This window comes from Martes martes (assembly GCF_963455335.1).
Source record: "Martes martes genome assembly, chromosome: 8".
Lineage (NCBI taxonomy): Eukaryota > Metazoa > Chordata > Mammalia > Carnivora > Mustelidae > Martes > Martes martes.
This window is the reverse complement of record NC_137895.1, coordinates 127,124,759-127,262,169: the sequence shown is the minus strand read 5'-3', so window position 1 is coordinate 127,262,169 and position 137,411 is coordinate 127,124,759. Positions and strand designations below refer to the sequence as shown.

General features: G+C 41.4%; 1 protein-coding gene and 1 long non-coding RNA gene across 5 annotated transcripts; one reads left to right on the top strand and one right to left on the bottom strand.

The window, feature by feature from the left end:
- Positions 1-12,127: 12,127 nt before the first annotated feature.
- LOC308347973 lies at positions 12,128-19,610 on the bottom strand. Its single transcript, XR_013967302.1, has 3 exons — positions 19,518-19,610; positions 18,452-18,519; positions 12,128-12,247 (listed from the first exon to the last, which is right to left on the bottom strand). It is a non-coding gene; the product is annotated as an uncharacterized lncRNA (long non-coding RNA).
- A 6,400-nt stretch (positions 19,611-26,010) lies between these two features.
- On the top strand, positions 26,011-120,385 carry PRTFDC1 (phosphoribosyl transferase domain containing 1). Of its 4 annotated transcripts, none has more exons than XM_080811310.1 (9): positions 26,011-26,136; positions 35,554-35,660; positions 41,531-41,714; positions 101,531-101,596; positions 113,533-113,550; positions 114,916-114,998; positions 115,495-115,541; positions 118,489-118,565; positions 119,105-120,385. In XM_080811310.1, exons 1-9 carry the CDS (start codon positions 26,089-26,091, stop codon positions 119,150-119,152), a joined length of 678 nt encoding a protein of 225 aa, XP_080667436.1. In that variant the 5' UTR covers positions 26,011-26,088; the 3' UTR covers positions 119,153-120,385. The 4 variants fall into 4 exon arrangements, with proteins under 4 accessions (XP_080667436.1, XP_080667439.1, XP_080667437.1 ...); XM_080811311.1 differs by lacking the exon at positions 26,011-26,136 and adding an exon at positions 33,339-33,419; XM_080811312.1 differs by lacking the exon at positions 26,011-26,136 and adding an exon at positions 34,629-34,761.
- Positions 120,386-137,411: the final 17,026 nt, after the last annotated feature.

Here is a 137,411-nt window from a genome sequence, read left to right as displayed (position 1 = left end):
TGACTCCTTGGATTCAGTTCTCAAATTCCGGTCTTGCTCATATTGTATTGTGTGTATGTGATTATCTGCAGTTTCCCACAAAACTGAAAACTTCTGGGGGAGAAGGGACCATATTTTCTCATCTGCGTTCCCTAAAATCTACATCACAGAAGGTGCTCAAAAAACCTTTGTTGAAAAAACTAATGAATGATGTCCAAACATATATTTTGATGACCCATTGGTATTATTATCATGACATAAATCAGACTTAGAAGATAGGGATTTTGACTACTAGACAAGGCAGTTGCTACCATGGCAAGGAGCTGCATGAGCAAGATGGGAGAAGGCAATCTCTTGTCATGCTTATGAGCTCAAGCTTTGGAGTCAGGCAGATTCAAGGTCACATCCCAGCTCAGCACTTAATTGTGCTTCAACATCTTTTTAGGATATGTTTTCATAGTCCGTAAGATGGGGTTGATAACCTAGGGCCGTGCTTTATAGAGTTGTGACGGGAACAGAATGAAACAATGTGTGCATAACAGCATAATTCCTGGCATGTAGAAAGACAATATATTCCTTGCTAAAGTTTATTATTAAGAATCCTTCAATTCTGGGGGCGACTGGGTGACTGGTCGGTCAAGTGTCTAACTCTTGGTTTTAGCTCAAGTCATGATCTCAGGGTCATGGGATTGAGCCCTGTGTGAGGTTCCATGCTGGGCGTGGAGCCTGCTCAAGATTCTCTCTTTCCCTCTGCAACCCTCCTCCCCCCACCCACCATCCTGCCAAGCTCATGCTCTCTCCCTCAAAAAAACAAAAACAAAAACAAACAAACAAACAAAAACGAACAAAGAACCCTTCAATTCTGTAGTATTCTTATCCAGTTGGTTCTGGGTCCATTAGCATATTATCAATAGAACTTCCCAAGCTTATAAAATCCAGTTGCAGGAAAGGACCTGAATGAACAGTTTAGAAGTCCTCGCCTGAAATTACCCCAGTCTGGCTCCTCAGTGGCACATGCAGATGATAACTGTATTTGGAAACTGCTATCTTTAATAACTGGCAAAAATTTGGCAATACGTCCTGAATTACTCAGCACAGATATTCTACACCCACCCCCGCCCACCCCCTAGAAAGATAAGCTTAAGTCAGTAATGCTGCCAAGCATCACTAAGGAAAGAGGTCTGCAAGGTTGTCTCCAACAAAGCCTCATGGGTGACATTTATTAGTGAATTAATGTGGCCCAGGGCCTGACCTCAAGTCTGAGGGCCCACAGGTTCACTGTTCTCAGGAACTCAGAAACCAGTGCACACGAATTAAAAGGCACAGGTGTCTGAGTTGCCACCTGAACATCAATTCTTTTATTATGATAAAATACATTAAAAAACTCACTATCTTAACCATTTTTAAGTGCACAGTTCAGTGGGATTAAATACGTTCAATGCGCTGTGCATCCATCACCACCATCTTTCTCCATAAGTCTTTTCATCTTATAAAACAAATCCATACCCCCTAAACAGTAACTCCCCCATTCTCCCCCCAGCCCCCTGCAACTGCCATTCTACTTTCCGTCTCCATACACTTACAAATAGACTAAAGAATTAATAGAAGTTGGGAAAAAGAAGGTGGGAAAGAGGATTGTAGAAGTCAAAAATTCCAAGCAGAATGTATAAAGAATATGGGGTAGGGAACCCTCAACCCAAAGTCGAAGGCAGCCATTGGGGCTGGAGTATACAGAGAAAGGAGAAGGATTCAAGCTGAAGATGATGAGGGAAGCAACGGGCATTAACATGTTCTAAGCAGAGAGGGAGCATAATACAATCTATTTTTAAATGATCACTCACTACATGGATGAAAGTAGAAGAATGGGTGAATGTGGAGAGACTAGGGGACTATCATAGTCTCCAGGTAAAGAACATAGTGGCATATACCAGTGCCATGGTAGTGAAGACAAAAAGTAGCTTATATATACAAGAAATATATAAAAATATATAACAAGAAAGAAATAAAAATATATAAAAAGAAAGAAATATATAAAAAATAAAAAATGTAACTTGGTGTTGGATTGAAAAGGAGGGAGGAGGGAGATTTCAAGGATGATCACCAAATTTATGATTTTAGCAGCCAGGCAATGGAGGTGCCCTTTTCCAAGATGGAGAAACCTAAAGGCTGACCAGACTGGTGAGGACAGGTGAGGACAGGTGAGGACAGGTGAAGAGATCAAGAATGCAATTTTAGACCTTTATATTTATGACAATCTTGTGACATTTAGTTGGAGGTAGATAGATGATGATAAATGAGGGTGATGTAAAATTTTACATATGTATTTGTGACAATTCTGTGACATCTATTTAGAGATAGATGATATAGATAGATAGATGGATGGATGGATGGATAGATAGATAGAAAATTTGAGTCAGAGGGGTGCCTGGGTGGCTCAGTTGGTTAAGTGTCTGACTCTTGATTTTAGTCAGTTCTTGATCTCAGAGTTGTGAGATCCAACCCAATGTTGGGCTCTGTGCTGTGCATGAAGCATGCTTGGGATTCTCTCTCTCCCTCTCCCTTTGTCCCTCCACGCATCAGCCTACTCTCTCTCTTTCTCTGTCTCTTAAACAAAAAAAAAAAAAAAAAAGAAAGAAAGAAAGAAAAGAAAAAGAGAGATCTGGGATAGCGCTATAATTCTGAGAATTCATCAGCATGAATGAGATCACCTTGGGACAAAGTATCCAGTGAGAAGACAATGAATGAGTTCTCAATGACTCTACCATGTAGAAGTCAGATGGGAGAGCAGGAAGGAGCAAGTAGATGAGAGAATGAGTGGCCTGAGAGGTCAGAAGAAAACCAGGAAGCCAAGGAAGTTCAAAAAAGAAGGACCCTTTTCCTAAAGGAGATACTGGACGATGGGAATGAAATTCTCAACACCCCAGCTGGGCTTTCCTCTCCCCGGCTCTGAGCAGGAAGACACAGGTCAACTCCTACCTTGGCTCCCCCGCTCCTGTTCTGTATTTGCAGTTCAAACTCTTACGCTGAAATCCTCTTATCTCTCTAGATATGTTAATGTCATTGGCCAATGTCACAAGATTACCGTGTGACTTAACTTGTCTATTAATACAGCCCACATTAACAGTTTGACCACCAAAGCCAAGGATACTTTTCAACGGCTCAAGAAAATTTTTCGGTAGGTGAGAAGGCCCATGCTGGTTAAAAGCACAATTAACTCTTTTTTAATATTACTATGTTATGTTAGTCACCATACAGTACACCATTAGTTTTTGATGTAGTGTCCCATGATTCATTGTTTGCGTATCACACCCAGTGCTCCATGCACTACGCGCCCTGCTTAATACCCATCACCAGGGTAACCCTCCTTAATACCCATTACCCCCTTCCCCTCTGAAACCCTCACTTTGTTTCCTGTAGTCCTTAGTCTCTCATGGTTCATCTCCCCTTCTGATCCCCCCCCCACACCTTACACCAGTTAGAACGGCAAAAATTGACAAGGAAGGAAGCACAATTAATTCTTAAGAGGGCAATCTAACTTCTCTCATTTCCAAGTTCTTAGTAACCCCACAGAAGGTGATTTGTTCATAAACACTGGTTATTCCAAGTAAAAGACAAGCATAGATAACGGACAAAAAGAGCAAGATAATTTTTCTGGAGGGTTTGTTTCTTCTTGGCTGAGACCTGCTATGGTGAAAAAAATTTGGCTCTGGTGGTGAAGTTATGTGACCTTCGGGAAATCACTCAGTGTCCCTCAACCTTAGTCTCTTCATCATCTTTAAAGCAAAGAAACTGAAGTAGGTTTTGTTCAACCCTCCCTCTAGTTCTAATGGTCTGTTGCTCTCAAAGTATATGACTATTTTCAACTTAGCTTATCCATAAGTTTGGTCTCGAATCTCATCAGGACACAGAAAAGCACTAGAAGATCCACAGCCAATGATTTGCACCAACACTCCCCAGCTCAGTCAGCCATTTGACATATTAGAATGTTAAGTAAAGCAAAAATCTTGCTAATTTTTAGGTCTTTTTAGAAGAAAACTTTATTAATAGTCACTTGAGGTTTTCAACTACTCTAAGGTGTTCTTTTTTTTTTTTTTAAGATTTTATTTATTTATTTGAGAGAGAGAGAGTGAGAGAGAGCATGAGAGGGGAGAAGGTCAGAGGGAGAAGCAGACTCCCCATGGAGCAGGGAGCCCGATGTGGGACTCAATCCCAGGACTCTGGGATCATGACCTGAGCTGAAGGCTGTCGCTTAACCAACTGAGCCACCCAGGCACCCTAAGGTGTTCTTTAAATAAATGGTCTCTCTAGGAAACTAGTGCTAGAAGAAAGAAGGAAAGAAGTGGAGAACAAAGACAAGGAGGGAAGGGAACAGGGACAGAAAGAGAACATTTTTAAAAGTATGTCCATTTAGCTAGAAAGAGTGGTTCCCATTATAGAAGAACATTCTCTTTGACCATGTCACAGAATCTATGCTCTTAGAACAATGCCTGTGGCCAAAAAATAAATAAGTAAAAAGGAATCTTGTCTTCCCAGTAAACAACTGATTCATTCATTGATTCATTCATTGGTGAAAGACATCAAAGGTGGCATATGCATTTTTTCTTCATAATATACTTGGTAAGAAATAACTGAAATTAGCAACAGACTAAGTTGATGCCAATTATCCCTGGAAACTGAACATACTGTTTCACAAGATCAATACGAAAAATCCGTGCTCATATTAATTTTTTAAATTGTACATGCAGATATGGCCTTTAGAATAAGACTTTTTATTCTATGGGATGTTGCCTATATAAGGAAATGAGATTGGAGGGGTGATATACATACAGAATATATTATATTATACATTATATTATATGATATATATATATATATATGTAAAAATTTTAAATGCCTTAACTTAGGCACTCAAATGAATGTTGTCAGGACACCTGGGTAGCTCAGTCACTAAGTGTCTGCCTTTGGCCCAGGTCATGATCCCAGGGTCCTGGGATCGAGCCCTACAACAGGATCTCTGCTCTGCGGGAAGCCTGCTTCTCCCACTCCCCTTGCTTGTGTTCCCTTTCTTGCTGTGTCTCTCTCTGTTAAGTAAGTAAGTAAAATCTTTTTTTTTTTAATTTTTATTTATTAGACAGACAGAGATCACAAGTTGGCAGAGAGGCAGGCAGAGAGAGAGAGAGAGAGGAGGAAGCAGGCTCCCTGTCGAGCAGAGAGCCCGATGCGGGGCTCGATCCCAGGACCCGGGGATCATGACCTGAGCCGAAAGCAGAGGCTTAACCCACTGAGCCACCTAGGTGCCCCAAGTAAGTAAAATCTTAAAAAAAAAAATAAATGTTGTCTATGAAGCAAGGGTATACACTTACCTAAATGTTGTTGTTGATATGGAATATGGATATGGAATTCTTTTGGAATAAAAGCTATCTATCCCACCACTGAACCTCTGCTACCAAGTTCTCCTTTTCTGAGACAGTCAATGTTACCAACTTTTATGTACCTTTCAGAAATATTTTATCAAAACAATGTTTTGTTGCTTTGTATATGTATATATTTTATATTATATATATAAATATATGTATATATACATATATATGTATATATATGTATTTATATATTTATATACAAAAACATATGGAGCTATATATACACATTTATTATATATACATGTATATATTCCTCTCATTTTGTTAACTCAAATGAGAGTATATAATACTAGCCTCTTTCAGTAATACTATAGAGCTCATTTTTATCAATATATACTGTTCTTTATTTCCTTTTGTGGATGTGTGGTATTAAATCATACGGCTGTATACACTTCACCAATGCCCTATTGATGGACAGTTAAGATTTCACTTGTTTTTAATAATTGTTATTAAAAGCAATGCTACAATCTAATGACTTTAAACATACATCATTTCATACATTTGGTTCGATTTGCGGGAGTTCATTCCCAGGAGAGAAATAATTAGGTCAAAAGGTACATGCACTTAAAATTTTATTAGAGACTCTTGTTTTACTTTGCAATGTGCATGTGTGAATAGGAGATGAACATACATGGCCCAGTGATTTATCCAAATGGGAGAAGAGAAAAGTAAGTCTCCTTCATGCTGTTTCCTATAGCCACTACATCCTCCTCTCTAGAAGTAACCACTGTGACCGGCTTCTTGTGTAAGTTTCCAAAGAATATTCCATGCATGTATGTACCTATAATATAGAAACAATCATATACGTATCTACAGGAGAAGTTCTCTGGCTTGACAGATATCCAGTTTTCTTCTGTTACAGTCGGTGGGGATCAGAAGACTCTTGCCAAGAGAGACGTCAGAGATTGGTGTCAGCATTCAAGAAAGGAACAGATTTTTTTATTGTCTTGCCATTATTTTTATCAGCCAGACGCCAACAACATTGTGGATTTCATCAGGAAAGCAATGTTTCTACTGACCTTCACGATGCCTATGTTACATTCTGGATGGAAGAGAGGCCATGGGTACTGGCTGAGTTTTCCAATCTGGATTCGCTATAACCATCTCAGATCTGTTTTCACCTTCCCAGTGGTAGAGTCTGTTCTGGGTCTCCTGCCCCCTTTGTTTTATGTTCCTCTCTTTCTTGATTGCGTTTTCCAACAGCAGAGCGCTACACATTTGGACGTTAGATGGCAAGCTGTGTTCCAAGAACCCCTCCTTAACACAAGAGTCTTCACTTCCATCTCTCCGTGCAAATTGCATGGCCCTTGCCTGACTTCTTTTCTCTCATCATGTCTTGATAAAAAGCAACGAGGAGCCGTCAACCTACCACAGCAATCTGAGTTCTTCCAAACAGTTCCCCTCGAGGGGATAGATAAGCGAGCGGTTTCTCCTCTATGACAGTTCAAGTGACGACTTCACCAAATATTTTGCCACGGGATAACAAGGGTCAACAGCTTTCCAGCCAGCCCGAGAATCTTGCCTATCATCTACAATAGGTCACGCACTTCAATCACTATTAAGAAGAATCAGACCTTTGTAAGGCACAGAAAGCCTATCAAGTCTTACCTTTCACAGGATTGGGCCCCAGTGTGGCTTTATCACCTACGTGGACATAATACCCAGAGTTTGCTATTATATGCTCAAGGCCCCCTATCCACCAAGAGGGTTAATCAAGGCAAAGCAGTCCAGTTTCTCATAAGCAAGGAGAACAACAAAACAGAGCGACTCAGCAGCTGTCTACTTTCCTTTCTATCCCCTAGCCTTTTTGAGGCCAACAAAGAGGACAAACTCCAATCTTGTGCAATTCCCACACATGAACTGTGCTGTTTTGGACCAAGGCAGGTTTCTTTTATCTTTCCTGGCTTTGAGGAGACATCAGATTTTCTTCTGGATGAGCTCCGAGGCTCTCCATCGCCAGCAGACTTAGGCTTCAGGCCCAGAGCACCCTGGAGGCCACATGTGGTTTCATCTGGACAAACACTTTCAAACAAATTCCCTGGCTTTTCTTCAGAATTGCTGAGATGACAGGCAGCTGCCTCTCCTGTAGTCAGATGATGTCTAGCACTAAGCTGAGGGCCTCATAGGGTATGGGTGGTATGAACAAGTGAGACTGGTGAGTTCAGCCTGAAATTATAACAAGATCTTAGATTTTAGGTCACCATCTTACCATAGCATTAAATTGCTGGAGTTCTTTTGTAATGCACCCAAAGCTTTTTTTCTTGTTTTCCCCTAAAAAATCTCTTTGACATACCCTCCGGAGAATTAAAATACAGTAGTAGTAAAGCCTAAAAGACTCTGGTAAGAAGCCTTCTAAGTATATTTTATAACATAAAAAGTAAAAAAAAAGAACATGCCAAGATTCTAAGTGTTCAGAATTTCTAGTTACTTCAGTGTGAGCCAAGAAATTGATGACAATTGACCCTTATCCTTTTAAAAATTAAATGAAATGGAGAATTCTAAACAAGTAAAACTGTCAGCCAAGGGCCTTCAGTAGAATATGGTCTTTCTAAAAGATGCCGTATTCTATCATCATTTCATCTTAGGTTTCTAGTATTCTTTCAGAATTTTAAGTAAACCTGGCATTGATTCAGCATCTGAATTTTTAGATTTTTAGATTTTTTTTAGACTGGGGTATTTTTCATGTAAATTCAATTCAGTTACAATGAGTGCTTAAACTGATACATATTTTTTAAAGATTTATTTATTTATTTGAATGAGAGAGAGAGAAAGAGTGTCAGCGGGGGGGGGGGGGCAGAAGGAGAGGGAGAATCTCAAGCAGACCCTCCCACTGAGGGCAGAGCCCTGAGCCTGATGTGAGGCTCCACCTCACGATTCTGAGATCATGACCTGAGCAGAAATTAAGAGTAGGACCCTCAACCGACGGAGTCACCCAGGCATCCCTAGGGTGGTATTTTGTTATTAGAATCCTTTTTGATTTTAAAACTATTTTAAGTTGTTAGGTACTTTTAAAAGTCATATCAGAATTCATGTGTGCTAGTTTATTCAAATGTTAAAGAGAAAATTAATCTACCATTACTATATTTGGTAACCAATATTTTTCCGGGGGTCTTATGATCTTTCGCCACTCCTCCCTCCTCACATATTGAACTTCTGCTTTCCTCTTGCGTGTCCTCAAGATCATATTTTCCTTATTCATCCTTCTCCTATGCCCATATCTCATTAAATCTAAAATGTCGTCATAGATCTATTGTTTTCGGTACCATCAAGAAAAAAAAAATCTTAACAAACTGTCACAGTGCTTTCTTATCACTTATAATTTTTATTTGATAGGAGAAAAGCCCTTTTCAACTTGTGATGCAGATTTTTTCATGTGTTCTTATGTGAAATAAAGAAATTAAGGTTAAGGTAATCCTAAAACATCTTTACATTCAGAGCTGGATTCAAATCCAGCTCATCGTGGAAGCATCCCTGACTCTAACCCCACTCGACACTTCCCAGTGTTCCCAGAACCCTATGTACCTGCCTGTGCATGCTCTCTCACATTTTCTCTCTTTTCCAGAATAAATTCTTATGAACCATGCTGTAAGACTCCTCTTTGAAATTGCTTGACACAACTTTCAGCTGAGAGTTGGGGTGATGCCCTTCTGGGAAATTAGAGCAGAATTTTAAAAAAGCCATGGGCACCAAAGTGCCTATTTTGATGGTTTGTTTAGCAAACCTAGTTTGATCATCGGATGTGCAAAAAATTTCCTTATATTAGAGTCCTTATCATCCCCCTCTAACATCAGCCTATTAAATCCACAGTCTGCTGGATTTGATTCCCAACTGATGCTCAATTGGTGTAGCTTAGATATTTGGATGGAAATTTACTACAGTCACTACCCTTCCATCTAATGGGGAAAAAGTTTTGTTCCCATGGTAACTGTTTTCAGACCAGTGCATACTTACTATACTTCTAAAATATGCAGCCCATCCTTATGGGAGTACACATCATTTTGAAAGATGTTTTTATTCCTTCAATAAGCATTGATCTTTTTTTTTCCTTTTCACCTGATTTCCGAATAAAATAAAGCTTTGTTTGTAAGAATTGCTAAGGCAGAGTTTCAGGAAATAAGAACCATGGATGAGCCTGGCCCCTGGCAGCTGTCATGAGAAAGCAGAAGCACAGTCCTCAAGTGATTTCTGGGAACACATGACCAGTCCCTCCATAGCTGTATTTCTCCCAGACTCTTTCTGTTTTCCATGCATCATCACGTTTGCTGTGTTTGGGATGTTGCTATGCAAAACGATATAAAAGAGTGTGTGTTTTTTTTTCCTATGGCACTTAAGTTTAGCAAATGCTACTCTAGAATGTTGCAGAGTTCCTTAGAAAAATTTTAGAACTCCTTGGGGAATGATCTAAGAATGCTCATGATAAGGAAGGATAAATGTCAATAATGGGCTAAAATGTCATTCCACAGGACAAAATTCATCAGTTCCAGGGACTCTGCAACTATTGACATCACTGAAGCCACAGTTTTGAAAAGTGAAAAGTGCTTTTCTTTGTATTTTGCAAACAAAAGGCCCTCTTGATCTTTTTCTTGCAACTCATTGGGCTCTATGAATTTTCCCCTATAAAAATTATATACTACAATCTTATTATAGGAAAGAAAGAGAGGGAGGAAGGAAGGAAGGAAGGAAGGGAGGGAAAGGAAAGGAAAGGAAAGAAAAGGAAAGGAGAGGAGAGGGGAGGGGAGGGGAGGGGAAGGGAGGGAGAAAGAAAGAAGAAAACACCAAAACTACTACTTTAGCATTTGTTAAAAAAAATTTGCATCACGGTTTCCTTTTTATCTTTCTTTTGTGGGTATGTGTGTGAATTTTTCTTCAGAGCTCACTCCCAGAAAAAGAGATCTATGGATTCTATAGTTCTGTGATAGGCTTTTAGAAGAGGCATCATAAAACATGTTCATAGGATCTTGAGCACAGAACTTCCATCCTCAGCATATATCACCCATATAGACTCTAAAGCGGTGAGTCTTCATAACTAAAGGGGCAGCATGGGCTAACTTGAGGATTGGCAGCATCCATCTTGCTACTTATAAAGAAGCCAAAATAGGGGCACCTGGGTGGCTCAGTCGGTTAAGCGTCTGCCTTCAGCTCAGGTCATGATCCCAGGGGATGGAACCCCACATCTGGCTCTCTGATCCTCGGGAACTCTGCTTCTCCCTCTCCTTCTGCCCGCCTCTCTCCTGTTTGTACTCACTCTCTCTCTTTGTGTCAAATAAATAAAATCTTTAAAAAAAAAAAAAAGAAAGAAAGAAAGAAAGAAAAGAAGCCAAAATACAAGGGTTGGGAGAGTAGAGAGTGAGCGATTATACACGATTCAACTTTGGGGCCTCCAAATGTAGGAGTCCCTGTGTGGTGGTCAACCCAGAGTAAGATACAGGGTTCCTAGGCGATACTATGGGATTCCAAACGTTCTGTCTGCCCTCCTCAACATGCTGCAGTGTCTGAAATGCCACCACCAGGTCTCATGGGGTCCTCTGGAATTAGATTATCTGCATGGGTAGAAGGGCCTCAACTGAAGGAGTCGGAAGACACGTAAGGGAATAGGGGCATCACGGGGGGCTGAAAAGAAGCCATGGGCATGGAGTCATACTGTTGAAGGCAGGTCTAGGGGACAGGACTGTGGGAGGAGCTTGGACAACAAAGGATATCATGCAGGACATCAGCTGCTTGATGAGTGAGGGAGTGTCAGCATCTCCACGAGGAGATTGCTGAAAGACCTAGAAGGCTTTCCTGCTTGCTAAGCTTGCCTGACAGGACACCACATTTGTGTAGTCTCATACTTCACGGGCAGGAGCCCCTCAACAAGGCTAGGCTTACACTTTGTTTGCCTTGTTCGTCAGCCTTGGAAGAGGCTTGTTGTCAGAGAGAAAGGAAACAGAATTCTTCTTCCTGTTGGGTCTGGGAAAACCCCACTCCCAAAATCAGGATCAGAAGGAAGAAGGAATGGTCTAGTACAAGATCTCCCCTGCCGATAGACCTAAAAAAAAATCTACCAGGTGATGACATTTCCACCAATATTTTCCACTCTTTTGTGTCCCAGTGATGATTTTGCTGATAACCAGAAATACCAGAAGCCTTGTCTATGGAAATCTGTTAAAACATTAAAAAAAAAATAATGTATTGTTTTACTACTTTTTTTATCTTTAGGATGACTAGTACCTTGCAGTTTTGGGGGTGCTGAGCCAAAATTATTTGGTCAAAATTATAATATACACACACACAAATATATGCATGTATATTTAATTATATATAAGTATAAATATATTAAATATATTTTCACATACCTATATACATACAAGTGTCACTACTATCCACAAAGAACAGCCAGGATCACAATAAGACTGCTGGTAACTCTCTTGTAGAATTCTTTTTAAAAAAGATTTTATTTATGTATTTGAAACAGAGAGAATGAGAGAGAGAGAGTATGAGGGGGGGAGGGTCACAGGGAGAAGCAGACTCTCTGCCAAGCAGGGAGCTCCATCCCAGGACTCCAGGATCATGACCTGAGCCGAAGGCAGTTACTTAACCAACTGAGCCACCCAAGTGCTCCATCTTGTAGAATTTTTATTCAAGGATCTAAATATGGAATTAAGCCAAGAGTAATGCAGTGAGAAATGCTAGGGCTTTGCTGGATGAGGAGGAAAAAAAACCACAATTCATGATTTTTCCTGTCTTACCTCCACGGCGAGCATTCAGCTCATTTGGAGGGGTAGTGTCATTTGTAAGAGCCAAAGCCTTTCATCATTTCTGGGCATGGCATCCATCAAAGGCAGGCCAGGTGGTGCCAGCTGCACTTGCTGAAAGAAATCACACGGTTTCATTATGAAGAGTAATGACAGAAGAATGGGTTAGTCCAGACCAGCTGGATACGTCTCTCCCACTTTCTTGGTGTGTGTGGCCATACACACATGCTCACACACACACACATACTCCAGAAAAAGACGACTTCGGAAGCTCTGAATGTGTGGAGGCAGAAATTGAACCTGGTACCTATGGAATCCAGAATCTTCTAGTGTGTTAGGATGAGCAAAGCAGTGGGTCTTGCTCATAGTGGAGACAAAATCTGCTCATTAAATTAAGTAAGAAATAACTCAATTATTATATGACCTTCCAAAGCCATGAATAGCCAATAAAATGAGAAACAGAGACGTGGCCACATTTTCTTCTCTGTTAACAGTAAGAACATCAAACATATACAGTAGTTATAGGGTCTGTATTGTCCTCCGTGCTTATTAAATAAACTCACCTAGTCCTCATAATAATTTTATGATGTAAATATGATTACTACCTTCTTTTACCAATAGGGAAACTGAGGCACAGATAGGTTAGGTAATTAATTGTTCAAGACCCCACCATTAATGGTCGGTACTGGAAGTGTTGCTAGGAGAATGTCGATGTCCATAAATAAAGGTATATATTCGGGCATCTGGAGTACATCTTACAAAGATTTCATTTAATCTCTAGCATCCTTCGTCTACCATATTCCACTCACTTCATTGCTTACATATATGGAATGGTGCGTTCTAACAGAGGGAGATTGCACAATGGAAAAGGTGTCCGGGAACCCGGCTGGCAGCACGGGCTGCTCAGTTGACGCTGGAAAGTGACTCAGAGGAAGGTGTTTCTGGTGTCCAGAAAAAGCCCTACAGCACTGGCAGGAAGGATGAAAGGAAACCGGCGGGTGTTACGGTCCCAGAGAGTGACGGCACTGCTTTCAAACTTAGTGAGAAAATTGCACATACCACACGTAATGGGGTCTTCCCCTTATTAGCCATGTTAGTATCAAGTCCTTTTCATACACTTCATTTATTTTTTTTTTAACATTGGAATACAGTTGGCAATCAATGTTACGTTAGTTTCAGGTGTAGGACATAGTGATTCAACAACTCTATGCGTGATGTCCCACAAGTGTGTGGCTACCATCTGTCACCATAGAGGACTATTACAGCATCACTGACCATATTCCCAGGATTTGTACATACTTCATTTTTCTTTTTTTACTAAAGACTTTTATTATTTCTTTGAGAGAGACAGAGAGAGAGCACAAGCAGGGGGAGCTGCAGGCAGAGGGAGAGGGACAAACAGACTCTCCTCTGAGCAAAGAGCCTGAGGTGGGGCTCGATGCCAGGACCCTCAGATCATGACCTGAGCCGAAAGCAGAGGCTTTTACTGAGTCACCCAGCGCCCCCATACTTCATATTTCTCCTCCAATTACAAGGCTGACATAAATGTCAATATGGAAATGGCATAAAAGTCACGTTCAAGGGCGCCTGGGTGGCTCAGTGGGCTAAATCCTCTGCCTTCGGCTCAGGTCATGATCTCAGGGTCCTGGGATCAAGTCCTGCATCGGGCTCTCTGCTCAGCAGGGAGCCTGCTTCTCCCTCTCTCTCTGCCAGCCTCTCTGCCTACTTGTGATCTCTGCCAAATAAATAAATGAAATCTTTAAAAAAAAAAAGTCACGTTCAAGTTTCTTTTTCTATTTTCTAGACATATCTGGAGATTTTAATTCATACTCCCTTTGGAGTGTGTTTGAAACTTATTCTTCTGGAGGAAGACTGTGAGTCTGAATGTATTCTGTTCAGATCACTGGGAGATCAGTCATCTTCCAAGTTATATAATCCCACTAAATGCAAAAAATGAGACTAGGTTTCAGGTGATTGCGTGGCTTCAGAATTAGTTTTGTTATTTTGTGTTTGATGTATTCACATAGAAAGCCGTTAAATGCAGCAAACTTAGAGCCCCATGACTTGCTGATGGTCATGTAGCTCATTAGTGAAAGAGAAAGAAGATGCAACCCATATTCTAAAAGAAAACACAAAACGTACAAGGTAGGGAGGTAGCAAGAATTAGAACTTACCGAGAAGGGTCTGAGTATCCCTCCGTGAAGGTAACCTGACCACACAGTGGGAGCACTATACAAGGAACCCTTGCTGAACTAGATGACTTCCAATAATCCTTCTGCCCCAGCTCGAAGGCTTTGTTGGTTCATTTCACAGAGAACTTAATTTTTTACATGCATGGACATCTAAACGTTAGAACATGGGATGAAACCATTCCAAAGAGTAAGAAATTGAAAGACAGCTCTGTTCATTTTCTTTGAAGCACGTGAACTTGGTTTTCTAAAAACCAAAGAGGTGGTGGTGAGCTTTCCGTAATGCTGGGACTCAGAATTGGGGGCTGAGCAAGTACTCAAGGGCTCTGTGGCTCCTGAGTCTTGGGCATGCGCAAGGAATAGACATGGTAGAGGGAAAAGTAAGGGAGGGAGGAAAATCAGAATACCATGAGTGACAATGATCATGATGCTAATATAAGCCGCAGCAATCACATCAGGTCATCATGGAAATTCTCATTTTGCAGGGGAGGAGCTGAACCTCAGGCTGGTAAGTCCCAAGGTCACATTAATTGGCAGAGGCAGGACAGACTTCAGAGCTGTGACTCCTGATTCAGGGTTTGCCTGTGCGACCAGGTGCTCACCCAGGCAGTGGCTTGATCAGCCCAGCATGCACAGCTCTATATCAAAGACAGGTCTAAGAAGGGAAGGTCACTTCCAACTTCCACAGTAAGCCTCAGGAATTTAAAATATCATTTGGGCAGTCTTATGTCCTCCCCCGAGACTCACCTTTCTTTATATTAAATGGAAAGAATATTAATGAACTTCAGAGGTCTCTTAAACTCAAATCCCTATTTGTAAACTCAAATTCCTATTTTGAAGGACTAGGAGAAAATGAAAAATGATTGAGTCATTAAGAAAAAGACAGTGTAGAAATCAAGTTTGGGTTTTGCTTTTTGACCTGAACTTCGATTTGTTCCTCCATGTTTGAAACATAGTCAATGTTTTCTTTATGTTTGGGTTATGTTTCTCTATTCCAGGAAGCATGCAAGAAAGAAAACCCTCCCTTAAACTCTTCTAGCATTATTCCATAGCCAAGAGGGCTATTACTGTCTATGGGTCTATTGGCTATGGGCTACACAGTTTCCTTCACCTCCTTGAAATAGAGTAGGAAACAGGTGAGGCCACTGTACGAGCTGTCACTCTAAGACAGTGGTTCTTAACTGGGAACAATTTACCCCGACCCCCTGGGAAGGATACTTGTTACTTTCTGAAGTCTTTTTTCTTTTTCTTTTCTTTTTTTTTTTTTTTTTTTTTTTTTTTGGACATAGAGAGCAAGAGAAAGAGAGAGAGCACATGTATGCCTGGGGGAATGGGGGTAGGGGAGGAGAGCAGAGGGAGAGAGAGAGAGAATGCTAAGCAGACACACCAGAATGAAGCCCCACTCAGGGCTCCTCCGTCTCAAGACCCCAACATCATGACCTGAGCTGAAATCAAGAGTCAGATGCTTAACCCACTGAGCCACCCAGATCCTCTGGGGATAATTTCAGTGACCACAACTGGGACAGCTACTGGCTTCTAGTGGGAAAAAAAGATGCTGCTAAACATCCTGGGATGCACAAAACAGCCCCCACAGCAAAGACTGATTCTTCCCCATATGTCAATATTGCTCATGGTGAGAACCTCTAGTCTAAGAGCAGCTGAAATGCACTGAGCTTACCCACCTGGGCGCTACCTTTTAGGCTTTCAGACCTAAAGAAAATCAGCACCGTGGAGTTGCCTGGGGTGTTCTGACACGGGGAGAGGGAACATCTCTCCCACATTCTCTAGTAATTTTCAAAGTTCTTCGGATGAGCTTAGGTAATTACTTCCACCGTCTCCTTTCTCTGTGTTTCTCATTACACAAAAGTAATCTGGCTTTTGAGAATTGTTGCTAGTCTGTTGGACATCACTTTTCATAGCTTGATCTTCAAGCCAGAGTTTCCTCCTTTTTTTTGGTAATAAGGAGCAGAAAATGTGGAAGAAGATTCAGGAAAACTTTTCCAACACAAAGAGGTTTCCGATTAACCACCCAAGCGACAATCTCAGTAACCTTCTCAATATTTATCATTTTTAAGAACCCGGGAAACGCACCCAAAGCAAGAACTTAGAAACACAAATTAGTTTTAAGACCTAGAAAACATGTTGAGAAAGAAGGCAAAAGGTCCCAGGTAACAAAAAAAGTCATCACATAAAAGGTAATATGACTTCACCATCAAGGTGAAAAGGTAAGGAGTATAAAGTCCAGGTATGACGTTCATAATTTTGAAGACTGTCTATATCACCTAAGCTTTGGCAAAATCCCCAGACCCACAGAGAAGCCTGAGTCACTCATCTCTCATTCCTTTATTCTCTGTAAAAGGTGACCCAGGTGTATGTTCTGTGGCTGAATGAACGCGCTGAGAAAACTGAGCGTAAAAGGCCACTGACGTCCATCGCAGAAAGAGAAAGAAATTATTTCTCAGGTAAGCATTTGGTCTTTACCATACAAACTAGATTTTTCCTGTCTCCAATTCCTCTGAATGGCCTTAATTTAAAGATGCGTTAAAAATTTTCACTGTTGTGACTTTTCAGGTTGTCATTTGTGCATCTGGTATGAATCAAAGAGAATCTGAAGGTTATTTTCTCAAGCCAAGAACAAAGTCAGATCACGTCAATGTCGGCCTGAGCTTGGAGTTCAAGAGGTTCATGATCATTTTGCTGAAAAAGTGGAGAATTTGGAGTGGAGAAATAGTGGAGAATTTGAGGTAAAGTGAGCGCTTCACCTCAGCAGGAAAGCCACTGACCAAAGTGACCAATTAGCATCTAAAATGGCCCGCTGTACCAAAGCACCATTTCTGTTTCAAGGGACAGCTCTTCGCCATAGGATTTTCCAGGTCACTCCTTACAGAGACACTGAGAAAAATGTTAAATTATTATTTTCCTTAGTTAAGTAGATGCCACACCCAACATGGGGCTTAATTAAACTCATGACCCTGAGATCAAGAGTGCCATGCTCTACTGACTGAGGCAGCCAGGCGTCCCTACATGATTTTTAAATTTGGCCCATTTACCCTTATTATTTACATGTAAACCATACATACTGAGATGACTGATGTATTTATGATTGATATAAACTTATCTGAAGTATGTTAATACTTCTGGAAGTCAACTTTTATTGTTGTCCTTCATATTCCAAACATTAAAAGCATTAAATCAAGTTACTTTTTTTTCTTTCTAATGTAAAATTTAGAAATATAAAAAATATAGACTTCTTAATTCAGAATCCATCATTATTTGTACTAATCAAACAGATTCTTTTCCTGTAGGTTATTTTTGCTTTACACACACGTACATACACATACTATATACATACACACATATTATTTATATATGTATTTATATATATTTTATATATATATATATAAAACAAGGTGGTAACACAATATAATTTCAAGGAAATTGTTAGCTCACTTATATGAAGAAACTTTTAATAAGACTTTTTTTTTTTTTTTTGACAGAGAGAGAGAGATCATAAGTAGGCAGAGAGGCAGGCAGAGGGAGAGGGGGAAGCCGGCTCCCCACCGAGCAGAGAGCCCGATGCGGGGCTCGATCCCAGGACCCTGAGACAGTGACCTGAGCCAAAGGCAGAGGCTTAACCCACTGAGCCACCCAGGCACCCCAAGAAACTTTTATAGATTATAGGTTTACTAATTCAAAACTCTTCAACAGATCTATTTATTCATGCAGAAATTCCAACTGACCAGATATTCCATCTAAAATTATTCTATTTTAGGGGTGCCTGGGTGGCTCAGTCAGTTGGGCATCTGACTCTTGATTTCTGCGCAGGTCATAATCTCAGTGTCGTGAGATCGAGCCCCATGTCCAAGTCTGCTCTGCCCCTCTCCCTTCCACTCCCCCGCCCAGGGCGCAGGTTCTCTCTCTCTCTCTCAAATAAATAAATAAAATATTTTATAAATGATAAAATGTTCTATTTTCATAAAAGAGGAAATGTGCTGGGAACTCCCGAGCTACTCAGTCCCCTGAGTACATTACTTTACTTAAACCTCACAACAACCTTAAGAAGTAGGAACTAACATTATTTTCATTGAACAGATGTAGAAATGAAGGTAAAAAAAAGTTAGAAACTTACCCAAGTTCAGGCAGTAGGTAATGAAGTCTGATTTTAAAACTAAGTTTGTCTGACGTAGAGCCAAAACCCTGAAACAGAGCACCATAAAGTTTTCATTAGTCTAGGTATTACTTTATGGACTACGACAATAAAAACACACTGTTTTAAAGTAATCTTTAGTTAAGAATTAATCACAAATTCAAACTTACTTTTCTTTTAGTTCTAATTACTAAGCTTTTAGCATATGTTAACTAATACCCTTTTCCTCAAATCTCAAAGTGTTTTTGCTGTAAAATTTTACCCAATTTCAGTTAAAAATTGTATAAAATTTACTATAACTTTCCATTGAAGAGAGACATTAATATTGTAAGCTAAATTTAGCAACATATGTCAAGAACCTTAAAATATTTATACCCTCTAATTTAGAAACTCCATGTCTGAAGAATTTATCCTCCAGAAATGGGTAAAAGCATATAAACAATTTATGAAAAACATATTTATTTATACGTAGTTATGAAATCAAAATTTGGAAGTAGTGAAAATACTTGGGGAATGGCTAAATAAATGATGGTATTGCCATTTCAAGTGACATTTGTACAGAGTTTATTAGACCATGGAAAAAGACTTGTGTGATGTTTATTTTGCTTAGAGTGTGAGACAGAGAAGTATAGCAAACAAGTATAGAACAAGTATTTAGTCACAACTGTGTAAGATACTTTCCAGAGTCACAAAAGTGGAAGACCCCAGAACGTGTTTAAAATGCCTTTCTATTTTACTTCTATTTTTCCAAGTATTCGGATTTAAAATTATTGGTGCATACTACATTTAAAATGGAGAAATACATTTGAATTTTCTTTTTCAAAAAGTCGTAGGTCAGCAAGATGGCAGACTAGGAAGTCCCTTGCTCCTATCCCCCCCCAGCAACAATAATATGGCCGATATTCTGGGATAAAAAGGCCTTTGCGGAAGCTCTGGATTGAGGTTGAGGTTGTGAAACCCTGGTGGAGCCCATTTGGAGAGCCCTTTGGAGAAAGCAAGCCCTGATCCCCATGTGGCAGACTCCAGACCCAGAAGCAGCCCTGTGTACCTGTTGACTCGCTACAGCCCCATTTGGTGTTGGTCCTATGGGAGGAGCCACACCCATCCTCTGGGAATCAGGTTGGACTTGCCAGGAGTCCTACAGGTACAGCTGAGGTGGAGACTACAGTAAAGAGATTCTTAGTTAGAAAAGACAAAGAACTCAGTTCTTTCAAGTACAAACCAGAGGACTATTAATGTGGGTGCTACAATAGATGTCCATTGTCCTGGATATGATAGAGACCTCCTTGGAAATTCCAGGAGCCCAGCATGCCCACACCCAGTATGTTTACTGGTTCACTTGGATATTCTCTATGCTGGCAGTGCCTACAAACCATTGTCTTTGAAAGCCACCATACTATCATCGAGAGAGACCAAAGGGAATGGAAGCAATGAGATGGCTTTCATCTCTCTTGCTACTCAGAAGGCTGTTCTTGTTCACAAGCTGGGGGAAAGGAGAAAGAATGAATGGGGGTGGGAATAAATTCCTTGTCTCCTAGGACATACAAAGTTTCATGTCAACGTGAAGGACTATACGGAAATGGAAAAAGATCTCAGCCATGTCCAGCTAAGTTCTTAGTCATGTATTTTTTAAAGATTTTACTTATTAGAGAGAGAGATCATGAGCAGGGGAGGGGCAGAGTGAGAGGGAAAAGCAGACTCGCACTGAGCAGAGTCAGGCAGAGGGCTCAATCCCAGGATCGTGAGATAATGACTTGAGCCAAAGGCACACCCCAACCAACTGAGCCACCCGGGTGCTCCATTAGGGCATATTTTAAAAAAATATTTTAAAAATATTTTTAAAAGAAATACATAGTATGAAAATAATATTATATTTAAAGGTTTAGTTCTCTCAGTGTCTTTTTAAGACCACATGAAACCTCTTACTGGGAGATAGTATTAAAAGTATAAATTAAAATATTTAACGATAGTGTAATTAAAAAAAAAAAACTTTTATAAAACACCCACCCTAGGAAAGGTGTCCATGGTCAACAAAGTTAGGGAAACATGGCATTTTGCTACAGTCTTCTTGAATACTGACAGTGTATGTTGGCATGTTGCAAGCTCCTAGAAGTCCCAGAAGATAGAGGTGTGTTTACCTTTGCTTATCTCATTGTTTGTCCAACCTAATGAATCACAGCCTCATCTTTTTCAAATATAAAGAAAAGTGACACAAAACACACCTTAGGAAATGTTGCTCTAAGTCCCCCAGGGCTCAATCTCTTTTTCTGTTTTAGCCTCTTCCCTCATAGGAGATAATTCCAGACCTCCAGCCACCTCTCCCCAACCTCTTTCCCAAGCTCCCGCTACTTCCTATCTGGAATACAACCCAGACACTGGTGATACTGACTAGTTCCTGGGATGCTGCCAGTAAGGACCATACATTTATGCTGATCTGAACACAACCTATGTACAGTTAAGAGAATAAGCGGCTCAATTCCCACTCCTGTTGGTCTTTCCTCTCCCCACCCCAGCCAAAGTTTAAGGAGATCTCCTTGGGTTTTGTTTTTGTTTTTGTTTTTTGAACTGGACATCTTTCCATTAGAAACTCAGCACTGGCTGAGGCAACCAATTAATTTTGCATAAGCTGCCATAGCCGCATTAGATGCTAATCTGTTCATTCATAATCACAAGGTATTGTGTTAGGGTCATGTACATGACTTGTGCCTCCAGCCCTCTGGATTTATTTAGTGCTTCGCCTCTAGTTCCCGCAGCTGTGTCCTTTCAATGACTGCTTTATGGTGGCCAAGAGAGTTGAGGTCGGCTGCCAGGACTCTGAGATCTGGAGGAGCACATGGACGCATTATTCTTTTACTCTGAAGCTATCCAATTCCTGTTCCGGTCAGATGGGGAGATAGTGGGAGGATATCTCTGAAACAGCCCAGCACTTAGCGTTGGTGATATTACTCAGGCCTGATATTATTGCAGAAAAAGCAGGCTGAAATCTACCCATTGTGTGTTCTTCAGTGCAAGGTTAATTACTAATGAAAGTGTAATAATACAAAACATAATTCTGAATGTAGCTCCTGGCTTTATTTGTAAGAACTACTATGGAGCCATTATTTCCTTTATTCTAACACTACACATTGGATCCAGTCTGCTTCAAACAAGAGGCCGTGAAAGAGGGCTTACTATGCTAATCGAATACTAATGAGGCTTTGGTGTAAGTTGTTTTGTGTTACAATTATTTGCAACTATATTTCTTCTGTACATATGTACCAGCAGGGGCCAAACTACCTCAAAGGTAGCAAGATTCTCACTTAGCCTGAATATTTGGAAGAAAGTATCTTGCCACTTTTTCTTCTGTACTTGTAACATTTGTAAAGGGTTTTGTTCAGCACTAAGGAAAAGCAAAATATCATCATCATTATTACTGGCCTTTGTCCACAGTGGATTTCATCCAGACTCTAACCAGTGACTCTGTGACTAACAATCTGAGTCACTAAGTTTCATATGTTTATGTATTTCAACACAATTCCCAGGCTGAGAGGGTTTTTTTTTTTTTCATGTTTCAGGGCTGAGAAAAAATAAATGCCTTTCTGTTATTTTTGAATCCAGTGTTACTGAGTGACAGACTCCGAGCAACTCAACACACAGATTGAAATGCTCCTTCAGTAACAGATTAGTATGGTCAAAAGTTTAAAAGCTACCGGAGTGTCAAAAAAAATCAGTATGCATTTTTAGGACAAAAGTGTTTTGGTCTGGTGGAGAATTCAGGTAAATAAAAATACTTGTGATTACACCATGGTAGTGACACATGATAATCTCAGAATTTAAAATGCAGGGAAACTTGGGGCTCCTAGGTGGCTTGGTCAGTTAAGGGGTTGACTCTTGGTTTCTGCTCAGGTCAAGATCTTGGGGTCCTAGGACTGAGCCTTGCGTTGGGGTCCTTGCTCAGAGGGGAGTCAGCTCGAGGATTCTCCTCTCTTTCTGCCCCTCCCACTTATTGTGTACACTCTCCCTGTCTCTCTCTAAAATAAATAAATCCCCCCCCCCAAAAATGAAATAAAATGCAGGGAATCTACAACTAAAATGTGATATGGAGAATGACTGAAAAACTCAAGTATATTTATTGGTTATTAACTTAGCAAAGAGGTACATTTTTATTCTTACAGGTCCTTCAAAGAAATATCGGAAAATGGACAGTCTGAGCTAAAATATCCCTTTTTCGTGTGGAAAATTCCATTATTTTACTAATTTTCTCATTTTCCTTATCAATTCTCATACCAGCCCCAACTGGTCTCTAGTGTATGACTGTTCCTGATTGGTCCATCACATCCATTTTATTTTATTTTATTTTTAAAGATTTATTTATTTATCTGACAGACAGAGATCACAAGTAGGCAGACAGGCAGACAGAGAGAGAGGAGGAAGCAGGCTCCCTGCTGAGCAGAGAGCCTAATGTGGGGCTCGATCCCAGGACCCTGGGATCATGACCTGAGCCGAAGGCAGAGGCTTTAACCCACTGAGCCACCCAGGTGCCCCACACCCATCTTAAAAAGGTAATTACCCTGTCGTTTTCAGATCAACTAACTTTACAAGCATTTGCTCATACATTTTCACGATATCTCAGATTAATAGCACCTTACAGTTTCATGGGATTTTTCCAAGGATTCTCTTGCCTGTGATGTTATTCTCATCATTATATGCAACAGAACAGCAAGGTATTGTCCCTTTTTATAGATGAGAAAATTGTGGCATATTAGATTGGTGTATTTGGCTTAGCCTCATTGACTAAGATCATAAGGATTATCACTAAAAAGAAAAAAAAAATCAGAATTCTAGTGCAAAGCTATTCCACTAGACACATAACAGAAAGTTGAGATTTTAAAAGAATTTTTTCCCCTAAATTCTTATAATTCAAGATTAAGAATTAAGCCTGGCCAGATGAGTTGTTATTCTTAGATATTTGTCCTTGCAATTACTATTCGTGGTATCAAGTATTACATCGTGTTACCTTAATGCTGCCCAAAGTACTGAAGTATAATTAGATCACACAAAACGTTATCCAAATATGACAAGATAATAAATTAACTTTTAAAAATGATTTGTTAAAAAAAAACAGGTATATTAAAAAACTAGAACAAAACTCCAAATAGTTGGTGTCAACTTTTGTATTGCTAGTATAATTTCTACCAAGTTCTTGGAAAATTCATTGTTCAATTATATTTGAATCTCATCCTTTTCATCTTTAGTTCCTTTCACTCCCAAGGTCTTTAAGTCAATGCAGTAAATTCTAGAGTACTCTAGATTTGCAACACCCAAGTATGGGAACCACTAACTAACCACAGGTGGCCACTGAAAACCTTTAAATGTGGCTACTTTAAACTGAGATGTGCTGTAAGCATAAAACACACTAGATTTGAAAGATCTATTATGAAAAAATGAATAGATATCTCGATAAATGTTGAAGTGGTATTTTTCCCACATTGGTTTAAATAAAATGAATTATTAAAATTTTTAAAAATTGTTCATCATTCTGTGGTCTTCTTAGGATGTCCTATACAGGTCTATATAGGATGTTCTTGAGCATACATTCATGATTCCTATTGCCATCCAACCAAGTTATATTTTTTCATTGTGATCCCATTTGGTTCTGCATTTAAATTAATGGCCTTTCTAAGGAAAGATTCACCCAGAGTTTCTCTTTCATCTTCCACAGTGCCTGAGCTGGGCCCTTTTTGATTTCTTTTAAAAGCTACACCTCTCATTTATTTTGAGGCTCCTTGCCCCTGATCTGACTGACCCGTGACCCACAGTGAGCCTCCTAGGGGTAAGTTTGATTTTGCAGCAGTAAGAGATAAAGTGGGATACTTTACAGCGTGCTTCGAGAACCACCTGCCTTTGGCTCATCTTTGCGTCTTGGTAGCACGGATTTCCAAGTCCCACCCCATGACTTCTCCCCATAACCTGCGGGTAGGGTTAAAGCAGTTCCCCAGCGAGTGTTGGGAACTCTACAGTCTGATCACAGCACAGGGAGGGCACTTCTCAGTTCCTGGAAGTTTTAGTGACGGTGGTTGTGAAGATACTTCCTGGGCTTGGTCTTTGATAACGTCATTGCAGGACGGACTTTCTCACCTTTGGGAAAAGAGGTGAGAGGCAGACGATAAAAATGGCCCTGAACAAGGACCTCTGACAAGGACGAGAGAAATGTTTACCTACACGCCAGGAAACAGTATCGCCCAGTGTCCAGCGCGGTGGCTCGCAGACCGTCTTCCTAGCAGTGCGCTGGCATCTGGGGGCGTCAACAACAGTGCTGAGCGCCGCCACGTCCGAACGACGAATAATTTTCCAACCTAGAGCGACATGAACCGGTCGATGACTATTTTCTCCTTAAGCCAAGCAAAATCTGCATTCCTCTCCCTGCCGTGTGCCAGAACCCAGACATGAACAAAATAGCGTTTTGGAGAGAGAGGCCTGAGTCCGAGAACGGTGTTCAGCTCCGGGGCTTCAAGCCCAGAACGGGGCTGCAAAGAATGCGACGGGACAGCAGCGAGCAGAATGAGGATAGAAGCAAGGAAAGCGGGGCCCTAGAGGCACGGACAAAGAACCCGCACACTCGGTGGGGAGAATCCCGGGACGAGGGGTTCAATGAACAAAAGCTTCATAAAGGAGGCTTTTGAGTCTGAGAGCGATCGCTTTAAACTGCACCCGAAACCGTTAAAGTCAGGGCACAGGGTCTCAAAAAAAGTGGTAAAGTAGATAATTTGTAAAAATTTCTCTCCCCTCGCTCCCCCTCCCCACCCCGCCCCCCGAATGCGGGTAAAGAAAGGCCCTATTTCAGATTCCAGATCCTAAACTTCGGGCTTAGGCTGGGAAAGCCCATCACGGGGTTCTTTCCAACCCCGGGACGGGCGTTTCGACGGTTTAAAACACACACACACACACACACACACACACACACACACACACACACGGGAGTTTCGTCCACAGCCGTACTTCGAGAACATCCCATATCGCAGACTCTTCCACGGATTTTAGTCGGGATAAAGAGCGCATAAAAATTAGCAGGAAGAATTCAAAGACATTGTTCGCCTGAAAGCCGGGGACCACACAGCCTTAGGGAGGCGGGGGCCATGGGAACACTTTCTGTTGCTGTAAAATTCCAGCCGCGGGGCAGCCTCGCCTTCCCGAGTCCCAGCGGGGAGCAGCCAGGCGGCGGGGCTCCGGGGCTCCGGGGCTCCGGGGCTCGCAGACGGGCGGGCGGCGGCCGCGAGGGACCCGCCCCGGGCCTGCGCTCAGGTGGAGCGCGCGCGGCTCGGCAGCTGCGCCCCGCGCCGCCCGCCCTGCGCTCCGGGCCCGCTTGGCCGCCCGCGCCCCGGGACCCGCCGGGGAGGGGAGGGGAGGGGAGGGGAGGGGAGGGGAGGGCCGGCCGGGGGGACGCCGCGGCCGAGCCGCTGGAGCCGCGCCAGGCCTGGGGTCCGCGGCGCGCGGTCCTTCCCCGCCGGCTGGCCCGGGGCGAGGCGGCCTCGTCCCCATCCCCAGCCCCGTTCCCCCGCAGCCCCATCCCCCTCCCAGCCCTGCGCCGTCCCAGCTCCTTTCCGCGCCCTCCTTTCCTTCCCGCTTTCCCCGGGAGAAACATGGCCGGGAGCAGCGAGGAGGCGCCAGACTACGGACGAGGCGTCGTGGTAAATGCAAACTCCCGATTTCTGGGCTGAGTCGTGCGCTCCCCGCTCTCTGCCCTCCCCTCCCTCCTTGGCCCCCTCCTTTTAGATTAAATGCCTGAAATGCATTCGCGTGAAATGCGGGCGGGCCCCTGCTTTGTTCTCCCGTCCCGGAGCGGATGGCCTCCCTGCTCCCTTCCCAGCCGCCCCTCCCCGCGCGCGACCTGACCCTACACTCAACAGCCCTTCACCCGGTGTTCGCAGTGTCCCCCCCCTCCCTACTCCGCGCCCCTCCCTACCCGCCCGGGCCAGGAATCGGATACTCCGGCCCTGAGCCTGTGTGGTGCCGGGTCCCCACTCCCGCGAGGGAGGACAAGTCACCTTTGGGAGCGGGGCGGGTCCGTGAGGACCCTCGCGCTCTACTCGTGGGGGCTTCCCTCCCTTTGTGCTTCCTCCTGACCCCTCCAGCGCAGGCTTCCAGTTTTGTTTTCCAGAAGGATCCTGAAGCTTCTCGAGGGCAGCTAGGAATTTTAAAGTTGCTCAAATGGACGGAGTTTGAGCTTTGAAACGTGGGCTGGGACCCGGGGTCTTTGCAGAAGATCGACACAGGCTAGAGCCTCTGGAGAGTCAGTCTCTTTGTCAGCAAAAGGGAGACGCTGTGGCCTTGACCCTTTGAGTGAACTGGAAAGATTTTAAAATATCTATCTAGTAGTGTGTCGGGATGGGAAGATGTGGGATGATGGGTTCCCAGACCAGAGCCTCTTTATTCCTGGGACTCCCTCAAAGAGTCAATCAGAGGGTACCTATCTGTCAGTGTCCTGGAATCAAATCCGTTCTTGCCCTGTGGCTGCTGGCCTCTGCTCCCGGCTCCTGTCTATGAATGGTTTCTATAGAAGACGGTGGTTATTACTGTGTCAGGTGTGTGAGCAGGGGTGAGGGTGGAGAGTGGGGCTGACTTGCTGCATTAACACTTCTTTCTTCAGAGATCTGTGGTATTCACAGAGAACCTGTCTGTGATTATGCATGGATTACTGGAGTATGGGATTTGGGGAAGGAAACACCACACACTCAGACAGAACTCGTCAGGTTGAAATGTGTCGCTCAGTTCTCAATTTATCAGCAGAATATTTCTGTCTTCAAGAATGAGGAGTTCATTTATTTATTCATTCCACACCTGTTGCCTGTCCTGCCGGGTTTCCAGGTGTTGTTCTGGGCTCTGCAGATAGAGCAGGGAAAAACCAGACAAAGCTTCACTGGGCTTCCATTCTAGAGAAGGGACACAGACAAGCAAATAAAGAAGATAATTTTGCATAGTGATGTGTGCAATGAAAAGAAAAGAGAGTGATGAGACACAGAGTGATTGGAGGAGAGCTGTGGCACAGAGCTGTACTGTTTTTGCTCAAGTGGTCAGGAAGCCCTCTTAGCAGTGATATTTGAACTATGACCTGAGGGGTGAGTAGGCAGTGGCCATGTGAACGCCGATTGCAAAGAAATCAGTGTATCCTGAGAAGAAATCCTCACACCCAATTTATGCTTAAAAAAAAAAAAAAATCACTCCAGTTGCCATGAAGAGAATAGTCAGATCTGAGGGTGGGGGATGGGGACAAATGAAAGTCTAAAAAGGGAAATAAATTCAGTTCTTATTCTGGAAATAAGTTCAGTTCTTGAGTCTGTAAAAGGCCTCCAGGTCAAGATGCACTGCAGGTGCAAATTCATATTTGCAATTGAGGAGAGTGAGTGCGTAGACTTGGAAGTCTTCAGAAAATAGAAAAATATGATGCTTGGCTTGGATAGGAAGGCACCGTGAAAATGGGGCAAAAAAAAAATTATAAACTGCTGTTATGGGTAGAAACTTGGAAATTCCCACATGTAAGAGGCGGAGTGCCCAGCAGAAGTCGGATAAAGACAAGGAGAATGAATAGCAAAGCCCGAGAGGACAGACAGGGTGGTAGGCGTCTAGGGAAGGAAGTTTTGTGGAGGGGCGAGAGGACCCCTTAAGAGCATCAGATGCTGCAGGAAGAGCAAATAGGACAAAGATGGAAAAGAGGCCATTGTATTTAACAATTGCAAAGCCATTAGCCTTGAGAATCATTTAAACAACCATCCCATCAGTAGAATGGCTACAGTATAGCACTACTCTTTAATAATATATGCTCTTAGAAAGGAATTAGGTAAATTGATATGACTAATAAGATGGGCGGATTGTTAAAAATCTAAAAAGCAAATTATGGAAGAGTATAAATAGCCCAATCTATTAGTCTCAAAAGAAGCTCTCTGAGAAGCAAGGTAATTTTGTGAGAAAGACGGTGTAAGGCAGTGAGAGGACCTCATGAGAGGTTGGAAACAATGTGTAATGGGGATGGCCCCTGCATTTATGCTATTTTCTCCGGTAGAGCTTGGCATCGTCAGACGAACTCAAGCTGGATATAGGTAGGGAAGGCAAATTCAGAGTGAGTTCAGCGTGCTGGGGAAGCCCGTGGTTTCCAGGGTAGAAATGAAAGGCAAAGCTCAAGAATGTGCCTATATAGGGAAAATAGAGAACCCTCAAGGATGGTTGCAAAAAAACCAAAGGGTAGGTTTAGTACCAGTGGAGAAAGGGAGCAGGTAATGATAGCGAGCGTTTACTGAGCACTTACTGTGTGGTTTCCCTGTATTATTCATTAACTCCTTGCAAATCGTGAGGGAGGACTATAATGATCTCCGCTTTACAGAGGGGGAAACGGAGGCCCTGGGACATTAAAAAAATCCCCAGGGTCACATAACTAGCAAATGACACGACAGAAACAAAATTGAAGTCGGGTTTTACTTACGGTGCCACGTAGAAAGCGGTGATTGCAGGGAAGTCCTTCCGAGGTGGGACTGCCCTGGAAGATTGGATGTGGCATAAAGATGAAGTAGTTTGGGTTAAGGCAGGTGAAGGAGCCACCAGATATAGTGTCCAGTGGGATGATGGAGGCAGGTTTGGGGCTGTCCAGGAATGAGGTGCAGAAGAAAATTCTGAGTTGGTAGAAACTTTGTGAAGAAGATGGGGGGTGCATAGAGCCAGAGGACGTAAACATAAAATAAGAAGTATGGTTGGTGCAAAAGAAGGGACTATTAAGAGATTTAAGATGGCTGTGGCTACAAACGGCTCTCTGTTGAATCGGGGAGGGTAGGACATTAGTAGATTCTTAACAGTAAGCGGTAGGAAATGCTCATTGCCAAAAAAGAGTTGTAGACCCTGAGTTCAGAAACTTTGCTCAGGATTGAGTGGTCCCTTGATCTGGAAGCAGTGAAGTCACCAGCCCGTGATTAGCACATCTTTGTTCCCATTCAGGGAGAGATAAAGATCTCTACTCTCCTGGCCTTTTGGGACTAGGTTCTTAGATATGTTTTGTTTCTGCCAAAGCACTGTCAAGAGAATCATAGTTAATCCCTACGTAGTGAGTTTGGAAGGAGAAGAAGAAGAAAAAAATCTAAAATAATTGTTGTGTTTCTCTTATGGGTGTCCCCCGGCCAAAGTATTGGGGCAGTATTGGAGATAAGTAATCAGATAATCCTTTTAAAACCCAACTTTACCAGGTTGGGCGCCACAGAAGAGGAAGGCTTGTGTGATAACAAGGTGTCATTTGGTCTTTATAGGTCTTTATTCCTCTGGGAGCAGGATCTGGAGCCCCTCTTTTAAGGATCCGCTTCTACACATCGTCTCAGCGTATGATTTGAGGCGCCCATCACAGCGTGCCTCCTTGCCTGGGCCAGTTGATGTTTGATGTTCCAGTGTAGGGATTCCTGGAAGCAGAGCTGAGGGAGGAGACTCTTTTCCTCCCTGAGGGTCGAGGGGTAGATGTAAGCCTGAAAACTGGCAGCACCCATGGTCACTGCCTGAAGGAGAGAGACAGGCCCGGCCTGTGGGGCTCAGAGGCAGAGAGGAGCAGGGATTTGCTTTTTGTATGTGTTTCCAAATTACTTTTCTCTATGGGGGGTTGGGGGACCTGAAAAATGGTGCGAGAAATATACTAAGCAAAAAAATTATTTGTAATGGCTTAGAAGGCAGGTTTTCAATACACCTTCAAATGGGAAAAAAAGAGATGCCGAATGAATTCTGGGGTTTGAATTTTGTATAAAATGGCTCAGTTAATGTGTTTGTCACTTCCTCAGCCTAGCCATGCTTTGTGTCTTTGGACAGAGAAAGCATTGTTCTGACTAAACTTAGAGCATATTATCTGTGATACTGAAACTATTTAAAGATTTCTTGTTTTGATTTTTTAAAAAGCAGATGAATAACATAATTATCTACAATTCATAGCAGCCTCTGTTCCTTTAGCTTTGGGACTTATTTGCAATGCAATTTGCATGCACCATTAAGAATTACAAGGAGTAAACCAGTAGCTTCCCTTAAAAAAAAAATATTACTTTTTCTTCTCCAGGATAAGTGTACTCTTTAATCCCCATAGCCTGTTTCACCCATCCCCCCCACCTACTTCCCGCCTGGTAACCAGCATTTGTTCTCCAGAATTAAAGTCTGTGTCTTTTTTTTTTTTTTTTTAAGATTTTATTTATTTATTTGACAGACAGAGATCACAAGCAGGCAGAGAGGCAGGCAGAGAGATAGGAGGAAGCAGGCTCCCTGCTGAGCAGAGAGCCCGATGCGGGGCTTGATCCCAGGACCCTAAGATCATGACCTGAGCCGAAGGCAGAGGCTTTAACCCACTGAGCCACCCAGGCGCCCTAAAGTCTGTGTCTTGACTTGTCTCTCTCTCTGTCTTTATTTTTTCTTTGCATCTTTGTTCTATTTCTTAAATTCCACGTATGAGTGAGATCATATGGTATTTGTCTTCCTCTGACTTACTTCACCTAACATAATACTCTCTAGCTCTATCCGTGTTGTTGCAAATGGCGAGATTTCACTCTTTTTATGGCTGAGTAATATTCCTCTGTATATATACACCACATCTTTATATGTTCATCTGTCGATAGATACTTGGGCTGCCCCCCTAGTTTGGCTTTTGTGCATAATACTGCAGTAAATATTGGGGTGTCTGTATTGCTTTGAATTAGTGCTTTTGTATTTTGGAGATAAGTACCCAGTAGTGTGATTTCTGGATCGTAGGGTGGTTCTATTTTTAATATTTTGCAGAACCTCCATCCTGCTTTGCACAGTGGCTGCCCCAGTTTGCATTCCCACAAGCAGTGCACGAGGGTTTCTTTTTCCCCACATCCCTGCCAACACCTGTTGTTTAAAAACCAGTAGTTTATCTCTAATCATCTTTTTATCTCAACAAGGAAAACTTACTATTTCAGACTCATTGGAAAAGGCAAGTTTGGATTACAGAACAGTTTTAGAGAAATGTATTTCTTCTAGTTTTAAATGTGTAACTTTAACTAGGGTAACAAGACATTGGCAAATAGGTTGGAGGCCTATTTGTAAATTAATTCTCTATTAATTGATTCTGGAAAATTAATTCTGTTCTGTAAATTAATTAAGACTTTTAATTTGCAGGTTAACTCGTTATGTTTCAGCACACCTAGATGGTTAACCCTCACCGCATAAGTACTATAGATTAGAGGACGATGTGAGACTTTTATTTCCATGATATATCTCACGGACTCCTCACAATAGCCATGAATGACGGGCACTGACTCCATTTTATAGATGAACACACTGAGGCACAGAGAGTTAAAGCCTCAAATGAAGTCCCACACTATAAGCCCCACTCCCAACATGCACTGGATTTCTAAGTTTGAGTGCTTGACCACTGCGCCAGGCCACCTCTGACGACAGGTTACCATGACAGCTCTTATCAATAGGTTGATTTTGCCATTTGCTTATCATTCTTTTCTTCTTTTTGACATCAGTTACTAGGCACTTATTATACATCAGGAAATGTCCTAGGAGCTCTAAGTAAATTATCTCTCTCTCTCTCTTTCATTTTGTTTGTTTTTAAACAATAGACATGTGTTTCTGATAGTTCTGGAACTTGCAAGTCCAAGATCAATGTGCTGGTTGATTTCGTTCGTGGTTAGGACCCTCTTGCTGGCTCGTAGGTAACTGCCTTATTCTTCTCATTGTGTCCTCACATGGTGGGGAGAGAGAGAGAGAGAGAGAGGAAGAGGGGAGAGGGACAGGGGAGAGAGAGAGAAAAGAGAGCGAGCGAGTGCACGTCTGTGCTGGAGAGCTCCCTGGTTTTTTCTTGTAAGAGCACTAATTCCATCATGAGGGCTTCACTCTCATGACTTAATTATTTCCCAAAGGCCCCACCCCCTCATGTCATCACCAGGGGGGGTTAGGGCATCAATACCTGAATGGGGGGCACCAGTCCAGAGCACTGTAGACACAGCTTCTTTGCAGCAGCTTCTCAAATGGGGTTATTCCTGCCTGCTTTGGAGACTCACTGTTCTCTCTGAATCCTCACACCAAGCCTGACAATAGGTTTTATTGTGTCTTATTTAAAGGAGGGGGAAACTGAGTCTCGGGCAGGGTGAGTACTTTCCCTAGCATCACAGCCAGTAAGGGTCAGCACTAAGCTCTAGAACACAGAGAGGAATGTAGGCTCTGAGATGTAGCCAGAGCCCTGGGGGCGGGCAGTGGGGTGTTGGGGGCAGGGCAGTAAAGGATTTGCGTGGTGGGAAGAATGGGCTCAGAAGACCACTAGTTAATGGTGCCACCACCTGGAAGGGCTCCAGGAAGTGGAGTGGGGAGTGTGTGTGTGTGTGTGGTCTGGAAGGGGAGCCAGAAAATGCCGTGTACTTGAATGATCTCCCGGGGGCCTCATGCTGGTTGGGGTTCTTGTCTGGCCTCTACCGGGGCTTGCCAGGGGATCTTCAGCAGGCTCCTCACGTCCAGCCAGCGTTCAGGCTCTGACAGGGGACGGTGGTGTCAATGGTTACAGCAGGCCCAGGGAGGTCTCAGGGCCGGAAAAGAGAGTTGCTCTGTGCAAATTCAATAGCTGCACCCAGCCAATTTGCAGATAGAGGCAGAGCTTATGTGATACTTTTCAAATATGCAGATGGCACACACCATTTGGCCAACAGTCTGCCCCTGGTAGATTTCTAGAGCCTTGAGCCACAGTGCTCTTGATGTAAGGAGGCAAATCGAGACAAATCAGTTTGGGCTGGAGCTCGGGTAGTATTGGGTAATCTGTGGATGGAGAATGTGTCAGTCATTAGCCCACTGAGCATTTTTGAGCACTTACTGTATTCCAGATCAGTGTTCTGAGTGCCGGGGTCTCAACAGTGACTCAGACATGGTCCTTATCAGAAGGCACTGACGTTCTGGTGGGAGGAAACAAGACAAGAGCACACGGAGAGACATACGTGTGTCACACCCGGTGAGAACACATGCTGGGAAGAAAAGTAAAGCTAGGGAAGAGGGATATAGAGATGAGTAGGAAAGAAAGGGCGTGCTATTTTCTACAGGGGATCAGCTAAGTCCTCTCTGTGGAGGTGACATTGAAGTCGGGGCTTGACGGAAGTGAAGTGTAAGCCATGTAGAAATCTGGGGGAAGAGTATCATAGGCAAGAGATAGAGCAGGTGCAAAGCTGTTGAGATAGGAACATGCCTGGCATGTTCAAGGGTCAGCAAGAAGAACGTGGCTGACGCACAGCAAAGGAGGAAGAGAATGCTTGTAGATGAGTCAGAGAGGTGGCCCCCGTGGGCCATGGTGCGGACTCTGGGTAGTTCTTGGAGAGAAGTGGGAAGCCCCTGAAAGAAGACCAGTAGAAGATGGCAGCCATGTTGGACTGGGGTGGGGGTGCCAGGGTGGAAGGCAGGGAGGCAAGTCTGACAGCTATGGCAGTGGTCCCTGCAGAAGTGATGGTGGTGTGGACTGGGAGGTAGCAGTTGGGATGCTGACAGGTGGTCCTGGTTAAATTTTGAAGGAATTGATGATAGGATTTGCCAATGCGTTACATGACGGAATGAAAGGAAGAAGTCGACAACAACTCCAACATTTCGATCTGAGCAAGTAGAAAAATATGTTGTCCTTTGCTGAGATAGGGAAGGGATAAATTTGGAAGAAAATGCCCTTAGGTTTGGTTTGGCTGGCATTCCAGAACCCAGAACTGGGGTGGGTCTGGGTGGGGGCTGGACCATGAGTTGCCCTTCCAAAACCTGAGCTAAGGTTTTGAGTCCTGGATGAGGAAAAGGGCGGAGAGCTGGGGGACATGCCAGAATTAAATGAAGGGCAAATGGGTTCTATTACAGATAAGACCGAGTGAGCCAGAGGCTGGAGGAGGCAGGAGTCTTCTCAAGGAGCCTGAATGGGAGTCTTTGGAAAGACAGAGAGCTACGACCTCCCTGTCTATGAGGAGTTTGGGAGAGAAAATCAGAGGGTAGGAGCAGCTAGCAAGACCTCCAGAAATAAGTGAGGCCTGACCTGAGCTTCTGCGGGAGGGGGTTGAACATGGGATACAGAGAGACAGAGAGAGAGAGAGGGAAAGAGAAGGAGAGGATATAGGTGCAAGAAAGACAAATGAACAGAACACAGAGCTGGGAAAGGTCATGACTGGACTGAAGACCCGTCTGGGGATGGGAAGGTGATGATGTAAGGAACTGGGCTGCAAAATTAGGCTAGTTCTTCATGATGAAAGCTTCAGGTTGAACAGAGGAGCCCGATGGAAGGGTGCAGGAGTCATCAAAGGACAGGAACCCGCAAGACGGCCGTGGAATGAGTTGAGTGCTACCACTTCCCTGGTGTAGCCTTTCTCAGTGATCTGAAAGTAAAAGTAACTCACTCTTCACCTTCATTTTCTCTCCCACATCTTTGCTGTTCTAACCATAAAACTTTCACATCCAGTGCTAAGCAAGGGGAAGACTGGGTAGTACTCTATTCACTGCATGAATAGGCCAATTTTTTGGAACAATTTTTCCCAATAGGACTGACAGAAGTTCCCACCATAGTATATCATTCTGAAGTGTTTACTGTAATGACTAGACCACCCAGAGGTTTGTGTCTACACATTAATCCCAGGATACATGTACTTTAATAGGTAATTTTTCCCAGGCAGGTGAGGCATTTATAATGCATAGAAATGTAATAGCATATGTAATAACATTTATAATAATGTATGATCAGACTGTCCATATTTATAAGCCCCTAAGTCCAATATACTTATGAACATAGTGTTACCTATATTCATGATGCCATATAATTTAGATATAACAACCATTACAGACAATACTATCAGGCTAGCCATAAGACATCAAGTGGACATTTCTTTGTATGATGCCAAAAGGTAGGAGTGGAATTCTCTGTTCCTAGATCCTTTACCAGGTTTCGTGAAACAAATTACTTTCCCGCACTGGGCTTTTCACAGATTGACAGAATGTAATCTAATGTCATATTGATCATCAGATCTCATCTCTGTTTTTAATATTATTCCTTTTTTTTCCAAATGATACCCATTTTTACTTATTTATGTCTTACAAGGAAAATATTGTAACCAAGGTAATTTGACTTACAGATTATGGACGATTGGCCAGGATATGACTTGAATTTATTCACATACCCACAGCACTATTATGGGGATTTGGAATATGTCCTCATACCTCACGGCATCATTGTGGACAGGTGAGTGTTATTTCTTGTGTCAGTCTTGGTCCTGCCCTGGTTGGTCCCCTCTTGTGCGAATCATGTAATACACTTTACAACGCTATTCCTGAGTCCTTCTAGAAATAGTTCTGTGCCGATATATATATATTTTTTATTTGTCAGACAGATATCACAAGTAGGCAGAGAGGCAGGCAGAGAGAATGGAGGAAGCAGGCTCCCCGCTGAGCAGAGAGCCCTATGCGGGGCTCGATCCCAGAACCCTGGGATCATGATCCGAGCCAAAGGCAGAGGCTTTAACCCACTGAGCCACCCAAGTGCCCCAATATATTTTTAAGGGTATATGGGAATTCTTTTTTTTAAGATTTATATTTATTTATTTGAGAGAGAGAGTGAGAGAGAGCCTGAGAGGGGAGAAGGTCAGAGGGAGAAGTAGACTCCCCATGGAGCTGGGAGCCCAATGCAGGACTTGATCCCGGGAATCCGGGATCATGACCTGAGCAGAAGGCAGTTGCTTAACTAACTGAGCCATCCAGCTGCCCCTTGTGCCGATATTTTTAAGTTCTGTGCATATATATATGTGTGTGTATATATATATATATGTTATTATACATAACAGCCTCAAAATAACAATGTTCTGCACAAACTGATTAAAACAGGGTTTGGAAAGCATTGCTGTTTACCTGAGGACCTTTGTCTTACATTTTTCACAGACGCTTGAGTTAACCAGGGATAATTAACAGGTGAACTTTGCCTTCACGCGACACACCCCTGCAGCCCTGGCTTTTCCTGCAACTTGGCACATATCTCAGATCAAGCAGTGTATCACAGATCGGCCAGCCTGTGCCCGATTATGGTTTCCAGGCAGTGGTAATGTTTTGGGAATAGGCCTATTTTCAACTTAAAAATATCTGCACAGAACTATTTCTAGAACACTATTTCTAGGTCTCTCTGACCCGTCTATGTAGAGATACTTTAGCTCCTTCTTAGCCAACTGGCTTTCTAAAAGCCAACATTTTCTCGCCTGTTGTAAGCCCTTAAGTCACCATTTGTGTCTTGGTTTTCAGAGAGCATCCTTCACTTGAGCCCACCCTAAGCATCAGGATTTAAAGGTCATACCCCTTTCACAAAACTGCCTAATGCCCAGACTATAATCATTCCATGTACTTCTCTTTTTTCTTGTACGAAGATCAAATACTTAAGCCTTCACATTTACATGAAAAGCAAGTCTCACAGTGCATTCCCAGGAACACAGAGACTCTTTAGACACCCAGAAATGGGGGCAGAAGAGGCACTGGGGAGTAGGAGCAGATAGAAACTTTGGAAGCTCCACGCTACCTTTTGTTCTTAAACCATAGTACTTCTGCCCCTATTTTTAAAAAATCTGTTATATTCTTCTGAGTTAATATTTAACTTTATGAAACAAGTCCTTAGCCAAAGTAAAGTTTGGAAAACACTAGATAGTCACTATTCCCAGGATATTATCTTTCCATCAATTCCTGTCCATAGCAAAAGGAAATGTCATTCTTTCACTCCAAGATTTTTCCATTGGATAAGACTGGGATATTGCATGTCCTCTCAAACTATAGTATATTATTAAAATAAGGTCTAGTTTGGAGTCTCTCATGGCCTAAGATGGCTTTCCATGGAATACAAGTTGCAATCCTCAGAGGGAACAAAATGTTCTGTGATCAAAGAAACTTGGGAAATTTTGCACGTCTCAAATGGCCAGATCCCCCTGTTAGCAATTTATATTGAAGATACAGAAATTCCTGCAAAAAAAAAGAAAAAAAAGGAAGAAACCGGCTTGACTTTAACAATTAAACCAACCTTTCTTGTGCAGTGGAGTCCTTGCATTCAGCGTACCTCTTAATAACTCAGAGGCATTTTCCCCTTAACACCAGTTTGGGAACCCCCTGGTTTAAACAAATTCCTGCGTTTCTCACCTACATTTTATGACTATAGTTAATTGCATCCTGATCTAGTACATGATGGGGCCCTGCTAAGACTACACGAAGCCAGTTCCCGGTACAGGAGACTTAACCAGTGAACTTGTTAAAATGTGTATTTTTTTTAAGCTCTTATTTATTCATGAGAGAGAGAGAGAGAGGAGAAGGAAAGGGAGAGGGACAGGGATTCTATGCTGAGCGCGGAACCCAGCATGGGGCTCGATCCCATGACCCCGAGATCATGACCTGAGTCAAAAGCAGGAGTCAGATGCACAATCCATTGAGACACCCAGGCACCCCATAAAATGTATATTCTTATGCTTTTTATGTCTGGAAATTCTGATTCAGTGGTCTGAGGTGGGGCCCAGGAATGAATTTATTAAGTGTAATTTACATACTACAGAATTCACCCACTGTAGGTCAATGATTCAATGATGTCTAGTAAATGTTTATGGTAGGGCAAGCACAATCATCATTTTACAGTATGTCTATCATCCACAAAAGTTTGTTTGCTATCAGTCCCTATTCCTACTTCCAGGATCAGGCAGTCACTAGTCTGATTCATTTCTCTATAAATTTGTCTTTTCTGAACGTTCCATATAAGTTAAATCCTACCATATCTAGATACTGATTTACCAATCAGTGGTTATTTGGATGTCTAATTTGGGGCTACTATGAACAATGAATCTATAAAAATTCGCATGTAAGTCTTTGTGTGGATATACCTGTTCATTTCTCTTGGATGGTTTCCTTGGAGTGGTATTCTGGGTTTCATGGTTAAGTTTAAGAAACTGCCAATTATTTCCAGAGTGACTGTACCGTTTTACATTTCTCCAGCAAGGATGAGGATTCCAGTTTCTCCATGTGGTTACCAACATTTAGTATCTTCTGTCCTTTTGACTATAGCCATGCTTGTGGATATATGAAAGTATCTCATTGTGGGTTTTTTTTTTTTTGAAGATTTTATTTATTTATTTGACAGAGATTACAAGTAGGCAGAGAGGCAGGCAGAGAGAGAGGAGGAGGCAGGCTTCCCGCTGAGCAGAGAGCCAATGCGGGCCTCCATCCCAGGACCCTGGGATCATGACCTGAGCCGAAGGCAGAGGCTTTAACCCACTGAGCCACCCAGGCGCCCCTCTCTCATTGTGATTTTAATTTGCCTTTTCCTATTGTTTAGTGTGCTTGTTAGCTATTTGTGTTTTCTTTGAAGAGATGACCATTGAAGTCTTCTGCCATTTTTACACTGAGTGGGTTGTTTGTCTTCCTACTGAGTTGTAAGGGTTCTTTATATATTCTCGATATAAGTCCTTTACCAGATTTATTATTTTTGAATACAGCACCCCCCATCTGTGGCTTGTTTTTTTATTTTCTTATCTGTATCTTTCAAGAAGAATGTTAGATGAAGTATTCTATAAATGCTAATTAGGTCCAGTTGAGTGATGGTACTGTGTGGTTCAGCTATATCCTTAGTGATTTTCTGACTGCGGGATCTGTCAATGACTGAGAGAGGGGTATTGAGATCTCCAACTGCAGTAATGGATTTATTTATTTCTTGTAGTTTTGTCAGTTTTTTGACACTCTGTTGTTAGGTGCACGCAGATTAAGGATTGCTAGGTCTTCTTGGCAGATTGACCTCTTTATTAGTATATAATGCCCTCTTTATTCCTGATAATTTCCTTGCTCTGAGATCTGCTTTGTCTGAAAGCAATAAGCTACTCCTGCTTTCTTTCGATTAGTGTTAATATGGTATGTCCTTCTCCATTCTTTTACTTTTAATCTATCAGTATCTTTATATTTATAGACAACATATGTTAGGGTCTTTTTTTGCAAATCCACTCAGACAGTCTCTGTCTTTTGATTGGTATATTTAGATCATTCACATTTAAAGTGATTATTGATGTAGCTTGTTTAGTATCTACCATATTTGTAATTATTTTCTGTTCATTGCCCTTGTTCTTTGGTTTTGTTTTTTGGTTTTTGGGTTGTTGGGGTGTGTTTTTTCTTTTTTTGTCTTCCACTCTGTGGAATCTGTCCCCCCGCCCCGCCATGGATTGTGGCCTCTTATAATACGCAGTTTATTTTTCTTGTTTTTACTTGTAAACCTCACTTACTAGGACTTACCCCTGTGTCTGAATAGTTTAGTCTTCAGTCTAAGATTGGTTAGAGATTGTACTCAAGCATCTCAAACCCACTAAGCTTCTACTTTCTGCTGACAAACGTGTGTGGGCCTGGCAAGCACTTTCAAATTCCCAGCCTTTCCAAGTCTTCCCTGACTTTTATTGTTTCTTCTGTTGTTTCTTGTGCTTTCTTGTGTCCAAGAAAGCTTACAGGCTCCATCATTCAGGAATGTATAGGTAGCTGGTCCCATGCTGGTCTCTGCTGAGCATATGCATAGCTTCTAGTCAACTTGGGATATATGAAGAGTATATCGTCTGTCCCTCTCCCCTGACGCTAACCTCCCAGAACTCCCTATCAAATCCCCAACTAGACTAGTCTGCTAGTTGCTCAAACAGGACTGCAACTTCATGATAATGGGGCCATTGGCTCTCCCTGTTCACCGGCTACCAAGATAGCCATGCTAACTGGCAGTGCTCCCTATGAGGGGAGCTCCTTCTGGTAGTGCCCCGCCCTGGTTGAACTACCTGGTTGAACAATGGAGCTGATGTGGGGTGCAGGGAGATGGGCGCACTCTCTGGCGAGGATGCCACAGACTTGTCCTGTTTCTACCCATAGTTCAGTATTTTCAGGAATAAATGATTCTCAGTTTGTTATATGTCTCTGGTTAACTTCCAGAGTGCTGAAATGGTTGTTTTCGACAGTTTTATCTAGCTTTATAGTTACTTTTTCGTGGAGCGAAATGTGTTGACTATCTCACTCTGTTATGCTGAAAACAAATGTCCCTTTTTGCAGACTATCTATCTGGCAGGCTGATGTCCCTTTTCTCAATGAGCATGTTTTGAGAAACATTGTCTGAAACCATGGTTGCCATTTAATATGTATAAGTTTATGCATATGTATGTGTATATACACATATATAACTTATATATAAAATATATTAGGCAATATATGAGATATGTGGAACATATTTAATATAATGCTTTATAGATACAGATATAGATACATATACATATATATGTGCATGTATATATATATGTGTGTGTATATATATATATTCAAATCATTCATTTATCACATTTTAAATCTAATTCTATTTGAAGTGCCAGTAGGAATTTTTTTAAATATGCACCTTAGCTCCTGCCTCCATTCAAGATTTTAATGTTGTATGGATGCGTGGACAATGAAACAATTAGAAAAAATACAGTGACAGTTCCAAATCAGGCTTTGGGTGCCAGCTCGAGGCTGCAGTGTTGTCTAGCTCCAGAAAGTCATCATTCGCATGGTGCGCCCTGGAAATGGTGCCCCCCGGAATTGTACCCTGAGCTCCTTTCACATAGGTAATGTGCTATCTTTGTCAAGTAGAAGACAGAAGTAATTCTTTTGACAGTTTCTGTGGGCTTGACTTTTCTTCCAGTCTCTTCTAACGCTGTAAGGTGAGTCATTCTCCATGTCCTCCCTCTTTGCTATGACGTGAGCATAACATCACCAGGTACCTTCATAGCATTGTTAACAACCAGGCTCTGCAGTGATAAAATAATAGCATTTGTGATCTTTGACATGTATTTTACACCTTACCCGTGTTTGTGACACCGAGGAGCAAAAATATACGAGGGATGATATGGTTATCAGAAATAATGTTTTGAACACTCTCTCTTTGTCCAGCTTTAACAAAGCTTCCTTATCTGTAGGCTTCTGTCGCCCAAGCTCTCCTCCACGATCCCCTGTGTAATCTAATATGGGTTATGCATCATGCCTTTTTTTGAAAGGGAAAAAAAATACTCAGAAGTACTTATGCCTTAATATATCTTTTAATCCCTCTTTCAGAACTGAACGGCTGGCTAAGGATATTATGAAAGACATAGGATACTGTGACATTATGATTCTGTGTGTGCTTAAAGGAGGTTACAAGTTCTGTGCCGATCTCGTAGAACACCTTAAGAACATCAGTCGAAATTCAGACAGATTTGTCTCTATGAAGGTTGATTTCATCAGACTAAAAAGTTACAGGGTAAGTTCTTAATTCCGTTTTCATTTTATAATGTTTAGAATAAAGAATTTTCTAGAATTAAAGAATTGATAATCTGGTAAAAACGAAGAATGTCGTTTTTTAAATTTGCAAGATACTGCAAGCTAAAATTAAAATAATGTTGTTTGAGCAGAGAAAAAAACCCTCTTTCTGTTATCACATATACGGAAAGAGGCTTCAGGAATGATTCATGCTTTCTTTTATGGTTATAAAGCTGAGTGGTTATTTCCTGATGACTAGCCTCACAGATGAGTGTGTTAACAATGACTGTTAAGAAAGTCCAGTGAGTGCTGACATGTTTCCGGTCTGGATGTCACCGTTGGCCCTAGAGACCTGTGGGAGAGTGTCCAGCCCAGAGAGGACAGTATTAGTGCTGGGGTGGCTGCAGTCACGGCCTGGAAGTGGAGAAGGGAAGTCTGTGGGACAATGAGTTACCAAGTGCAATGAGCCAAAATCAAAGAGCCTCCAACAGAAGGCCCCTCCACCAGTCTGTACCGGGGCTTTCTTGGCCCACACTGGACAGACCATGGGAGAGTATCCTCCAAAAATGTCATCCCCTTGGTCTTCCCTCTTCTATGATATGACCTTCTGTGATGCTTTTGGGTTCAACGTATCATTAAAACTAGCCCACTACTCGGTGAGGAACTGTTGGAGTCAAAATCACAAAAGCATTTTCTGATTAAACTAGCTTGACACATTTTAATTCACTCTTCAAATTGGTTTTCTATTGCTATGTGGCAGAATCATCCCGAACTTGGCGGTTTAGGCCAACACACATTTATCATCTCAGTTTCTCTAGGTCAGCCATCCAGGCACGTGTTCTCTGCTCAAGAGTCTTCCCAGGCTGAAACCAAGACATTAGCCAGGGTGGGATCTCAGATCTCACCTGAGGTTTACGGATGACTGACCTTTCCAAGATCCTTCATTGGCAAAAGATCCCTGGTTGTTGACAGAATTCCGTCTCTGCTTCCCTGCTGGAGACACTTTCAGCTCCTACAGGCTGCCCTTGGGGTCTTTGCTCCATGCCCTCCCCACCCAACACTGGGCAGTTCCCAGCACAGCAGAACCTTTCCATTTAGTGAGGGCTAACGCTGACCTGGGGTGCATGGGTGACTCAGTTGGTTGAGTCTTGATTTCGGCTCAGGTCATGATCTCCGGGTCATGAGATCCAGCCCTGAGATGGGCTCCACACTCAGCACAGCGTCTGCTTCCCGAAGTTTACTAGTTCCACCCACACTCACGTGGAGGAGATTAAACCGGGTGTGTACGCCAGGGAACAGATGGGCGTGTGCCTTAGGGTTCTGCTTTCTACTCTCAGTGATTCAGTTCTTCAGCTCTTGAGCAGCTGGTGGATTATTATCAGTTCTTGAGACACTCTGTATTCTCCCGATGACTTCTAAGCTGTTTTTTATAGACAACTTAACCTTCAATTGTTGGTTTCATCTTCTGGAAACCTGTTCTTTAGGTTCCTTTCATCCTAGATTAAGTCGCCGTGCTTCCATGTAAGATTCTTTTTCTCATTTACTTGGCTCTGAGTCTTACTGGATTTTTCCCCCCGAAAACAGCTTTTAAAAATTAAAGTCAAATGTGTTTTAGTATAATTCATGTGTAGGAGAAATTACCTGTTTTAGTTTACAGTTTTATAAGTTTTGACAATTGCATACAGACATGGAAATCACCACAATCAAGATACAGAACATTCCTCTCCATAAAAAATGGCCTTGTGTCCCTTTGTACTTTGCAGTCAACTCTTTCCTCATCTCCTGGAAACCACGGATACATTTTCTGTCCCTAGAGTTTTGCTCTTTCCAGAATGTCATATAATGTAATGACATACCAGGTAGCCTTAGTACGTCTGTAAATCTTAGCATAACCATTTGATATTCATCCATGTTGTTATGTATACCAGAAGTTTATTTCTTCTGATTGTCAAATACAATTTCATTATGTGGATATATCACAGTTTTAAAATCATTTATCAGAGGCACTTGGGTGGAGCAGTCAGTTAAGTGTCCAGCTCTTGGTTTCGGCTCAGGTAGTGATCTCAGGGTCGTGAGATCGAGCCCTGTGATGGACTCCACGCTCAGCACGGAGTCTGCTTGTGATTCTTTCTCTCTCTCCCTCTCTCCCTCTACCCCTCCCCTTGTGCACTCTCTCTCTATCTAAAATAAATAAATAAATCTTTAAATTTTTTAAAAAATAATTTAAAATAATTTATCAGCTGAAGATGGAGATGATTATGAACACAGCTATTATAAATATTCACATGCAAGTTTTTGTGTGTACTTATATCTGCATTTGTCTTGAGTTAATTTCTCTAGAGATTGCTTAGTCATATGGTGAGTATATATAAGAAATTACCAAACAGTTTTTTAGAAGGATTGAATAAATTTGCATCCCCACTAGCAGTAGATGAGAGTTCCAGTTCCTCCATATTTTCCACAGCATTTGGTATTGCTGGTTTCCCCCACCCCTTTTTTCCTCTATTTTACCCATTTGAATAGATAGGTGATAATGGCTCATTGTGGTTTTGATTTGCATTTCCCTAAGGAATAATGATATCAAGCATGCTTTCATTTGCTTATTTGCTATTTATATAGGTTCTTTGTTGAAGTGTTTGTTCAGTGTCTTGCTTATTTCAATAATTTGGGTCATATGTTTTCTTATTATTGAGTTTTGAGAGTTCTTTATATATTTTAGCCACAAATCCTTCATAAAGGATTTGTGTTTTGTATATATTTTCAAGCTAGTGGGCTGTTCTTTCATTTTCATGATAGTATTCTGTTTTTTTTTTCAAAGTGTATAATTGAAACATTTTTTATGAATTCTCAATTTATCAATTTTTTCTTTTATGGTTCATGCTTTTTGTGTATCTAAGTAATCTTTGCCTTATCCAAGGTCACAAAGATTTTCTTTTCTGTTTTCTTTGAGAAGTTCATAGTTTTGGGTGCATGGGTGGCTCAGGTGGTTAAGTGTCTGTCTTTGGCTCAGGTCATGATCTCCAGATCCTGGGACTGAGACCCATGTCAGGTTCCCAGCTCTGCGGGGAGTCTGCTTCTTCCTCGCCCTCTGCCTCTTCCCCTGCTTGTGCTCTCACTTTCTCTCTGTCTCTCTCAAATGAATAAATAAGAGAAAAAAATATTAATAAGTTTCATAGTTTTGATTTATTTTTTTAAAGATTTTATTTATTTATTTGAAGAGAGAGAAAGAGCACAAGGTAGGGGTAGGAGAGGGAGAAGGGAGGCTGATGCAGGACAGTTTTAATTTAAATCTAGGTATATGATCTATGTCATGTTAATTTGTTAATATGGTACTTTTTTTTTTTTTAAGCAAGTGAATGTCTGTTTGTTCCAGGATCATCTGATGAAAACACTGTCCTTTCCCATTGTATTGTCTTTGCTATTTCACTGAAAATCACTTGACTGTACAAGTATGGGTCCTTTTCTGGACACTCTGTCTAGTTCAGTCTATCTATATGCTTAACCTTTTGTCAATACCACACTGTTCTGATTACTGTGGCTCTATAATTGGTCTGGAAATCAGGGAGCATATGTCTTCTAACTTTGTTCTAAGATTTTATTTATTTATTTGAGATAGAGAGAGAAAGCCCAAGCAGAGAAGAGGGTCAGAGGGAGAGGAAGCAGGCTCCCCGCTGAGGAGAGGCTTGATCCCAGGACCTGGAGATCTTGACCTGAGCCAAAGGCAGATGCTTAATCATCTGAGCCACCCAGGTGCCCCTAACAGGTTGTTTTGTACAAATCAACAATATGATTTTAAATTCTACATGGAATGGGGCGCCTGGGTAGCTCAGTTGGTTAAGCGTCTGCCTTTGGCTTAGGCCACAATCTACAAGTCCTGGGATCAAGGCTTCTGTCTGGCTCCCAGCTCAGTGGGGAGCCTGCCCTCTGCCTCTTCTCCCTCTGCCTCTCCCCCTGCTTGTGCTTTGTCTCTGTATTTCTCTCAAATGAATAAATAAAATCTTTAAAAAACAAAAAACAAAACAACAACAACAAAACCCAACGTGTTAGAAATTTTATTGGGATCGTTTTGAATCTATAGATCCATTTGGAGAGAATTAACATCTTAACACTCTTTAGTGTTCCAATCCATAAACAAGATATATTTCTCAATTTTTCTAGATTTTATTTAATATCTGTGTTTGTCTAATTTTCAAGAGTCAGATCTAAGACATCTTTGATTAGATTTACACCTAAATATTTAGAATGGTTTTGGTCATACTGTTTTTGGTAAGTTTTTCTTTGAAATACAGTTTCCATTTGTTTACTGCTGTATATAGAAATATTATTGATTTTGTTTATTGAATATTATGACTTTCCAAAACTCTCTGAGTGTTCTAACAACTTTCTTGTAGGAGTTCTCATAATTTCTTCTGTGAACAGAAACGATTTTACTTCTTCCTTTCTAATTTGTAGACTTTTTATTTCTTTTTATTGCCTTAATGCACTGGTTAGGACTACCTGTACAATTCTGAATAGGACTGGTGCAGGAAAACATCCTTGCTTTGTCCTCAATGGGTATGATATTGACTATCGCATCCCCCAATTTTTGGTACTTTGTTTTCATTTTCATTCAATTCAAACTATTTTCTAATTTCCTTTGCGACTTCCTCTTCCACTCATGAATTATTTCTTGTTTAATTTCCAAATATTTGGGGATTTTCCAGAGATAGTTCTGTAGGATTTCTAGTTTAATTCTTTTGCAGTAACTATACTTTGTATGATTTCAATTCTTTTAAGTTTGTTGAGGTTTATTTTATGTTGCAGAGTATGGGCAATCGCTGAACCTAACAACATCGTAATCCAAGTCAGATTTAGCAATACTGCTGTCTATCTCTTGTCGATTTCTCTGGACAACTTCTGTTTATTTGATCAACGTTTTAACCTAGAGGCACACATTCTAACACTTATGTTAACTTATATTTACGTGATACTAATTCAAAGCAAACATTTGCATTTCTAAAACTGCAATAGCATTGTGGGCATCACTGCTCTCTCTAGACAGTTATTTTCAAAACAACATATTTTTCCTGAGGATAAGGATGGGGTGGTTCCTGACTAGGGTTCCAATGAAGAAGGAAGGCAGTGGTAGACTTCACATCATCACCACCTTCATCCATTCTCACACACTGCGTATTTTTGCTTTCCTGCCCAGAAAAGTCCTGGAGTAAGTCCTGGAGGACCTGAGGACAACTGCCATGTCCCTTCTTTCCTTACTAACTGTTCTTCCCAATATCTGTCAACAAGGTGACACAGATCATCTCCTGAGAAACTACCTCATATACAATGTAAAAGCCTACCTGCTCAGTCAGAACAAGCTTTTCCCCTAACTAAATACCCTCAGAAATGAATGGAAAAACCGTATTCATAGACTGCGGTGTGATGTGAACAGGTTTCTGCTGGTAACATGCGAGCGGTCCTCACCCAGAGGTGAACTAATTGCTGTGTCAGGTTAGGCCTGAGCTGACCATCCCTTTACATATTTGAGTTCTTTCAACATTCCTGAGGACAGAGACGTATTTTTGCAAAACCAAAAAACTAACAAACACCACCAAATAAGGGGAACAAGACCAGCTCATTTTCCTCTGTGGTGTTTGGTGTTCCCACATACCCCTAAACCTGTTCACAGAGAGCAGACATCTCGAAAACATCTCGGCAGGAACAGTGACCATGAAAGTGTTCTTTTTATTCCTTTAGAAATTTCGGGAAGGAGAGCAGGACTCTACCGTTGTGGGTGCTGATCAAAAGCGTTGTGCAGTTTTAATTCCTCCTAGCTTCTTGCTCTGTGATTCTTTATAGATTTCTTATTTGGGGCAGAAAAGTTGAAAGTCCGGTTTGCTCAGACACCGTGTTTCTCCCTGTGACAGCCATCTGCGTTCATACGTCACTCGAGGGGCTCTTTTCCCAGGAGGGCTCTCATTGCTGGATGCCCTCCACTCTTTACCAAGGGACCTTCCCGAGGGGTGAATGGCGCCAAACATCCCAGGTTCCAGGCAGTTTGACTTGTCTTTGCTGTTATATGAAACCTCCCATAAAACCTGGAATGAATGTGCATGAATGATAGCCATCTAGCCAAAGATTATTTAGAAATTAGCATTAGGCTAATTCCTTGGAAAGCAGGGCCGATATACTCCTGCTCTTTAATGAAAAGAGGAACACTGGTAACCTTAATTCCCTAGCAGTTCAAGTTTTCCTTCCTCCTTCCTTTTTTTCCTTCTGTCCTTCCTTGTCTTTCCACCAAAGTTCATTCAGTACTTGCTATATGATTCATTGTCTCATTTAATTCTGACTACAACCCTGCCAGGTAGCTCTCATCTCTTCTTTTAATGATGAAGAAAAGGAAGCTCAGAGAGGTTCATTAACTCACCTAATGTCACACCGCCAATAAATAGAAGAGATGACATCAGAGCCCAGGCCCATTTGTCTCTCAAGTCTGTGCTCTTTGCAACATACCCACATTTCCCACAAATTCTTCTAAGGTTTTCCACAAAACTTTATTGTTTCATGAGCTATGAATTTGTTTGCAAACATTTATGAAGGAGTTAGTTATATTTTCCTCCTGAAATATATGTTAGATACATACTAAGTATATCTAGACAATTATTATCATAATGTAATAATGTGCCTTTAAGAAATTGTGGTCTTAAAAAAAAAAAATTGTGGTCTTGGGTGCCTGGATGCCTGGGTGTTTCAGTCAGTTATGTGTCCAACTCTTGATTTCGGCTCAGGTCACGATTTTAGGTCATGTTGGGCTCAGCGCCGAGCACGGAACCTGCTTAAGATTCTCTCTCTCCCTCTCTCTCTGCCCCTCCATTCCACTGCTCTCACATCTGTCTCTCTAAAAAAGAAAAAAAAAAAAGAAAAAGAAAAAGAGAGAGAAATGGTGGCTTTACTTGAGAAAATCTGGAAGTTGCCTCAGAAAGAGAATTTATTACGTGTATGACATCCCATATGCACACAAGTGGCTATAGTTTGTAGCTGTTCTTATAAGATCAACAAAATTTGTGGAAATATTCAGTTTAATAAAAGAATCAAATTATCAATTATTTCTCATAAGAATTTATTCATCTGTGAGGCCTAATTTTTCAGCAGATCTAATCCAAGGAAACACTACATCTCATCTCTTTGTGTTATACCACTATGTGACACATTTTAAAAACCTTTTCTTTTTCAAAAAGTAATACATTTAAGTAGGTTAACAGACCAAACAGAGAGTTTGGTTGTGGCAGTTTAATGGAACAGACAACTTGAAAATCCTCTTGCTACCAACACCTAAAAATGCTCAGCGAACATAATAATAAATGTTTAAAAACCTTTTCAATGCTTCCTGGAGCTCACAAGAAGGTACACGGTAGCCACGAAACAGAAATGAAAAGTCTGAGAATTAGAGCTGGGGAATGAACTGGGGGCTGAGGTTGTGGAATAGGAGTTGTTGGCTCAGCATTGCATTTTCACACCCGTGCAGAGACAGAGAATAAAACCTTGGACCAATTTAAGATGGGAAGTTGTGGGCGCCTGGGTGGCTCAGTGAGTTAAAGCCTCTGCCTTCAGCTCAGGTCACGATCCCAGAGTCCTGGGATCGAGTCCTGTATCCGACTCTCTGCTTGGCAAGGAGCCTGCTTCCTCCTCTCTCTCTCTGCCTGCCTCTCTGACTACTTGTGATCTCTGTCAAATAAATAAATTAAAAAAAAAAAATCTTAAGATGGAAAGTTGAATGAGACCCACCAGCAAAGCCAGTGCCCTCAAGGATGTATGCCCTTGGTGAAAAAATCCACCCTTAATCATGGGAAACCCTAAGCAACTAGCTTGTCTCTTTTGGCCTGGGCTGGAAAGGGAAAGTAAAATATCCTGTGGGAATTTCTTTTTTTTTTTTTTTTTTTTTTTTTTTTTTTTTTAAATTTTATTTTATTTATTTGACACAGAGAGATCACAAGTAGGCAGAGAGGCAGGCAGAGAGAGAGGAGGAAGCAGGCTCCCTGCTGAGCAGAGAGCCCGATGTGGGGCTTGATCCCAGGACCCTGAGATCATGACCTGAGCCGAAGGCAGAGGCTTTAACCCACTGAGCCACCCAGGCGCCCCTCCTGTGGGAATTTCTTAATTCAAGTCTGTGCCACATGTGAGTTAAAGGTTTTGATTTACCTGCATTGTCTGGGAAAGTCCAACCTGAGAATTTAGTATTAAAATTGGGCTCAGACCATACTATCCCCAAGGTGCCTGGTAGAAGGCCTCTAAAAACTCTCTGGAGGGAGTCCTTCCATGTAGGCCGGATTCTTTCAGATAAGCTGCATACCTATCTGAGCTGAGTGCACAAACCCAAAGCGCAAAGGATACATGGAAACCATCCACCATGGACGAGATCAGCTGCAAAAATAAATAGAAATAGGGACACGAAAGATCTGAAACAGAATATAATTATACTTAGTATGACTAAAGACATAAATGAAAGGATATAAGAAAAGGTGAGACAGCACGAGACGAAAAAAAATAAATGAAAACTTTTAGAAGTGAAGTAACAGAACGTCCAGCAGCGAAATATAACGTAACTGAATGGATAAGACAGTAAGTCGGATGATAGGATAATGTCGATATGGACATTAGAAGATAGAGCTGGAAGATAGAGCTGAAAAGTTGCCAGAAGGCAGCTTGGATAGAGACAAAATATAGGAGGGAGAAGTTAGGGGACATCAAAGAGTGAATGAACAGGCCCAAACTATGTCACTAGGAATTCCAGAAGGAAAGACTATTCCTTAGAGAGAATTGAGTAGAGGGAATTTTTGATAAGAGAGTGCCCAATCATATTCTAGAGCTGGGGAAGGGACATGACTATTCAGACGTAGGAAGCACAGTGAGACCACACCTAGCACGTCATCGTGAAACTGAAAAACAAGACACCAGAGTCAAAGAATAGATTGTGAAAGCAGCTGAGGAACAAAGAGAAACTGTCTCTAAAGGAATCACCACAGGGTGAACAGACTTCCCAGAGCCACAACAAGAATGAGAAGACGTGGAGTACTATCATCAACACTCTGAGGAAAGATAATTGTCCACCGTGATTTTCATTCCCTGTTAATCTTTAACTCAAGTGTCAGTGCCAGCTGGAGACGTGAGCAGTCACATGCTGAAAGTTTCCTGGTAACAAACCCTGGCTGAAAGCACTTCTTTAAGCGTGTATCTTAATAAGAAGGAAATTGAACCCAAACAAATAAATGTGATGTGGAAAAACTGACAGGAATGTAGGTAAATCAAAAGAGTTTTGATTGGGATGCCCGGGTGGCTCCGTCGGTTGAGTGCCTGCCTTAGGCTCAGGTCATGATCCCAGGGTCTTGGGATCGAGTCCTGCATCGGGCTCCCTGCCCAGCGAGGAGTCTGCTTCTCCCTCTCTCCCTTACCCCCTGCCTGTGATATCTCTCTCTCTCTCTCTCTCACGTGCCCTCTCTCTCAAATAATAATCTAAAAAAAAAAAAAGAACTATTGGTTCTAAAAAGAAGGTTTTGATTGGTTGACATAATAATTGACAAAATAAAAATACTGATGATGACATATCTTGGTGGTTAAACAAACAGGATGGAACTAAAATGCCAGTCCACCTTCACTTGTAAATGACCAGAGGGAAAGCATTCTAATTTTGTGTATCATTTAGGGGTTAGAGTGGGAGAACTTTTGGAATGTCTGTTCGAAGGGGCTTAGAAGTAGAGAAACGTAGGAAGATCTAAGAAAAGTTGGAGGGGAGTATTGGTGGGTGCCAGCAAATGACTTTTCAGCCAGCTTTTTTGTGTGTGGATGTACTATTTGCCAAGCAGTTTTTCTTCATTGCCTCCAAAATGTTGCCCTGATTTAAAGGTCTGTTAATTTACATACAACCCCACCAGAGGCTAAAATGTAATACTCTTGACTTCTTTGTGTTCCATCAATTTGGATAGCTAACCTGTGAGCAAAGTCTTCATCAGACTTTGAGGTTTAAAAACTGACAAGGACTTTATATTGGGCAGTCTAGAGTTTCCCAAGATCCTTGCCCCATGCTGTTTCAATGCACACTGCTCTGTATTAATTAATAATTCCTGTGTGTTGGCAGCACCAGCAGAAAGCTTTTTGGAGATAAAATACAGTCCCGAGATTCGCCATGCAGGCAAATGTGGGCCCCTGGGGAAGCTGGCATCTTTATTAAAGAGGCTCGTTAAAGCTAAGTGTTGGCCACAAACCTATTCCCATGAAAGAAGAGAAAAACTAAAATAAGGCTCTTCTCTTTCATTCCCAGGGTTCAGAACAAAAGGTTTAGGTCAGTCCTTCATTAGCCATGCTGGTGAGGAATGAGGATAGGGAGATAAACCACGTTCAGCATCCTTAGTGCTAATGAGTTCTCACTTTGCCCTACAACCGGCTTTTCACTGAACTTTCCATACGAACTTTCCATATATCTACCTTTAGCAGAGTCCCATCTTGGGTTCGGGTTGAGAAAGAGGATTCCAGTTCAACTCTTTGGTAAGGAACAAGTGGAGAAGACAGGTCCCTAGTTCTCTGAGGGTGCTGGATGGGTCCAAGCCTGGTGTATGTGTGTGTGTAGAGCATATATGAATATACGTAATTTGTATGTATACAAATTTGTATATATACAAGCTGTATATATACAAATTTTACATGATTTGTATATATGTGTATCTATATATCTTGTAAGCAAGGAAAGGAGGAAAACTAAAGGATTAGGGAAGTCAAAGAAAATAAAGAAAGAGAGAAAGAGAGGTGAGAGACACAAGAAATTCCATTATTTACCATATTTCATTAAACCTAAGACATCATAGACCATAAAGTACGCTACTAGTTCATGCACCACTAAGAAAGGAAAAAGGCTGTAAATTAAGCCATGACATGACATGGATTGTGTGCTGCATCCTGATTTGGGATATATTAAAATGTGAAAAAAAAGTACCACTTGGAATGGATGAATTAGTGGTCCTCCCTTCTTTTGCAGTGCCATTTGCAAATGTGTGAAAAGCTGAAATGTAGCAGAAAACATTGTCTTTACCCTTTGGTTATTCTTGTGTCTTGGGTCCTGTGATACTATTCCAGTACCGTTTTGCAAATGGCGAGATACTTCTCTGTAACTGCAGATTTTTTCCACCTAGTATCTGAAGTATTTTTAATATCCTCAGATCGTTTTTTGCAGACTTCAAAGGGTGATTTATTTACGAAAGAATAAACCAGGAAGAGGCCTGGGTGGTTTGAATCCATCCACTGAAATCCTTAAAATTAATCAAAAGCATTTAAGAAAACCAGAGTATAATTTCTATGTGACCTCTGGATAGAGACGCTGGAACATCTGTCATGTTCATACGTTTACTGAAACAGAGTGTTGACATTACCTGTTTTGTCTTTGACCTTTGGTTCTTAAGATTTATTTACTACTGGCTTTCAACATGCATAGATGAAGAAACTCAGCATGAAGCAAATATCTAGCCTGACCTTAAGAGAGATAGTTTAGCTTTGCTCTGGGCAAGTTTACTTTGAGATTTCCAATTCTATCAAGTAAAAGATATAAAAAGAAAGAAAGAAAGAAAGAAAGAAAGAAAGAAAGAAAGAACCAAAGCCCACTGTGTAATAAGGTTAATGGTAGGTTTCCAGCGATATTTTTAGTTGTCATTCCTTACGGTCTTTATTTTGTAAATAACTCCGCATTTTATTGGTATACATGCTTGGTGTTCACATTTCGTTTTCTGTAGAGAAGCTTATTAGGATTTGTCTTTCCTTATGAAAAGCAAACACCGAAAGGGCAAACAAGAGGATAATGCAGAAGTAATTACTAAATTATAGAGGCAACCAAGTTATCAGGTGACTCTGGGATAGAGCTGTGCTTAAGTCGGTCACTGCCACAGGCTGGGTTGAATTCAGGATGAGAAACAAGACCCAGCGCACCGTGGGGTGCACTGAGGAATGGACTCTGCGGCCCGTGCAAGTTAAAGTCAAGTGCAGCAAGTGTAACAGATAGTTGAAAAATGGGATGTAAGCACCACAGCCTTTAGAGCTTCACACACTAGGCTGGTAGTGTCAGCTGGATTGTATTCTATCATTGCTTCTACAATTAATGAAACCTAATATTCACAGAGCCCTTATATACTATGACCAACCATTGTTCCAAGTTCTGTATTTGTATTAACTACTAAATGCTCACAAGACCCTTATGAAGTTGGCTGTACTAATATTCCCTTTGCACAGGTTAGGACATGGAGGCCGGAAGGGTTAGTGGGACCCCCAAGGTCTGTCCAGCTCCTAAATTAGGACTATTAACCACAACACCATGGCTGCTCTTGGAGCTGTGCGTGAGGAAAAGGACCCTAATGCCTAGGAAGCAGGTGGGCAGAAGGGAGCTTCCCAGTTCTTTAGGAGCGCTGCATGAGGTCCCAGGAAGGGACTTGGGCACAGCAAACAGGACAAGGCATAAATCCAGAACACACATTGGGTACTGGATCTTGAGAACAAGGAAGAAGGCCAAAGCCAGCAGCAGAGGACTGAATCATGAGGCAGTTAGGCTCCGGTTGCCGGCCCCGCCGTGCCAGAGTTCCAATCCCATCTCAGGTTGGGTTTGTTCCTAGAGATTCACTGAGGCTGAGTCAATAGGTGACGTGGGCGTGGGGGTCAAGTGACTTAGCTCTTAAGAGCGAAGACCACATAACCTGGGAACTAGGCAAGGCCTGGCGGGGCAGGTGTGTGATCTAGGGGTACTGACTGCCATCAGATGCCTCAGGATTCCCCTTGTATCATATGTCCCTGATTTTGTCTCATTGATCGTTCCCATTCATTCTAGACCCACAGAACTTAAGCATGCTATATAAGCATGCTGTTAATCATTTTGATTTATTTGTATCTGACCTTTCCCAAAAAAGTTTCAATGTGGTATTCTATTTAATTGTGTCCATAGAGGGACACCAGTGTGGCTCAGTCGGTTAGGCATCTGCCTTCAGCCCAGGTCATGAACCTGGGTCCTGGGATGGAATCCTGCATCGGGCTCCCTGCTCAATGGGGAATCTGCTTCTCCCTCTGCCTGCCCCTCCCCCTGCTTGTTCTCTGTCTCTCTCTGACAAATAAATAAAATCTTAAAAAAAAAAATTATGTCCAGGGAATGTCTAATTTTCAGCATACACACAAAAAAATCACAGGCAGCAAAAATCCTTGCCCTGATTTTATTAAGTTGGACTACTTTTATCAATGTTTTGTAACTGACATAGAATATAAAACCTAGCATCAAGGCCGTAAAAGTGTTTATGAAATCACATATGCCATGTGTATCTTATAAAACACATGAAGTTTATATGCTAGGTAAGATACCAAGAAATAATTTGGATTTGGAGGGGAAAAAATTGTTGTAAAAAAATGACCTGGGGAAATACTTATGAGAAAATAATCTCTTTAAATATCTTTTATGAGGGGCGCCTGGGTGGCTCAGTGGGTTAAAGCCTCTGCCTTCGGCTCAGGTCATGATCTCAGGGTCCTGGGATCGAGCCCCGCATCAGGCTTTCCGCTCAGCAGGGAGCCTGCTTCCCTTCCTCTCTCTCTCTGCCTGCCTCTCTGCCTACTTGTGATCTCTGTCAAATAAATAAAATCTTTAAAAAAAAATCTTTTATGATGGTCATTGTGCTGTAATACAGTTCAAATTTAATGTTTTTAATTCTCATTTTGGATTATAGTATGGATTACTTCATGGCATGAGTTTGCCCTTACTAAATGCAGTATTATTTTTAACAATTTAGGTAATTTCAACATACCTGAAATGTTTGAAATTTGCAGCTTTCAAGGACAGAAATTATTTAACTTTTAAAAAAAATTAATTTGGCATTCATTTGGAGGATAGTTGTGAAAGTATTTCTTTTGTATGTGGCTAACATTTTTTTTTCTCCTCGAGAACAGAAATGGAATTCAAACAGACATTGACAAATTAGGGAATAACGCACAAAAACAGGATGACCCTCAGTGAGTAAAAGGGCACAACAGTACGTCAAGGACCCTGAAGCTCACGCCACGGATAGAAATGACTAGGCAGAAATGCCTCAGGAAAAGACTCAGCACTCATGGTAGACCAGTAGTCGGTGATGAGTCAGCACCGCCTTTAGGAAGAATACTAATCGAATACAGTAGCGGGAAGCATTGGTAGTCATGTGACCCGTCAAATCCCTGAATTACTCCTTCCTCTCTCATGAGCTCTTGGCTGAAGTACTGGCAGGGGCTTTGGTGCCCTAGTAACCTCTTGTCTGTTTTGTATGGAGGCTCTTCTAATCAGCAAAGACAGATGGAAAGGACACTCAGAAGCTGCCCCAATTAGAATTCTAGTAATTCTAGTAATTCTGATACACTTTTGAAGTTCCTCTTTGCCTGTGTTTAAGAGATCTAAGAAGGGAAAATGTACAGTGTTATCCTTCCTTTGCCTGTTAAGAAAATGTCTGAAGATTTCTGAGCCCAGGCCACAAGAAGATATTAATTATGCCCATACTCAATGCTTTAAATCACTTTTCACTGTTGTTGGGTTATAGGCAGGGAAATACTTAAGTATGAAAGAAACATCCTGGTTTTATTTCATTACTGAAAAGAAAATCCACTCCCTTTTAATGCAGATGAGTTGGGGCCAGCAAAAAAAGGGTAACTTTCTGTGTTTTCAGGTAGTGTTCCTTTTTTTTTTTTTTTAAGATTTTATTTATTTATTTGACAGACAGAGATCACAAGTAGACAGCGAGGCAGACGGAGGGGTGGGGGGAAGCAGGCTCCCTGCTGAACAGAGAGCCCAATGCAGGGCTCAATCCCAGGACCCTGAAATCATGACCTGAGCCAAAGGCAGAGGCTTTACCCACTGAGCCACCCAGGCCCCCAGGTAGTGTTCTTGAAAGAATTAGAATTGTTGGTAATTTTAGATGATTAATGAGTATATTTTAACTTGAAAAGCTATCATGTAATCTAGCTCATTTCTTCTACTGGATAAATTTTAAGCGTATTTCAAATGGATGGGTTCATGCAGACTTTTCCAAGGATGGTTTTTCTGTCAGCAGCCTTGTTAGGGTTATGTCTACATATAGAACACATATACTAGAATAAATTATCCCTGATATTGGTACAACTTCTTAGATTAAGCTCTCTTTCTACTATAATAGTACAGTGTGGGTTTTTTAAAAGTTGAGTTAGGTTTATTCAAACTAATAATAGTAATGTTGATTAATGGAGTGCTATGACTGCTATGTGAAAGTGCCATTTTAAGTGCTTCACAAATATTAATGCATTAATGCCAACCATGGCCTGATGAGTTAGGTAACTGATATTATCCCCATTTTACATATAAGGAAAGTGAGTGACAGAGAGTTTGAGAAACTGCCTCAAGGTCACAGAGCTGGTTGAGGATGGGGCCGGATTACAAAACCAGGCAGCCTGACTCAGGAGCATAAGGCCTGACAACGTCTTCATGCTGCTTTCCAGAAGAACCTCATGACTGCAGTTCACTTTGGCCAAGAACTTATTTCTCAGGGCTTTCCTTTCTTTTTTGTGAAATGACAAGGTCATCTTTCAAGATTGGTAGGGTGCTGGCATATTTGAATTGCTATCATCTTTTCAGTCTTTGAATATCTGTATGAAAATGACAGATTGGCCGCATACATTTGATTTGCATTTTCCACTAAAGTGACATTCATATATTAATTATATGTGATATTGATTATATACGTATAATATATATACATGCGTGTATGTATATATATGAAATCTCAGTTGACAAATTGAACAGGAGAGGCATTTCACAGGGCCAGAGATAATGCACATAATGTCATGGAGGTGCACGGGACCCAAGTTCCTGCAGGAGGACACCAAAAAGCAAAGAAGTGCAAGTCAGGCAGGGCCTTGAGGGACTGAGTCCTGTACAGCAGTTAGAGAGCTGATATCTGCACAGACCATTTGCACTTCCTGGTCCCCTGGCCTCACCTTCCTTGTTTGAAGTCAGGTGACTGCTCTCCTCCCCTCCCACCCCACTCTTATTTCCCTTTTTCACTGTTGCAGGAAAGTAAAGTTTAATTTTTCAAGAAAAAAATGAACCAAAGAGGTGCCAAAATTGTGGACACCAAGGAAAACAGAGGCCTGGGGGGATTAAGCTAAGATTTCTATATGAGATTCTGGGAACATCAGCCCCCTTCCTTAGCAGCCAGACACATGACCACTCCACACCCCACCAATGAGGCACTGAGGTTTGAAAGTAAATGCTCTTCTTTGAAGAAATTGAGTGGCCCTAAAGAAAAGACCTCCACATATTGCATTTGGGAGTCTCCCACAGAAAAGGACATCTCTCCCCTAAGGAATCCTCTAGTCAATTCATCTGTCATTACTGTCTGTCCCTTGATGGACACATAACTCTTTCCAATCAGTTTGTTTGGTGTCACTCTTTTAAATAGGAAAAGACAAGCAGGAGGAACTGCCTCTAACTTGGATGAGAAAGACCACACAAAAATACAACAAAATAAAGGGGACCATCAAGAAAATGGAGATTAAAAAAAAAAAATGGAGATAAAGCAGGGAACAGAAGAAAACTTCAAAATATTGTGTTTTGCATTCCCTTGGAGACAAAATAAGGTTTGGTATCTCTCAAGCAAGAACAAGACCCTGTAGCAGAATAAGAGAAGATGAAGAAGACAGAAGGAAAATTTCTTAGAAGTTAAAAATATTTGCAGGGCAGCAGACACTCTTGCTTGCTTATCCAAAAGATATCCTTCCTCCCGACTGCAACTCTTCTGTTTTCCGTGACAGAAGCTGCTCATGCCAACTCACACTCTCAGCCTCTCTTTCACTTAAGAAATGGGCATTTGACACAGTGAAGGGAAGCCTGCTGCAAGTCCTCCCAGAGGGAATGATTTGTTTCCCTAATGAGGAAATCCTTCTGTTTTTAAAGTAAGATTTATTTTGTCATAAAGATTGTGGCAGTCTTCTTGGGCCCACCAGAAAACCAATGTGAGGACTCAGCTAATTACCAAGGATGGCAGAGAGGAAGCAGAGCTAGTGCATGGGTCTACAATGGCCCTGTGGAGACCAGGAACTAACTCTGAGCTATACAGCAATAAGAAGACATGAATATATGGCAACTGAGCCGTAAGGGAAAGTCTAAATTTAGGTGGAGGAGACAGTCTTGTCAGGAAATAGATGACGTTACTGGGGGTTCTATGAGCACAAAATTGCCATAGTGTGATCATTCAAGAAATAGTTATGCTATGGGTCAGACCCTGTTTTGCATGCTAGGGACCCAGGAGTGAACAAAACAAATTTCTTGCCATTCTGGAGCTTACATTCTAGGTAAAACAGGCAGGAAATTAAAAATGGGAAAAAAAAAAACAAGAAAATATGAAATGTGTCAAATAGTGAAAAATACTACAGAAAAAAATAAAGCTGGGTGGGAGAGATAGGGTAGGTCAAAAGGGGTTGTGGGAAGGGTGGTCGGAGAAGGTGGTCTGTAACAAGGAGGTCATTTGAAGCAGAGACTTGGAGGAAACAAGGGAGTAAATCGTGTGGGCAGGGGAAGTAAATTCCAGTAGAGAAAGCAGCAAGTGCAACAACCCTTAGGTGAAATTATGCTTTTTGGGGCTCATTTGAAAAAAAACAAAGGAGAATATGAAGAAGATCAGTGGGGGGAGATTAATAAGAGATGAATTCAGAAGCAATGAGTAAATCACGTAAAATCTGGCAAGCTGCTGTAGGGACTTCTCCTTTGGCTCTTCATAAATGGTAAGACTTTGTTGGGTTTTGAGTAGAGTGACATGATCTCCCTTATGTTTTAAAGAAGTCTGTTGTGTTGAGAACAGAATGAAGGAGGTAAAGGTTGAGGCAGAGAGATGTCTGGAAGACCTCTGCAGAAGTCAGAGTGAGAAGTAATAATAGCTTGATCCAGAATGGTTACAGAGGAGGTGGCAGGCATCCAGATTCTATACACGTTCTAGAGGTAAGCCAAAACCGTCAACTAGATTTGCTGATGGATTTGACATTGCTTTTCAAGAAGGCCTTCAAGGTTTGGGGCCCAAGCCGCAGTATGAACTGAGTTGCCATTTACTAAAATGAGGAAGAGTGTGAAGAGAGGAGATTTGGAAGAGGAAACAAGGACTTTGGTTTTGAACTTTTTTCCCCTTGAACATCCAAGAGGAGCACGCCAAGGGATATACCAGTCTGGAGTTTAGGGAAGAGGCTGAGGATAAAGAGATGAATTTGACAGTAGTCAATGTGTAGAAGGGATTTAAAGCTGTTATAAAGGATGAGGTCACCCAAGGAGTCAGGATAGATGGGGAAGAGATCCAAGGACCGAACCCTGGGACACCCCAATATTTAGAAATGAGGAGGACAAGAAGAAACTAGAAAAGGAGTCTGAGGAAGAGCCACCAGGGAATCAAGTTCTCCTGGAATCCAAGTGAAGGGGAAGCTGATCCATCACTAAAGGCAGTTGATAGATCACATAAGAAGAAGACCGAAAACCGACCACCAAATTTAGCAAAATGGCACTCATTAGTGGCTTGACCAGGTGTCTTTAGGAACAAAGAGAGAGGGACAGGTTTGGCAAGCCATGATCTGTCTCAATAGTAGCTAATCTAGACACACCATAGGAAGTGTGGGGGGACACCAAAAATGGCTCCTTGTCTAGGAGGTGTGTGGAATTCCGACATTGCTTGTAAGGGTGTGGTAGCCAAATGAGGGAAAAGATATTTAAAAGGAAAACAAGAGGCTCTGATTTTACCATCTAAGTTATGCTCTTTGCTACTCTTATTTATTTGGAATCATTGTAAAGGAAGCTAGATGACCCATTTCCCTGTCTGAATGTCAGAGGTCTTTGAAAAGGCAGCCATAATAAAAAGGAATATGGAAGTTATAAGCACCAACTTCCAAATAAAGATGTATCTGGCACAACTTCCAGTATCACAGACTAATTTTTTTTAAGATTTTATTTATTTATTTGACAGAGAGAGATCACAAGTAGGCAGAGAGGCAAGGAGAGAGAGAGCGAGAGGAGGAAGCAGCTCCCTGCTGAGCAGAGAGCCCGATGCGGGACTCGATCCCAGGACCCTGAGATCATGACCTGAGCCGAAGGCAGAGGCTTAACCCACTGAGCCACCCAGGTGCCCGACGTAGACTAATTTTTGAAACCAAGTTACTGAACCTTTCTGAGTCTTTCTCGTCTCTAAAATAAAGCTAGTCATGCCTACCTCATGAGAAGATTTTACGAGCACCAAATCAGATAACATACAGATGACTCGGTATAGAGTCATGCAAACAGATAATTAATAAGTAACAACTATGGTAATGCTGATTTGTATTAAATTCTAGTTAGGCCTGAGACAAGAGGCCACCTGCTTTGATGTGGGAAAGATGAAGCATTTGTTGATATGCACCTAGTTGGAAAAGGGGTTGGCTGTGCCTGCAGTTTTAACAAAATTCTTTGAAAGGCATTTATTATGACCTAGACCTTGTAAGAAGCAGAACAGGGCTCAAGGCCATATTTTCTTGATGTATTCCAAAATAAATTTCACTGACTTCTCTTAAACTCTACTCTTTAAACTAGATCATAGCATGTGTAAGGTTAAGATAATACCACACCTCTGGGATATTGAGGGCAGAAAAGAGAATACCTTGCTATCTAAGAATGTTGCCAGGCCAAGAAGTACATCTTTGTGAGGCTCTAAGTGGCCCTAAACTCACCTTCATCCTTTGTTTTTCTTCTCACGCATGTATTTTTACTTCAGAACACTATGTACACATGGGTGTTGGTTTTATTCTCACTGGTTCACAAAATAGAAAGCAGATAGCAAATACCTAAGAAATAATTTTGTGAAAGTACACGATGACTTCCATTTTATTTTTGCAGTAATCCAAACCAAACTGGAATATTTCTAGTAGAAATAGTCACATTCCTCACACTTGAATAAAATATTTGGAAATTTAGCAAATGGGTTCTATGTCCTAAAACAATGTTTACTTGCAGCTATTATTAACTTCATTTTCTTACTTAAATATGTAATTTTGAGTCCCGGTCCTATGATTTATTTTTTCTAGCTGATTTGACTATGCAACTTTATGGCATGGAAGCACTGTAGCCAAGCGATTCACAGGGCAGTGTTAGTTTTGGATTTCGGTTTTGCACTACAGTTCATGGGCATTCAACATTAAAAAAAAAAAAAAATCAAACAAAATGGACATTCCAGAAGTCAAGTACAGAGACTGCCCAGCTTAGGACTTTTTGACTTTACAGATGATGTGAAGGCAATATGTATTCAGTAGAAGCTGTACTTTGAACTTTAAATTTGGATCTTTTCCCAGGGCTAGTGACATACAGTCAGAATCTCTCTCGTGATGCTGGGTGTGACCGAGGCACAGCCCACGGTCAGGTCCTCCATCATGAGGGTAAACAACCAATACATTTATAACCATCTTGCTCTCATACAACGACTCTGCTGTTCACTTTCAATACAGTATCCCGTAAATTACATGGGATGTTCAACACTTTCTTATAAAATAGTCTCTGTGTTAGAAAATTTTGCCCAACCGTCGGCTAATGTAATTGATCTGAGTTCATTTAAGGTAGGCCAGGCTAAGCTATGGTGTTCAGTAGAATAAGTGTATTCAATGCATTTTTGACCTAACAATATTTTCAAATTTTCGATGGGTTCATCTGCGCATGAGGGACTGACTCCCTCCCCAGAGGGAAAAGACAATTTCCCCAGAGGTAAAAGAAAACTGCATTAGTTCCCAAATTAAAAAATCCTAACCCTATTTAAAAATAACTGTGGAAATCCTATTTCTTCACATGTGACTCAAAGAAAGATTTGTTTGTGCGTCTTGAACGCACAGCGGCTTTTTGTATTTCGTGACTTTCCCTTATATAAGTTCTAGTCCCTATATTAGAGGTAAATCGATTCTAAAAATTGACTTAGAACCACTGTCTGAGTTGTCCTTACCCTTCTTAACCTCTGACTATAAACGAATAAAAATACATTCTAACAGGGGCATTGAAAACCATGTAGGCTAACTTGAAAGGAACATTTCTGGCAGAAATGCCAATTCCTCAATACCCAGATCAGGTACAGCAAGCCTAATTAGATTCTGATCTCTCTCTCTGTTGCAAAGATCACAGTAGAATTTTACTTAAGAAGTTTCTGGGCATAAGGAATTGTCAGTTTGGGCCTGCCATAGGTTAAGATATTTGGAGTCACAGAACAGGCATGTGAATGATAACATCCAACAGAGAACTTTACTATAATTAAAAACTACATAATTAATCATCTCGTAAACCTAACATATACACATGAAGTTACTTAAAGTGTCAAGTAAAAGGAACAATAAGATTGCTTGACATTTCTTGGCACCATTACACCCACCCCTCTCTTAGCTAACCTAATTTTGAATCAACGGGAGGAAGTCAATTACAAGGTTATCTCTCAACATAAAGTTACTCTACTAGATGACTCTGCCTTGGAAACCGGGCAGCCCTAGAAAAGTTGGTGTTTTCTCCCCTAAAGTGGCTGAAATTCCAATGGCAAATGGTATTAGGACTTCTAGATGCTGTACTTGAAATTCTTTATATTTGATTTACTGAAAAGATTGTGTTATACTGTATGGTTGTAACTGATTCCAAAAAGTGAAAGTGGTGGCATTTTCTCTGTGTGAATAACCATCTGTAGTTTTTTACTTGGTCAAAAGGGAGGTTTTGAATGGGAAGGTGACATGTTGTGATGTATGGTTTCAAAGGATCACTACGGATGCTCTTTAGAATATAATGAAGGGGCAAGAGAGACCTTTAAGAGGTCATAGTTAAGAGGTCACCACAGTATCCCGGGTGAAAGGTGACAGAGCCATGTGGTAGCAGTGGAGGTAATGAGAAGGGGCAGATTCTGGATACATTTTCATGTAGAACCAGAAGGATTGGATTGTGAAGCAAATGGGAATGAGGGATGTCAAGACTGATTCTAAGATGTGGGACTTAGGCACCAATTAGAAGAAAATACTTGCAAGATATATCTGATAAAGGTCTCATATCTAGCCCTATATAGAATTCTTCTAACTCATTATAATAAGAGGACACGTAATCCATTTTTTTTTACAAGTAGGCAAAAGATTTCAGTAGGCAGTGCACCAAAGAGATAAATTGAATGGCAAATGAGAATATAGGAAGATTCCTAGCATCATGGGCCATCAGGGAACTGCAAATCAAAACCACAATGAGTTCTTATTTCACACCCACTAGGATGCCTATCATCAAAAAGCCAGACAGTAACGAGTGTTAGAGAAGTTGTCGAGAATTGCAACCCTCTTCCACTGCTGGGGGGAAGGTAAAGTTGTATCACCTCTTGGAAAAACCCTTTAGCAGTTTCTCATAAACTTAAATATGGTTGACTGTTGAACAACGCAGGGGTTAGGGTCACTGACCTCCCTCAAAGTCAAAAACTCACGTATAACTTTGAAACAGGAGAAGGGATCATCACACTGGGGTCCAGCAACGCAAAGGGTGGAAACCAAGCAAAGAGTCATACACGCAACAACACGGGCACCTTTCCAAGGCATTATGCTAAGTAAAAGATCCAGACTCAAAAAGCTACATACTGTATAATTCCATGTAAGTGAAATTCTAGAAAAAAACCCAAACTATCAGAACACAAAGCAGAACAATGTTTGCCAGAGCCTGTGGACAGAGGCGAGGGAAACAACTCAAAGGCCCACAAGGGAGGTTTTTGGGTTGACAAACATATTCTCTATCATGATCATAGTGAGGGAGACTTGACTCTTGACATTTGCAAAACTCATTGAATTATATGCTCAAAATTGGTATATGTAAATTAAACCTCAGAAGAGCTGTTTTTTTTAAGTAACACTAAATATCACTGCTTTTATTTTTGAGGTTAGCGCATATTAATTGCTTGGGACTCGAGAAATGAATGCACAGGTGTACACAGCATAAGCACTCTTGAAAAATCGACTTTCCTCCCTAGCCATCTGTCGCCTCAGATGCAAACTGGAGACCATAGTTCCTGATGTAGTGACTTTTTAAATCTGAAAAGTCAGGTATAAGAACTGTTTCTGTAAATTGCGTTGAATTTTCATTGCGTCACGTTCAGTTTTTATTCATTGGAAGCCTGTGGTGATTCATTTTGTAAGGTATCCTTTTGGGGTAAAGTAAGTGGACGAGAATTATTTTGTGGACTCGTGTTTTTGAAGACTAGATTTTAGTAGAGCTGGATGGGTCTATAAGTATATAATCCTGAGGTGGGGCAGGTCGGTGGGGGGATGCTTGCTCTCATATGCACAAGCAGAAATTCTAGGTTCTTAGGTGGTTCGCACTCAGGTAACATTGGATTACTGTATTCACTGCGATCATACACTGCGCCTCCAAACACACTATCTCATCTCCCACAGCCCCTTGAAATAGGTGTCATTATCCCCAATATGCTTACAATGAGATAAAAATCTATGAGCTGTTAGATGACATGCTCGCGATCACCCAGCTTGTAATTGGTCAAATGAGAATTAAATCTAAGGTTTTCTGGTTTTATGCTTTTCCCTCAACCAAAGCTGCCTTCATGCTCTAGTCCTTCAAATATATGAAATTGTCAGGATAATAATTGGCCTTAACTTATGGAATCCCCAGCCTCCACCATTGTTAAGCATATATTATTAGAATATATCTGCCTAGGAAGCCAGCCATGTCAGTAAGGTCTGGCCATGGGCACTGAGAAAGAGCCCCGTGCTGCTAATTTAGCCCTTCCCCTAATTTCACTGCGGAGCTAATGGCTTCATAGACTTTCACTAGGAGGCGAGATGAAACAAAGTAGTCTTTTTCAATATAGAGGGTGAAATATGGAGCGAGAACATTTCGAAATCTAAAATTAATGCCAGGTGCAGCGTTTTAGTCTTCCATGATTAGAAGAAAGGGACACTTTTCCCCCTATACAAAGCTGACAAATTACAAAGACATACATGCCATGTTTTAAAATTCATCCACTTAAGTGATTTGCTGAAAGCTGGTGCATCGATGATTCTGCTAGATCCTGCAAATTTGGGAAAACATTACACAATTGTACACAGTCCCTGTCCTTAAACAGACCCACAGCTTAGTAAGGGAAACAGATGTTCCCACAAATGAGTGCTGAACAGTGAGATAATGGGTAATGGATACTTTTACATAATAAAAAGGGAACTTGCACCCTAGCTACTTACTAGAAGTCCGTCAATCTCTTTCTCCAATCTTTGCCATAGATCTTAACATATGGGGGAGGTTAGATGCCCTGCTTAAGGCTGATCATCCCAGGAGGGGAGTTTATGTTTAAAATGCCTGCCCCTTTTCCTGCATAACCACCCCAGCCAGAGATGTTCTGGGTTTCTCGAAGGATCTGGACTCCAAGGGACTGTTCAGAACAGGGGTTAACTCCAAATGTTCATCCCCGGCCTCCGCACCCCACGTAGTTACGAAGGCCAGAGTGGAACTAGGTCTAGATCCAGGGAGGTGCCCCAATAGCACATGGAAATCTCCAGCATTCAAGCCCTTTCCAGCCCCTTCAAGCCCTGGCTTGTCAGCAGTGCTCTAGGGGAGAAAGGGGACACTTTGTCACTTGGTACTATATTTCATCCTGCCTGAGATTGTGAAAAAACATCAAAATGTGTACAGAAACATTGTTTGGGCTTTAGAAACACTGCCTGGAAACACGATGGGGTGGTCTTCCAGTTCTTTATTTGATGAAAGCTAGAAGGCCTGTTCAATTAAATGCAATTCAACAAAAATGTACTGAGGGTCTTCTGTACCTCGGTGGTGGTGATCGAAGCATGTGATGTAGGCCTGGGCCTCGGGGGCCTTTGCAGCAGATCAAGCAGCCATCAGTGAAACTATTCTAAAAGGCCCTATTCAACGTTCCCTTTAAAGATCTTGGACCAAATCCTAGAAAGCAGTGCTGCCCTCAAGTAAAATTTTCCCACATTTAACGTTCGAAACACTTGGTTGCTAGAAAACTCTGTAAAGAAATTTTACTGAAAATCAAACTCTTAGGGCAAAGGTTATGACATTTTGTTGCCTGACTCCAGAATGAAATAGGCTTTTATTCCCTGTCGCCTATTTATACTGGGTTAGAATACTTCACTTTGAAATGCATTTGCATGTAGTTTTAAAATGAAAGAGGATGGTGAGAAGAAGAAAGAAGACAATTGCTCCAAATATTTTTTTGATTGTTAGCCATCATGTTTGAAAAAAAATATAATTCTGTGGCTTTGGTGGAACTTCACAGGATTTTTAGAACCCAAGTGAAGTGTGGTAGCTCCAAAAATGATTATGTTGCTATTTTCAAAGACATTTTTTTTCCCCAAAGAATTTGCCTGGAAGTGATTGAAGTCCGATAACTTTTATCCTGTGGAAATTCTAACTCATACAACTCCCTATCAGTCTCCATTTCCTGGGTAATTTTCCATTTTTATACTTATCTACACTATCCCATTTTTCTTTCTTTCTTTTTTTTTTTTTCTTTTTGGAGTGGGGGATGGGCAGAGGGAGAAAGAACGAGAATCGAAGCAGGTTCCACACCCAGCGCAGAGCCCGACTTGGGGCTCCATTTCAGGACCCTGAGATCAAGACCTGAGCCAAAATCAAGAGTCAGACGCCGAACTGACTGAGCCCCCCAGACATCCTACACTATCCCATTTTTATGAAGTGTTTTCATGTGACTTTTGTATTTAGGAAAGTAAGACATAGCTGCTTTATATCCTCAATGGATATAATTATAGCCTATCCATATGCCTATATTCCATAGAATTCCATTTAAGGAAAGATAAACCAGCAGCAAAACCTGGAAGAGTACCAAGATCTCCTGACATGTCCATTTCCCCATTCCTCTGACCCCATGCCTTTCCAAACCAGAGCCTGTGGTGCTCAAATGGGAGCAGGCAGCTAGCAGCCCTCAAGCCAGCTTTAGGAGAACGTCTTACGTGTGAGCCTTGTGGCCACAGTTGCTCCCGTGAAATGAGGTCTTGTAGCAATCCTTTTATTTCCCTGATAAATGAAAACGTTCCAGTTCACTGGCCTCTTAGCAGAAATGCCAAGGATATTATTTAAAAAAAAAATTAAAGACAGACTTTTGTGTTCCTTCTGTGTGGTCTATCTCCTATCTCCATTTACCAAGGAAGATATTATTCTCTTCGTTCCACATGGGAAGACACATTCATTCATTCATTCCTACGAGTCATTTGTTCCAAGTTTCAGTGTAACCCATCTTCATCTAGCAATGGGTGTGTGTGTGTGTGTGTGTGTGTGTGTGTGTTATGGAAGCATTCAAATTTGCACATTTTTTTAATTCTTAATGTTCATATTCAGTATCTTTAGATCTCATAAGATGGGTGATCCAGGCCTTGCTTGACTTCAGAGAGGACCGGGCAGTCACAGTGTAATTAGAGCTGTAACGAGGCATATATACAAAGCATGGGAGCAGGGGTCGGGGAGGGGAGGCTCCCTCAGCTGGAGCATCATGTGGACTGGGACTTTCCCTACAGACAACAGGAGAGGAGGCGTTGGAAGCTGAGAAAGCAGCATGCACAACTGCACAGGGATGGGGGGAAGCCTGAGCCGGCATGGACGGAGGGCCACGTGCATGGGCCATGATAGGAAGCTGAGCAGCAGAGCCTGGTCTACCTCTGGACTTGACCCTAACCCTCTGGTCTGGGGGTTGGGAAACTGTAAGAGGATTTTAAACAGGGAAGCGATACACTCAGCTGTGACATAGAAAGTCATTCTGAGGCTGATGGGAAACATCAGAGGTGGAAGAGACTAGGAACAGGGAAGCTAGTTCGGGGTCTGTTGCCATAGTCCAGTCAAGACAGGAAGAGGCTCTGAACCAGGGCAAAGACAGAAAGGAAGCGGCAGAAAGCACAGGCTTAGTCTGAGGCTTCGTGGAAGTATTTTGAAGGCAGTTGGGCAAATAACTGGATCTTTTTGAGTCTCCGTTTCTAATCTGTGGGGTTAATATAATAACACTTACTTTGAAAAATTGTATCAGGTAAGGTGAGATCACCACCCCACCACCAATGAGCCCTTCCTCTTTCTACTTCCCATGCTAGTCAGACTGGCCTCCTGGTTTCCTGAAATATACCCTGTATACTCACACACAGAGCCGCCCCACCCCTGGCTTTCCCCGCTAGGATGCTTCTTAAATGTCTCCTCATCAGAGATATTATTCTGACTGCCCTGTCCAAAGTAGTGTCCCCCACACCCTTCACCCCCCTTATCCTGCTTTATTTTTTGATGGAACTTATCAATGCAGATATCTCATTTAGGTATTTATGTATGTACATAATCCCCGTCTTTGTTCACTAAAATCTATGGCCCATAAGAGTAGATACTTGTTTGTTCACTAGTGTCCCCAGAACCTAGAAGAGTTTCTAGCATAATAGTGTTTGGGATATTGTAATTTGTAAGAAGAAATACACATTTGGTTTTCATCCACTTCCTGGCACAGAGCTCCTAAAACCCTTGGAATTTCCTGTGATGAGAGTGATAAAGGTGTCTTTTATTGTTAATGAGTGACTTTTGGAAAGCCCTTAAGCTTGGGGGTTGGTTGCCAGTGGAGCCCACCTTGTGATGAAAGGATTGGATATTTCAGTCCCACCCAACCTCTAACCACCATACCCTGACATTCTGGAAGGGGAGAGGGACAAGAGATTGAGTTCAATCACCGATGGCCAATGGTTTAATCAATCGTGCCTATGTAATGAAGCCTCCCAAAATATCCAAAAGGCTAGGCTTCCGAGAACTTCCAAGTTGGTGAACCAGAACGCATCCATGTGTTGCCGTGCTAAGCCCCAGACTCCACAGGGACATAAGTTCCTGTGTTCAGGGACTCGCCCTGTGTATCTCTTCATCTGGCTGTTGATTCATATCCTTTGTAATAAACCAGTAATCAAGTGAGTAAACTGGTTTTCTTAGTGCTATGAGCCATTCTGGAAAATTGAACCCAAGGTGGGGGTTGTAGGAGCCTCTCTGATCTATAAACAGATGGTTAGAGCACTAGTAACAACCTGGATTTGCAACTGGTATATGAAATAGACAGTAGTCTTGTAGGACTGAGCCCTCAACCTGTAGAATCCGATGGATGTCCAGGTAGACAGCATCAGAATTAAGTTGAATTGTAAGACACCCAGCAGGTATCAGAGAATTGCTTGGTGTAGGGAGACTACCCACACCTTGGGATTGGTGTCAGCATACTACATATACTTTGAATGAACGAACAATGAATGTAAAGTGTCAGATACCTGAATCCTGTCACTTTTTATATCTATCCATCTATCTTTCTACCCATCCACCCACCCATCTCTCTGATCAAAGCAACTATAGTAGGGGTGATAATACTACTAGTACTAATAATCATAACTCATTGCATATTTACTGCTCAGACACTATGTAAGTGATCTACATGGACTTTCTCATTTAATTCTCAAAAAAATAAATGAGAGACACCTGGATGGCTCATTCAGGCATCAGACTTTTGGTTTTGGCTCAGGTCATGATCTCAGGGTCATGAGATCGAGCCTCACTTGGGATCATGTTTCTTCCTCTCCCCTTGCTCCTCCCACCCCCAACAAAAGCAAAATGTAACAAATGAAATAGGTGATCAATAGTGATCAATTCCTCTAGGTGATTAAATTAATAGGTAACATTGAATATGGTTGATAAAAGGAAGAGAAAATAATTCTATGGCTCTGATGGATAATATATCCTCACTGCGACACAGGAGGGAGAAACCATTCAGCGGAAAGATAATAGGCACTTTTGTACAGACTGACTTTGAAGGACCCATGGGAATACCCCTGTGGAGGTTTCGAGTAGAATGTTAGGAATATGAACTTTGGTACTTTGAAGATACCTTAGCAAGAAGCAGAAATAAAACAGGGAGTGCTTAGTATATGGGGGAAGTTGAGACTATGGAAGAGATTGCCTACAGAATGTGAATAGGGATTGAAAGTGGGGGATAAGACTGGTGGAGTGAGGAAAAGGAGCCCACACTAGGAAGGGTCAGTAGGGTAGGGAAAGGACCAAGTAAGAGTGGCCTCTGTAAACCATTGTTTAGTCTTCTGTGGCTACTTCTGGGATAATTAGAGGTCCCTAGAGGGCCCGATGTATTAGGGTTTCCAGAAAACATGGCTCTGGAATATTAAGTCAGGGAGACAGGATATAAGAGATGGCATAGTAGATGACCAGCGCCGTGTGCCTGACACGTTCCAAGCCCTCCATACAGCTGACTGGCATGCCCCCTGACATGCTCTCACAATCGCTGGAAAATACCTACCTCACAGCCTTGCAGGAACCCTTCCGTACCGCTCACTCTTCATATGAAGGAACAGTTGGTTGTGCAAACATTTTTGGGAAGAGATATCTCAACGAAGATATAGAATAGTGTGACCGGTTCCACAAAAGTGGGGAATTGTCACATACTCGTTTTTATCAACTTCAGAAATGATAAGGAGAATCACAGACTTGCAAATGGAAAAAAATTAAACCTTTCAGATGAAAGAGACTCTTGAGTGGTTTAACTGTGCAGCCTACTGGGTTACAGAGGCAACCTCCTTTGTTTCTATCAAATGAACTTCGTCGAAAGGAGGTAACTCTATCAAATTTCAGGCATTTACAGTACAGTGTATCAGAATAAGATGAAAACTTCCAGCTTACAGTTTAGAAAGGCTGAACAAGGCCAAGAAAAAATGAAATGGTACATTTTTCTGAGTGACCCTCTTCAGAGATGGCCTTTAAAACAGAAGGCCAGACTGTTGAGGAGAGAATGTGGAGAGAATATCAACCAGGAAAACCAGGTCCTACCCCTGGCTCTACCAAAACCAACCATGTGACCTTTCTACGCTTTACTTTTACTTCCTAGACTTTCTAGGCCTTTCCTTTGTAAAATGAAAGAGGAGAACTTATTTTTTTTTCTATAAAAAAAATAGTCCCCAGTTACCATGGGGGATTACATTCTAAGCTCCCTGCGGATGTCTAAAACCACGGAGAGTACCGAACCCTATATATACCCTATTTTTTTCTATATGGATATACCTTGATAAAGTCTAATATAAATTTGGCACAGTAAGAGACTAACAACAGTAATAAAAAGAAGAATTATATGTGGTAATGAAGTTTATGAGAAAGTGGTCTAGTTCAAAAAATCTCATTGTGCTATATTCACCTTCTTCTTGTGATGGTATGAGATGATAAAATGCCTGCCTTAGGAAATGAGGTGAGGTGAGTAACGTAGGGTGATGTAGCTTCTGGCAGATCAGACGTAGGATCATCTGCTTCTAGACTATGGTTGACCGTGGATAATTGGAACTGCAGAAAACAAAACTATGGATTTGGGGGAACTACTGTATCATAGGGTGACTGTATTAAAATATGAGCTCCTTGAGAATTGGGATCGTGTCTATTAATTGCTTCCTGAGGTATGCATCTTTTAACAATGTTTTATTGTGGGGCGCCTGTGTGGTACAGTCAGTTGAGTACTGGACTCTTGGTTTTGGCTCAGGTCCTATTCTTAGCATTGCGAGATTGATCCCTGCATCTGGCTCTGTGCTCAGCACAGAGTCTGCTTGAGATTCTCTCTTCCTCTCCCTCTGCCTCTCCCACTTGTGCTCTCTCTGTCTCTCTCTAAACTAAATAAGTAAATCTTTACAAAAAAATGTTCAGTTGAAGTATAACTACATACTGAAAAGTATTCAAATCGTAAGAGGTCAGCTGAATGAATTTTTCATCAAATGAATATGAATGCACTCATGTAATCATTACCAGCTAACAACAAATAGAACGTGACCGACTGTTTCCTTTATTAGTTTTCCGCTCACAGGGAATGCTCAGCGAATAACACGTTAGTCTATGGAGATGACCCAATCATCTTTTCTCACAACAGTCTCTGTACCTTGTTATTCTATTCATAGCGGTAATTTTGTGCTGAATAATCCACCCAGTCTTTTAGAGTCTTAGGAGAATAGCAGATATTTGTTGAAAGAATAAATGAATGAGTATTGAAGCAAACAATTATGGCAAAGCACTTAGACAACAAAGAAGGAAGAAATCTAACTGTAATCTTGTTAGACTACGTCGTGCTTGCTTTCCTGTTTCCTGTCACTGTGCCACTGTGTGGTGAGAGCAGAAAGGCCTTCAAGCTCCACTGTCACTCTCTTTGGTCCAAAGTATCAAGGAAGATGTGAACATCAATTTCCCCTGGGGCTTCTAGAAGAGTCTCCTTTCTTAAGAGAGGCAGTTTGCACTGGATCAGAATTTATGGAGACGAGATTCTAGTCCCGGTTCTGATGCGACCTTCTGAATCACAAGGTCTTGGACAGAAGTGGACCAGGTCTCATCTGTAAAAACGCAGACCTGGACAATTGCTAAAATTCATTCCTGCTCTAAGATTCCAAGGACACCCACTTCTTTGCAATGACTGGCTGTTGCCCACAGAGCAGATGCAAATGAACTGGAACCCCACAGTAGTGAGCCATTGACATAGGGCCCCACCTCTATGAGTTTGCCGATCCAACCAACCAGGCAGAGATGAATGCCTAACTCGAATGTAAAGTGTTGCCTTGCAAAAGAGCAATTTAAAAATTAGGGGGAAAAAAAATCCCGGCAGACCATCCCTCTGCCATCCAGCTAAACAGGCAGCTTTGATGAGCAATCCATCCACTGCTCCAAGCCGTCAGCTTTGTTCTTTTGCCCACTTTGCTGATGCAGGTTTCTGTGCAGATCTCACCTACCTAACACTCCTCTGTGGATAGATGGGGCGAGGATTGCAGAGATAGTCATTGGGAAGACTCCGGGGCTTTGACCCTTGTAGACGGATACCTGTGACAAGTCACCACACCTTTATACCATCTCAGCTGCGGTGGGTGGTATTCCTAGATGTTCAGGAAGAGAAAATGACTGTAGCTACAGAGTGATTCAGGACCGACAGTAAGACATCAGCAACATGGGGAAATTGGAAATGTTCTGTTTCAGCCTTTAATTTTTTTTTAAGATTTTATTTATTTATTTGACCGACAGAGATCACAAGTAGGCAGAGAGACAGGCAGAAAGAGAGAGAGGAGGAAGCAGACTCCCCACGGAGCAGAGAGCCCGATGCGGGGCTCCATCCCAGGACGCTGGGATCATGACCTGTGTCGAAGGCAGAGGCTTTAACCCACTGAGCCACCCAGGCGCCCCTGTTTCAGCCTTTTAAAAACAAACTGTAGCATGTATTCGTGAGATTAGTCCATGGTAGTCAGTTTTCTTTAAAAGCAAATTTTGGGGCACCTGGGTGGCTCTGTCGGTTGAGCCTCTGTGTTTGGCTCAGGTAATGAATCCTGGGTCGTGGGATCCAGCCCCGCATGGGGCTCCCTGCTCAGGTGGGGAGCCTGCTTCTCCTTCTGCCTCTACCCCTGCTAGTGCTTTCTTTCTCTCTTAAATAAATAAGTAAGTAAATAAATAAAAGCGAATTTCTGTCTATGGCTTCTGCTTTTAGTGCATGATTATAGCGTGCGCATGCGTGCAGCCCTGCCAGTTTCCCTTACCTTTTAACTGCTGACATAATGCCAGTAAAGAAGCCCTCAGTTTCTCACACAGTCACGGGTTCCTTTTTTCTTACTGGACTGACGTTACCCTGCTAGGCCATTCAAGAAAGGAGACCCTGACAACTGAAGGGTTTTAATTGTGGCCTTGGGATCAACCACGCGTAAATAAAGGAACCGAGATACAGTGGCCTATTAAATTATGTTGTGGGGTCTGAAGCATATGATTCCGAAGCAGGTTCCAAGCCTAGACACATGTCTGATGCTAAAATGTGATTTCCAGGTTGAGGTTTGACTTTGAGACCCAAGATTTCAAATTCTAACTTCAAACAGCAGTCAGTGACTGGTGACTGTGAAATAATCTCCTTCCTTAAGGCCAGACACAGGAAGCAGGGGTTTTGTGTTTCAAATACAGTCTTTATGCATAGATTTTATTTATATAAAATGTTTATCCAGAGTTTTTATAAACAGTATTTACCCAAGTTATTTGTTTTTTAATTCTGGAAATAAACATGCACAAAACTTAGCAACTAGAATCCAAACTCACTGGGTTTGCAAGTAATATTATCTAGATATGTTGATTGCGTTTGTGGGAGAAACAGTTGATTTTTTTTTACCCAATGAATGAACCTGATGAGAATATTTAAAAGACTAAGGAGTTGTGTATCCCAAAGAGAATGTTTTTTTCACCCATTTTCTCTTTCACAAATTGGTTAGCACATTCCTTTCTAACTCCATGCAAGATTCTGGAAGGGTCTGAGGTATTGCCTTTCTGTTAATTGGCCAGCATAACAAGGTAACTTTTCTAGAGCCGCAGAAGTCAATGGGAAAAATTACGTTGCAAAAATACCAAGTTACATAAGGTTATATAAAAAGTCAGCTACAAAAACAAGGCCTCAAGGTTTCTGGCTTTTTGCTTTCTGCCCTCTTTGAGCGTTGGTGTGTGTGAACTATCAGCGTTTGAAGGGTCTTTGGACCAATACCCCTGCCGTGTTGTTTCTCGCTTCTCCTCAATACTGGCTTCGGTGTTCACAGGAATTTATATTTAGAAAGAAACTCTATAGAGGCAAATACTGAAGGTGTCTCAGTTTAACAAGATGAGAAACGATATAAAGTAAATGGTGTGGGGGCGCCTGGGTGGCTCAGTGGGTTAAAGCCTCTGCCTTCGGCTCAGGTCATGATCCCAGGGTCCTGGGATCGAGCCCCATATTGGGCTCTCTGCTCAGCGGGGGGCCTGCTTCCTCCTCTCTCTCCCTCTGCCTGCCTCTCTGCCTACTTGTGATCTCTGTCTGTCAAATAAATAAATAAAATCTTAAAAAAAAAAAAGTAAACGCTGTGCTTTTCATAAGGGAGAACTAGGCTGCCGTCGGTCAATTAGGTACGCTGTGGAATTCTGCCTAGTGATGGACAATAAGCAACAACTAAATTTCTTTCAATTAATTTTCAAACCTTCACCAGCTAGGAGTCGCTACACATTTACTACTCTCTCCATTTAAAAAAAAAAAACAACAAATCTGTGAGTTCATTTCCAATCCATCTTTTCCTCCTTTCCAAAGTCCCCCAGTTCCGATAGATGAGAGTACACAGACATCCACGTCTGTATAATAAAGAAAATCTGTAAGAGCAGCATTACTGTTTAATTTAGAATACTTCCCACAACATTGTTGGCTATTCTCAAACAGAATTACAGAATTTCATTGCTGTGGGAACATGTTTAAAATAACCGTCCTGTGTCATAGTCATCTGTCTCTATTGTCTTGAGATATTGGATTTTTAAGGGCTCATGTATATTTCTCTCTCTCTCTCTCTCTCAAGTATATATGGTTCAAATATGGCATCTCTATGATAGCATGATAGAGTTCATTTCTGGTTTGTTAGAAATCAGTATGTTTTAGGAATGCTCTACTGGATTCCTATGTAAGAAATGGCCATTTCCCATGACCATTTCTTACCTGCTAAGTTTGGTGGAGGATATGAAGTATTTTGTAAGTGATGGCAGCTCATCTGTCTGATCCCTCAGACAGTATGGCTGGGGATAGTTCTGCACAGCTCCAACAGTACAACCCCTACCCAATGCCCATTATCCCAGAGCACTTCCCAATCACACAGTCACAAAGGAATCCCTTAGTTCTTGAAATAAAGTAAGACAAAGGTACTCTTTAACACCACAACTAGGACGAACTACTGTGGAAAGCACTGATAAATCCTATTATCAACTGAAGTTGGGGGAGACAAATTAGAGTGGGTGCCCCCCTCCCACCACTTTCCCCAATGGCCCAGACTGTGCTATTTCATCCACTCCGCTACTCTCATGGAGGGTCCACATTGCCCCCTTGGTCACAGCTATCGACCTAAGGGTAGATATCTGATACAAAGCAGGCTAATCACCGCAGCTCAGGTATCCTTGGCCATAATGATTGGTCCAAGGGGAAGACATGTGATCTGAGTTCATTCTTCTATGGAATTTTTCACATCCAAGTTTAAGAAAAATCCTTTTCTCTTGGATGATGAGGTTGTTAGGATGTGAGGCTGGAGATGGAGCAGAAGCAGAGACAAGAGAAAGGGAGGGTCCTGAAGCCATCTGAGTTGCCGGTTCTAGAGTCTCACCGTTTGTCGAACTGCCCTGTGCCCTGCCTTCCTGAACTTGGTGGTTCAGCTCTTCCTTCCAGTTAATCACCTTTCTGTTTAAATTACTCATCACTAGCACTTGAGTAAGACACGTATCTTCAGTAAGACACATTTTGAAAAGAGGACTTTACAATACCACTTTCCATGGTAGGGAAGCATCCTACCGTTTGCATATATTCACAGATTTTTCAAGTAATCCTCTATTATTGGACATTTAGATAACTTAAAGTCTTCCTGCATCATAAACAATGCTGTGATAACCCTCATTATTCATAAAATATTGTACACATCTCTGATTGTTTCATTAGGCTTTCTCCTAAAACTGGGTGTACTTTGAAAGCTTTTGATATGTTGTCACCAGATCTTCCTGAAAGCTTTTTTTTTTTAATTTAAGTATAGTTAGCATACAGTATTATATACAGTATTATATTTCAGGTGTACAGTGTAATGATTCAACAATTCTATACATTACTCGGTGCTCATTACCATAAATGTACTCTTAATCTCCTTCATCTATCTCACCCATCCCCCCAGCCACCTCCCTTCTGGCAACCACCAGTCTGTTCTCTCTACATTTCTCTGAAAGCCTTTGATACATTAGCACCAGATTTCCCTGACAAACATTTGTATTTAATGTGCCTTTCCAACAGCAGTCTATGCAAGTGTCTTTTTTTCACGCTGTCACCACCTCGGGATATGATCATTCTGTTTCTGTAATATGTTTCTCAATTTTCTAAGCAAAAAGTGCTAAATCATTGTTTTTTCACTTTGCACTTATTGGGAAAAGCAGGTCATTCTTCTAAAGAAGGCCTGGGTTTCCATCACGTTTTAGAACACCACACTGGTGGCGCTCTTATCGCTGCACTGAGCCTCGTTGCTGCCTGACTCACCCTATCAAAATGCTAACAGAGTTTCCTGCCATCGGAGGGTTTTGACAAAATATCACGTTGCCTAATTTTGATCCAAAATACCAACCCTTTTCATGCTGAGAGCAGAAGAAGAGAAGCCATCGAGTAAACATCCTAAGAGATGATAGCAGGTAGCGGGAGCACCTTTGCTTTATTTTGTTGGGTTTTGTTCCATTTAGACTTAGTGATTGAGGGGGATGGGCAAGCCCTTTTACTGGCGGAGAAACTGACCCTAAGTTTCTCTTCCTAAGGAGGAGACTTTCTTTTGACTCATATTGCTCTCAATTTTTTTTTTTTTTTAATGCTCTCACAATAGTTTGTTCTTTTGCTATGGAGCTGGGATGACCTTGGATTTCACAGAGGCACTTTTCAGGACTCTTCCACGTCATCCTTTTCCAAAGCATTTGCAATGTTTGACCGCCCAGTGCTCCCACAACGGACTGAATGACACACTTTCTCTTTCCTTTGCAGTGATTCCAAATAGGGTGCATTTGCACTCCCTTCCATTAGCAGCAGGCTAAAACTAGCATGACATTGTCAGAAGTTGAACTTGGTGAACTCTGGGATTCTTGAGAAGAGTCTCCAAGTGAAGACAGGCAATGTTTCACAATTAAAAACTTGGGGAAGCGTCCTTTAGAGTAACCACTGTTGACTTCTGTGCTGCTGTTGTCCAGGACCAAAAGCCCCTTTTGTGCCTATGTGGCGTGAATGTGATGTGGCCAAAGAGTTAGCTGATGCTTAAGATTTTCATCGTGTCTGTGCAGTATAAGAAAGAAAGGAGGGACCTATTTTCATTTATTTTTTTATTAAGTATGTGTTGACCTAGCTTTCAGTGGTTGGGAGAATTATCACGTGAAAAAGATTTTTAATATAGTGAGGTCTATATGATATCATTATATATATATATATATCATTATATATATGTCCTAATATATCAAGAGATTTAATTAAGGCATATTGTTTTGCATTTTTAAGCAGTCTATATTTTTGTATCTATGAAAAAATGTATTTATGTATATATATATATTTTTTTAAAGATTTTATTTATTTATTTATTTGACAGATAGAGATCACAAGTAGGCAGAGAGGCAGGAAGAGAGAGAGGAGGAAGCAGGCTCCCTGCTGAACAGAGAGCCCGATGCGGGGCTCGAACCCAGGACCCTAGGATCATGACCTGAGCCGAAAGCAGAGGCTTTAACCCACTGAGCCACCCAGGCACCCCTGTATGTATATATTTTTATACATACGTATGAAAAGCACGGACTGGTTCAAAAATGAAACTCCATATGCCTTGATGCAATCTTATTTTAACCTATTACATCAATAATACTGATATTTAAATACATATATGGTGGGTGTGTAGCTCCAACTCTATCCCTCCTAAGTTTTAAGGTTTCTTCTCTCCCTTTTTGTCCACTGCTATACCTTTACCCTAAGCTCACATCAGCACCACCACCCCCCATGTATAGAAAACTACTTTATTTATTTGAATAAGAAAATTTAGAGATTTCCAGAAGAAAGCAAAAAAACAAAACAAAACAAAAAAATCCTATCTGAAGCTAGAAACAGAATGGCTTACAGGCTGTAGGTTTTTAAATTTAACCTTGGTACAAGTCACAACTTCCCTGGATCTCAGTTTTCACATTTATAACAGGAAAGGGATCCAGTATTCTCTATAGTGGTATTCAGTTTTACAATTAGAAGTTATAACACAGGCAGACATGTCTGGGGAGCCAGGCCCCAAGTTCCTCTTTTATAAAGCTCTAGGCACTTCCCCTTCTCTTTCTGGATTTTAACCTAATTCCCCTCTAGCTCATCACCCTCTAATGGGACCAGATGGTAGTGTTAACAACTACCATTTCCTGATGCCTGTTCTGAGCCTGCATGTATTTGAGGTTTAGAAGGGTGGATTAAGTTGCTCTGTGAGCACCCAGTCCAGGAATGGTAGAACCTGGACTTGAACCCACATTGTCAAGCTCCAAAGCCATGATCTTTACCACCATGCTATGTCGTCTCCCAGTAGGCCTGTGATTTTCAAATGTGTTTTCAGCACTGAAATGTTTTAAGTAGCATCTTCCATAAAACCTCAAAATTAGAGCGGCTTCGGGTTAAGTAGAGCGGGAATGTAAGTATGGGCCCCTTTGCCTCATCTACAAGCCTAGGTTGGCCTCACTGTGTTTTCACAGAACTCTGAACTGCATGACATGGCTAAGAAACACGACAGTCCCATGACTACACATGGTTGTGATAGGGCAACACGCACCTTGTCTCCTCTCCAGAGTTTCTGGGTGAAGCTCAAGCAGTCAGTGTCCACAGAGGCAGTGTCCAAGAGCATGACTCACAGTGTAAGTAGCAATTCCAACAGCCAAAGAGCCAGTAGAGCAGCCCTATTTTAATATTTCCTTTGGGGGCCACGATAACATTATCAGGAAGCAAGCAGTTTCTGCATTTCCTTTGTCTTGACTCCATCACATTTTTAATAGACATAATAAGTAGGAACCTTCGGGCCCTCGTTCTTGGAGCACCACTGCCATTAGCATTGCCAAGCTGATTAGTGTATCATTTTCCTGAAGTTTAACATAATGGTCAAGTGTGAGGACTTTGCTATGAACAAGCCTAGGTTTCCATTCTGACCCCACCAACTACTGAGTGGGTTTGGACCAGCTATCTAATTAAGATTTTCTCATCTCGAAAATGAAATAAAGTACGTAAAACCCATCACAATATATATCACAATAAAGGTTAGCTATTAATATTAATATTGTAAGTTACTGAAACATATTCTTCTAATTATAAGAAAATGAGAAGAATCAGTATTTCCAAAAAGTTTATTAATATATCTGGTAATCTAATTATTCAAAGATGGACTCCTTTCTTTAAAAACTTTTTTTTTAGGGGCTCCTGGATGACTCAGTCGCTTAAGCATCTGACTCTTGGTTTTTGGCTTAGGTCTGATCTGACAGGTCCTGAGATAATGGAGCCCGGCGGGTGAGGTTCCGCGTTCAGTGGGGAGTCTGCTCGAAGATTCTCTCCCTCTGCCCCTTCCCTTCCTCAAATAAATAAATAAATCTTTAAAAACTTTTTTTTTTTTTTGGTTTGAATACTCCCCTGAATTGCATCTAAATTGTTTGTTTTTGTGATTGCCACAATAAGTCGAGTTAACATCATCAGCACACATGGTTACAACTTTTTTCCTTAGGATGAGAACTTTTAAGATCTACTATCCCCTTTTTTTTTAATAGTAGAAGGAATTTTATTTTTTTTAAAGATTTTATTATTTATTTATTTGATAGAGAGATCACAAGTAGAGAGGCAGGCAGAGAGAGAAGGAGAAGCAGGCTCCCTGCTGAGCAGAGAGCCCAATGTGGGGCTCGATCCCAGGACCCTGAGATCATGACCTGAGCCGAAGGTAGAGGCTTAACCCATTGAGCCACCCAGGCGTCCCAAGATCTACTCTCTTAACATGATGCAATGTACAACACGGTGACCATAGTTAATAATAATACTATATTTTATATTTGAAAGTTGTGGTTGAATTTTACATGAGGTCTCTTTCTCAAATATGTAATATTATGTCACATGGGGTGTGACATACTTCCATGTTCCTGGGAGTCAATTGTGCCATTACAAAGACAGATGCTATAATGATCAGAGTTTAGGTGAATTTTATTATCTATTGATAGCTAAACCCAAGGGATTTTTTAAAAGATTTTATTTATTTATTTGAGAGAGAGTGAGAGAGGGGAGGGCTAGGGGCAGAAGGAGAAGCAGACTCCCTGCTGAGCAGAGAGCTCGATCCCAGAACCCAGGGATCATGACCTGAGTCGAGGGCAGAGGCTTAACCGACTGAACCGCCCAGGTGCCCATAAACCCCAAGGTTTAAAGAGAATTTGGAAACTCCTTTTCCCATTCCTCTCAGCCAAATGAAAACTGGAGTTATAGAAACCAAACTTCTGTGTGGCAGGTTTGGGAATCATTAATGCATGCTTAACATGTAGCCATGTCTTCCAGTGGTAGCAAAACTTGCTTTTAGGTCTTTAGTGCTCCAAAAAGAACTAACGCTTTAATAAAACCTGAAACGTCAGTGTTCTCATGAAGAATCTGCTTTCAATGCCATTGCCTCCTGAATACCTCAGTCCCTTTCCACTTGTGGACTGGTATATTTATAGTACCCACAATTTGTCATTCAATTTCGATTGTTGAATTAGGTGTGCTTGGAAGACATATGAGCACAGAACCAAGGCTCCATCACTAATTGGCTCCAGCAGCAGATAAATGGGAAGAGAAGAGGATTTATTTTGACTGCAGGGGTAAAAAAAATAATGCACAGCCCATCTGAGCAGATGAGAGTCAGGGGTGAATGTGCAGAAGAGACAGATGGCGGTGAGTAAAGAGAAGGAGGCTAGAAGTTTTACGTAAGAAGTGATTTAATCAGAACACCAGGGACTTGAAGGCATATTTGAAGGAAGTCTGACTTGGTCTCTATGGTGGCAATGGGATTGAGAAGACTTGGAGCAAATTCCTAGAACTTTTGGCTACAGAAGTTATTTAACATTCATTGAATATCTGTATTGACTTTTTTTTTTAACTGAGCTTTTTTTTTTTTTTTAACATTTTCAAATACTTAAACCTCATGTGAAAGTCAATCTTTGTAAACAACCAATCAGTAAGCATCCTTACAGGCACATGTAGGCATTCTCAGCCTAGGGTTCTTTCCTGGTTGTTCATTCATTCAGTTGCCAGTGTTCTAACCAAAGCCCCCTCCCCTGAGCCCACCTACTTGGCCCCTGTTGATGGGCAAGTGGGTAGTTTCCAGTTTGGGGCTATATTACAAATACAGCTGCTATGAATATTTGTAACAGGTCTTTGTATGGACATAGGCTTTCTTTTCTCTTGGGTAAATAAATACCAAAGGGTAAATGGCTGAACTTTATAGTAGGCATATGTTTAATTTTCTAAAAAAACTACTCAAATGTTTTCCAAAGTGGCTGTACCATTTTATACTGCCCCCCCTCACCCAACCAGGAAAGCAAGATAGTTCCAGTTCCCCTACATCCTCACCAACACTTGGTGTGGTTTTTAATTTTTGCCATTCAAAAGAATTGAGGTATCTCATGGTGTTTTAATTTGTATTTCCTTAATGAATACTGATGTTTATGTTTCTCTACTTTTTTTTTTATTTTTTTTTACTTTTAACCTATTTGTTTCTTAATATGCAGAGCTGATGTCTTGAAGGCAGCATATAGCCAGTGTGATACTTTTGCATTTTACCTGTGACATGGAGACCATATATATTTAATGGGATTATCAGTATGATTCAATTCTGTCATTTTGTGATTTGTTTTCTATTTGTCCATTTGTTCTCTCTCATCATTTCCTATTTTCTGCTTTCCTTTTTTTTTTAAGATTTTATTTATTTATTTGACAGACAGAGATCACAAGTAGGCAGAGAGGCAGGCAGAGAGAGAGAGTGGGGAGGCAGGCTCCCTGCCGAGCAGAGAGCCCGATGTGGGGCTCGATCCCAGGACCCTGGGATCATGACCCGAGCGGAAGGCAGAGGACTTAACCCACTGAGCCACCCAGGCGCCCCTATTTTCTGCTTTCTTTTCTTTCTTTCTTTCTTTTTTTGGTGATTCCATTATATCTGCTCTGTTTGCTAACTAGCCAAAATTCTGTTGTTGTTTTTTTAATTTAGTGATTGTTCCAGCATTTATAGAAACATTTTTAACTTACCGCAGTCTACCTTCAAGTTGTAATATACCATTTCGCCTATAGTTAAGAAGCTTATAATAATACCTTTCCATTTTTACCCTTCTAGACTTTATACTATTGCCATGCATTTTACTAATACATATGGTTTAAATGCCACAATATATTATTACTATTTTTTGTTATTTTTGTTTAAAGGCAATTATCTTTTAAGGGATGTAAATATGAAGAAACTAAGTCTCTATGTACACTCATGTAATTATAGTTACTTTTTCTGATGTAGTTCATTCCTGTACATGACCATATTTGAACAAATAAGATGGGTTCCAAGGATTCTAAGTAATTTATGTAGATACTTCTTTCCCAAGGAGAAAGAGATTAATTCCCCATCCCTCGAGGGTAGTCTGGGCTTTGTGACTTAGGAGAGTATGGAAAGCAGAGGATAAACAAGTCACTGTACAGTGAAGAAACCTGAAAAACACTACCCTGACCAGGTGGTCAAGGTTAATATCATGCATGCTAAGTCATGTTGATAGCATGTACCCTTGGTGTGATGTAATGAAAATAGCACTTTACCTCCATGATCATCTTATCAAGAACCCGTAGTGCAGTCTAACTATGAGAAAAATATCACACAAACGTCAGTTGGGGAACATTCTACAAAACACCTAACTACACTCCTCAAAACTGTCAAGATCATCAAAAAAGGAAAGTTTGAGAAATAGTTTCAGACCAGAGTAGGCAAGAGACATGATGACTATATACAATGCGGTATCCTGGATGAGATCTGAGATAGATAAAGGACATAACTAATAGCCAAATAAACTTCAGAGTTTAGTTAATGTAATGTAGTAATACTGGTTCCTTAGTTATGACAGATCGACAACAGCCATCTCATATGTTAACAATAAAGAAACTCAGTAGAGGGTATAGAGGGAATCTTTCTACTAATTTTGTAACTTTTCTGTAAATCTGCAATATTCCAAAATTGACAATTTACTTTTTAAAAAGATTTCGATACCAAATGTAAAAAATCTTTTCTATTTATTTATGTAGTTACCATATCTGGTCACAATCATTCCTTTGTGCAAACCCCTATTTCCTTTTCAGATCATCTTTCTCCTGCCTGCAGTTTTCTCTCTTTTTTTGTAGTGTACTTCTGCTGATGATGAATTATTTCAGCTTCTGTGTGTCTGACACTGTCTTTATTCATTCCCTTTTTTGGAGAGAGAGAGAGAGAGAGAGAGGACACATGGAGGGGAGGGGCAGAGGGAGAGGGAGAGAGAAAGTCTTAAGCAGGCTCCACACCCAGCACAGAGCCCTTTGTGGGGCTCAATGTCATGACCCGGAGGTCATGATCTGAGCTGAAATCAAGAGCTGAACACTTAACTGACTGAGCCACCCAGGCATCTCTCAGCCGATTTTTTGAATGATAATTTTGCTGGGTACAGAAGTCTAGGTTGACAGTCTTTTTTTAGTACTTAAACGCCTTGCACCATTATTTTCTCACTGGAATTGTTTCTAACCAGAGCTACTTTGTCATTATTATTTTCATGCTTTAGTGTCTTTTTCTTCATGTTACTTGTACTTGGCTTTCATTAAGCTTCTTGGATCTGCGGATGTATATGTTTCATCAAACATGGAAATTTTCAGACATTATTTCTTTGAATAATTTTCTTCCCCACTTCCCATTTTCAAGAACTCTGCTGATGTGTCAATTAGGCCATATTTTAAAGTTGCTCCATAGATCACTAATGATCTTTTTACCTTTTAAAAATTGTTTTTTGGGGACGCCTGGGTGGCTCAGTTGGTTAAGTGGCTGCCTTCGGCTCGGGTCATGATCCCAGCATCCTGGGATTGAGTCCCACATTGGGCCCCTTGCCCGGCAGGGAGCCTGCTTCGCCCTCTGCCTCTGCCTGCCACTCTGTCTGCATGTGCTCTCTCTCTCTCTCTAATAAATAAGATCTTTAAAAAATAAAAAAAAAATTAAAAAAAATTGTTTTTTGTCTCTGTGTTCCATTTAGGGCACTCTCTATTGCTGTCATCAAGCTCACTAACCATTCTGCCTGCAGTATCTCATCTGCCATTTGGCTTTGTCACTTATATGACTTCTGTACTGCTGCATGAAAAATCACCACAATCTTAACAGATTAAAATGGCATACATTTGTGATCTCACATCATCATGGGTCAGGAGTCTGGTGCCAGGATGCTGGGTCCTCTGCTTAGGGTCTCCCAAGGTTGTCTGCTGGAAGCATCCTTATAAAGGCAGCTCGGGAAATATACCCTTGCAACCTCCTCCAAGTTGTTGGTGGAATTCATTTCCTCCAGGTTGTGAGCAGAGGTCCCCATTTTCTTTTTGGCTGACAGCTGTAGGCAGTTCTCACCTCCTGGAGGCTGCCCCCCATTCCCTGCCACTTGGCTCTTTCCACAGCATAGCAGTTCACAACACGTGTGTCTGCTTCCCAAAGCCAGCAGGCTTCCTGTTTCTTTGACAGACTCCTCTGAGTTCTCAGGTCTACCTGCATCATCTCCCTTTTGGTTAGCTAGAGTGAACTGATTGGGGATTTTAATTATGCCCAAACAATTCCTTTTGCTGTATATGGTAACATAAGTGTTGGAGTTATAGTCTATCATATTCGCGATCCCTTTCACACTCAAGGACGTGTATGCCAGAGGACGGAGTTGTGGGACCACCTTAGAGTTCTGCCCACCACACCCATGCATTTTTCATCTCAGACATTTTATGTTTCATCCTTAGAAGTTCCATTTATGTCTTTTAAAAAGTGTATATCTTCCAAGTCTCTACTTAACCATTGACCATATACAATACAACTCTAAGAACTGTCCTAATGTCCTCATCTTCTAACATCTAACATGTTCTTGATCAGTTTCTATTGATTTTTATTTTCTTCAATTTTCTGCCTCTTTCTGTGCCTGAGAATCTTTAATTAGATGTCAAACATTGTGAATTGTACCTTACTGTGTGATGGACTTTTTACATAAATAAAATTATTTAAATAAATAAAAACACAAGAGATTTGCCATCTTAATCATTTTTAACTGTGTGGTTCAGTAGGTTAAGTAGTCCACATTGTTGTGCAAGAGAACACTAAAACTTTTTTTTTTTTAAGATTTTATTTATTTATTTGAGAGAGAGAGAGTGAGAGACAACATGAGAGGGGAGAAGGTCAGAGGGAGAAGCAGACTCCCCATGGAGCTGGGAGCCCAATATGGGACTGGGTCCCAGGACTCCAGGGTCATGACCCAAGCTAAAGGCAGTCGCTTAAACAACTGAGCCACCCAGGTGCCCCCTCTAGAACTTTTTATTCTGCAGAACAGAAACTCTATGAAACTGAACGATTCCTCCATTTCCCCCTCTCCCCAGTCCCTTGGCAACTGCCATTCTACTTCCTTCCTATTTCTATGACTGGAACTACTTTCGACACCTCAAATGAGTGGAAGCATACCAGTATTTATCTTCTTGTGACTACTGTATTTCACTTAGCATAATGTCCTCGAGGTTCATCCATGTTGTAGCACGTGACAAAGTTTCCTTCTTTTTAAGGTTGAATAGTATTCCATCATATGCATATAATCTCTCCACCTGTCAAACTTTTGCGTTACTTCTATCTCTTGGCTGTTGTGAATAATGCTGCTGTGAACCTCGATGTGCAAATACCTCTTCAACATTCTGCTTTTAGTTCCTGTGGACATATATACCCAGAAGTAGAATTGCTGGATCACATGATAATTCTATTTTTTACTTTTTGAGGAACCACCACACTGTTTTCTAAGGAGGGTGCGCCATTTTACATTTGCGCTAATGGCGTACAAGTGTTCTGTTTCTCTACATCCTCATCAATGCTTGTTGTTTTCTGGATTTTTGATAATAGCCATCCTAATGGGTGTGAGGTGATAGCTCATTGTAGTTGGGATTTGCATTTCTCTGACGATTAGTGATGGTGAACAACTTTTCGTTTGCTTGTGCATGGGTACTTTTTTTTATTCCCTTATATATTCTTGAGCCTTGTTTTGAGATGCAGTTGTGACTTGGAAGCAGTTAGATCCTTTCAGATCCTGCTTTTATGATTTGTTAGGTGAATCCAGAACAAACCACATGCTAGGGCTAGAAAGTCTTCACCACGGAGACAAGACCCTCCAAAGTACTCTACGCAACTCCCCATCGATGGTGGGATTTCACCTTCTAGTAGGGACAGGCACTATTCTTGGTTCTGCTTATGTTGGGCACTGCTCCCTCTAATTCGTTTGGATGGTTCTTTCTTCCGCACAGGCAGTTTCTTCATCTGCGTCTGCAGATCTGATGCATGCTCTGCTGCTTCTCCTTCTGCAGCCCTTTTCTCCAGTATCGTATCCTGAGAACCAACTGTCAGGTTCTCCCAGGTCACTCCTTTCCATCTCCTACACTCCACCTCTCAGACTCCACCAGGATTCTCCTTCCTGATGCTGTGGTCTGAAAACTCTCCCAAGACAGTCAGTCATAGGGTCCACTTTGTTAGTTCCTATCTTGGGGATTGCTCTTCTTTGTTGCCTGACATCCAGTATCTTGAAACTGTTGTTGCCTACGTTTTGCTGCTTTTTTTTTTTTTTAAACCTGGTCTTTGTTACTCCATCTTGGCAAGAAGCAGAAGTCACGGGGACTTATCAAAATATAATGAAATTTTAAAACTACAACAACAGTAAAAATCATCCCCTTTAAATTTTTAAATTAAAAACCGAGGTGCTACAACAGGGATAGTGTCATGAACTCCATGATGTTAAGGACATCTTGAACTTCACAGCAAATGAATTTGATGTAATCAGGGGAAGGTTATATAAACACCAAATAAATATTCGACATTTCTGCAACCCAAATGTTGTTTCCTATGCAGCTTTCATCTTTGGCATTATCCGTTGGTAACTACAAAAGTAGATCCAGGTGTGAGCATGCCAAAGTACACTGCATTGGGGTTATACTTTTCCCATCGGCCCGATCAAGAATTTACTCTTCGGTTATTTCTGAGACTTCCCAAGGGGGTCCTCCCATGTGTGTCTGAGTCAGTCCCTCAGCTGCACTTACTCCACAGCATCTGCTACCTCCTCGGCCAGCCCCTGCTCTAGTTCCTGCTTTTGGTGTTTCTGCACAAGAAGTACCTTCTGGAATCATTATCGAGGTCACTGCTAACCGTGCCTATTGTGAGTGCCCGTATCCGTGCCAGGGGAGCCCCGCAAACTGCCAGTCTTGAGGGTACCAGGACAGGGCCAGGTTTCCCACAGAGGCAGCACCACCAAACAGTTGTGAATGGGCTCCACTTTGGACCTTTGACCCCTTCCAGAATCCGTCTCTAATGAAAGCAGTTCAGTCCTCCAATATCAGGACTCAAATGCAGTCAAAGGAACCAGATGGAGAACAGTGGTCATCATATCAGCCTCCAGCCTTCTCTTCTCTCTTCTCTGTCCCCTCTGACTCATACAAGTTCTCCTGCCCCCTTACAAAACAAAGGTCCTCGTGTCATCAGCCAATGACAACAAATACTCAATGGGGGTAAAGAGAGAAGAGTAGCTATTCATGTGTGAACAGTCAGAGAGTCCACGTGCCCTGTTCCATAGCTGCTGGCCCTGGCAGGCCACCTCGCGTAGACATTCTGACTTTTGGGGCACTGAGGTTGTTGGGTTTACATCCTTAGCTGGATGCGTCATTAAGAAGTTATTCTTTGATCATCCAGCAGGAACTGAGAGCAAATACACCTTCCCTGGGTGATCTGGCAGTCCTCACTGGCAAGTACAGAATAAGGTACTCTCCCATACTTTAGTCTGTATGGAACCCCACCTTTCCCATGTTAAAGAAGGCACACCCGTTCTAAGTCAGACACAGCTGTGGTCTACTTCCTTCTCCCATTCCCCTCCCAGGCTTCCGCCAACAAATTGGTACGGCAGAGTCTCATTTCCTTTGCTGTCTTGGACCTTCCTTTCCACTGTGATTATAAAAACATTTATTAGAGAATAATTTATTCCTCAGGCACATTAATGGAGTCCAGATTCTGTTTGTATAATATGGACAGACAGATGTGCAGTGTATTGTGCTACTTTTAGATGAGCAACGCTGTTTACACAGAATTTTCCTGAGACCACCCAGCTCAGTTCACATGTAGTCTCCAGCCACTTCCAAGCCTGGCCTCCAGAGGCAAAGAAAAAATTTAATAACTCAGCGCCCCACCCAGTTTTGAAGACATGACTTAATACTGAAGGAATTTGCAAGCCTGCACTGCCAATCAACATGCCTACATCACATAAACCATCTTCTCTTGTTCTCAAAAATAAAAGGTGGCTCTAGAAGCATTCTGCTCTCGGACCTTCTCACATGATACTTGTGTCTCATCAGATACCTGGAGAAGTTGGAGCAAAACCGTAAACCTAAAATGTAGTAATAGTAGATGAAAAGCTTGACATTTGGTATTCTACTTTCTTTGTATTCTATATAAATTGCCTTTTCCCTCTAGCTTTGTATTATGGCTGAGGATATTGTTAATGTAATTTTGCATGTAAAAAAGTTTGCTCCATTTTTTCGTAGCATTTGCATGTATAGGCAATCTGCTTGCTCTCTACATGTAAGGCAGGCAGTATTATCCCCATTTTTCAGATGAAGTAAATGAGAAATCGAGTGAGTTTGCCAAGGTGTCCCAGTGAGTAATTGCTTAAGACAATCATTGTCTGGTCATAATCATTTCTTCTTGTACAGTCATGTTACCTGGAAACCATTACCTAATTTTAAATTTGGTTATCTTGAATTACATAGACATACGAGTATGTCTATGTAACTGTTACATATGTACATTACATGCACATTAAATATATTATGTAGATTAACTTATACTTTACCACAATGTAAGGACACATATATTCCTTTTATCCGGTAAGCCCTAATTGAACATGAGTCAATGATTTGCATAGAAAGTGTGAACCAGGAAATACTACTCCATGTTTCTTCTGTAAATACTGATAAATTTTAGTTACATGAGTGACTGGGGGTTACATAAGCAAAATAAAGTGAAGTAGAGCTTGGTAGAGTGGAAAAACCACATAAATAAATGTTAAGATACCTTGGGGTAAGCCTGGCTTTGTCATTACACTCCTACACCCTCCCCTTTCCCTTTTATGGGTAACAGAAAAGGAAAATCCAATTCAGTAAATATTTATCAGGGGCCTACTGTGAGCAAAGCACTCTACATATGACATTGAACTTAAAGCTCACAACAATCCAAACAAGTAGGTGTTATTGTCCCCACTTTACAGAAAAGGGGAACACATCATGGTTCCTTTCTGCATGCAAGGCATCTGCTCAGGGCTAAGGAACCTACAAAGATGAAAGATCTAAAGTCTCTATCTTCAAGTTGCTTTTAGAAGAGCAGATGTGAACAGATGCATAGAAAATGAGCAAAGAGGAGTAGTATAACAAGGGTGGTAAGCATACGTGCTTAATGCAAAGGAAACACCTTGGCAGGAGAAATCAATTCTGGCTGATGGTGGTGGTGGGATGAGGATCAGGTGATGACTTACAGTGAGAGTAGATTTTTAATTTGTATGTCTAGGGAAGTTATGATTTTGACAAGCAGGGATGTGGCAGAAAGACCTTCTGGGTGGAGGGGTCATCCATAAGACACACGATGATAAAATGAGGGTGTGTGCTGGACTTAGCCAGCAGATGGAACATAGACCCCAACCACTCAGAGCATGGCCTGTGGACCTGCCCCCTCCCTGTCACCTGGGAGCTCATGAGAAAGGCAGACTCTCAGGTCCCACCCCAGGCAGGATCACAGTCTGTGCGGGGGACTCCTGTGCACATTACAAGCACCTTGGTGGGGAGAGGAATTCTAGGGCAGAGTCAGACAGAAAGGTAGATTCTGATCAGACCCAAGAGAAAAGCTGTAGAACGTATCAAGTGGAGGTTTTGGAGCAAGACAGGGCGTTATCCTGTTTTCAGCCCCCTCACTTTCCAGCTGTGTGGACTTGGGCACTGTTACTTAGCAAAGTTACTTGCATTGGGATGATAACAGTGCCTGTTACCCCATAGGATTTTTTTTAAATGGACTTTATTTTTAAGAGCAGTTTTAGGTTCACATCAAAGTTGAGGGGAAAGTACAGAGCGTTCCCATATACCCCTGACCCCACACACTTACACCCTCCCCCACTATCAATATCCTACACCAGAGAGTTACATAGGTTACAACTGATGAACCTACATTGACATGCCATAACTCTGTGTTTGGACAAATGTGTAATGACATGCATCTATCATTATGGTATCCTAGAGTATTTATACTATTCTAAAAATCACCTGTGACCCACCTACTCATTCCCCCCACACTTACCAGCCTCTTTTACTATCTCCATAGTTTTGCCTTTCCCAGAATGTCTTGTGGTTGAAATCATAGAGTATATACCCGCATCAGATTGGCATCTTCACTTAGCCAGATGCATTTAACCATCTTCCATGTCTTTTCGTGGCTTGATAGCTCATTTCTTTTTAGTACGGAATGATATTCCATTGTCTGGGTGTACCACAGTTTATTTATCCTGTCAACGTACCGAAGGACATCTCTGCTGCTTCCAAGTCTTGGGAATTATGAATAAAACTGCTATAAACATTCAAGTGCAAGTTTTTGTGTGGACATAAATATTCAACTCCTTGGGTAAAGAACCAAGGAGAATGGCTGCTGGATGGTACCTCATGGGATTTTGCTAGGATTCACGTACGCGATATGTTTTGCGTAGCGACTGGCACTTAGTAAATGTTCGGTAAATGGTTCTCAAAGTCAGCCTTGCCTCTAATATGAATGCAGAGGCGCATCCCATTATTTCTAAATGTTTAAGGTTTTGAAGCTTTATAGCTTTGTCCATGGCCAGGCTCATGTGTCTCTCCAGATCCCCTGAGCTGGAGACTAAAGGAGCTGTACTCATCCCTGCAACCTGCAAGCCTGAGCAGAGTGGTGTGTCTGCTGGGCAGGGCAGGGCATAAGCTGGGCCCAGGACCAGCTCCTGGGTGGTGACTGAGCCTGCCTAAAACCGGCATGAGACTGACCCACTTAAGCTCTTCAGGGACTTGGGGAGGCTAGGCTTTTCTCCCTTGTGCCTCTTTTTCCTGATTCAGCCTCCAAGATGGTACCTGCTAAGCAGAGAGGCAGGAGGGACATGGTTATCTGGGGAGACACCTGATTTGGGTGGTGTAGAGTCACCAACCTGAAAACATGTCAACCCCTCTTTTTCTGGTTTCCCAAGATGAGGCTGTGCTTTTCTCCACCACCATCCTCTCCCCACCCTCCACAAACTTGACCCTATAAGGGGGTAGAGGGCAAGGTCCAGTTCAGCACACATTTCCCAGTTGCATAGTTCTTATTAGTGTAACGGTTACAGAACTTTCCAGAAACTCCCTTTAAGACCAAAAAGAAAAAAAGCAAATGTCTTTGTGTTTTGGTGTTTGTGATATGCAGGGGCCTCTTGCCTGGCTCTGAGGATGGGGGGAAAAAAATCAGACACTATTTTGCAAACATGGGCATCTTCAGAAATGTTTTGAGCTGAGAAGTGACACAAGATAGCAGATAGAAGTTTTTGGACCCAGAGTACAATTGGGTGGGAAGGAAGATAGATCCAAGTTTAATACTAAAAAGTGGTGTGGGTTCTAGAGGTTTCTCTGGTATGCTATCTGTTGCCAGTTCTTTCCCTTGGTCCTTCCTGTTCACATCCCCTTCCCCTGGTAATCCTAAAACCAGTTCATGAGAGCTGGTTTAAGGTTTCATTACTGTTGAACAACTATTTTCAGTTGTTGTTGTTGTTTTTCAAGTTGCAATTATAAATCTTCTCTGGGTATTTAGGAGGGAAAAATTGTATGGAGAAAATGGTCTTTCAAGAAAGAGTCAACCACTGGGATATGGCCATCCACATTTTAAAACACAGATTTTACTGAAGTCTTTTGGGGTCACTCAGATGTTTCCAGAGGCTCCACTTGTTTGTCCTTCTGATCCATAATTTAAAAACACAACTTCAACCAAAACAACAGCCCATACCAAGATTCAAAACAGAAGGATATCCTGCTTCCAAGTTTTCAGAGTTCATGTAAAGAGAAGTCACTGGATCTGTTTTCAAACTGTGTTTCCTCCTTCCTGGGGTCCTCTATAACTAAATTAAAATAAAAGTCTATTTTCTTCTTCCTGTTCTCTTTTTCTTTTCTTTTCTTTCACTCTCTCACTCTTTCTTTTTCTTTTTCTTCTTCTTCGTTTTCTTCAGCCTATAGATTCTTCACATCATTGTGGCCCCTTCTAACCTAGCTCCCCTTTATTTCTCATACAGAAAATAACCTTTCTCTGTTGGGTGGAGATTCCTCTTAGCTAACCCATACCCCTATTGGAGATGGGGTGGAGTAGAATACCAATCACAATGGAGTAATAAATCATTGTCATTAAGCAGAAAGCCATTTTGTTTTCAAATAAAGTCACATCATGTTTGCAAAATTAGACACACCAAATTCAGGAAATGCAAAGTACATGTGTACTTTCAAATGAGTGAAACTGTACATGCTAACCTGTATGGTTTTTTTCCTGGTTAAAACACTAGTTTGACTTTAAAATGTGTCTTTTACTAATCATGAAATGAATTCCTGTTATTAAGATATCTTAATAAATCATCTTTTCATATTTCTTGTGTTCAGAATTCACATGGATATGGGCATGTAGGTTTTAAAAAATATTGAGGAGACCGGGAACTGAGATAATAAGAATGTGAGAATGAAGAAATATCATTTGGATGGAAATCAGACGTAACAGAGGAAGGTCTACATTACTTCAGTCATCCCATCTTCCAAGTTACTCAAGGCAGATTTATTTAAGTCCTTCTCAGCTGAGCTTTACAGATATTTTCTCATGTGTTTGTTTATGGTTGTCATTTTTCTCTGAGTCCCATTGAGGAATAAGGTCCTTCAGGCTTCTGGACAGCTGGAGAAGAACTTAAAGGAATAGAAACCAAGTGCTGTCCGAGAACACTTGTTGTCAAGTGGGCAGGAGAAAAAGTATTAAAAATATAGCTAACGCATGTGCTCGGATGCTTTAGTATGATTCCATAAACACCGGATGCCACCATGTGCCAGCAACAGAGGGAACAATTAGGGTGACAGTAAAGCTGTTATGCTGAAGGAGTTTCCATTCTATTGGCAACTGCTACATTCACAAAAATAAACTCCAGTTGGATACAGTCTATCAACACGCAGATCTGTATAGAGTGTTATTGTGACACATATAAAGTCCAGGGGACTCTAGGAAAGCTTCCCAGAAGAGATGATGACTGAACTGAGTCTTGATGAAAGAGCACGAATTACCCATGTGAAGAAAGATGGAGACATGTGATATGAACAACCATGAGCTAAGACATGGAGGGTAATGCAGTAGGTTCTGTGCCGGGAACTCTTGGGGTCTCAGTGCAGAACAGTGCAGGACAGTGCAGGACATCAATAGTGATGAGACGTGTCACAAGTCATTTGTCGCTAGTAATATTTATCAAAATTTGCAAATACTGACTTGTCCTATAAGTTAGCATGGTATCTTAGTTGAGGTTCTTTTGTTTACAAGTAATATGTAAATCAATTTTAGATTACTTTAAGCTAACATGGTGGATTCATAGAAAGGAATTAGGGCAGCTCGTGATCCCCAAGGTAAAAATGCAGCTGGGCCTGGAAGGAGATGAGAAACCCAGCCTTCCATTCTCGTGTTCTACCACAGACCTTCTGCCGCCATCTTGCAAGGCAGTTTCAAGGTTAACTCCTTGCTCTACTAACTGTAAATGATTCTCACAAGGATCTAAAGAGAGTTCAGTATAAAAGTGGGCCAGAGCACCAGTTCCAAGTGGCTTCTGCCTGTTCAGGAGAAGGATGAAAACAGCAAAGTGGAATGACAGAAATTATGCCCACCAAACCATCTGCTGGAAAGCATCAGACAGCACAGTGTGGAAACTGGGAGGTCATTGAAAAACCCAAAAGGAAAACACATAAGAGGTCATTTTTAACCAAACTCCAGCTGGGATACAAAGTGTCAGTGCAATGACATGAGTCCTCCTTACCCAAATGCCTCATGGGTAGCAGTTAGCCTTGGTAAACCCTAACCACGGAGCACACCCGTGGAGTAGTAATACACGGAGTGAACTGAACGAAGAATACATCACAAGGTCAAATGTTAGGGCACCAGGTAGATTTGCAAGTTTCTTAGGAGAATATAGGGCCTGCTTTATGTACTGCTAACTGTACATGCCAGACACTTTTCTAAGTGCTTAATGTACATGAATTCCTTTAGTCCTCCAATAATCTTAAGAGGTAGGAATGATTAATATACCCTTTTTTAAATAGGAAAACTGAGGCACTGAGCCAGTAACTTCCTCAAAGTCATACAAGTCATGGAAGGTGGGGTTGTGATTGGAACCCAGGCAGTCTGTCCTTGAGGGGACCTGGGGAGCCACCTGGTCACTTAATCTCCACATTCTTCTTTCCACAGCATACCTTTTGCCCCCCACTCCCTCCGCATAGGTTGTAAGAAGGAGTTTCTAAACAAACACTCTCAGAAGCAGATGGGTAATTAAATGAACAGGAAACCAAAAGGTCAGTCAATTCCAAAGGAGAAAACACGAACATGATGGTTTTTCAAACCCGTTTTGCATGCACCACCTCACTGTGAACCCAATCAATGTAAGAGAGACAAGTAGAATTGTTCTGCTTGAAGCAACGGGCTCAGAAGCCATGCAGGCTCTGACCACACTGTGCCCTCTGCTCTGGCTTCAGGCAGCATGAAGGACTAAGGGATCCTGTTAAGAGTCCTGTCCTACATCAACCACTGGGTGAAGAAAAAACTGGGGATACTGGAACCCATTCACCTGTCCTTGTTCTCTGACTTGGCATCAGATGTTAGAGTTAAAAATAATAATAATTAGTGGTTTGCACCATTTCATTGTTTATTTTAATTTTTGTAAGATTTTATTTATTTATTCGACAGACAGAGATGACGAGTAGTCAGAGAGGCAGGCAGAGAGGAGGAGGAAGCAGGTTCCCTGTTGAGCAGAGAGCCTGATGCGGGGAGCTCGATCCCAGGACCTTGAGATCATGACCTGAGCCAAAAGCAAAGGCTTTAACCCACTGAGCCACCCAGGTGCCCCGGTTTGCACCATTTTAATCAGAAACTCTCCAGGTTAGCCATTAAACCTCCTTATAATGAAGACTTTCTGGGTTTTGTTTTGTATCTCTATCCACTTAATACAGGATCAGTGACCTTACTAAGCACAGAATAGCAAAGGGGAAAGATAATTGGGGAGGAAAAGCAAAGTTAAGGGATCTGTGGTGGCTGAGGATATTAAGAAGACTTGTGTGTGTACAGATTTTGAAGCAAGTGTCTCTGTCTTTGAAAACGAATGGCTTAGAGAGTGGTTCCTTTGTTTATTTATTTTCCTTACTTTTCCCCTTCCTGTTCCCCAAAAGGACAGGAACTCAGGATATTTATTCTTGCTCGGTGCTGTTTTTTTCTTTTTTTTTTTTTTTTTTTTAATTTGACAGATAGAGATCACAAGTAGGCAGAGAAGCAGAGAGAGAGGGGGAAGCAGGCCCCTGCTGAGCAGAGAGCCCGATGCGGGGCTCGATCCCAGGACCCTGAGACCATGACCTGAGCCGAAGGCAGAGGCTTAACCCACTGAGCCACCCAGGCGCCCCGGTGCTGTTTTTTTCTAAACATGATCTAAGCAGTCTAAAGTCTCCATAGGAGGAATTGTCACATCTGTGGGGCTGCTTGGGCGTGTCCCCTTGGTACCTGGAGATCGGGTCACCGAAATTAGTAATTTCCAAAATATTTCTTCCAAGGACACCAGGGCTAAATACCAGAGATTTCCTTGGTTTTTTGTGTTTTTTTTTTTTAAGATTTTATTTATTTATTCGACAGAGAGAGATCACAAGTAGGCAGAGAAACAGGCAGAGAGAGAGGGGGAAGCAGGCTCCCCCACCGAGCAGAGAGCCCGATGCGGGGCTCGATCCCAGGACTCTGGGACCATGACCCGAGCTGAAGGCAGAGGCTTTAACCCACTGAGCCACCCAGGCGCCCCTTCCTTGGCTCTTTAAATCTAAATAACCGCTCCCACCATTTCTCCAAGTTGTTGGCTTCTCTTGGCCACTTGAGCCCATGTATTTCCCCTCATTGTGTAAGCAGGACCCACTCCTTCTCTAGATTCCTCTCAAAGACGTACCATGCACTTCTCTCTTCTAGGAATACTGGGTGTTAAGGGCAGGGGTAGGTCACACCAGAATAACAAGGAGCCAGCCATTTTAGGGTTGAACTAGACCTCTTCACTTACTAGCAATTCCTCTTTGGGCAAGTTATGTAAATGCTCATTGCTCAGGTTCCTGGTTTGTAAGCTGGGAGTTAAATAAAACCTATACTGGGCTTTACTGAACCTTAGCAAAGCCAATCAATCCATTCTGAGACAAACTCTTCTAGAGCATAGGAAAAAAATGATAAGTAACCACTCGATGCATTGTATGGGGCTAGTATAACTTTGCTTTAAACTATAAACCCATCTGACTTACGAAGATAAGACGAAAAATCCCAAATAAAATATTATCAAGGAAAAACCAAGGATGTTTTTAAAAAAAACACATCAATCCTAGGACTATAAGGATGCTTTTGAGCCATTAGAAAAATATCATGGTTAAACACAGTGGATTGACTGCATACAATTAGCTCTATTCCCTCCTGAAACCCCACCAAAATGGCAGTAAAGAAAGAAATGGAAGTATATATTTGCAAGGACAAAGAGGAGGGGAGAGATGTCAATGGTTTTTAGGAGGCAAAAGTGATTAAGGAAGGGCACTGACTCAACCTAATAGAGAAAGTGAAAATCTAAATGCCTGTGGAGGGAATTGTTGATGAGAATTACAGGATTTGTGCCACAGAATTTCTGAAAGGCTCACAAGTTAGTCACTAGGTTCTTAGAAGATGGAGCGATGGGGGAATGGGCTAAAGGAGCAAGGGGTTGGGGAACATATGAATGGAGAAGATTGTCCTATGAGTTCCCTTCTCCAACCCAGCAAGACATGAAAGCCTCCTTTGCTGGAGTCATTAAACCAGGGGAGCTCCAGACCTCAGTGTACCAAAGAGGTCTGAGGAGTGACCATTTCCTAAGAAGGTAGGAAAGAAGGAAGCAAGCAGGAAAGAAGGAAGGGAGGGAGGAAGGAAGGAAGCAGGGAAGAAGGCAGGGAGAGAGGGAGGAAGAAAGGAAGGATGGAAGTAGGGAAGGGAGAGAGGGAGGGAGAGGGGGGAGGGAGGGAAATTAATCATATCCAACATTTACTGAGTACTTACCATGTGCCAGGCTCTGTTCTAAATGATCAGTATATATTAATTTGTTTGATCTTCATAACAGCTCAGCAAATAGGCCAATAAATGTACAAAGATAGCCGAGACAATTTTTTAAAAAGAACACAAAAACGGGACTTACACTACCAGATACTAAAACATACTAAAAAGCTATAATAATGTAACAGTATGGTTTGGATGCTAAAATAGACATTTAGGTAAGGAAACAGAAGAATATAGAAACTGGCCCTCATGTATGAGAATAAAAGATAATGATAAAAATGATGTTTCCAACTAGTAGGGGAAAAAACCCAAACAATTCAGTAAGTGGTATTGGGACAATTGACTATAGACATTTGGAAGATACAAGTTCCAGATGAGTTAAGGACAAATGTAATAATAAAAACATGTTATAAACTTGGACTCTAAGGAAGGTCTTCTGAACTAAGACTTGCTTGGCAACATGCTGAAGGCGACACTTAGAGCAAGCACATTATTTAGCTTTCTGATATATTGTGCTTTTTGTTTTTAATCAGTAGAATAAAGATGGTAATAGAATTATAATGAAGACTACGCTGATTGGCAGCGGGTGAATCTCGTTTGTTACATCAAACTTTGTGGTTTAATGGTTGCATCCAATTCTGCATACCTCCCTCCTCTGGAGGTATTGAAATGTTATTTTTCCTGCTGCTATGAGCAACACATTTGAGTCTAATATGCAGACATTCCCCCTATGTTAACTCCTGTGTCTCAGCACCTGTACAAGTGATAAGAATATCTCTCCTTTGACATTTTGGACAAGTCCCTAACCTACTGCATGACTGGTTGTGAATGTATGGTTATGAATGCCCATCCAGAAACAGCAAAAGATCTGTGAATTCTGGATGTTCTTTGACTTTCTCCTTTTGAGATCAGTTCCCATAAGAAGAAAATTTTTGGTCTCACCTACTTGGTGGGCATCCTGTCCACTCCACTGCCGTAAAGAATGAATGCTTTACCACGTGAAGTGAAAACATTTTAAGGTCATTACTCCCCCCTCTGGAGTGGTAAGGTAAAAAGATAAAGGTTGCTTCATTGGTGAAACTGTTCTGTGGGTTATTTGGCTGCTTTTCATCTTCCCAGATAACCCATTCTACGACAAAGTAGCTCTATGCCTAGATAGAGACTCAATTGCAAGTGACAGAATCCAATTCAAACCAACCCAAGAACTTTCCTAAGGGGACAAATTTGCTTCAGTCGCTGCAAAGTCCAAGGCCTGATATAGCTTCGGGCGTAGCTGGTTTACCGACCCAGGTAAGGCCTGGCTCCACCTGATCCTTAGGAACTGAACCACACCTGCTCCCCACCCCACCACCAGGAAAGGGGCAGAGCCTTTTTGCCAGAGTAAGAGAGGAGAGCCCAGAGCTCAAAGAGCCACAGCGGTGACCTGAGATGTTTCCTGGTTCATCGAGTCCTGCATGAAGTGCAGCACCATGACCTTCTCCCCTAGGTTATTGCTGGAAGGTCTGGCTTGGTTGTGAATCCAAGGTCTATAGGGTATCTGCGTCAGCCCCTCTGCTGTGTCTCCCCAGTGAGGCCAGAAAACAAGTTGCCTGTCTCTGTTTCCTGTTCTGCCTCCATGTTATTTTGTTGTGATAGGAACTAGGTAATAATCCATATTTGGTTGTGTGTGTGTGTGTGTGTGTGTGTGTGTGTGTGTGGTTTAATTAGGACAGGATGATAGGCGATATAAACCATCCAGAAAGTGGATACTCATGACCTCTAACGGAACTGGCGTGAAAATCTCTTAAACATATTCCTGGGCCTGCACAAAGTTCCTGAGGCTTCTTCATTCATGCCTGAAGGTCTGAGTGCAATAGTTCTTGATCCGTGTGAACTCTTAGAATTGCCCTCGACAGGGTGGCTCAGTCGGTTAAGCGTCTGCCTTCGGCTCAGGTCACGATCCCAAAGTCCTGGGATCGAGCCCCTTGTGGAGCTCCCTGCTCAGTGGGGAGCCTGCTTCTCCCTCTCCATCTGCCCCTCCCCCTGCTTGTGCTCTATTGCACTGTCTCTGTTAAATAAATTAATTTTTTAAAAAATTGCCCTGGACCTCAGAGGGGGGACTGGACCTGTATTGGTAGGAGGAAAGAGGAGGCCCCTAATTTCTTTGGGAACCACTACCTGTTTGCTACCCCCTGGAGCAAAGGATGGGGCTTGGTGGCCCAGCCAGAAAAATGCGTGGCCCATTTCTGCCCACCCCTACATACACCACCCACCCCCCCATAAACCGTAGCCCCCTCCACCCAGGGAGGTCCCAGAACTTGACAGCCTTCCCCAATTCCGTCTGCCTCAGGATAGACTCGGGCACCTTCCATCATTTCTGTGTTCCCAAATTAGGTCTGTTGGTTTTCTCTCCACTCCTTTTATCAGCACCTCTCCACAGTCTCTCCCCTCTGGGAGCCATCCCAAAGCTTTGTCTCCAGCACCGTGGCAGGCGGGTGGCTCTCGGTAACCAGGGGCAACCAGGAATCTGTACCAGCTATTTGTGCCGCATTTGTCAGGCGCAATCGAGCCGCGAGCTGGGCGGACAGGGAAAATGTGCCGCAAAGGTTTTCTTGCACAGTGAAATATTATCTTCGCTTTTTTTTTTAGAACGACCAGTCCATGGGCGAGATGCAGATAATTGGAGGCGAGGATCTTTCAACACTGGCTGGAAAGGTTTGTTAATGTGACTCCGCTGGGGCTGCACTGATGTCATGGGGAAATCAGTGACCTTCATTTCAGGTCAGCTCTCGCAATGCATTTCAGACACTCTCCGGGGTTGGCTAATTCATGCAAATGGATGTGTGAATCCTTTTAATGATTTCTTCCTTCTAAAACACTCCTTTTATAAGGCTTCCAGGACCCGAGGCAGACCAGATCTTTGGGCTCCAACCTTCCTTCCAATCTCATTTCAGACAACCCCGTATTACAAAATCCCTTGGTGCTCCTGCTTTCTTCCTTTTCTCTTCTTGCCGTTCCTCCGGAAAAGGAACCTTTATTTGTGTGCTTTTTTGTCTCTCATCTATGCCTCAGCACCTAGGCCTTGCATTAAGACATTTAAACAGGTTTGTTGAAATATCTAAAATTTAAGGAGGGGATTCAAAAAGGACTTCTGGAGAGCATATGTTTCAACCTTATGCCCTTTTCACTCCCATGCAAAAAATGCAATCCATTAAATCATGGGCGAACACCTCCACTTTCAACTTGGCGTTCCAGACCTTCCAATGCTTAATAATTAAGTGAAAATCTGTTTGGATTCTGACATAAATACATCCATGGAAGGAAGCGTTGTTTCCTAAAGCACGTGGCCTTTGTGGAAATGGGCCCCAAGATTCAAGTTCTGCTGTGAATCCAAGCGACAGCTCTATCGACATCTCTAGTACTCATTATCCTTGAACAACTTTAGCTTTCCGAGTGACAGGAATCAGTCTCTAGCACAAGTTTAATCTCTCCTGTTTGTGGTTGTTATTGTGATGCAACATCTGGATGGGGTAAAGGAATAGCAGACACTTAACAGAAACATGTATAATAACATTAGGAACACGACAGAGCCCCAAGGGCTCTACCTATACAAACCAGCTTCTTTCCCTCTACTCTTTAGAAAGCCTCGTAGCCATCCAAGTGGGGCATTGCTATCTAGGTGTAAATTATATTCCACAGAAATTGGAATTAACTGGCTGATGTTAATGTATCACGAGGCCACCATGTGATATTACTACATCAGTGCATGAAATAACATCCTTGGGGCGCCTGGGTGGCTCAGTCCATTGAGCGTCCGACTTTGGATCTCCGCTCAGGTCTTAATCTCGTGGTTGTGAGTTTGAGCCCCACGTTGGGCACCACGCTGGGCTGGAGCCTACTTAAAACAAATAATAAAAATAAAAATGACGTGCTAGAAAATTAAAATACTCAATTTCCAGAAATTCACAACTTTTCACAACCCTGAAGTGGCCTTTAACTAAGTCATTTTGGGACTTTGTTGGAGGACATTGCCTTACAGGTGTATGACACAAGAGAAATACCGTACCCTGTGCAGTATTACACAATCACCATGGGCTATTACCAGGGGAGTCTGTCAAAGTGTCAATTCTAAGAATTCTAAAGGAAGGCCAAGAAAATAGATGCATATAAAATTGGTTTTTCTTTCCTACTTTTTTAACATCATCTTCTATTTCATTTTAAAGTGCTCTCCCTCTTACATGAGTATTGGATATTCCCTTCCCTTAAGAGACAGAGAGTACGGTGGGGAAAGGGTAGTTTCCTACAAAGCACAGAGTGATAGGAGGGGTGATAGTACTAAGCCTCAGTATCCCTCCCAGAATTACTACAAAGACACCCTCCTGCCATGAGAAAATAGAGATCATGGAAGTTCAGGTGGGAGAGGGAGAAAATCAGCCAGCAGGAAGTATAAGCACGAGTCAGCTTCAGTGTTTTGTTCCCAAGACAAATGATTCTTCCAGGTTACCAGGTGCTACTCCATGGTATCTTTACACTCACGTTTATGCGTGTGCATCGATGGATTTCTATATATGCTGAAACGTGCGCTGAGTCGAACCCCTTGAGCTTAGAACACACAGGGTAAATATATCTAAGATGAATCAACATTGGTTAGCCAGGTTCTCAACGGTCACAACAACGTAGGTTTAAAGATCACGCATCGTTAGGCATTCCAGTGAACCTAGACTCACATCGGAGCGGAGTACTTGATGAACCGGTGTAGACCACACTCGGTGTTCTCAAATGTGTTTTAAATCTGCCCACTTCTCTCCATCTTCATGGTAATCACCCGAATCTAGACTTTTGCAGTAGCAAAATGTGGTCTATGGCAGGGCTTAGTAAACATTTTTAGGGATGGGCCAGGCAGTAAATGTCTTTAGAGTTTGAGGGCTGTATAGTCTCTGTTGCAACTACTTATTCTATTACAGCATGAAACCAGCAAGCAGCCATAGATAAAATGGAAACAAACGGACTTGGCTGTGCTTCAGTAAAACTTTATAAAAATGGGCAGCAGGCCAGATGGGCCATAGTTTGATGACCTCTGGTCTAGGAACCAGCAAGGTCAGCATCACCTGCGAACTAATTAGAAATGCAGTATCTCAGATCCCACTGCAGATCTTCTGAATTAAGTCTTCCCTTTAACAAGAGGTCTAGATGGTTCCTATGCACGTGCAAGTTTGGGAAGCACTGGTCTAGGGCCAGACCACTACTATCCCTTCTCCGGGATGCTATGGTAGCCTAACTAGTCTCCTCGAACTTCTGCCTTCATTTAACTCTTGCTACACTCCAAACTATTCTCCAAAAAACAACAGCCAAAGAGATCTTCTTAAAATACACATTGGATCCCCTCACTTGCCTACTGAAAACCTTTCAACAGCCTCTCAATTACAGTTGTCAGACTTAGCAAAAAAAAAAAAAAAAAAAAAAAAAAAAACCACCATACACACACACAAAACAGAGAACAGGATGCCAACAAGCTGAATTTGAATTTCAAATAAACAATGAATACATTTTTAGTATAAGCATGTCACATGCAATAATTGCTTAAGTATTTAAGCTCAAAAGTCATTTATTGTTCATCTGAAATTCAAATGGAACTGGGTGTTCTGTATTTTATCTAGGAACCCTACTCCCAGTGTTCTGAGATTATAATCCAACCTCCTTCTCACAGCCTGTAAGACCTATGTGATCTGGCCCTGTTTCCCTCCCACCATCACTGTACACCGCTCACCCCTCCTCATAGTGCTGTCACCACACTGGTTAAGCTCCTTCCAGCCAAGACCTTGGACAAGCTTGGCCTCCAACCTGGAATCCATTTTCCTCCTATCCATCAGGGCTCAGCCTCCTGTGTAAGGGAGGCCTTCCCTGTCTCTCTGTCTAAAACGAGCAAACTGTCTTTCCCTTGCACACTCCCCACATTCCCCATTCATCTCTGCATCAGTACCCTCTTTCAAGACAAACGCTTTCCACAGTTTGCAGTGTTTACTTTGAGGCTAATTTTTTTATGTCTGTTTTCCCCACCAGACTGTGTAAGGTGGGCAGGGACCCTGCCTATATTATTCACCGTCTTATGTCCTGCATCGTGCACGGTGCCTAGCTGACAGGTTGGAATAAATATTTGGTGACTGAGCGAGGGCAGGCTCCTCTTTCTCTTAGAAAGAAACCAGAAAGATGTTTTCAGTGAAGTATGGGAAAGGGAGGTCACGGCAGAGGGAACAGTAAATAGAAGTCCATCTAGTGGGGCACCTGGGTGACTCTGTCGGTTAGGGGGCTGCCTTCGGCTCAGGTTGTGATCCCAGGGTCCTGGGATCGAGCCCCGCATTGGGCTCCCTGCTCAGTGGAGAGCCTGCTTCTCCCTCTCCCTCTGCCTGCCTCTCTGCCTACTCTCTATCTATGCCTCTGTCAAATAAATAAATAAAATCTTAAAAAAAAAATAAATCTGTTTAGCCAGACCAAAGGACACATCAGCCAGCAGGTTGGGTTTAAGCTGAATGAGAAATCTGTCAAATGAGAGCACATTGTCTTCGAGAAGCAGAAGGGCTTTGGTGTCATAAGAGATTCAAAGTGGGGACTGGGTTGGCGAATGCTGCACACCTGAGGATGGACGAGTGAAAACAATGTCACTTAACTTTCGGAATTTCCTTTCCCTTAAGTAGATAAAGACATTCATATGGCCTTATCTGTTCACCCATTCTTCAGCCTTTCAGAGAAAGGCTATGCATTAAGAGTTAGAGAGAACTTTAAAAAAATGTTTCGGGGGGGGACGCCTGGGTGGCTCAGTTGGTTAAGCAACTGCCTTCGGCTCAGATCATGATTCCAGCATCCTGGGATCGAGTCCCACATCCAGCTCTCTGCTCGGCGGGGAGCCTGCTTCTCCCTCTGCCTCTGCCTGCCACTCTGTCTGCCTGTGCTCTCTCTCTCTCTAACCAATAAATAAATAAAATCTTAAAAAAAAAAAAGAATTAAAAAAAATGTTTCGGGGCACCTGGGTGGCTCAGTGGGTTAAAGCCTCTGCCTTCAGCTCAGGTCATGATCTCAGGGTCCTGGGATCAAGCCCCGCATCAGGCTCTCTGCTTAGCAGGGAGCCTGCTTCCCCGTCTCTCTCTACCTGCCTCTCTGCCGACTTGTGATCTCTGTCTGTCAAATAAATAAATAAAATCTTAAAAAAAAAAAAAAAGGGTTCAAGCCCCAATTAAAAAAAAAAAATGTTTCAGAGGCCCTCCAGAATCTTTCCATCATGCAGAATGTACACCAGCTTGGGGAGAGAAGAACAAACTTGAAAAGGCGCCCAACAATAGGTGGGTAGTCTTTTCAGTGGTTGTCGAGAGAAGTCGAACCTCAGTAAACACCTGCATGGAACGGAAGGGTTATTGTGGGCCATCATCCAACTTCTCCCTTACAAAGTGATTACACAATTTCTCAATCAATACATTTACACTGAAGCTACATTTATCATTATCTTATTACACTGCCATCAACTTGTACACCTTTTTTTAATGCTCGGCACCCCGAGGAGAACTTCAAGAGTCTTCCCACACGAAATTCTTTCCTTGCCCTTAAAAGAAATCCAGAGAAGGAATGATTCCTTGGGATTTTGACTGTCTTCACAAGAGGAAGTGGTTTTGCTTGGGACCAGAAAGCCTGGGGGAAAGGGAGAGAAAATACTTGAGAAAAGGGAGGAAGAGCATCATGAGACGAGGGACGAAGGAGGGAAATAAGAGATCCAGAGGACAAGAGCAGACCAATGTGACCGAAAGAAATCAGCTCAAAATAGAGAAACAATGCTTTAAAACACCGAGAATGTAAATTGGGTTTGGTTTGTAGAATATATTAAAGGTCTCAATAAAGAGTTTAACTTGCTCAGAAAAGCAAAGAGGAGTCGCAAACGTTTTTGAGCAGAAATGACATCAAGAAGCTGTGTTTTGGGGGCCGCCTGGGTGGCTCAGTGGGTTAAGCCTCTGCCTTCGTCTCAGGTCATGATCTCAGGGTCCTGGGATCGAGCCCCGCATCGGGCTCTCTGCTCGGCGGGGAGCCTGCTTCCCCCTCTCTCTCTGCCTGCGTCTCTGCCTACTTGTGACCTCTCTCTGCCAAATAAATAAAATCTTTAAAAAAAAAAAAAAAAAGAAGCTGTGTTTCGGGACAGTGAACTTAATGGGAAGGTAGAGTAACTGAGGGAGGGAGAGAGACTCCAGGCAGAGAAACCAGTCAGGAGGCCCTATGGGCAGGGCACACGCGAGCACTAGACCCACAGGAGCTAAGTAGGGGCCTTGGAGAAGGCACAGCGCTTTCCAAAGGAGCAGTAGCAGAGCTAAATGATGAAATGAAGGAGGGAGAGTTAGAAAAGATTTTTTTTTTTAAGATTTATTTCTTTATTTGAGAGAGAGAGTGTGTGAGTGGGGCGAGGGACAGAGGGAAGAGGCAGAGGGAGAGAAACTCAAGCAGACTCCTGGCTGAGCGCGTGGATCCCGATACAGGGCTCGATCTCACAACCCTGAGATCATGCATGACCTGAGCCGAAATCAGGAGTTGGATGCTTAACCAACTGAGCCACCCAGGAACACTGGAAGGATTTTTTTTTTTTTAAATCAAATTTGTTTATAAAAGAACTTTTTTTTTTTTTAAGATTTTTATTTATTTATTTGACAGGCAGAGATCACAGATAGGCAGAGAGGCAGGCAGAGAGAGAGGAAGGGAAGCAAGCTCCCCACTGAGCAGAGAGCCCGATGCGGGGCTCGATCCCAGAACACTGGGATCATGACCTGAGCCGAAGGCAGAGGCTTTAACCCACTGAGCCACCCAGGTGCCCCTATAAAAGAACTTTTAAAAACATGGGGACATAGCTCACCTATATAATTATCCATACGTTATAAGCCCCATAACTGTACTGCATAACTTCTCATATTCTCTAAAGATGTGTGGCTAAAATATTCAGAAAAGAGACTACAACCCCCACGGACCTCTCTCTTTCTTGGCTCCTTTTTTTACTTTTCTTTCCTTCTTTCTTTCTCTCTTTCTTTCCTTCCTGCTTTTTTTTTCTTCTTTCTTTCTTTCTTTCTTTTTTTTTTTTTTTTAAAGCAAAGAAAAGGAAGCCCATAAGGGAAGCTGGCTGAGTCATGGTTCTAAATAGGTCATGGCTGTTGAATAAAGGGAACCCTCAATGATTAAGTTAAATGGCCTCGTCGGCTCACAGTGTTTAAAAGCGTTTTCCTCAGTGTGTTCAAGCTGTCTGCACAACGTGCTCTCTGGGTGATTTTTTTTCAAAGATTGATTTAATCCTGGCACTTCATAAAATGTGTGTACCCATTAAAGCAAGAAGATTTTATTCATGTTCAAGGGAAATCTTTGAAAGGGGTGGAATAAAACCAAATGCATGGAGGCAGACCCAAATCTGGCAACAGGAAAACACAGATGTGCAGGTTAAATGCAAGATTTCAGGAGACGTGCCACCTTCCTCCACCAAATAAGTTTCTAATCCAATGCCAGAATGAAGCGTCGGAACCTGCCAAATTTCCTCCTTGGCTGCCTTAACTATTTAAATCATTCCTTTTTACTGCCTCTGACTAGGCTGAGAACAATAATGGAAATGCCCACCGACTGATGATTCTGGCAATTTTGTGAATTATCACATAAAGTGAAATGCCGAACTGCATTCCTTTCTCCGTGGGGTTCATATTCACACTCCTACCCATGCTCCGCACCCACAATGAGCCCATCATCATTACTGCCATCCCTCTGCTGGGCGTGACTATAGCTGCAAAACTGTGTTGCTGCCGATTAGACTGTGGTGTGCTAATCAGTCTGCATGTTAAAAGACTGAAAGTGGGAATAACCTATTTAAGAAAATCACTTAGATTTTTGTAACTCCTTCCTTCTTTCTTTTCTTCTCTTTCTTCTTTCCTTTCTTTTTCTTCAGGAAACTTGAGGTGATTAGCTTCCATCGGGATTGCACCATAGCAACGAAAGGACACACTCCAGAGACCCCCATAGAATTTTTGCCTGTGGCCCCCCCAGGTTGCAAATTTTACTTACTTTCCAGGAGGAAATGAGCTAGGTGTGATGAGATGACTAAGACAGTAACTGGCAGACATCTCAGATTCAGTGATGGGAGTTATCAGATTGGAAGCGTTTAAGAGGCACAGCGTGTCCTGAAAAAATTTCTAAGGTTGCCCACTCAAAAAAAAAAAAAAAGAGGGGATTTTGGAAGATTTCTTGGTGCAAAATTAAAAGCAGTAGACATTAATTATAGGTTAGTTAAGGGGGAATTGTACATCGTTAAGGAAAAATAATGGAGGGAATGTGTCAAAGTATAACAGACTAGAGAGAGAAATGGGGTCAAAATTGTTGATTTGTTCCACAGGCATTTCTGTGGAAATGGAAACAGAAGACCGTTTCTACCGGTCTCCATGTTATATGCTGATCGTATAAAGATGAATTTGTCTTTGTCCCTTTGTGGAGCTAATTCTGGTATGTTAAAATGTAAAGAGAATAGTACTCTTAGACAGTAGTGAAAATGTTTCCAAAGTTGGGGCAGTCACTTTCTCTGTAGTCTTGAGATATTTGTTCTGTATGGCAATTTCCAAAGGTACTAAAGGTATTGCTTTTTTTGGAAGTGAACTTTTCATACAACAGGTAGGTTTCTAATAATCTGGACAATAAACCCATGTATTACTTAGGAAAGATTTTGAAAATAGTGTGATGTTCTGTAAGGGAAAAGAAATATCTGTATTGACGGCTCTATTTAACTCACTAAAGAATTCTAGATTTCTGCATAGCCCCCTTTCAGGAGCAGATGGGTTTTTTATATTGGTATTCCCTTGACCATCATTTATGAACCCACTAAATAATTTTACTTTTTTTTTTAGATTTTATTTATTTATTTGAGAGAGAGATCACAAATAGGCAGAGAGGCAGACAGAGAGAGAGGGGAAGCAGTCTCCCTGCCAAGCAGAGAGCCCGATGCAGGACTCGATCCCAGGACCCTGAGACCATGACCTGAGCCGAAGGCAGAGGCCCAACCCACTGAGCCACCCAGGTGCCCCAATAATTTTACTTTTTAAATACCATACACAACTCAGAAAGTTCTTTGTGTTGTTTCAGATTTTATCAACCCACTTAACCTCTTTAATTCTCCAAAATCCTTTGAGAAATATAGTTAAACCATAATTAACTAATGTTTTCTTCATAACAATCCTTCCAAGAAAGAAAGAAAGAGAAAGAGAAAAATAAAGAAAAGGAGGGTTGTTGCAGTCTAAGACACTGGATGATGACAGGGAAAACAATTAGGAATTCCAAGGAAAGAAACAAACTAAAAGGGAACGTAATTATAGTATACTACTTGACTCTGTAGTGGGAAAAAACATGAGCAGGACAAGAAGATACAGTCATAACAAAGTATCTACCCCAGGGGGGAGAAAAAGAAGTGAGATAGTGTAAAACAACAAAATTCTTATCATTATATCATGTAGTAAATAGATGATGTCTAAAATTACTAAATTGGGAAATAGAAGTAAGTAAAAGAGACTATTTTAAATTAAAAGAGAATTAAAGACCCAATACATGGGCTTTGATTACCCAGAGCAGCTACAAAGGCCATTTTAAAGACAACTAGGGCAATCTAAATATGTCCTAAGTTTTATACATGATATTAAGAAATTATTGCCATATAAAGAATGTGTGATACACACACACACACATACACACACACACAATGGAATATTATTCAACAATAAGAAATTAGGAAATCCTGGGGCGCCTGGGTGGCTCAGTGGGTTAAAGCCTCTGCCTTCAGCTCAGGTCATGATCTCAGGGTCTTGGGATCGAGCCCCGCATCAGGCTCTCTGCTCCACAGGGAGCCTGCTTCCTCCTCTCTCTCTGCCTGCCTCTCTGCCTACTTGTGATCTCTGTCTGTCAAATAAATAAAATATTTAAAAAGAAAAAAAAGAAAGAAAGAAATTAGGAAATCCTGCCATTTGTGACAACATGGATGGACCTTGAGAGGATTATACTAAGTGAAGTGAGTCAGATAGAGAAAGACAAATACTGTACGATCTTATTTGCAGGTGGAATCTAAAATAAAACAAAACAACACAAAAACTGGACTCACAGAAAAAGAGATCAGATTTGTGGTTACCTGAGGCAGGAGGGTGGGTGTGGGGGTACGGAAATCAGAAGAAGGTGACCAGAAGGTTCCAACTTTCAGTTATAAGGTAAATAAATATTAGGGATGAAATGTACAATACAATGACTATAGCTAACACTGTTGTATGTTATATACAAAGGCTGTTAAGAGAGTAAATCCTAAGAGTTCTCATTATAAGGAAAAAATTGTTTTCTTTTTTTGCTTTCTTCTCTTACTGTATCTATGTGAGATGATGGGTGCTAACTAAATTTCTTGAGGTAATCATTTTATAATATATATAAATCAAACCATTATGCTGTACACCTTAAACTTATACGGTGTAGTTTATGTGTATGTGTATGTCAATTATGCCTCGATAAAACTAGAAAAAATGAAAAACATAAAATAAATGGATTATTGTCATTTTTGTTAGGTGTGATAATATTTTGGCTATGCATAATATAGAATGCCATGATAACTTTAATATAAAGTACATAAGCATTTTTAAACACTTTACAGTTAGATACACAGCAACATTTAGAAAATCTTTAGACTTTCCTATTTGATTTTGAATCTGTATATGCATTCCTTGATTTTAAAATATGTTTAAGTAATTTTGATAATGTATTTCTGGATTAGTGCACATTCAAGTCCCACTTCCCAGTCACCACTGTATCTTACAGTTAAAGCTAATCCATTCAAAGATGACTCCTGCTTTGCAAGGTTCCAAGCTTTTAAACAACAAATTTAATTATGTTCTGTGCACTTTATCTAATTAGGCAAGAAGGCAGACTAACAGAGTTTTAAAGAGTTTTTCATTATAAGATTGAAACCAAAAAAAAGATTATGAGCTAGGGAATTAAATTAACCAAGTATTCTCCAAGTATTTGGGTTGGTTAACAGGCATGGTTGGTAAGCCTCAATCAGACTAAAAATGCACATCCTAACTAACTGTTGTGGGATAATGGTTAAGAACATAGCAAATGTGTTCAGAATACCAAGGGGACTCCTCTGTCTCTGTGACTTTTAGGGTAGGGGATACTGTGGGCATGGCCTACTTTAAAAATGGATGAGATAAGCTTACATTTCAATGATAAAACTAGGATTTTTTAAATGTATTTAATTGGGGTGGGGAGTTGGATTGCTCCATCGGTTAAGCATCTGACTTCTGCTCAGGTCATGATGTCAGGGTCCTGGGATCGAGCCCCACATTGGGCTCTGTGCTCAGCAGGGAGTCTGCTTGGCCCTCTCCCTGTACCCCTCCCCTACCTTACACACTCTCTCTCTCAAAAAATAGATAAAATCTTTAAAAAAAATGTATTTAATGACTAAATGACTAATAACTATACCTGAGAGAAAAACAGTTCCAGAAAGATATTTCTTCCTAAGCAGCACGTGATACATAAAGTAAATATGGTTTTGGTTGGTTGAATAACACTTTCATTACTTAAATCTCTTTTGCACTAGACGTAAATGAGCTTTCTAAGATGTAAGGCTTGGTAGAATTTTTAAAGTATCGTATGAATCACAGGGAGAAATAAGAGTCATCCAAAGGAAAACAACTTTACATCATATCCACACCCTTCAGTTCATTGCAATGTCATATTAACGCAGTCATGTTTTAATTCGGGCGACAGTATTGACATATAACTACTAATCCATTTAATTGGTTGGTTTTAACTCATTAATCAGTGTCATCAGTTATTAGTCCTCCATTCAGTAAATAATTGCTAAGCATCCATATGCAGCTCTATATACGCTAGGGACTGAGAATAGTAAGCAAGGCAGACATGATCCCCATCCTCGTGGAGCTTATATTCTAGTGGGAAGACAGGTATCAAACAGGAATTGAAATGAAACATAGTCAGTGTTTTTAGGGGAGAAGGAGAGGTAGACCTTGAGAGCACATAACAAGGAACCCAACCATGCTTCTTAAAATATCAACCAGGCAATTCATAGAGCTCTCCCTAGCCTACCCCTTCCTCGATGTTGAAAATCCAAGAGTAAACACAGAATCCCCAATGACTAGTAGCTATGCAGGAATACAGGACTGTCAGAGCCGAATATATGATCGTTCTGGAGAGCACTGTCTCGGTTAACAACATAGTTTATGTGGCTCATTTTCCTGGTAAACTCTTATAAACTTTGTGTGCCTAGGAATGCTTGGATGGGGTGCTTGCCGGAATTAGGGACGTGGGGTGACCTTGTGGATAGGTCTTCAGACGGGTCTAGGATCTGACATGACCCTGCTAACCTCAATATAAATACCAATATAGTAGCACCAAATATTTGCAGAAAGACTGTTAACATGAACCTGGGATACCTACATGACCACCGAGCATTTGAGTTAGATGGAGGGGGGAGGACCAGCTAAACAAATTGTGAAATTTCTAACTGTAAGCAAAAATGTGGGTCTGTCTTGTGAGCCAGATTTGCATCGTATTCTTAATAACTGTAGTGTTGGTTTTTGTTTGTTTGTTTGTTTGTTTAATTTCAGAATGTCCTCATTGTTGAGGTAAGCTGACTTTTCTTGATCCATATGGGGAAGTTGAAAGAATCTAATGGTGAGTTTTGAAATATAGAACTTATTATCCAATTGGTCAAGGATTTATTGAATTTCCACTGTGCACATGGCTCTCCAGATTTCCTAAGAGCTAACTAGAATCAGTGGCCTGAAACGGCTTAGAATAAAAGCTTTGGAATAATAGTTTCGTGGTACTTTATCCATTTTTATGTCTAATTTCATGCCCGTCTACGTTGGTTCTTCTACCAATGTGCGAATCGGGCATTTTTACAGAGGAGGAAACTAGCCCAACAGAACGAAATGTACGTAATAGCAAAACCAAGGTTTGAACTCTTTTCACCTTTGAGTCAGTCTTCTTGCTAATGACCCCTAAGGACTTCAAACAATTCTACCTTCAGCAACCAAGTCATAAATACAATCAATTTTCAAATGGCAATCCAAGAGAAAGCTATAATTTAATTTAATTTTCTGCTAAAAAAGAAAAATGGGAGAGGACGGGTCCTACGGAAACAGTGGGCTTAATGCGGCACATGGCCACTTTTCCTTCAAGAGCACGCCTGTCTTATCAACTGGCAGGAATTCAAGAGAGCTGTTTTCAAGCTTTTGTTACACAATTGCCTGTGTGTGCCATTTGTATCTGCAGTCCTCCCGGCTCAGACCTAAGCCAGGAAGTAAACCCTCTAGCCAAGCGAATTGCCCAACCCTGGCTAAATTCAGACCTGTTGTTTTGATAATCAGCTCCCGACAGCTGATTTCTGTCCCAAGGACAATACATTTCTGCTGCCCATTCTCTTCTAATTGTGTAGCAGCTCGTCAGCAGAGATGAGCCGAGGCTCACTGCAGCCTCGCACCCTCAGAATTCACAGGCTGTCACCAGCTGCCGTCCAGACACATCTCACTTCCCGGCCATAGAATGCCCTATTGAGTGGGGAGGGCAAGGGGGAGGTGTTTATCCATTCAGTGTATTCAGATGTACATCCCATGTCCATGAAAATTCATGCGTTCTGTATTGTGTCGCATAACCTCGGGGCCAAGTTTAGTCCTTGAATGCGCGTGCACGAGTCCCAGTGTGCTCAGCGAGCAGCCCCACATGCTCTCCAAAGGCCGAACTTAGATTTCAACATGGCTCAAGGATTCCAAGAGGAAATATTCACCGATATACTCCCCTAAACCCAGCTTCCAAGAGAGGCACCTGTCTAAAAAATGTAACCAACCTCGCTTCCTACTTTGACTCCATCTGATGGCAATTCTAATTATGATGCATTATTAATAAGGCATACAGTCATCTGTCTTGATGCAAAATCTGTTATGCCGTCCAAATGCGCCCGGCTGAACGTGTCTGTCCTCTTTGCAAAGGATGTTGTTGGAACCGGGAAGACCATGAGGGCGCTGCTCAGTAGCATAGAGAAGTACAAGCCCAACATGGTGAAGGTCGCCAGGTGAGTAGGACATTCATGTCATCGATGCTTCTGTGTGTCCAGATAAGCCCAAGAGAGGCGCTAACACAGGAGGTTGTCCCCAAAGAGAGCAGTCTTTTCCAAACCAGTGACCCTTTGCCCTGGGGTGTTATGGCTCGACCACACTGAACAAATAGCCCATTTGACTGCCAGCCCGAGACAGAGGAAGGGCAAGAGGACATGCTTTGCTGGGTGTCTGAGCCTCTCGTTACTGTGCCTCCATTAGCGGCTTCCGGGAGCAGCTGGCGAAGCCTGGTGCCAGCGCCTCTCTCCCTTCCTTTTATCTAGAATCACTGATGTGGTGTCCCTGTAGCAGGAGCATGAATTAGGGGGCTGGGATGGTGCCCCACATGCTCCAGGAGGTGGGGGAAGGGGGATACCTATTTTAATGATGTTCAGTTCTATTTGCAATTCCCAGAAGTTTTATCTGGATCACTAAACGCCTTTCTTTTTTTTTTTTTTTTTTTTTTAATGGTAGTTTGTTGGTGAAGAGAACACCTAGAAGTGACGGCTTTAGACCTGACTGTAAGTGGTTTTTGTTTCTGTTGGTTGCTTGCTTGGTTGGCTGGTGTCGTTTCGTGTTGAAGAATGTCTGGTTTCCTATTTGCCAGCATTCCATGTGATGCAGAAGCTGTAAAGGTTTGATAGTCCCGCAGATCTCCCGAGGTCTCCCCAGCCTTGCCAACAGAACCCTTTACAACAGGACAGAACCCTTTACAATGAGAGTTTTTAATCTCCCAGTTCACGTTTTTCACAGAAACTCTGTTGTATGCAATGGATAGTTTTGTGTTCAGGTTTTCCATAGCACCTTAAAGCCAAAGAACTCAGCTAATGGGCTTCAGAGGGGTAGAGGGAGACTTGATCCCCCCAGACTGGCTGACACACAGGATCCCTGCCTCGGCCACTGGCCCTGTCAGTCAGACCGGGAAGGCACTGTAAAGGCTTAGAGGGATCCTCGTACCATCTCCAGGAACTGTCACCAGACAACGCTCAATGCCAACCTTCAGGTAGCCTGAATTTTAGCATGCAAAAGGGGGAAATTCAAGACACCTCTCCCGTCACCCTCAAAGGAAAGTTCAATAACGCAGAGAATTGGCCGAGGAAGTATCTCCATATACCATCTTCGTACTTGACTTCATATGTCTTGGAGGATTTGGCTCATACAGGGCACTTGGCTACTCTCCTTCCCATAATACGAATAGTTCCAATGCCAGGAAGAATAAACAAGCGGCTTGATTACTTATTATTCTAACACTAGAGGCGACTTTTTTTCACTCACATAGGCAGACTTCAGCTTGATTTTTATAACTTACATTTGCTCTAAAGCCTCTGGGATCATTTTGGCTGCAGTTCTCATCAGCAAGCTGAAAAAACATCAGAGCAAGAGAAGCACGCTATGGACGGGTAATGACATTTCACAAGTGACTCTTTACTCTAAAAACAAGTTTCATCCATGCTGGGCAGATAGAACCAACAGCATGTCCCCGTCCAGGTCCTGGCCTGGAGAATATAATCTGGATGCAGTAAGGTTAGGCAAAGTTAGTAAACAGCCATCTTCGAAGGAAATCATGGAAGATCTCACAGAGAGAATTTAACTGAGGTTGAAAGATTCGCTTCAGACCTAGCCAACTAATTACAGATTATTTGTGTCACTGACAGCAACAACATGAATAAAATAATGGCAGATAACACCAGTAAGAGGTCACGATGGCCCTCCACTCTTCCAAGGGCAACACAGAGATCAACACATTTCCTCCTCACAGCATTCGTCCAAAGTAGTTGCTCTTGTCATGCCCATTTTACAGCTGAGGAAATTGAACACAACAAGGTTCAATGGTTTTGGAAGGTCACGTGGCCATAAGTGTAGAGTCAGTATTGACCCAAGTCAGTCCGGTTCTGATCACTGCCTTACTCTTGCGCTACGTCTATAAGTAACATCTGTCAAGTGCAAATAGAAGTGTAGGAAATGCACCCATTTTCCATCTGGACGTAGGTCACCCTGATTCCTAACCATCCTTCTGATCTACTGATCCAATGTCCTCCTTTCACTCCCTGACAGCTCTGAAGGTTTGGCCTTTGGAACTGGCTTTACCCAGTCCCAGGTGCCATGCCTACTGTAGGCATTGTTCTGTTCCCTGTGATGTCGTTACTATGGTGACAACCCGGGTGCTCTGGGATTTACTAATACCGTTTTAGCTGGTTCAGAATCTCTGTTTCTTCTCCCTGGATTTCTCAGGCTTGATACTTTTGATTCCTTTCTCGTAATTGAGTCTTTCCCGTATGCTCAATGACATCTTCTTTATGCTCTGACATCTTTTCTTCTGTTCTAGCTTCTCCTCTTTGATTATTTTTCTTAAGGCAATGTACAGTGTGGAGGGACCAAAGGGGGTTTCTATCAGTGACATATAATGCAATCCTTTAGAAAGTAAGCCCGTCTCCTCCAGCACTTTCTACAAGCAGGAGCTAGTTGCCTACTCCATGTGAAACATCTTTGGTCATAGGAGTCAAAATGGTGGTGAGTAGTCACCAGAGGAACAACTTTCCCCATGCTCTAAGTCCATTGGCTATACTGAAGTCCAGTTTCATAAAACTGAGTTCCTCTCTCATCTGCAATGCTGTAAAAAACAAACAGATTCAAAAAAATTGGAAAGAGTTTAAAAAACCATTGGACGATAGGCACATTTATTCTGTTCCAAGACCTGTAAAGAAGGACCACTACTGCCTGTTCCTTAAAGATCCTTTTCCATAAAAATTGTCTACCTTTCAATACATTTTTCCTTTGTTTAACCGAAGTACTTCATACTGCATTTAAATCCATTTACTCCCATTCTTCCCACAATAGAGATAGAGAGTTAATTCATATCATCTGTCTCCTGGATTCAAAGACTAGTGTTAGAATAACCCTTAGCGTTCTCGTCCTCAAACTGAACAATCCCACTTCCTGTCATCTGGTCTCCCAGGTTTGGCTTCCCAGCCCTTTGTCCAGCTGAGGACACTGAGCACAGTAGGAGAATGACTTCCTAGTGGCAACAGCCTGTGCACCTAGTCAAGTAGTACAGGATTGGAATACTTCTGTATGAACTGCACTTTATGCTTCCAAAGTATTTCCTTTGGCATTACATCATTGGATACTGCTCGCTTCGGAACCACGGGGCTCCATGACTATCTCACACATACTTCATGCTCTCCCCTGAGCTGGCTGAGCCCTTTCTCAGCTCTGTGTGTAGGAGTACAGCCATTCTTCCTTGTATGTTTGCTTGTCTACCTGTCTACCTGCCTACCTGCCTAGTCACTCTGGTCCAGGACCTATTGGGCTCATCCTATGCTTTGCTTATCATTTTTCTCATTTGCTTTTGCTTAAATGAAAGATCCTCTGTTTTAAGTGCCAACATTAGCATATGGTGGCTTTCTACTCATTTGATTCCTTTTTTTTTTTTTTTTTTTTTTTTTTGTTCTCTCTCTCTCTCCTCAGATGTTGGATTTGAGATTCCAAACTTATTTGTGGTGGGTTATGCCTTAGATTACAATGAATACTTCAGAGATCTGAATGTAAGTCATGCATGCAAATCCCTAACCTCCTTTTCACAAGAACTGAACTTAACAAATTATTAAAATGGTAGTCATGATGGCTGCCACTTACTGAGTATCTTCTGTGTCGGGACTATTCTGGGTACTTTGCATTCCTAATTCCAATTACGGTTGCATGCAGTTCCTATTCCCCATTTGGAGAAATAGTTTCAACATATATACATGGACTCCTAGTGTAGACCCCTCAGCTGTGTGACCTTGACCAATGTTGAATGATCTAGAGGTAAACATCCTACCCAAAGTGGACCAATTTTGTCCATTTTGTGACCTAGGGAGCCAGATTCATAATAGAGCTCAAAACCAGAACAATGATGAAAGTTTTCCAAGCATTCGATTAGGTCTCTTTAGATTTTCTATACTTGCACACACATAAATGTGCACACGTAATTTGAATGAACACTAACCAATTTTAAGATGACATTCTGTTATCACTGCATTACATTCTCTGCACCTCCTATTTTGCTGAGAAACCGAGTCATTTAAATCCTCTATTGTTTCAGCACATATGCGTGATCAATGAACATGGCAAAGAAAAGTACCGGGTCTAAAGGAGTCAATTCTCACCGGCGACTCTCCAGATAACATCACAACTTACAACCACAGTCAGAATGCCAGCATGTAGAGTTTGTCTCCCTAAGCATCTTCACTCAGCAGGATATAAAAGAAGAAAAAAAAATGTTTTAATGAGAGAGCTTTCTTTTCTGAGGTTATAACGTAAAGAGTACCAAAGGTTGTTAAGGAAAAGAAAGCAGTGCTTTATTTGACTTGTTCCAAATTAAATACTCTGCCTTGTGACTCATGAGTTCTATCTACCTTCACACTCTCTGCAACTTCACCTTTCTTGATTCCAACACAGCCATTAAGCTTGATCACCATACCCCCACCTAGTGACTCAAATATTTCTCACTTAACTTTTTTTTTTTTCTAATATTCCATTTTGGTAATATTTTGCAATCTGAAGAAACTGGAAGGCTTTCCAGTTAAGCTCCGAACCCAAATCCTGGGAATGTGACTAGATTCCCATACTAAAAAAGGAGAGAAAGGACAATTTAATATAAATTTCTGTTTGTGCATTTCTGGCAGGCCGTTACTATTTGCTTTGACAAAGCCTTTTTGAACTGTAGCATATAATGAATCTTAATGATGTTATGAAATGAGCCTTTGCTCAGTGCTGTTGATACTGGCTTCCGGTATGTGATAACGGTGTGTCATGTCTGCATGGATGTACTCAACTGTGCTTAATACTCTGAATTTTAATTAGAAAAAATACAATGGCAGCAAGGCCCTCGTTTCTAAGCTGCGTCTTTTTATTCGTGTGGGACATGAGCAAATGGCAGAATTCGCGGGGCGGGGGTTCAATTCAAAACGAAGCAAGTCTGAGGTTTTTCCTCTTATTTACATCAAAAGACAAGACACTGTTATATATTATCATCGACATGAACACAGAGGTTGAATAATCTTTTTGAGTGATTTTAGAAGGCTTATCCGACAGCTCAAGGCATTACAGAAAACCAGCACACTTAAGAAAGTTTTTTCTGAATAACATTTTTTTCCATTTCCACTGTTTCGTGAGATGTTTTCTAATTTATGGGAATTTTAATTGAAAGTAAACTCGAGTGCCAATAGAACTGGTTTTTTTTTTCCCTCACTTCCTAAAAGGAGAAAATGCAAAATAAATAACTAAGCGGCCTTTGTTTGGTTCTGAACCATATGTGGCATATTGTTATCAGGTTCTAGCTTCCTTTAAACTAATAAAGAATAAAAAAACCTTGTCACATTTCATAACTGCTTACTGTTTTTCTTCCGCCTTTGTATTTTTTATATACTTTCAGCCATTAAAATGTGTGAGCCAGTAGCTTAAATATACTACTGCATATATCTTTCCTGGGGCTTTATTTTTGTTAACCTGGAAAAAATCCAGTATATGCACTAGTATAAGCAAACGATTAAGCCAGACTTGATCTACTGCTTTTTTTTTTCCTTAAGCTTGTTTGTAAGACAAAGAATTTTAGTTGTAAAAGATTTTCCTGAATATCTTTGTTCCAGTCAGAGAAGAAAATAAACCACACCCAGATATCCCAAGTGAGAAACCAGCAAAGGGAATTCCTTTTAGCTTTGTTCCGTAGAAGAATCAGTAACCAAGTTAGAGATTGAAAATGCTAATTGGCCAGTTTCTTAAATTATCAAATTTGTGTTCTAAATACAGTTTCCACTATGTCACCTTTATATCAGAAGACCTAGAAAAACCCAGATACATTTGATTATAAATATAAAATTATCCATAATCTTTACAAAAGTGTTTTCTTTAGAATGTTGAATTTTAGCAAATGTCAGCATAATTTCTGAGGACTGTATGTTTATTTGAATTAGGAAGAAAATTGATCTGCTTCACAAAATCTTGAGAAGGACTTGTGCTAGTTAATGCTGAAAAAGAAAAATCCATTAAACACACAAGTTTAATCATTCCTGCAATTTTTTCCCTATCACACAATATTTTGACAGTGATATCCAAGAATGTCATCTTGGGAAAAATAGTATTTCCTTTTCTCTTGCAAAACTCTAATCGGTTTAATACCTCAGGGTTTTTTCAATCCAGACCAAAAATGTGAAAACTCATAACCTGCTTAGCAACCAATGCATTTATTAATTTGGTGTTCCAAAGCTGATTGGTGGGGGTGGAACAGGGACAGATGAGTGTGTGATGTTTTATTTGGATTCAGTTACAGTAATTAGTAATACTTTTACTACAGTAATACAGTTACCTAATCAGTAATACTTTGGGATATTCCAAACAAATGAGAATGCTTCATTATAAATTGGTTCTTTCTTACTGGGTTGGAATGTATCCAATATTGAACCATGCACTCCCAGTGTGAACTGCAGATAGTTGAATCTTGATGCACCTTGTTTAACCTTTGGATGTCTTCGGGTATAAAATGGTTTACCATGTTCCAGGCCTTCTGAGCATTTTTTCAGCCTCCCATGGGATGAACTTGGGTTTCCCCAATGGAGAGAGAAGGTGACCCATCCCACTTCTAGAGAACTGGTGTCATGGAAATATTTCCTCACTTGTGTGATAGAGGTAGTATGTTCTAGGAAATCGAAACCCTAAATCACACTCCCCACCCAGATGTCTGGCTAATTTGGGCAAAAATAGCGTTTGGGATTTGGTGTTACTTTGCCATCATAAAGTTCCTTTGGGATCACCAGATGATACTTGAGGGCTGGTGGGCTGGCTAGTTTCAGGAGGGGAGCAAAGGGATTGTGGAAGGGAGGTTTGTGCGTTGATGTTGGGATGCATGTAGAGGGATGGAAGGTGTACACGGAGAAGACTGCTTTGTTCCTTGGCCCAGCCATCTGCCATGTTTGGTTCTGAAGCCCGTGGAGAGAAGGAGACAAAGATCCCAACTGAAAGAGCCGCTTTCACCATAGCCTTTGGGCCACACACTGGGACAGACAGGCCATTGACATTTCACTGAGGGTCATGCATAGTCCACTCCCAACAGAAAAAAAAAATGTTTTTGCCATTTCTCGGCCCAAAGAACCCCCTTTTCTGTCTTTTTCTGCCAGGGTGGGTTTTGCTCAGAGATTAGGAGGAGAGGCCATGAAAACAGAGTGGGATACTGAAGTCCTACATTTTCTAAGGGGGAGAAATAAGCCTGAACTAATGTTACTGTGACTTACTTTGTATCCAGAGCCTAATGGGTGTTGGCTAGTAAATAAGCTGCAAATGAGGATAGTGAGTGTAGACGACTCTTTCAAGAAACCTGGCTGTGAAGACCAGAGACACATAACCACAGCTAGAGGGCTTTTAAAAGTCGGGAAAGGCTTGTACGGTTTTTATTTCCTGTGGAAAACAAAAAACAAGTGAACACTAGAAACAGTGTATTCATTATCAATGGCTCTGTAACAAATCACTCCCCAAACTGAGTAGTTTAAATGAGCAATTATTATTTCCTCAGGGCTTATGAGAATTAGGAGGATGGAGCAGGCACTGTGGGGATGGTTTGCTTCTGCTTCGTGGAGTCTTTTGCTTCAGCTGGAAGTTCCAAAGGCCGAGGGCTACACCCAAGTGACAGTAAATGGTCCAACGTGGCAGCCATTAGCCACATGTATGTGTTTAAATATAAATGAACGAAAATGAAATAAAATTTAAAATCCACTGCTTCATTCGCATTAGCTACATTACCACTGCTCCATGGCCTCGTAAGGGAGTGAGTTACCATATTAGCACAAAGAAAATTTCCACCATCCCAGAAAGTTCCGTGGGTAGCTCTGATCGGAAGGTTTGCCTGGGGGTTGATACTGGCTGCTGGCAGGAACCTTAGCTGAGGCTGTGGTCAGTCAATTCTTCGGTGTGATGTCTCCGTGTGGCTCGAACTTCCTCACAACATGGCAGCTGGGTTCCCGAGGCAAGTGCAAACAGACAGAGACAGAAGCCGGTGGAAGCCATACTGTCTCTTAAATGAGAGGCTCTCTGCCACCAAATTCTGTTAGTCAAAGCAGTTACAAAGACTTTTCTGAGTTTAAGGGGAGGGAACGTAGACTGCCACCACTTGATGGGAGAACATTATAAGACCATCCAGTGGGGTAGGATGTATATGGCTCTGGCCATTGTCAGAAAACTGAAGATGAAATCTGCCACAGAGAGGTTATTCCCCTGCCCATTTTCCACTCATAAGATTAGAGAAGAAGCTGATTATGCAGTGGTCATAATGCATAACTGAAAACACGCTGCTTGCCTAGATTTTTAAGAATGACAGAATAGGGGCGCCTGGGTGGCTCAGTGGGTTAAAGCCTCTGCCTTCAGCTCAGGTCATGATCTCAGGGTCCTGGGATCGAGCCCTGCATCGGGCTCTCTGCTCCACGGGGAGCCTGCTTCTCTCTCTCTCTGCCTGCCTCTCCGCCTACTTGTGATCTCTCTCTCTCTGTCAAATAAATAAATAAAATCTTTAAAAAAAAAAAAAAGGAATGACAGAATACTGGGACTCCTGGGTGGTTCAGCCAGCTAAGCATCTGACTCTTGATTTTGGCTTAGGTCAGGATCTCAGGGTCTTGAGATGGAGCTCAGCATGGAGCCCCACATCCGGGTCCGCACTGGGCATGGAGCCTGCTTAAGAGTCTCTCTTCCTCCCCCACCGTCCCTCCCCTTCAAAAAAAAAAAAAGAAAAAAGAAAAAAAGACGACTACTACTTAGCCACCTGGGGAAAGATGAAATGATAAAAAGAACAGCGGAGTAGCCCACCTTGATTATAAAGGTAGAAATACATGTTTTCCCACTGATAGTGTCTGGACCAGATTAAGAAGACTTTGAAAGAGCAGTTTTATTTCTCTTATTATTAAGGTGCTTAAATTTGAAAAATAAAAACCATAGTAAAATAGTTTTTGCTTGCCAAGTATTCTGTAAATGTAAATTCAAGCGGAAACTTTAGAAGTAGTTCCGTTTTTATAGGAAGGAATTGCCATATAATTTGGCCAAGAACCTAATCCAGAATGGGACTCCCTATATATATTTATATAACATCATGCTGGACATAGTACTCACCAAATCAATTAAAAAACATTTTTAAAACAACAAATCACTGAATACTAACCAACAGGGCTTCTGATAAAAACTGCTGTGTCTGATTTATCTAATCTCCTAATATTGAGTGACAGAGCTGGTGGACTGGAAAAAGGAAGTGCTGTAATTTGTCTTATCTTTATTTGAACAACGCCTTTGGTTGTGCCGCGTGAAGAATATTCATCTATAGCCTGGGAAAATGACTTATGCTGCACTATGTACACTATGTACGTAGCTGCTGGGTGACTGCGTGAATCTTTATAGTTGTATTTAGTAGAGATCTATCATGAGCATAACAAAACATTGTGAAAGACTGGAGCCCAGACATTGAGTGTGTTGACATTTTGCAAAGATCTGGCCACAACTACCGTGGGTCGTGCACTATACACGATCTTGACAATAACTCAATTTAGTATCTAGCATGAAACCCACAGGTAGGAACGTGGCACCTCCATTTTAGAGATAAGGAAATGAGCACCAAAGAGATGAAATCACTTACCCAGGGTCACAGAGCTGTGTTCAAAACAAGATGTGGAAACAGTGTTATTAGACTGCTGGGTCAGTACTCAGTACACAGCGCTGAGTTCATGGACCTTGTAGGAAGTGTGTCCGTAGATTCGCAGTAGATAATCAGGTGAGGAGAAGAAAGAATGGTGTCAATAATAAGAAACGTGTTCAGTCTTTGTTCCTGGTTCCTGGCACAGAGCTCCTAAAATCCTTGGAATTTCCAAAGTAGGGATGGGTTATTTTGTTACTCTTAACAAGCCCCTTTTATCTACCTGAGTTTATGCTAAAGTGGTGACTTAGAGTGGGACCTGTCTAGAGAGCCTCAGGTTGGGGCCGGTCACCAGAAAGACCAGTGACTGGGGGATTGGAACTTGGAGCCCCACACACTGACCTCTGAGTAATTATGCAACTGGATCTCATTTGCTACTATTTTTATGCATCTACATTCAAATATGAAAGAGTCCAATAATGTTCTTCTATTATTTTTACATGGTTTTGGAATCAGGATTATTTTAGCTTTAAAAAGTGACATCAGCTTTTACTTTTCTTCTGTTTTTCTCAAACAACTTGCATAAGATAGAGGTTCTCTGTGTATTGAAATTGTTAGGACTTAAACATTCTCAATGTGTATATAGACATTTCTTCTTTTTATTCCATTTTTTACTTGCTTCTAATACTTTTCTCCTTCCCCTGCCCCAACCAAAGAAACCAGTTTAACCTTGTTCATGTTCTTCTAGTGGATTTTCTTTTCCAGACTGGTGTACTTGTCTTCTAGATTCCCTTGAGTATTGGCTGCCACAGTCCCCCGCCGCCCCTTCCCTGCTTCCTGGAGGTCTACACCCTCCCCACGGTAATCACAGCCAGTGACTTGCAGACATGTGAGCACCACGAAATCCCAAGTGGGACTCCGTGGTACGTTTCATACTCTGAACTCCCTGGGGGATCAGGCTGAAGTTCTGCACATCCTTGCTTAGTTTCCTCTGTCCTGGCCTGCTTTCTTGCTTTCTTCACTCTGTTCCTTCTTAGAGCACTCCCTCAAGACAACACTGAAGAATGAGTGTGCCTGAACACTTTTCTCCAGCTCTGCTTCTAGGAGGGCAAAGTGCAATCCACAAGTCAAATTCAGCCCACAGCCTGTTTTGACAAGGTCTGCAAGCTAACAGTGCTTTTTCATTTGTATGGGATTGTTAAAAAAGAGAAAGAGAGAGGAAGAAAGGGAGGGAGGGAGGAAAGAGAAATGAAGGGAAGGGAAGGGAAAGGAAGGGAAGGAAGAAAAAGAAAAACAAATATATCAATAAACATCCTATGTAACCTGCCAAACCAAAAATATTTACTAGCTAGCCTTTCATAGAAAAATTTACAGACCTCTGTTCTAGGAAATCTGGCTTAAGATATTTCTCTATTCTTTTGTGTTCGACTTCATTTATTTCTGGTCTTAAAAGACTCTATTGTAAAAAAAAAAAAAACTATTTGAGCTGAATTATTAGTTTTTTGGGTTTTTAACTTTCTGTTTTCTGATAAAGATCTTTAGATTTCTCACTTTCTTAGATTTATTGTAAATACTGGTGTATTTGGACTTCATTTCTGCCGTTTTAGATCATATTTCTCATTTATAGTATTTTTTGTCTCTTTTTCTCTTTTTCTTAGATTTCTTGAGAAAGATTTGTTTCTTATGCTGGTTTGAAAGTTACATCATCAATTTTTGTTGTCATGGTCATTGGCTTTGGGTTACTAAGACCCACTCTTGTGTTCATGATTTTTAAAATCTTAGTATCTATTCTCCCCCAATATGATAAGTATTATCACTTGTCCAGAAGTTAAGTTCTAAGGTACAGTGTGTATCCTTTCTTTTATTCTTTAGTTCTAGCTCTTTCATCTTGTTTTTTTGGTTTGTTTGATTTTTTTTTAAGGATTTTATTTATTTACTTGAGACAGAGTGAGGGAGAGAGAGCAGGAGCAGGGGTAGACGGAGAGGGAGAAGCAGGCTCCCCACTGAGCAGGGAGCCTGACACTGGGTTTGATCCTAGGACTCTGGGATCATGACCTGAGCCAAAGGCAGATGTTTAATGGACTGAGCCAACCAGGCGCCCCCAGCCATCTTATCTTCTTAAGACAACAGAAATTTTGCCAAGGTATTTGACTACCTTTATTGGCTCTGTCTCCTATGCATCCTGGCCTTGTCTCTCTTCCTATTTAAATACTACCTTAAAGCAACTTCTCATTGTGTGTGTGTGTGTTTATGATAAACCTTCTAAGCCTTCATATGTGTATGAATACTTTTTTATTGTGTTCTCATTTTGAATGAAAAATTGACTGGATATAAAATTCTAGGTTTCAAATTATTTCAAGACTAATTCACATTATTTGTTGATCTTCTTATATCCTATATTGCTCTTGGGAGCAGGATTTCCCTCTGATCATTGTTTCTTTGAAGAGAATCTGCTTTTGCTCTCTGCGCACTCTAAGAAATGTGTTGCTTTCTCTCCTGTTGGGCACTGGACATTATAATCTGAGGACTTTCATCTCCTCTTTTAGTTTTGAGAAATTCCTGGTCTTTATTTCTTCCACCATTTCCTCCTTTTTTTTTTTCCCCCTCTCTCTTGGAGGTTTTATGATTCCGACCTAAGCACTTTCACCTCAATCTTAGCCACTCCTTGACTTGTCTATCTTAACTCTGTTCTTTCCTGCTGCATTCTGGGAAGTTGCTCAATAGGGTCTTGCAACTCACTAATGCATGTGTCAGTCATAACCCTCTGGCTGTCCTTCTCATTTACGGTGTTCTTTAGTGTAACTATTATGTTTTTCCTACCTTATATTTTTACTTGGTCTCTACTAATGGCTTCTTCTTATCGATACGTGTCACCCATTATCTTGCCCCACCTCCTAGAGTAAGTTTTTCATGTTTATTTTAAAATTCAGGTGTGTTTAGCTCAGTAATTCTCCTTCAGATTATGTTCAGCATAGGTTTTCCTGTACGATCATTGTATTCTTTGTGTATCTAGTTATTTTGACTTGTGAGTTCACATCTTCCTGGAGGGATCAGCTGCTTTGGGGGAAAGGTGTAGTGCAGAAGGTCAAACCCTAGTCTGTGCTCAACCACGCGTGTCGTGGTAAGGGGAAAAGATTATCCCAGATACCACAAAACTGTTGTTGATCACTATTCACTGCCATTCCGGCAGCCATGCCCTTGGTTTCACGGGAGTTTTCCATTTAAACTCTTAAGAGGCAGCACTAGGAGAAAGCAAGCTCCTTTGGTTACAACCCACCAGTCCTAGGTGTTTACAGAGAAAGTTCCCCTCACTTCCCAGAGTGAATGCACAAGGCTGGCAGCTCAGCCTATACTGGTTTTCATCAACTCCCCAACACTAAGGCTCTCTGTGCTCCTGCATTTTACCCTCCTGGCCAAGGAATTGGCTACTGGTATTGTTCTGTGGTGAAGGCTCAGGACAATGGGGTGGAGGGAAGGAGGCAAAAACAAAACCATCTTCCAACCACACTCACTTTGCTGCCTCCAGCCACTCCCCAGCCCCCAATCCACCTCTGGGCTTCAGTTACCCACCGCCCTATACCTATACGTCCTGTTCCTCCAGTTGAGAGCTGTTGTTAATTGATTGAAACCGAACCTGTACCCCCCTTCTCACTTCCGTAGTTTCTCTAGGGCTTATGTGAGGGGAGGGATCCAGTAGTCCATGCTTGTTTCTGCTTATCACCTTTTATCCCCTTAACGAGACTTGACTTACAAATTTACAATTACATTATGTTCATTATAAAATATATACAAAAATAGACACTATGAAATAATGAATGAGATAAATTCAGTGTCTAGACTTGTGAAAATTTAGATATCCTGACTGACCTCCTTGCAGGAAATGATAAAAAATTCTGGATGAAATATTTCTTTTTAAAGATTTTATTTATTTATTTGACAGACAGATCACAAGTAGGTGGAGAGGCAGGCAGGGGGCGGGAGCAGGCTTCCTGCTGAGCAGACTCAATCCCAAGACCCTGGGATCATGACCTGAGCCGAAGACAGAGGCTTTAACCCACTGAGCCACCCAAGCGCCCCTGAAATATATTGTTTAAGTCATTTTAAATGCACTCATGAACTGTTACCAAAAAAAAAAATATACATATATATATATATACACACACACACACAAATTGCTCAAAGGTTGAAACATGAGTAAAAGCAGAAACCCAAACAAGTAAGTTTGCTAAAGCCAGTTTTCATCTTAAGACTCTGAAGGCCATGAGAATGAGCCTTAGACCTCCAGCAACAGGGAGACTGGGTTTCAGAGAGGAGGGTGGGGGCATCCGCTCTACTTTGAAACCCTCACTGCATTTGCCCTGAAGTCACTCTTCCCACATGCTGTTCCTGGTCAGTGACTGGGCACAGTGAGACCTAAGCCAGTTCTGTTCCTAGAGAACATGGGGGTCCTTTGTTGGGCATATTTGTCTCCAAGACTCCATGATGGTCTTGCTGAAATTTCCTTAGACCTGTACAACAGTCTAAGATGCTTCTATCCTCTATTTTTCCAGATCCCTCCCCACTGTCTCTCATAGGAATATTCCATTGTAAATTTCTTATACATTTAATCTCATCATGGCATCTGCTTCTCAGAGGACCCAAGCCAACACAAGAGTATTTACCAAACTTGCTGCACCTGAGATTTCATTTTTATTGCCTTGTGAGGTGTAAGGAACAGGAGAGCAAGCCCAGGATTGGGGCCGGGTAGGAGTCTGATCACAGAAACACCTATGGCAAAAGTGAGATTAAAAAACAGCAACAGTGTGATAACCTTAAACCTAACCACAACAATAATTACATTAAATAGAAAGAGCCTAAAGGAGGGGTAGATAAATTTTTTTTTCTGTCAAGGGCCAGATAGTAAATATTTTATTCTTGCTGGCTATATGGACTTGGTAGTAATGAGTTATCTCCGCCTTTGAATGCTAAAGCAACCATAAACAACATGTAAATGAATGATTGTGGCTCTGTTCCCAAAAAAACTTCATTTGCAAAAATAGCCTTTAGTCCAGGATCTGTAACTCACCATCCCTTGGCCTAAACACCCCAATTAAAAGGAATAGATTGCCAAACTGGATAAAAATCCAAGGCCTAACTATCTATCAGAAACAAACTTTAAAGATAAAGACACAGATAGGTTCAAGGTAAAAGTATGAACAAAGACATAACACTCTGATACTAATCAAAAGAAAGCTGGAATGTCTATATCAATATCAAACAAAGTAAACTTTAGAACAAAGAATATTATCAGAGATAAAGAAATACATTTTATGATAATAAAGCAATTTATCATGTGGCCATGACAAACCTAAATGTTTATGCACATAATAACAGAACTTCAAAATACATAAATCAAAAACTGAAAAGTGTGAGGAAAAATAGACAAATCCACAATTATAGACAGTGGTTTCAACACCCCTTTTTAAACAACTGATAGAACAAATAGGACTAAAGTCAGTAAGAAGGGTATAGTAGAGTTGAACAGCACTGTTGATTAAATTGACCTGATTGATATTTGTAGAACACAACGTCCAACACAGAATATACACAGGGCAGGTAGATCATTTACCAAAATATACCATATTCTATGACATAAAATAAGTCACAAAAATTTTTAAAGGATTCAAGTTATATAAAATGTGTTCTTTGACTACAAGGGAATAAAAGTAGAAATCTTTAATAACAAAATGAACTATCTCTTGAAAATCCCAAAATATTTAGAAACTAACAGAGGTTTAAATAAACTCTGAGTCAAATAAGAGGCCAAAAGAAAAATAACAAAGTATTTTGAACAGAACTAACATGAAAGCACAATATATCAAAGTTTGTGGGATACAGCTAGTGCAATATTTAAGGAAATCTTAGAGCACTAAACACATATTAAAAACGGAGAACAGGGCGCCTGGGTGGCTCAGAGGGTTAAAGCCTCTGCCTTCTGCTCAGGTCATGATCCCAGGGTCCTGGGATTGAGCCCGCATCGGGCTCTCTGCTCAGCGGGGAGCCTGCTTCCCTCTCACTCTCTGCCTGCCTCTCTGCCTACTTATGATCTCTGTCTGTGAAATAAATAAATAAAATCTTTAAAAAAAAAAAAAGAGAACAATTTTAAGTCAATAATTCCATCTTTCACTGTCAGGAACTAGAAAAGGAGGATCAAATTAATTATAAAGTATATAAAAAGAAGGAAATTATAAATGTCAAAGTAGAAATCTATAACATAGAAAATTGAAAAATGATAGGAAGAGATCAATGGATTAATAAATGGTTGTTTGAGAAGATTAATAAAATTGATAAACTGTAGCTACACTGACCAGAAAAAAAGAAAACACACATTACCAATATCAGGAATGAGGGAGCTGATACTACTACAGATTCCACAGATATCCAAAGGATAATAAGAAAGTATTAACAAATTCTTATGCCCAGAAATAAAATAAGCTAGTAGAACTAGTAAGTTTAATAAGGTTGTAGGTTATAAGATCAATATACAAAATCAAATGTAAATACTAGTGACAATAATCAGAAATTGAATTTTAAAATATATCCTTTACAGTATCAGTAAATATGAAATACTTAGTGATAAATCTGAAAAAAGATATGAAAGGCTTGTATGCTAAAAACTACAAAAAGTGCTGAGAGAAATTTAAGAAGTTCTAAATTAATGGAGAAAAATATTTATTGTGTTCTAGGCTCAGAAGATATAATATTGCTAACAGATCCAAATGAAATCCCAGCAAGACTTTTTTTTTTTTTTGGCAATAATTTAAAAAACTGAATCTAAAATTCATATGAAATTCAAGGACCTAGAATAGCCAAAACAACTTTGAAAAAGAATAATGTAGATTAACACTATCTAAAATCAAGTTACTATAAATGTACAATAATTAAAATAGTGTAGTATTGGTATAAACACAGGCAAATAGATCAGTGGAACACAGTAAAGTGTTTAGAAATAAACCTATCTCCACATGGACAACCAAGTTTCAGCAGAGATGCCAAGGCAGTTCAGGGAAGAAATTATAGCACTTGGTACTAAAATAATTGGATATTGCATATGCAAAAAATATGAACTTTGATCTGTGCTGCACACTATATAAATAATCAACTCAAAACTGATTATGGGCCCATATATAAAATCCAAAACCATAGAATCTAGATAAAACCTTTGTGACCTTGGTTTAGGCAGAGACATATTTGATAAAACACCAAAAGTAGGATATACAAAAGAACAAATTAATAAATTGCACTTTATCAAAATTATGAATTTCTGATCTTTGAAAGTGTTAGAGGAATGAAAAGATGGGTCATAAACAGGCAGAAAATATTTACAAATCACTTATCAGATAAAGACTTGTATCTAAAATACATAAAAACTCTCAAAACGCAGTAATAGGAAAACAAACAACCCAATTTTTAAAATGGGCCAAGCATTTGAATAATTACTGCACCGAAGAAGATATACACATGGCAAATAACCGCAGGAAAAGATATCAACATCATTAGTCATTAGGGAAATGCAGATTAAAGCCACAATGAGACAATACTACAGATCTATCAGTATAGCTAAAATTAAAAAGACTGACCACCCCAAGTATTGTCATGCATTTGTAGAATTGTGCTCATACACTGCAGGGGGGAATTTCCAATGATAAACAGCTCAGTTGTTTCTTAAAATGCTAAATATACACTTGCCATAAGATCCAACTATCTCACTCCCGGGTATCTCCCAGGACAAATGAAAGTGTATATCTAGAAAAAGGCCCACAAATGTTGATAGCAGCTTTATTCATAATAGCCCAGACTGGAAATATTTCAAATATCCAACAGTATGTGAATAAAAGAATTGTGGTCTACCTATACATTTAGGATGCAACTCAACAACAAAAGTGAATGAACTATGATAGACACTAAAGCATGGATGAATCTCAAAATAATTATGCCAAGTGAAAAATGCCAGACCCTGTCCCCCAAAAATAGAAAGAAAAGAAAATACTGTGTGATTCTTTTACATCAAATTCTAGGAAATGCCAAGCCATGTATAATGACAGAGAGTAGATCAGTAGCTGCCTGGGGATGTGAGAGGAGAAGATGACAGAAGGTAGAGCAGGAAACTTTAATCAGTGTTGAATTACCCTGACTGCCGTGATGATTTCACATGTATATACACATGCTAACGATGCACAAATCTTATACTTTAAATATGGGCAATTTATTGCCTATCAATTAAACTTTAATAAAGCTGATAGAGAAAATAATACAGGTAATATAATCCCTCAAATTAATCCAATCAGAAATACACTATGGGTGACACGCACACTGTGTGGCCAACCCTTTGAGATTATAGGCTCAGGTCATTTGCAACGCTATACCTGCAATGTGACATTGGACACATGGGCCATGGGAGGGCTCCCGTGACAATCCATATGGTAAATGGCAGCAGGGTTTAGCTTCTTATTTTTAGATTTAAAATAAGAAACAAATAGAAGTTTTAGTATTTCCTGCCCACCTAATGAATCATGTGTGTCCATCTGGAGCTATGAACATGAAAGTCCACGGACATCCACAAAAATGATGGGAAGAGCAGAAACTGAGTGGCTGCCTCACCTTTGTCACCAGTGCCGACACAGCTGGGGCACAAGAGGCAGCTGATAAGTATCTGTTGATTGCATGAAGTGGGGCTGTCCTGTTGACTGTAGAACTAATCTGACTTTTTCTGGAGTTCCAGCACCAGTTCTGGGAATAAAGGTGATAAAGAGAAAGCAAAAAATTGCAAAGAAGAAAGGGAGATTAGGTTTCTAATGACAGAATAAAGAAGCTTAGAGAAAAATCTCTGGGTAAGGTGGAGGTTTGGAGCTGTTGGGGTTTAATTCAGATGTTGTGAAGGTGAGGGGCTAACCCCCACTTGTGAAAATCAAATGCAAGGGATTCCCATCTTCACTGGGATCAAAGAAAAGACACTGCCCAATGTGACACCTGAATGAATTCTGATATAAGGAGGGAATTTTTTTCAATTTTCTTTCTAGCAGACACTGTAATACCTTTGACATTAAAAAAAAATTTTCTCTGAAATGTGCTTTTGGGGGTACAGAGGGGAAAGTGAAAGGTCGTGGAAGCCGTAGCTAGGATCTCTCCAAGTCCTTGCTACTAGGTGACGCTATTAAGATTTTCTAAATGGGCAAGTGTGAAAGGTATTTAAATTTAAATCTCCTTTCAGTACAGAACCTACATTTTCTCATTTTGTACCATTGTTTATTACACAGACCGCAACATGCTTTAATTAAAAGAGCTGCTAAACTTTGCTTAGCTGTGGTTGCACCCTATGACTCATCAGCTTTTTCCTTTTTTCTTTTTAAAATTCAATTCAACAACATCTGGTAGCTTATATAAGGAGAGAGGATGTTCTTTACAATCAGTGATTTTTCTGGACAATGTGTTTCTGCAATTGGCAGACTTCCATTTTTCTCTGAGTTGCTCTCTCCATGTAGTCTAACACTGGCATCTTAATTTTTTTCCTAAAGATTAAAACATGCAGAGGTTTGGGGCACCTGGGTGGCTCAGTCAGATAAGTGTCTGCCTTCGGCTCAAGTCATGATGTCGGGGTTCTGGGATCAAGCCACACCATGCCCCCTCCCCTCAGGCTCCCTGCTCAGCAGGGAGTCTGCTTGTCCCTCTTCCTCTGCCCCTCCCCCCCCCCCAGCTCCAATGCTCACTCTCTCTCTTTCTCTCAAATAAATAAATAAAATTTTGGAAAAAAAAAGGTGCAGGAGTTTGATCTAATATTGCACAATAAATTCTTGTAATGATAAGTTCCTAAATCCCTTCCGTTCATTTGTTCTGAGTTGGTCCAATCCTGAAAAAAGAAAACTAGCAATAATTGCGAACGAATTAGAAGAAAACAAAAATATCAGTCTTAGACGCTTCCCAAGCCAAACAGTATTTCTTTTCTGGGATTTTATATTAAGAAATCCTTTTAGCCTCTTTGATAACCACTAAAAGAGAAGATAAGGATCAGAAATTGCAAAATGTATCCCTAGCTAGACATTATTTTTTTCTATCCAGATGTTTTTAACATCCTTTTTGACTCACAGGGCTTGAGACAGAGATAAACTATGCGTAATATTCATACTCAGTGATCTTGAAACACATCCCTGAATTTTTTAATGTTCCTGTGTTGGTCTAGTCTGTTTATTAGTCTTTGAAATGGGAGTGCAGAACTAGGCTTATTGTCTACAACAGAAATTACATTCACTTGAATAAGATCCTTTTACAATTTTCTACTACTGTTTCTTCAGGAAAAGAAAAATGTTAGCTCAAGCCACTAACGTCTATTTGCATCTCCATTTTTGCCAGGGAAAAAAATGCCCCAGGAGTTAAAAAGTAAATGGTAATCAAATTGAGCAAAGAGGTAATTATTGACTCCAGATACTTAAGGGTATCAAAATGAATTTTAGGAAAAAATTAACCTATACTGGTTGACACCCAATATAGGTTAATATTGATTATAGATAAGATATTAATCAACAAAAGCTATGTTATGCTTATCTTTGCATGGAACTCTTCCAGCTTCCTAATAATTAGATAGTTCACTTGAATATTTGGTAGTTTTAATAAATGTGATATTTCTCATTTCTTTTTTAATTTTCATTAGAGACTAAACTGTGTCATCAAGCCCAAGGAGAAAACAACTTGGTTTTAAATAATGTGTTTGGAAGAGAAATTAATACACACATTGAATATACTTACAGCAGAATTCTTTGAGGTCTTGGCATAGTTTCAAGTGTGGCTGATGTTTCAAAAGGTCGCCAGCATGTCCCCGCCCTGTCTCCACCCTTAATGAGACTTTAAATCCACTCATTCTTCTGTGAACAACATACCAGAGTAGGCAGGTGAAGAAATGACTATTTCCTTGTGCATTCATGTTCCTGGCAGCACTGTTCACAATAACCCAGGGGTAGAAGGAACCCACTTTGTCCATTGGTGGATGAGTGGATAAAAATGTGATCTGTCCTCAGATTGGAATATCATTCAGCCTCCAAAAGGAAGGAAACTCTGTCACATGCTACATGGATGAATCCTGAGGTCATTGTGCTAAGTAAACTAAACCAGTCACAAGAAGAGAAATACAGTCGACCCTTGAACAGCATGCAATTGAACTCTGCCCATACAATTAGATGCAGACATTTCTCTATAAAACAAGACAGGACTGAAAATGCATGGTCTCTTCCTTATGATTTTCTCAGTAACGCTTTCTTTTCCCTAGCTTCCTTTATTGTAAGTATACAGAATAGAATATGTACAACATGCACAATGTGCGTTAATTCACAGTTTACGTAATCTGTAAGTCTTTTGGTCGACGGTCGACGGTAGGCTGGTAGTAGTGAGGTTTTGGGGGAGCCCAAGGTTAGATGCAGAGTTTTGACTGTGTGGGGAGTGGGTGCCTCTTACGCTCTGTGTCATTCAAGGGTTAACTGTACTGCGTGATTCCATTTATAGGAGTTACCTACAGTAGTCAAACCAGCGGCTGGGGAGAGTGGGTGATAGGGAGTCATTATGTAATGGGTGTAGAGTTTCAGTTTTCAAACATGAGAAATGTTTGAAGTTTGAGTTGAAGGTGATGAATGAGTGAATGAGTGAATGAATATGGAATTACTCTTCCTTCAGAAAGGTTTTTAATTCCCAAAGTTTATCTCGCTTTAAACTTGCCCATTGCGGGGAAAGACGAAAGGAAACCTGCTGTTATCTCAGAGTGTCCTAAAAATAGAAGATGCACGTGTTTCTTCTTTCCTTGCTCCAAAGGTGTTAAGTAATTCATCCCGCCAAAATCTGATGGGGCTTGAGAAGTTCCCAGATTTCAAGCAGGAGGATTTCTAGAACTGAAATTTGAAAGCAACTGTGTTATTTTAAGAGGCTTGAAGCTTGCAATCAGTTCATACCTTCCCTTCCCTGGAGAAGTCCTCCTTCACATCAAATGGCCCAGGAGATAGGTTTTTCGATAAGGAGAACAGGACCCGGAACGCAGGGAACGGACATGTAGTACAAATACCAGAGCATCTGCTGGTCTGTCTGCTTCCCTCTTGTGCTCAGCCAAGGCACTGGGGTCCATTTCTGTTGTGTGGGCGTGCAAGGCAGCGACCAAGGAACTCAAATCTCTGTTTCAGATGCTCCCCTGTGCAGCATGTAATAATGCAGCCTTCGGATCATTGCCTGAGCGGCTCTGGGTGCACACAGGCTCCAGGCGGCTGAATAAAAGCCCTTTCTGCCCTGAAGTCTGGGGAAGGATGAACGTGACCTTCATGGAAGATTATCTGCTGTCACTCCATTATCCACCCTGGTCCAAGATCTCTTTCCTAAGTCTAAGCTTCACTCTTGTGGGGAGGAGGGTGATTTCTCCACTTTCCAAACACGCTAAGTATTTCCCCTGGGCATTAGTTTCTGGTTTTCTCTGGCTTTATGAAGAGCCCCCCCCCCTAAGCGTTCCAAAAGAGAGAGGCCTTCTTTTTGTTGTCCGTGCAGACTCGTTCATTCATGTGACAAATATTCATCATTTAATATATAGTAGGCATTGGTTCTTTACCATTTAATTATTTTGTTTATTTAATATTTTAATTAAATGTTTTTAATTTAACTAATTAATTTAATGATTATTTAATATTCTAATATTTGCCATCTATTTAATATGGCCTTTTCATATCCTAGATTTGGGCCCTTTAAA

Coding starts and splice junctions, on each gene's coding strand:
- PRTFDC1 (XM_080811310.1), top strand. CDS start 26,089: ATGGCCGGGAGCAGCGAGGAGGCGCCAGACTACGGACGAGGCGTCGTG. Junction 41,715..101,530: donor TCAGACTAAAAAGTTACAGG/GTAAGTTCTTAA, acceptor TTTTTTTTTTAG/AACGACCAGTCCATGGGCGA. Junction 115,542..118,488: donor TGACGGCTTTAGACCTGACT/GTAAGTGGTTTT, acceptor CTCTCTCCTCAG/ATGTTGGATTTGAGATTCCA.